At 29.9% G+C, this 144,179-nt stretch overlaps 1 protein-coding gene across 1 annotated transcript; it reads left to right on the top strand.

Moving 5' to 3' along the window:
* Nucleotides 1-34,560: 34,560 nt before the first annotated feature.
* Nucleotides 34,561-103,827, top strand: LOC135950874 (mucin-2). Its single transcript, XM_065500398.1, has 7 exons — nucleotides 34,561-34,660; nucleotides 98,110-98,425; nucleotides 98,487-98,724; nucleotides 98,789-98,951; nucleotides 100,796-102,416; nucleotides 102,534-103,145; nucleotides 103,239-103,827. The coding sequence occupies exons 1-7, from the start codon at nucleotides 34,574-34,576 to the stop codon at nucleotides 103,823-103,825; spliced, it is 3,624 nt and encodes a 1,207-aa protein (XP_065356470.1). The 5' UTR covers nucleotides 34,561-34,573; the 3' UTR covers nucleotides 103,826-103,827.
* Nucleotides 103,828-144,179: the final 40,352 nt, after the last annotated feature.

Genomic DNA, 144,179 nt, shown 5'->3' with positions numbered 1-144,179 from the left:
GCTATGATTTGCTATAATCCTACAGTGCAGTGTTCAGACTTTACATTTCATTGCAATAACTTCCATTTCAATATTATCAAGTGCTTCACTTGTACTGTTTTCTTTGCACTCCTTAATTTTTATCATAGTCATAAGTTTATTTGTTATATATATATATAATATAAAATTGTATTAAGAGCATTTATGCTCGCCTGGAAAATAAGTATCTATAAATTGCAAATTTTGCAGCTTTTCTTATGGGTAAATACATATAGATCATAAATATGAGAATAAATTTTATTTATATATTTATATACTTCACCATGAATGTTAAAGATAAATATAAGTTTGTCATTCCGTTTGTAATTTCTACATATTTCATTTGCGATCCCATAAATGATACATATATATTCGGAATGGCTATAGATAGCGGAGTCGATATAGCCATGTCTGTATGTTGAAATCACCTTTCCAAAGCCCCCAATTAACATACATACTTGATTTATACATCAATATATCCGCTATAGTACCGGTTCGGATTCTATTTAAATTTTGGAAAATCGGTCCATAAATGCTGCAGATATAGGCAAAAAACTACGATTACCTCTTTTCCAATATATTGATCTATATCTGGATTACTAAGTCATTAATATAGATAATATGGATATCTAATGATAGACATTTCAAAGACCTTTCCAAACATGTCTATAACGGTATAGTAATTCGGACCTACAATGGGTTAAAATGGGGAAAACTATTTTCATACCCTTCACCTTCGTGAGAGGGTATATATAAGTTTGTCATTCCGTTTGTAAATTCCACAATATAATTTTCCGACCCTATAAAGTATGTATATGTCCATGTCCGTCTGTCTGTCTGTTGAAATCAATTTTCTGAAAACCCCAGATATCTTCGGGATGCAAATCTTCAATAATTCTGTCAGACACGCTTTCGAGAAGTTTCTTATTTAAATCGGTCCACAAATGGCTGAGATATGAGGAAAAAACCAGGACTACCTCGATTTTTTACCTATTTTTGACCAATATCTGGATTACTATGTCATTAATATAGACAATATGGATATCTAATCTATATATATAAAAATGAAATGGTCCATGTATGTAATGACTTCACGTGAGAACGGCTGGAGCGATTTGGATGATTTTTTTTATTCGATTCGAAATTTTCCGGAGATGGTTTGTAAAGAAAAAGTATTCAAAAATTCCGGGTAAAACTCGGAAATTATTTTTTTTGTGAGTCCAGTCAACTGTAATAAAAAAGCTCCCTAAAGTATGCAGTACAAATTTAGATATTTTATTTGCAAATAAATAAGAACAGGCCTGAAGAAACCTGAAGAACTAACATTAGTAAATGCTACCGGGCGAAGCCGGGGCGATCAACTAGTGATATATATTTCAAAGACCTTCGGAACGACGTACAGTGGGGAGCTCAAATGAGTACATGTTTCTATTTTGTGCACTTCTTATGAAATAAAAATAAAACTAATAAAGCAAATCCAAAAATTGTTTCTGTCATTTATTTTATGTTTAATATGTAACAAAATGAATTACAATTCAAAACAAAAACATCCAGTTCTAAATAAAAAAACAGACAAAACTAAAATAACTCGCATGTACTCAATTTTGCACCACACAATAACTTTAGGGAAGAATTGCATTTTTAAAAAAAAATTCAAAATCCTTTATTACGTAAATAAAATTTTACACGTATTGGCATATTTTCTATAAATTTTTCATTAACTTTTTTTGGAATACTCTCTCTCTCGTGCTCAATCCGCTGTTAAAGCTCGTACAAATTGGTAGGAGTTAATCGGTATTGTTTCAACCGCCAATTCACGATTCACTAAAAATTCTCAATAGGATTGAACTCAAGACATTGAGCTGATAACTGCATTAATAAGAAATTTTTCTAGGAACACCATTCTTTACGATTTTTGACGTGTGCATTGGGTCACCATCCTATTGAAAAATTACTTCTTCTGCAGGATAAGCATTATAATCTACAAAGTCAAAAGATGAATGTGAAAAATACAAAGATGATTACGTATTCAGGTTGGTATATCGAACTGGACACTATTTCGGTAGAAATTTTGCTCACTAAACCATTTTTCAAAGTTTTTCATGAGTGCTTTAATTCGCCGTCCTGCTGTAAAATAACTTCTTCGACATGATTGGCGCTCTTATCTACAAAATCGGAATGGCAAGTCTATAAAGTCGGTATGATTAGTCTTCAATATACGCAGATAGTCTTCTTAACTCATTATTTCGCCGATTTTTTCAAAATTAGTGACACAGTAAGGAAACAGTATAACACGGTAATGATATGGAGTTGCTTTATATGGTGCCACCTTGGACCAATGCAAGGAATCAATGAAATAATGGGAAAAGAAAACCATCTGCGTATTTTGCAGACTCACCATACCGATTTTGTAGTCTCATCATCACGTTTTTGTATATAAAAGAGGAAATCCTGCAGGAGAAGTAATTTTTCAATAGGATGGTGACCCAATGCACACGTCAAAAATCGTAAAGAATGGTGTTCCTAGAAAAATTTCTTATTAATGCAGTTATCAGCTCAATGTCTTGAGTTCAATCCTATTGAGAATTTTTAGTGAATTGTGAATTGGCGGTTGAAACCATACCGATTAACTCCTACCAAATTTGTACGAGCTTTAACAGCGGATTGAGCACGAGAGAGAGAGTATTCCAAAAAAAGTTAATGAAAAATTTATAGAAAATATGCCAATACGTGTAAAATTTTATTTACGTAATAAAGGATTTTGAATTTTTTTTTAAAAATGCAATTCTTCCCTAAAGTTATTGTGTGGTGCAAAATTGAGTACATGCGAGTTATTTTAGTTTTGTCTGTTTTTTTATTTATAACTGAATGTTTTTTGTTTTGAATTGTAATTCATTTTGTTCCATATTAGACATAAAATAAATGACAGAAAAAATTTTTGGATTTGCTTTATTAGTTTTATTTTTATTCCATAAGAAGTGCACAAAATAGAAACATGTACTCATTAGAGCTCCCCACTGTATATAAGACCATAGTAAGTTGGACCTACAATGGGTCAAAATCGGAAAAAAATATTTTTTAACCCGAATTTTTGTTTCACAAAAAATTAAAAAAAAAATTTTAAAATTTAAATATAAAAAATTTTTAAAAAAAAGTTGGACCTACAATGGGTCAAAATCGGAAAAAAATATTTTTTAACCAGAAATTTTTTTTTCACAAAAAATATTTTTTTTAAATTTAAAAATAAAAAATTTAAAAAAAAAAATTTTAAATTTAAAAAAGGTTTAAAATATAAAAAAAAAATTAAAATAAAAATTCGAAATTTTTTTTTTTCCAAAAAATGAAAAAAAAACAATTTTGGAAAATAAAAATAAATTTTGTTTACCTAAAAATATTTTGAAGTATAATTTGGTGAAGGGTATATAAGATTCGGCACAGCCGAATATAGCTCTCTTACTTGTTTCTAAAACGATTTTTTCTCTTAGCAAAAAATATTTTCAATCTTTATCTTAAAGTGAAGGGTGTGTAAGATTCGGCTGAGCCGAATAAAACTCTGTTACTCGTTTTTTTTATTATAAAATAAATAAAATTTAAGTGTTTGGGAACAAACAGTTTAATATGACCTCGTAGAAGAATAAATACTAAGAGTGACTTGATGGGATGATATTTGAAATACTCCCTGGTGGAAATGGAACAGAGGGAATTGATGCGTTAAGTTGATTTTATGACAGTTTACTTAAACGGATACAATCTGTAATTAGTTAACCATCAAATTTAAATGAAAATTCGGGAATTTTGTAAGAGTGACTTGATGGAATGATATTTGAAATACTCCCTAGTGGAAATGGAGGAGAGGGAATTGCTGCGTTAAGTTGATTTTATGCCAGTTTACTTAAACGAATACAATATGTAATTAGTTAACCATCAAATTTAAAGGAAAATTCTGGAATTTTGTTGACATATTTTTCCTACTAACCTTTTTAATCTATAAATCATCAATTGATTATTGCATTAAAAATAAAGGAATTATGTTTTCATGAATTTTTTTTATTAAAATGGCCACTTAAATATGGCACAATATCCAATATAATATCCAATATTATTAATATAAAATATTAAATAATAATGAAAAGTTATTTGTTTAATTCAGTTTGTAATGCCGCTGCATAAAAGTAAATAAATATAAGCAGATTAATTTTACATTAACATTTTTCTTTTCATATTATTTTCCTCATATAAAAATATGCAAACATTTTTAATAATTTTCTGCAGCCTAATGACACATATTTAATGCTCTAGATTTTTTCTTTCTCATATTTAAAGCAATCAATTGTTTATTATAACTTTTTTTTTGTTCGGTATATTAAAATAGTAAAATGTTAGCATTAAAATATAAATAGTAACAGAGTTTGCCAACTACTTGCTTTTAGTCATAAATACAATTTAAATTGTCATCAGGCTTGTGTTTTTTATATTTTTTTTTTATTTCTCTTTCAGTTTAAGTTTATTTTTTTCATGACAACATGCGGTTTAACAGACTGCGTTTTATAGTTATAGAGTTAGACAGACATTCATTCACACAAATTGTCTTTCCAAAATGTAGGGCCTTTTTGGAGTTGAGCATGAGAATGGTAATTTGGCATAGAAAATTATAAACATTAAAATGAAATAAATGTACAAAATGAAAAATAGTAAAGAAAAATTGTGGAAACAAAAAACCAGAAACAGAACATGAAAACGTGACCACAGAAAAAAAAGCAGTCAAGGGAAATTATTTAGGTAACACGATTAAAATCGAGTGCCTTTTAAATGCAGTAGTATGTGACCTAATGTTGGGTTATTTGTCAAAGAACTTAAGTTATTTTAGAGGTTAGAGAAATATTTTAAAAGAATTTAAATATTATTTTTTAATGTTAAATTAACTGCAACTAATTAGTATGAATCATTCAAAATCATATCTTCTTATTAAAGTATCCCAAAACTATATAACTACTTAATATATTTTCTTTCTTTTCTTTTTTCAGAAATAAATTTCAAGTTTTTGTTACAGAAAAGGGTAAGTAAATTATAACAAAATTATTCTAAAATGGAAATTTCTGAAATACAAAAGAAAGATACTGAAATATGATTAAAATATTCTAAAATTTAATTAGAAAATTCTGAAATGCGGAATTCACAACAGATGGTGAATCTTTTGAATTCAGTTTTTGTTTTTGATAACTTATTTTGAAGTGTATATATCTGTCATTTATTCTCACTTAGTTATTGAACATTATAGTGTAAACAACAAGAATGTTTTTATGTCGACAATTTAATCAATTCTTGCTCAATTATAAGTGAAAAATGCGCGAGTAACCGATTATTACTGGTTACTTTAATCGAGTAACCGAGTAAAATAGTTGAGTAATCATTTAACAATTGATGATATTTTCAGAAATTTAATCAATTATTGCTCAATTATTAGTGAAAATAAAAAATACTCGAGTAACCGATTATTAGTGGTTACTTTAATCGAGTAACCGTGTGAAAAAGTTAAATAATCGGTTATTAAAAATTAATACTAGTAAATATTACTATAAAAAAAACTTTTAACAAAAATTATTAACAAAAAAAATGTGGTTACTTAAGTAACCGTTTATTTGTAAGTGAATAAGATGCAGTTTTTATTGAAAAAATGTATTTACAATTATTAAATAGATATAATTAACTTTATTGTTAATACAAATGCCTTAAATGGTTACTTTAATCACTGAGTAACCACTTTAGATACTCAAGTAACCGATTATTCGATGTTAACACAAATTGAAAATATCGTTTAATCCAAAATTATTATAATACAAAGTTTTTAATTAAAATTTATGATCAAAAAAAAAGTATGGTTACTTAAGTAACCGCTTGTTAAATAAAGAGTAAAATGCTAATTATTTATAGGAAAATGTATAAACTTATTTACTGAATATTTTGTTAGCATTATTTTTTATTGAAATTACTTAAGTGGTTACTTGATGAAACGAGTAACCGCTTTAAATACTCAAGTAACCGTTTACTTAAAATTGTTATTAATTTAAAAATATTTTAATAGTAGATACAATTACAATATAATTTTTTTTTAACAAAATGTATCATCAATATATAGTGGTTACTTGAGTAACCGGTTTAGATTTTAAAGTAACCGGTTACTTTAAATTAATGTAAAACTAATAAACATTTTATATAGTAAGTTTTAAATTGAAATTTATTTATTTACCATCACAGAGAACAGAAACCGAATGCAACTGATTCGTTTGATGCGAGCATTGGCCGAAAAACGACCAGAATATGGAGCCAGACATGAAACCGTAATATTCCATCTTGACAACGTTCGGCCATATTATGCAGTGCCTGATAAAAACTATATAGAATGAAGTGATTGGGAAGTTTTTCCTCACCCGCCTTATAGTCCAGACCTTGCCCCGTCCGACTACTATTTGTTTCGATCGATACACAATACTCTCTCTGGGATCTCACTTTGGAACAAACCTCAAACGACGAGCAGTTCTTTTGGCGCGGAATTCATATATTGCCAGAAAGATGGGAAGAGATCATAGATAACAATGGCCAATACTTTGAATTAATTTATATTGTACAAATGTTCCATTGGAGCGACTTTGGTCGATCGGTCCAAGCATGTAATTCCATTAAGTATTCCAAGAGTTGAATACTGGAATTTTGGTTGACAGTTCAGTGGAATTTCGATCCATTATTCATTGCAGAGATTTCAGTCGTTATTTCTGTGTTAAAGAACTTTCAACAGAGAGACTTTAGTAGATTGTTCATTATAGAGATCCAGGGTATTTGCCCGATTGCTTAATATATAAACTTTGGTGGATAATTCATTATAGCGACTCCTGTCCAATTTGGAGATAACTATCGATTGCTTAAAACATCTTCTTAAATTGATTGCTTACACTGCAAATTCGGCGAAAATTCGGTAAGGACTGTGTCTCTTATCTTATGTTTAATACCGTGCCTTTGATGGAAGGATCAATACACTGATCTTGCAGAACTGACACTCTTTGGACTGTCGAGTCTTTTCGAAATGGATATAGAATTATCGTGAGAATGGACCCATTTTTCAATTGATTGTTGAAGTCAGTTGTATGTTTACTTCGGTTGGTTGACGGTTCACAACAATGACTCCGGTCGACTATTCAATGGTGAGTCGTCAGTCAATTCTTATTTCATTACATACAGTGACTCTTGCGCCTGTTGTTAGAATCGATGAAATTTTCAATCTATCGACTTTGGTTGAGTTTTCAATGAAGGTTATTTGACCAACTGTTTAATAGGGTGACTTTAATCGACTGTTCAATACGTAGACTTCAATAGAGTATCTTTAGCCGACTGTTGCTTACAGAGAATACGATACGATTATTTAATATACCGACTTCGATTGACTGTTTAGTGGATTGGATCATGGATTGTCCAGCACAACTTTTGTTCAATTCAGATACTGTTTTTGATTGAAGATTGTTTAATATATCAATAGAGCGACTCTGCTCGACTGTTCAAAACCGGGACTATAGTTATTTAATTCGGTTGGCTGTTGAAAAGGAATCCCTTAGTCGAGTGTTTAGTAAAGTTCATTACTTCGGCTGGGAGTTCAAAGCAGCTCTTTCAGACGAGTGTTTAATTAAGCGACTTCGTCGACTGTTCGATATAGTAATTGCGGTTGAGTATTTAGTACAGAGACTTTGTGCAGGTTCACATACGTCAAGTTTACTTGAGCAAGTCTTGAGTTTATGGAATAGAGAGGAATAAAAAGAGGATAATTTTTCCAATCTCATCTCCTCTTTTATTTACACTCTTAAGACTTGCGCATGTAAACTTGACGTATGTGAACCAGCACAAAGCTCAACCGAAGTTTCTATATCGAACAGTATGAACCAGCACTTTGGTTGATTGTTTAATGCGGCAACTGTTAGAAATTTACGGTTTTGATTAGTTGTCTTTAAACTGTATTAAAACCTTTTATAACAATTGATAACAACTTTACTGTTACAAAAATCTAAAACACACCCTTTTCTTAAAAATGTTAACGTTTATAAATAATTGGCTCATTAATTGATTTGAAATAAAGCCTTAATTAACAGTAAAATGTTAATGACTTATTTTTTTTAAAAAAAAAAACGGTGTTACATTCTTTAAAAATAATCAAAATCATTAGAAATTTAGTTTACAAACAAATAAACCAATTAATTGTTGTAACAAAACAAATTCATACAAAACATGATTGATTTCTAAAAGAAACTCTTTGAACAATTTTTGACAACAAAAAACACAATAAGAATCTATTGTTTTAAGCACAAAATATTTAAACATCATTAAAATTTGTTAAAAACAAAAATTTAATGGTCAAGAAACCAAGAATTTTCAAGTGTCTAGCAAATTTGTACGCAAATAGCAACAAGAAATTAAGAATTTCTGGCAGTTAAAAAAAACAATTGCTCTTATTGTTAAAAGTTTTGCTAATAAAACATGATCATCATATGAACAAAAAAAAAAAAACTTCTAACTTTTACTTTAACAAAAAAATAAAAATAAAACTAAAAATACTTAATTTAGTGAAGAACATCATGACCCAGTTTACGCATGCGCAAACAATTTTGCTGTTTTGTTAAAAGCATATAATTTGCCAAAGCTGATTATAAATAATTTGTGGAGTTTAAATTTCACAATAAATAAATTTAATGGAGTTTGTTTTTTGCCTTACAGATTTTAGTTATGGCTCAAACCAATGTGGTTTAACAAAAAAAAAAACAATCAATAGAATAAATATAAAATTGCAAAGAAATTAAGAAAAAATAAATAAGAGAGCTGTACCGAATCTTATATACCCTTCACCACCCATTACTATAAAATAAAGATAAACAAGTAAGAGAGCTACATTCGGATGTGCCGAATCTACCCTTCACCAAATTATACTTAAAACTAGTTTTTTTGTTAAATATTTTTAGGTAAACAAAATTAAAATTTTTTTTTTTCGAAATTTTTTTTTTAAATTGTTTTAAAATTTGTTCTTTTCGAAATAGTTTTTTAATTATTTCTATAAAAGTTTTGTCCATTTTTTTTTTTAAATTTTTTACAAATTTTTTTATAAAATAGTTTTTTTTTTTAAATTTTTTCTTTTCGAAATTGTTTTTTAAATATTTTTAGGTAAACATAATTTAAAATTTTTTTATAAAATAGGATTTTAAAATTTTTTAAACATTTTTCTTTTCGAAATAGTTTTTTAATTATTTTTATAAAAGTTTTTTCCATTTTTTTTTAAGTTTAAAAATTTGTTTTTTCCAAAATTTTTTTATAAAATTTTAATTTTTTTTTTATAAAATAGTTCTTTTAAATTAAAATTTTTTCTTTTCGAAATTTTTTTTTAATTTTTTTTTTAATTAGATAAATTTTTTTTTTAATTTTTCAAAAATTGTAGTTCCGAATTACATTGTAGGTCCAACTTACTATAGCTTTCTATACATCGTTGCAATGGACTTTAAAATATCTATCACTAGTTGATCGCCCCGGCTTCGCCCGGTAGCATTTACTAATGTTAGTTCTTCAAGTTTCTCCAACCCACGCACACCAGCCTGTTCTTATTTATTTGCAAATAAAATATCTAAATTTGTACTGCATACTTTAGGGAGCTTTTTTATTACAGTTTACTGGACTCGCAAAAAAAAATAATTTCCGAGTTTACCCGGCATTTTTGAATTTTTTTCTTTACAAACCATCTCCTGAAAATTTCGAATCGAATAAAATATTTTATATTAATGACTTAGTAATCCAGATATAGATAAAAAATAGGCCAAAAATCGAGGTTTTCCCGGTTTTTTCCCTATATCTCAGTCATTTGTGGGCCATTAAAATAGCAACCGAGCCGGTAGAATTCTCCACATATTGATGTATGAATCATGTATGTAGGTTATTTAGGGGCTACGGAAAGTTGATTTAAACATACAGACGGACAGACGGACATGGCTATATCGACTTCGCTATCTATAACGATCCAGAATATATATACTTTGTGGGGTCGTAAGTGAAAAATGTAGAAATTACAAACGGAATGACAAACTTATATATACCCTTGCCACTCATGGTGAATTGTATAAAAAAATATTTTTCGTTTAAAAAGGAGTTAAAAAATATTTTACCCGATTTTAACCCATTGTAGTTCCGAATTACTATGGCGTCAATTATGCACCGATTTTCTCGATTTTAATTAGCAGTCGAACCTGGACTACAGCGGATATATTGATGTATGAATCATGTATGTAAGTTATTTAGGGGCTGCGAAAAAGTTTATTTCAACAGACGGACCTATATATAACGATCTAGAATATATGTATATGCTTTATGGGTTAGCAAAAATGTAGAAATTACAAATGGAATGTCGAACTTATATATTACTTTGCTAGTCATGGTAAAGGTTATAAAAAACTAAACCACAAAAATTACTAATAAAAGAAACTACTGAAATTCTTAAACCAATGAAGAACATATGAAATTGGTTTCTAGATTTTTGTTTTTTTTTTTTGGTGAAAACATCTTGTCTTAAAAACGCGACCATAAATGATGAATGATGACAAGTGCTTGATGGTATTTGAGGTATTAGATGTTTTGGTGTGTTTGTTTTTTTTTTTTTATATCTTAAGCTGCTGGCATACATGAATTAATGAGGAATTAAAACAGGAGAGAGAGATGGCTAGATAGAGGGGATTAACAAAATAATAATTTAATTAAAAGTGGTGGCCTGCAGAAAGAAAAAAAAACAAGAAAGTGAAATTTTTTGATTGGTTTTGGAAACAAGATTTATTTTTGCACAAAACTATAGGTTTAAAAAAGATTTCATTAATAGTTATTTGTTGTGATAAAGTGGGTCAAGCTAATTTAAAGATTAGGATTCTGCTAAATTTTTAGCAAAATCTAGTAAGACACACCTCGACTAGTCAATTACTTAGTTAGGAATTTGTGATGATGTTTGTAGCAACCAAAAAATTATTAAACTTAGAATCATTAAAAGTTTGATCAATTAATATAAAATGAGGAGTGTTTTTTTAATTTCACTATTAGTACAATAGCAAACAATTGAAAAAAGCAAATTAATCGCTCAATCAATTGTCACCCGAAATTGCAGTACTAAACACTCTATCTACTATAGTTTCCGTATTGAAAAAAGTTAAACCAAGTCTAATAATTGATACAATAATGATTATTTGACCAACTGTTTAATACGGTGACTTCGGTCGACTGTTCAACACGTATACATCAATAGAGTATCTTTAGCCGACTATTCCATACGTACACACCGCCTCAAAAGTGAGTAAACACCAGAGAATTTTTTTTGATCTTTTTAAGATCATGAAAATCATTATAGTCTTATTTAAATCTTTATTTTTCAGAGCCGAATCTATTATTCAGTCCAATTTCCAATAAACCGTAACATTTAAATTTGAATCGATGGATACATTTTAGAATTTTAATTATCTTACAAAAAATCAAATAATGTGTAGCGTGTACTCACTTTTAAGGCTCACTGTAGATCATGGATTGTCCAGTACAATTCTTGTTCAATTCAGAGACTGTTTTTATTTGTAGACTGTTTAAGAGTGGGACTTAAGTTATTCAATCAAGTGACTTCGGTTGACTGTTGAAAAAGAAACCCACAGTCGAGTGTTTAATAAAGCCAATCTGATCAGTTTGCGGTTCAATTCTTTGGCTGGTAGTTCAACAGAGACTATCGTTTAATTAAGCGACTTCGTCAACGGTTCGATACAGTAACTTCGGTTGAGTATTCAAATGAGCAAGTCTTGAGTTTATAGAAGACAGAGAAGGAAAAAGAAAATTTTTTCAATCTCCTCTCTTATCTCATCTACAAACTCAAGACTCGCGCAATTAAACTTGACGTATGTGAACCAGCACTTTGAGTCTTTAATGCGACAACTTCGCATGAAAAGTGGGCCGATCCAAATCGATGTATTTCAACAATCGACCAAAGTCTCACTATAATAATTAAAAATTGACTGTAGACCCGGTATTTAGTAGTCATTTAAAGTCGGTGATTGCGAACTACAGTCAGTAAGTAAAACTGTATTGAAGTTTTTTGTCAAAACCTATGAATTGAACAGTTGTTCTCCATTACTCCAAGTACTGTGTATGACAGTATATGATGTCGAAATTGATCATTGATCAAATGATGAAGTTGATGTATGGAACTGTAGGCCAAATTCGCTGTATTGAATAATCTACCAAATTTTAAGCAATGAATTGAACAGTCGACCAATTTATTTGATAAATATTGGTATTGAATAGTCGATAAATTCATTTTATTGAACAGTTGACCGGAGCTGCTGTATTCGATTGCCGATTGCCAACGAATACTGTATGAAACAGTCGATCAAATTCAATGTTTTTAAACAGTTGAAATATCTGATTGCTGTTTCGTACAAGCGACTAAACAGATGGTCCCCTATATAGAATTGTTGAGCGAAGTTAATAAAATAACTCAGTAAAGCAGCCGAAAGATGTATCATATTGAAATTTCGTACAATTGACCTAAGTCACGGTATTTACTGGGTGACTGCCTCAAAAATGCAAGATTGACAATAGACGCTTTTTGTTTTTAATAACTTAGATGTCTTTTTGAATATCTGTCATTTATTTTCACTTAAAAATGTTGCTTCGAAAATGTCGTATTTTGTACAAACAAAGCGTCATATGCGGGAAGTTTTGCTTTACTTCTTTAATTTTAAAACAATTGCCGCCGAAGCACACCGATTGTTCTTTAAAGCTTATGGTGAATGTTTTCCATCGGTTTCAAAGTGCAAGAGAAGGTTTGTTCGGCTCAGAAGTGGTGATTTTGACACGAAAGACAAAGATTGCCCAGGGCAGCCGAAAAAGTTTAAAGAGCAAGAATTGGAGACATTACTCCATGAAGATTGCTGTCAAACTCAACCAAAGCTTGCAAAATAATTGGGAGCTACTCAAAGAGCAATTTCAAAATGTTTACGAGCATCAGTATTCCTCCAAAAACAGAGAAATTGGGTACCATACGAATTGAAGCCGAGAGACCTTGAAATACGATTTTGGATCCCCGACATGAAGCTTGAACGCTATAAAAGAAAATCATTTTTGTACCAAATCATTACTTGCGATGAAAAATAAATCCATTACAACCTGAAGCGTAAGAGAGCGTATGTGAAGCCCAACCAGACGAATCAATACCAAAAGCCAAATATCCATGCCGCTAAGGTAGTTCTCTGTATTTGGTGGGAAAAAAAGGGTCCTATCTATTATGAACAGCTGAAATATTTCATCATGACAACGCTCGGCCACATGTTAAAATACCTGTTAAAAAATATTCAGAATGAAGTGATTGGGAAGTTTTTCCTCACCTTTACAGTCCAGGTCGTGCATCGTCCAACTACTGTTTGTTTTGAGAAATGCAGAACACTCTCTCTGGGATACGCTTCACTTTGGACCAGGGTATCCAATAGTGGCTTAATTTGCTCTTTTGGCGCGGAATTCATATGTTGCCAGAAAGATGGGAAAAGCTCATAACTAACAATGGCCAATACTTTGAATAAATTTTTATTGGACAAATGTTTCAAAATAAAGGCTAAAAATATTTAAAAAAATCCGGAATTTTTATGTCATACACCCAATAACATTCATTCCAATCTCCTGTTTTGAAACTTTGACCTTAATCTCTGAATTAAACTTGCGGTAATTTCACTTCATTGATGAGATGAACACAACCATTGTATTAAGGAGTCTACCTCCCTAACCGCTATTTTGAATAGTCGAACGTAGACTCTGTATGGAACAGTCGCCCGAAGTTACAGTGTTAAATAGCTGTTCCCTATTGTATAGACGATAGGTTTTCTTGGTCCAAACAGTCAGCCGAAGCTGCTATATCAACCTGGCTATTGATGTCAGTACATAAATGTAGGAACGCGAAAGAATACATGGGAAAGCGAGAGGAAGGTCGGCTAGGTTGACATGACAGATACAATAGTTTGGTTAATGGGTTTGGTTTAAGACGAATGCAGGCAGGATTGAACAGGAACACGAGTTTAAAATACGAACATTTTGAACAGTAATCATTCATTTGTGGAGATCAGTCACTGAGAGAGAGTTACACAGAGTGACAAGTGTAAATGTTCTTGATCGCATTAGAGTATTTGGAATTATTGTTTATTAATTTAAGTAACATGCAAATAAAATGTAAATAGAGTTTTTGAATGTATTTGATTTGCATGAAGTGTTTTATTTAGGGAGAGAGTTTTTACTATAAATAGTGCAACCAATATGAAATAATGAAGCAGGAAGAGAAGTAGAGTTCTACAATTGGAAGTTAAGTTAAGAGAAGGAAAGGGAGTTATATAACTCCCCTTGATATATATATCAAATGCATTTCTGCTAAGTCTGCTCTACGACTAAAACAGTCGAGCGGACTAAAGCATGATCGTATTGGTCATGGCACCATCCTACAAAAGATAGGCAGGCCAATAATAGGGCGGGAAACGGACTACATAATACCTACACCGAATTTTGACAGAACTTTTAAGACCAGAATACCGAAAAGGGATGATTGGGCCGCGAACTCTGTCCTAAGGAATGACGTGATCTCAATCTACACTGATGGTTCAAAGACAGAAAGAGGCACGGGCTCCGGAATCTTCTCAGATGAGCTGGACCTTTTGATGTCTATTCGATTACCCGATACCTGCACGGTTTTCCAGGCAGAGATTTATGCTATCGATACAGCCGCGAGAAGAATCCGGGAACTAAATCTCGAAAATTCGACTATACGTATCTACTTGGACAGCCTTGCATCAATCAAGGCTCTTAACTCCAACGCGATCAGGTCGAAATGTCTTCTCAATTGTATCAAATCACTGGCACAACTGACACAACATCACGTCGAGTTGATATGGGTTCCAGGACACGAGGGCATCCGGGGAAATGAAGTATCTGATGAGTGCGCAACCAACGGGTCGTCCCTGGACGTATCTCTAGCGCAAAGGGATATTCACACTCCCCTGGTGACAGTATCGAGATTGATAGTTGAATGGGCTTTGAGCGAGACGGTACTCAGGTGGTCAAATATCATCACTTGTAGAACATCCAGAATGATCTGGCCCAATCTGACAGAGGATAGAACTAGGACTCTTTTGTCTCTTAGCAGGAATTCGATCAGGCTTCTTACGGGTATAATTACTGGGCACTGTATGATTGGACATATGTCGGAACATATGGGTTACCCACGTTATAGCTACTGTAGAAGTTGTTTAGATGAATAGGGGGAGGAATCGGTACAGCACCTTCTATGTGAATGCCCAGCCTTACAAGAGCATAGACTACTATATCTTGGTAGAGCTCTTTTCCATGATCTGGACTGTCTCATAGATGTGTCACTAGTAAATATGATCAGATTTATTAGAAGTACCGGTTGGTTCCCACGGGGACCACAGAAATCACATAGTCAACGACATTAGAGAGGGAAACTATTCTCACTTTATGTACTAAGGGTATCACAATGGGCCACAAGGCCTCCGAGTGAACTCGCTAAATTGCGAGCAACCCACGTAACCTAACCTAACCTAAGAGAAGGAAATATAGAACAGTCGCATATCCTTGAAAGTTGAATAGGTAGGATAAAATTACTGCCTTTAATGCTTAAAATTATTATTTTAGAAACATTTGCGTAAACTGCCCTTTTAATATTTAATTTCTTCCTGAAATCAAAAGTTTTTCACGATAAGCATTGGAAATATACCCCAAAATATTGGTTGCTATTAAAGTTTTTTAGAATCAGGGGCTTTGTTTGCTATTGCAGTCATCTGTTGCATATGTTTTTTCTCTTTCTCTTAATTACTTTGAAAATGTTCAAATATGCTTCACTTTTCTCACACTAATCCCAACAAAATCATCATAAATTCTCTCCCAATAATCTCTCTAACTGACAGTGAAAAATCAATTTACTTTTACTTTTTTTTCTCAGCCAATTTTTAGAAAAAAGGCTACCTTCTTCATTTGGCTTGGCATTTTGTTAACTCTGTGTAATAAATATTCAATATCTAAATGATTTAAAGCTGTACACTTTAACCCAAGTATTCATTATTCTTGGGTTTTTTTTTGTTGAGCTTTTGAAAGTTTTGAAAAAAAATTGCTTGTATATCAATGCTAAACATACCTGTGAGTAGAAAATTACACATAAACTCTTATACATTTTTAACAATATTCTCACACACACACAGTGTTTGGTACATTCTTACACAGTTTGACACTGAAGGCAATCGATCACAACGAATCAATAAATTTGACATATAAAATGATGATTTTGCTTTATAACGCTAGCAGGAGAATTCTTGTAGATGAAGTGTAGAAAATGTTATAGTAGAGGAGGAGAGGAGAGTGGTATGGGGAAATTGACAACAACGTCAATGCGTTATATTGAAAAATGTGCAATGTTTAACACATAAATACATATAGTACACAGTAAGATATCCTCGTGATGTTAAAATGCATACAAATAGACAAGGGCAGACTGAAAAGTCACCAAGCACCAAAACTCAATATATCCTTTATAGACAGTAATTTTTACTAATGTCTGATCACTTTCTATATTTTGGGTTATTTGATTCCTATGTACTCTTTGTAGTGCAGAGAGAAGTCAATTGGTTACCTAAGTGTCTCTAAGTAATCTGGAGTGTAGTCACTTTAAACGTTCATTTTGTACTGCACTTAAGAAAGTTATTATTTTACCCACTAGAAGTAATATATTGAAGAGTTATCGGAGGAAGGTTTGTTTACAAGCAATAGGTTATTGGACTGTATATGAGAAGTTTTTTTAACATATTATTTGAGGCCAATTAGCACTTGTATATGTTAAAATAACTAGTTATGTAGCTGATCATATAACTAGTTAGGCAACTGACATTGTCTAACCGGTATGTGAATCCAATGCATTGGCTACTTTGGACCAGCTATAGGACAGTCTCATTGTAATCCAGAGCGGCTTAGGACATGTACGTTAGAGTGTCCCTTAGAATTACATTTTTTGAAATGTTGAAACGGTACCCGCTGAAAACTTTTGTAATGACCTAAAATACCACCAAAAAAAATTTTAAGTTGTTCTAAGAAGGGCAACCCGTGCCGACTTTGGATTTAGTTTTGAGATGCATTTACAAGTGAAAAAAATGCATTTTTTTCAGTTTTTTTTTAAAAAATGTTGCTATTAAGTAATTAATTTTGCAATTTAGTTTAAAAGAATAGAAATGTGTACATAATTGTCATTCTAATCTATATGTATGTAATGTCATCACGTGAGAACGGCTGGAGCGATTTGGCTGACTTTTATTTTATTCGATTCGAAATTTTCAGGAGATGGTTTGTAAAGAAAAAAAAATTAAAAATTCCGGGTAAAACACGGAAATTCTTTTTTTGTGAGTCCAGTCAACTGTAATAAAAAAGCTCCCTAAAGTATGCAGTACAAATTTAGATATTTTATTTGCAAATAATAACAGGCTGGTGTGAGTGGGTTGGAGAAACTTGAAGAACTAACATTAGTAAATGCTACCGGACGAAGCCTGGGCGATCAACTAGTGAGATATAAAACACAAAAATTGGTTAAAGTTATTAAAAAATCACCAGGCCATTAATGTTTCTCAGGCCACTAGAACAAGAAATGTAGGAACAAAATTAATATATTTTGAGAAATATTAAAACAAAAGTTTATTCTTAGTTAAAATATATCCATACTTACTTGTATATGAGTTTTTATCTTCATAGGATACAGTTAACCTATTCGCAGGTAAAACCAAAAAAAATTTTATCGGCAGTTTCAAAACTCTAATTTCAAATTTTTAAAAATTTTGTTTAACAAATTTCAGAATATTTTGATCATCACAAGGGGATTTATTGCCAACATAATAGGGAATAAAATTGTGAAAAAAGTATGTCAATACCTCCTATAGTTTTTCTGTACCTGCTATTTAAATTTGGCGATTTTCGAGAAAAACTAATTTTTTGTACATATTTTGGCGAATGAGCCGAATTTCCTTACTATTATGACTTTTAAGTAAACCCAATTCAGAGTATTATAGTCCGGGTCAATTTAAATATAGTCTGAATGTTTTATTAAAATCAGAGAACGCTAAGCCTTAAATCTTGAGGGTCAAATGTTTCAAATTTTTCAATATTTGAAATTTCTAATGTAAAGATAGCGAAATATGGTATATTTTTGATTAAACATAAGAAAAGTATAACATGAAGTCTAGTATTTGTAATAATAGAACAAAAATGGAAATTACCCCTTAAATGGCACTTGGGGTTAAAATGACCCCAAACTTTTAAAATCATAAAAAACCTTGTCAATTACAATAGTGGGGTTATTTTAACCACAAGTGCCATTAAGAGTTAATTTCCATTTTTGTTCTGTTATTACAAAAACTAGACTTCATGTTATAATTCTCTTAAGTTTCATCAAAATTGGCTCAAAAATAAATAACATTCCGCTATCTTTAAATTAGAAATTCCAAATATTGAATGATTTGACTTTTGACCTTCACGATTTAAGGTTTAACGTTTTCCAATTTTAATGAAACTTTCAGAGTCTATTTAGAATTATTTGGGCTATAATATTCTGAATAGGTTTTACTTAAAATTCATAACAGTAAGGAAATAGAGCACATTCGCCAAAAAATTACCATATAATTGGTTTTTCTCGAAAATTTCAAAATTTAAATCGCAGGTACGGAAAAACTATACGAGATATTTTCATATTTTTATTGCCTATTATGTTCTTAATAAACCCTAATAAGATGATAAAAAAAATTCTGAAATTTGTTAAGCAAAATTTTTAAAAATTTGAAAATGGAGTTTTGAAACTGCCGTTAAAAAATTTTAATTTTTTTGGTCATATCTGCGAATAGGTTAACGGTATCCTATGAAGACAAAAACTCGTATACAAGTAAATATGGACATATTTTAAGTAAAAATGAGCTTTTATTTTAATATTTATCAAAATATGTTAATGGCCTGGCGAATTTTTAATAACTTTAACATTTTTTGACCAAATTCGGTGTTTTATGTCTCATTAGAACGACTATTACGTACACATTTCGATTCTTTTAAATTAAATTGCAAAACTAATTTTTTAATGGCAAAATTGTTACAAAAACTGAAAAAAATGCATTTTTTCACCTTGTAGATGCATCTCAAAACTTAAGAGGGCTTAACCCCAACTGATTTATCTAAAAATTTTTCAGGATGATTTTGCTACTAATGTTCACCAAACTAGGGGGTGAGAATGGTCAAAATCCAACTTTCGTTTATTAAGGGCCACCCTAATGTCCCTGTGTTTCTGTATCTAAATCAGTGGTCGGCCCAAACAGAATATGCCACATTCGTCAAAGTGCTGTTTTATTGCCTAAACGAATTTTCAGCTTTTGATTTTCATGCACAATCTCCAATTTGTTTACCTTTTGAACATTTTAACAAGTTTCACTTGTGTTCTGCCCCTACTGGCTATCAGTGCCGACCACAACTCTAAATAAATAAAATTTTGTATTTCAATTAAATTTTGTAACATCAATGTGGTTATTTTTGAAATGATTTTTCAGTTTAGCCTCCTACAATTTGTGTGTGTATTGTTAGGTGTCTGTGTGTGTAACGCACATTTCTTATGATTAGTTTGTTTGCTAAGTGTTGCATTGAAGTGTAAGAGTATTAGGCTGGCCTGTATTTTGCACTTTTAGGATTTTCGATACTCCCAGTTTTTTAATTTTTCTCTTAAAACTAAATGCTGAAAATTTGAGCAAAGCCGCCAAACGTTTAGAGCTTGCACATTTCATTTGAAGTTTCATATTTTGAAAACTCATTGGGAGCTACTCAATCATCGAAAGGCATTGAAATTGGGTACCATACGAATTGAAGCTGAGACACCTTGAAAGTCGATTTTTTATGTTTGAAATACGATAACCCGAAGAGGCCAACCAGCCGAATCGACACTAAAGCCAAATATCCATGGCGCTTAGGTAATTATCTGTATTTGGAGGGACGAAAAGGGTTCTATCAATAATGAGCTGCTGAAATATGGCCAGAACATCATAGGGAACCGAACGCAACTGATTCGTTTAAAGCGAGCATTCGCGGCCAGACATGAAACCGTGATATTCCATTATGACATTGCTAGGCCACATGTTGCAATACCTGTTTAAAACTATTTAGTATGAAGTGGTTGGGAAGTTTTGAATCAAAACTTTTGACTCACCCTCCTTATAGTCCACACCTTGTCCCGTAAAACTAATATTTGTTTCGATCGATGCTGGACGTTCTCTTTGGGATACGCTTCACTTCAGAACAGAATATCCGAAATTGTGATTCCAGAAAAATGGGAAAATGTCATAGCTAACAAAGGCCAAATCCATTGAATCAGGGACAATCTTAAAAATAACAAATAATGGCCAACCTAATGTATATTTCTACGTAGCTGTTTTAATGTATACAACTTGTAATTTACACTGCATATTCTTCTTTTTCTATTTCCCCCCCCCCAACATTTTCCTCCTTTAGTTTATTTTACTTTTAGCATTGAAGTTGCATTTACTGTAACCGGCAGCAGCTCATTTGACATTAGACATGACACGACATCAATTTCATCAATTTTCCTGTTAAACACACCCGCAAAAAAAAAACTCAACTAATAGAAAACTACACATTTACTTCGCATAGAAACTTTGGCAAAAGATGGGTAAAAGAACGAATGTACATGGCTTTATTGTATGTTTGTAGTATTCACTCACTTACACTCCATGGAACTTTGAAAATTTCCTACTCGTTAGAGAAACTTACATTCTGATGTGTACAAAATCGTATGTTGTATGTATATGATTATATGGTGGAGACTTATATCGAAAACTGACAATGATATAGAGAGTTATTCGTTAGATAATTTTTATATTGAGCTCTAGGGGGGGAGGTAAGGAAAAACGAACTAAATGTCTTATTGAAAGTTTGTCTTTTGGTGCTTTCTTATCAACACAGCGATGTGAAAAATTAAATGTGGAATGAATAAAATGTTGATGGGAAAAAGAATAATGATTTCAGCATTAGAGTTAGATTAAGGCACGCTACTTAGTTGTAATGAAAATATAAGTAGAGTATCTGAAGAGCAAAATAACTTGATAAGTTCCATTGTAATGATCGGTTTATAACACTGAGTGTAATTTTTTGAGTCATGGAAATATAACCATATACGGACAATAAAATACTTTTATGGGGTAGGGTCAATTACAGAGTGCAATGGAAATATAACCATATACTGAGACCACTAAAAGACCCTTCTCTCCTAGTTTTGCCCAAAGTCATGCACTTTTTTTTATGGGCCACCAAAGATTTGGGGCCTCGGTGTAATTTTTGCAAAAAGTGATCATTTTCTCAGGCTTATATCTTGCGAACAGTTTGGAATTTTGATTTACTCTCTGAGGCAAAGTTGTAGCCCTTGTCACAAAGAACAAACATTGTGAACATATAAAATCAAAAAAACTTTATCTTCAAGATCAAAATCGCAAAAAACTTAAAAAAACGATTTTTTTTTCACTTTTTCCCATGTTCTGGTCCATAGGTAACAAACCGTTCAAAATTCAACGAAACAATTCACTACAAAAATGTACCTCCTAGGAATGATTCTTAACACCGTTTAGGTAGGTCAATATAAGTTAATAAGAAAAAACTAAATGAATTAAGTATTTTGGGCCATAAACTATTAAATTATTATAAACTGAAGCATACTTTCAGGCAGTTTTAAACAAATTTATTTAGATTTTTTTAAAGTTTTTTGCTATTTTGATCTTGAAGATGAAGTTTTTAGAAAATTCGCTTTTTTTACCTTTTTTCACCTGTTCAGGTCCATAGGTAACAAACCGTTCAAAATTCAAGGAAACAATCAATCAATTTTTGCACGCATTATATGAAAAAACGTACAAATTTGTCAAAGCGGGCAAGGTTTGTGGAACTTCTGAGGAGTAAATAAAGGCTTTTTATATAAGTATTTGATACTGTTGGAAACATTATGACCTGAGGATTGATATTTTAGTAAAATTAAATAATTTTATAAAATTTTGGGACTTCATTTACCTTAAAAACTAAAAAAACTTTCATGGGTGATTTTCCACGAATAAAAATATAAAATTTGATTTAATGTAAAATTTTAACGGTTAAAGATATCATAACAAAATAGGGAACTAATTTAGACCCAAATGTCCTTAAATTAATGACATTATAATTTTTGACATTTTTTATTTTCAAATACCGAAATTCCTAAAACGGGGAAAATGTGTTCCAAGAACTGAGTTTTTTTAGAAAAGTGCCTACAGTGACGCTATTTACCGTGTGATAGTAAAACAACTTTCTAAGTATTTAAACAACATATAGGGTTATACAAATACGGAATTTTTTCGAGGATCGGTGCTTTGCCTTTTTAGAATTTTTTAGTGAAACCTAAATATTTTTTTTAAAATTGTCCAAGTTTGGATAGATCTGGGGGATACTGTGTCCGCTTAAGTGATCCCAATTTTACTTTACATGCTTTTGCATTAAGTTTTCTTTCCGGAACATATAAAAATTGTATATAGTCCCAAAGAAAATTTGTTTCTACAAAAGAAAAAATATAGGGACTTTTTTAGGAAAAATCGTAAAAAATTAGGCCCATTTTACATGTTCCAACTTTGGATGCGTGTAACTTTTTACACGGACGAGATAACTGTAACCAAGTTTTTTTTAATTTATTTAGAATTTTATTGCCAATATAGCCGATATTTTGAAAAAAAAATTCGACCCTCCGTAGGGCCGCCATATCTAAAAAACAAAAAAAAAATCGAGCAAAATTAAAAAAAATAAATAAATAAACCTAAATATCTCTTCAACTGAGGGAGATAACCTACACATGTAAGCGTATTTTTTGTAGATCTTCTCAAGGACTATTTATATTTTTGGTGATTTTTTTTAAAAATTTTGAGACCTGAGGTGACCAACTTTGAAGGGGCACAAACTGGCCGTATTACCCCTAGGAAGCTGAACAAATGTAATTCAACTCAAAAACACCTCAGCTCTAACCATGTGAAATTTTGTAATAATATCTTTAATAGTTCCCGAGATACCGAATTATTTCAAAAAAAAAAAGTTTCTAAACCACTGTGCAATGTGTCAAAATGGGGAAATTTTTTTTTAACCCGAATTTTTATCTCGAAAATTTTTTTTTTGTCATATTTATTTTTACAAAAAAAAATTTTTTTTAAAAAATTAAAAAAATTTAACAAAAATTTCAAAAAAAAATTTGTTTTAAAAAATAAAAAACAATTTGGAAAAAAATGTTTCAAAATTTTTTCAAAAATAAAAATTAATTTTACTTAAATAAAAATATAGCTCTCTTACAGTTTTTTTTTGGTCTTTTATCACGTAGTTGTGTATATGATTATATTTCCATTGCACTGTGTAGTTGACCATTTTTTTTAAAAAAAAAAATTTGGAAAAAACTTTTTTTAAAAAAAATTAAAATACAATTTGGAAAAAAAAATGTCACAATTTTTTTTTTAAAAAATAAAAATTTAATTTTACTTAAATAAAAATATTGCTCTCTTACTTGATTTTGTTTGGTCTTTTATCACGTAGTTGTGTCCATAAATGGTTATATTTCCATTGCACTGTGTAGTTGACCTTATTTTTTTAAAAAATTGAAAAAAAAAATACAAAAAAAAAATTTGTAAAAAACATTTTTTAAAAAAACAATTGGAAAAAAAATTTCAAAATTTTTTCAAAAAATAAAAATTTAATTTTACTTAATAAAAATATTTAAAAATATAGCTCTCTTACTTGTTTTTTTTTTGGTCTTTTATCACGTAGTTGTGTCCGTAAATGGTTATATTTCCATTGCACCGTGTAGTTGACCTTTTTTTTAAAAAAATTAAAAAATTAAAAAAAAAATTAGAAACAATTTGGAAAAAAAATTTAAAAATTTTTGCAAAAAAAAAAATAATTTTACTTAAATAAAAATATTTAAAAACATAGCACTCTTACTTGTTTTTTTTGGTCTTTTATCACATAGTGGTGTCCATATATGGCTATAATTCCATTGCACTGTGTAGTTGACCTTTTTTTAAAAAATTAAAAAAAAAAATTAAAAAAATTTGGAAAAAACTTTTTTTTAAAAAAATTTTCAAAACTTTTTCAAAAAAAAAAAAAATTATTTTACATAAATAAAAATATTTAAAAATATAGCTAGCTCTCTTACTTGTTTTTTTTTGGTCTTTTATCACGTAGTTGTGTCCGTATATGGTTATATTTCCATTGCACTGTTGATGGTGGGTATACAAGATTCGGCACAGCCGAATATATTAAAGTCTTACTTATATTTCTTTATATGATAACCTGTGTTATCTTTCAAAGTTTCTCACTGAATGAGTTTAAAAATTTTCAAAAATTTCGCTAAAAAAAATCTCTACAATTTGAAGAAGTCCCTGAAACATTCTCCTAATTGAATCAATAATAACCAGGAATTTATCGATAGGGGTCATACAACTTTATTATTGATCATCATTTAAGGTTAAACATAAAAATTTTCTCACAAACTTTCAATGAAGAGGTAAAAGTGGCAGCTACAGTGACAACAACATAACTAAACCATGGAAAAATTTACGTTAATAATGACAAAAAAAAGCATAAGATAAAGAAAGGTGCAAAAAATTCGTATAAAGTTGTATTAGAGAGATGATATGCCATATAACAAATAACAGCTCAATACTTCTTATATAATAATGAATTTTTTTTCTTTAAAAACTTGCTTTTTTTGTGTGGCTGCACGAGAAGCGTTGTATAGCTGTGGGAAGAAAATTAATGGACTTATCAAAATTTTAAATTTTTGCAATTTGTCAGACTTTAAAGTTTTGATAATTTTCTTCACCAACAAGTTTTACATTTTACTTTGGCTGTTTTGCTACTCCTCCTTGGAGGCAGTCAGTCAGTTATTCATTTAGTTTTCCTGGTTTGGCAACTAATATAAAAAGTTGTACAACAAATTTTTGTTTAAAGCTTTTTCTAAGTGAAGTGTAGGAAAGGAAGAAAAACACAAACTGTAAGAAAAACATAAAATTCAATTAATTTTTTATGAGTTTTCAAATTGTTTGATGTCGACATCAATGATAGAGATGTTGCTGATGTTGTGTAATGTAATATAATGTAACTGATGTGAGAGTATGTGATTGTAATGTGTAATGTTATATTGCTGTTGTTCTTTAGTGTGGGTTTTTCTAATAAGATTTCAATTTCCGCTTTTTGTTTTTCAATGTGTGTGTGTGTGTGTGCAAACATTTTGCTGAAAATGAGAACCACTCATTTCACACTTTCAATTGCACTTCCTGTTCTAAGTGGTCTTTATGTATAAAACATGATGGTAAAGAGTGTTTTTTTAAGCCCAATTATGATCACTATATTCTGGCAAATCATCATGAATAGTTGGACGTTTGAAGAACGCTATCAAATTATCCAAATCTACTTTCCAAATCAGTCATCGATTCGTGCAACTTATAGACGACAGTTTTATAGCAAAATTCTCAGCGATGAGGTTGATTTTTGGTTTGTTAATAAACAAAACTGCAGAATATGGAGGAAGACTCCTTAGCACTTAGATTAATTCACCGACGCTAATAGCATCATTGGTCATTATTTCTTCAAAACTTAAGACGGATCTTGCGTTACGATCAATTGAGATCCTTAATGCACAATGATTGATGATTTTTTGTGTGAAAATATTGATGATATTGATCGGTGCGAGATGTGGTTTCAAGTGAATGGCACTACGTACCTTACGGTGCCCGCAACCATCGGTTTATTGAAATCCAGATTTGGTGATCATTTTATTACGAGAAATGGACCTGTCAATTGGCCCTAAAGTCTTGCGGTTTGATTCTAGATAATTTTCCTTGAGGCCACATGAAGTCACTGGTTTATGCTGATAAACCAGCAACAATTGATGCCATAGAGGCCAACCATTGTTCATATTATTCGCGACATACGGCCAGTAATGCTGGACGCTATCAAATTATACAAATTTACTTTCAAAATCTGTCATTGATTCGTGCAACTTATAGACGATAGTTTGATCGCAAAATGCTCAGCGATGAGGTTGATTTTTAGTTTGTTAATAAACAAAATTGCAGAATATGGATTAAGACTCCTTAGCACTTAGATAAATTCACCGTTTGGTACAGATTACACGCTAATAGCATCATTGGTCATTATTTCTTAAAAAATTAAGACGGATCATGCGTTAAGATCAATTGAGATCCTTAACGCACAATGATTGATGATTTTTTGTGTGAAAATATAGATGAAATTGATTGGGGCGAGATGTGGTTTCAAGAGAATGGCCCTACGTACCTTACGGTGACCGCAACCATCGATTTATTGAAATCCAATTTTGGTGATCATTTTATTACGAGAAATGGACATGTCAATTGGTCCTGCGGTTTGATTCTAGATAATTTTTTTGGGCCCACGTGATGTCACTGGTTTATGCTGATATACCAGGAAAAATTGAAGCCATAGGGCCAACATTATTTGTATTATTCGTTGCATAAGGGCAGAAATGCAGGAAAAAGTGGCCCAAAATTGGACGTTCAGAATGCTATTTATTCGTCAAAAACAACAGCGGTGGCCATATGCCCAAAAGCATTATCAAATATTAAAGCCATATATTGATCATTCCAATAACATTTTTATTTTATTGAAATTTCAAGTTCTATCAGTCTTAAAAAACACCCTTTATGTATGTTTTAGTGTGAATATAATTGAGTTTATATGTATTTAAATAATTGAATATATGTTGATGATGATGTACTCTAACTTCCTCTATTTTTATTATTTTTTTTTGAAAATTCTTGTTTACAGACTCTCTTTTCTCGGTTAGAAAATGTCGACAAATATTTCCCACATACTGCATAAGTATTTATGCAAAGTAGAGCGCATTCAAATGCAAATGTAAATATAAAAATTATTTAAATATTTCTGGATGGTTTGCTTTTTATTAAAAACGGAAGAAAAAAACTATGCAATTAAGCCAAGTTAGAGTAAACTCTTTTAGTTTCTAGCAAATGCCCTACAGTCATGTGTCTTATTAGAGCCGATTCTAGCACAATATGAAGATCTAAAGGAGAATGAGGGAGAGAGACATTACAAAGTTTATAAATTCTTTAAATAAGTTTTTAAACGAATAATATTGTGGTATCAATTGAATGCTTTCTCTACTGCAATTTGAGCTTCAATCGTTAGTCTCCTAATACTCCAATTTAATAATCGCTGAAGTTTCTATGCTGAAATTTGAGGATAGAGCACATAAATTTCTATACTCTAATTTCTATATCTTTAATTGAGGTTTAGTAATAGTAATAGGTTTTTCTATACTTCAATTTTGTATACTCTATAGTCTTTCTATACTGTAAATTGCCTTCAATCTTAGGTATTTCAATAGCCCAATTCGAGGCTTTATCAAAGATTTATTGAAGTATGAAAAGCTACTCTTAGGTTATTTTTAAGTCTTTCTACACTGCTATTTGTGCTTGTATCGTAAGTCCTTCTATTCCAATTTGAGCTTCAATAGTTGGTCCTTCTTCTTATATACTCAAATTTTAACTTCAATCTTAGTCCATTCTAAACATAAGTCTTTATATTCTCTATCTAATCTAATTTAAGCCTCAATCTTAAGTCTTGCAATACTCTAGTTTAAAAATCAGTAATAGGTCTTTCAATAATCCAATTTGAGCTTCAATCGTTGCTTGTTCTATTTTTAAATTTGAGTTTCAATTGTAGGTCGTTCTATATTCCAATTTAAGCTTCAATCATGGGTCGTTCTATACTTTAATTTGAGCTTCAATGGTAGGTCGTTCTATATTCCAATTTTAGCTTCAATTGTAGGTCGTTCTATACTTTAATTTGAGCTTCAATGGTAGGTCGTTCTATACTCCAATTTGAGCTTCAATCGTAGCTTGTTCTATTCTTAAATTTGAGTTTCAATTGTAGGTCATTCTATAGTTTAATTTGAGCTTCGATCGTATGACGTTCTATATTCCAATTTGAGCTTCAATCGTAGGTCATCCTATACTCCATTATGAGTTTCAATTTTAGGTCGTTCTATACTCCAATTTGAGCTTCAATCGTAAGTCGTTCTATACTTATATTTTAGCTTCAATTGTAGGTCGTCCTATACTCCAATTTAAGCTTCAATTGTTGGTTGTTCTATACTCCAATTTCAGCTATATTTGTAGGTCGTCCAATACTTTAATTTGAGCTACAATGGTACGTCGTTCTATACTCCCATTTTAGCTTCAATCGTAGGTTGATCTATACTTTAATTTGAGCTTAAATTGTAGGTCGTTTTATACTCGAATTTGAGATTCATTCGTAGGTCGTTATATACACCAATTTGAGCTTCAAGCTAAGGTCGATCTATACTCCAATTTGAGCTTAAATTTTATCCTTTTTGAGTTATAATCTTGCTCTTTCTATACACCAATTTAAGCTTCCATTGGAGGACTATCTGTACTCCAATATGAGCTGCTATCGTAAGAATTTTTAAACACGAATTTGAGATTCAATCGTAGTTCTGTCTATACCTCAATTTAATATTTAACTGAGTGTTAGTCGTAGGATTTTGCAAACTTCAGTTTGTATACTCCAATTTTCTATTCAATCTTTTTCTATACTATAGAATTCAGTCATCATGCAAAATCGTCTTTTAAGGTTTCTCGGCTTCAATTCGTATGGTACCAATTTCCCTGATTTAGGATGAATCCAGCTGCTTGCAAAGGTTTTAAAATTAACAAAAGAAATTTTAAAACCTTTGCCTCATCACTTGCACACTGAAACCGATGATAGACATTCTCCACAAGCTTCGGAGAGCCTCAGCGGCAAATTTTTTTCAAATTTTGTACCAACAAATATGAAGCTTTGTTGGTAAGAAATTCAACATTTTCGACGCAAAACAAACAATCTTCCTTACACTGTAATGACATATAAGTTATTGAAAACAACAGCCTCTTTCAAAAAATAATCCATGTATTGTAAGTATTCCTGGGGGATACTTGTTTGGAGGCTAGGTGAAATCTTGTACCAATATTATCAATAGAGAGTATTTGTGGAAATTTTCAGCCAACTAGCTCCTTTAGTTTGGGCCATATCGTGATTTTAACAGACAGATAGACTGATAGATAGGCACAGGGACAGATGGACGGTCACAGCTACATCGTCTTATAATCTTATGAGGACCCAGAATATATAAACGTTTTGGTTCTACAACCAATATTGCGATATGTTTAGTTTCTAGTTGAGATTTTAGTTCAGGCTCTAGTTCAGGTTCTAGTACAGGTTCTAGGTCAGTTTCTAGTTCAGGTTCTAAGTTCAGCTGCTAATTGAGGTTCTAGTTCAGGTTCTAGTTGAAGTTCTATTTGAGGTTCGAGTTGAAGTTCTAGTTCAGGTTGTAATTCAGGTTCTAGTTCAGATTCTAGTTCAGGTTCTATTTGAGGTTCTAGTTAAAGTTCTAGTTCAGGTTGCAGCTCAAGTTCTAGTTGAAGTTCTAGTTCAAGTTCCAGTTCCAGTTGAGGTTCTAGTTCAGGTTGCAGCTCAAGTTCTAGTTGAAGTTCTAGTTGAGGTTCTAGTTGAGGCTCTAGTTCAGGTTCTAGTTCAGGTTCTAGTTCATATCTACTCAGGTTCTATTTGAGGTTCTAGTCTAGCTGAGGTTCTAGTTGTGGTTCTGGTTCAGGTTCTAGTTCAAGTTCTAGTTGAGGTTCGAGTTGAGGTTGTAGTTCACGTTCTACTTCAGGTTCTGGTTCAGATTCTAGTTCAGGTTCTATTTGAGGTTCTAGTTGAGGTTCTAGTTGAGTTTCTAGTTGAGTTTCTAGTTCAGGTTCTAATTCAGATTCTAGTTCAGGTTCTATTTGAGATTCTAGTTGCAGTTCTAGTTGAGGTTCTAGTCCAGGTTCTAGTTGAGGTTGTAGTTCAGGTTCTAGTTCAGGTTCTGGTTCAGATTCTAGTTCAGGTTCTATTTGAGGTTCTAGTTCAGGTACTACTTTAGGTTCTAGTTGAGGCTCTAGTTCAGGTTCTAGTTGAGGTTATAGTTGAAGTTCTAGTTGAGGTTCTAGTTGCGGTTCTAGTTCAGGATCTCGTTCTGGTTCTAGTTCAGGAGCAGACAGACAGCAAATTATTTCTGATATTGAGTTTACCGTAGTGTATTTAACAGTCGTTTCCTATGACTGTAGCAAGCACTGTGTCATGATTTTAGGTTGGTTGTAAGTCATAACAAAAATACCATAAAATATCTGACTTCGTTTACACATTTAATTGTAACAAACAAAAAAAAACCATAGTCTGAACAAACCAAATGTCCGACTGTTGTCACATGACTCTGACTAAGTAAATATGAATGTAAATATTTATTTTTATTTATGTAGACAATATGTAAGTGTATGTTTATATATATAAAACACACACTTATAATTTAACATAAACCAAGGTATGCAAATCAGGTCATCACCATCTTTTGGTATGTTTTCTGTTGTCTTGTTTTAAAGCAGTTGAAAGTAATGTAAAGAAGAACAGAAAAACAGCTTCAGCATGTTGTATCTGTAAATGAAACAAAACAACACAACACACAGATACTATTTATAAATGATGAGGAAACAAACCGCCTCCAACTTTAACTGACCATGTTATAATGACAGTGAAATTCTTTTCTTTTTTTGGTTGTTGTTTCTGGCTGTTCATTTCTTATTTACTTTTTTTTATAATATTTATTAAATATTTGTTTGTGTTTATTTGTTGTTTTCGTTTTCAGTGTTAATGTTCTTTATGATTTTTGTGTTGTTTTCATTTTTATGGCATATTTAAAACAAAAAATATTTTTTTAAATATTTGTTGCCAGAAAACCAGAAAAACTTTTACTTTTGACCATTAAGCATCCACATTGAAGTGAATGATTTTAAACATTTTTTCTTCATGTTTCTTGTTTTAATTTTGCTCCACTGTATAACACTTGTGGTACACAGCAAAGCGTAAAGTGTGATGTTTTTCGGTTTAAAGTTTTCGTTGTTTTTTTTTCAGTTGATTTTAATTACTTTTCAGAATTTAAATGAGAACGAAAGTTGTAATAAAATAATGCTATGAAAATGATATTGTGGGGGAGATAAGGTACAAGAGAATTAAATTAAATTAAGTAAAATATGTTATGACAAAAAGAAAAAGTACAAGATTTTAACTTCATGATGTCATTGAACTTTATTACCAAACCAAAAATTAAAACTTAAAGTTTCTTCTATATTTTTACAAAAAAAGTCTTCAATCACTACCCTTTTTTAGAGTCTCAGCAGTTCTTGCTTTATGAATTTTCTTATATCACTTCCTCAACAAATACTTCAATCCTAAATCTTTATATTTTCTTAGAACAATTTAAATTTCTTATATTTTCTTACCTACAATATCTATTCACTTGCATACACTTTCATTTTATTTATCTATCATTTATATCATCTTCCACATTGTCACCTCACCTGAAAATCAAATCATTATATTTTTATTTTACTTTTATCTTCCTGCTTCTAATCTTGTTTGTTTTCTCAAAAAAAAACTAAAGTCTCTACAGAAAATACCAGTTATTTTATTTTTATTTAATTTTAATTTCCATTTCTTAAGATTCTCTCTCTTTAATTTACCATTTAAACATTTAACCAGAAAGATACTTAAACACAAAATGCAAAAAAGATATATAAAATTTTCTTTTAGATTTGATTTCCAAATGAAAAACTAGTTTGTCCAGTGATTTCAGACAAAAAAAAACTAGCTTCATAACCAAACACATCATACAGTAACTATTTAAACATAGATTTTTTACTGTCTAGTGTTATTAGTAGAAGAGTTAAATGTTGAAGATGTTCGGCAAAGCAATGACCAGTTTTTCTTATTTTTATTTGGTTTTATTTAAAAAGTGAGAATTTTCCTAAAGGCTGGCAAAAAGTAAATATTTAAATGCTTCCAAATGCATAAAAGAAGATGGACTGCAATGAATTAAGGATACCCTACAATGGACTTAAGAATTATGATTCAGATTTTAGTTCTAGTTCAGTTCTAGTTCAGTTCTAGTTCAGTTCTAGTTCAGTTCTAGTTCAGTTCTAGTTCAGTTCTAGTTCAGTTCTAGTTCAGTTCTAGTTCAGTTCTAGTTCAGTTCTAGTTCAGTTCTAGTTCAGTTCTAGTTCAGTTCTAGTTCAGTTCTAGTTCAGTTCTAGTTCAGTTCTAGTTCAGTTCTAGTTCAGTTCTAGTTCAGTTCTAGTTCAGTTCTAGTTCAGTTCTAGTTCAGTTCTAGTTCAGTTCTAGTTCAGTTCTAGTTCAGTTCTAGTTCAGTTCTAGTTCAGTTCTAGTTCAGTTCTAGTTCAGTTCTAGTTCAGTTCTAGTTCAGTTCTAGTTCAGTTCTAGTTCAGTTCTAGTTCAGTTCTAGTTCAGTTCTAGTTCAGTTCTAGTTCAGTTCTAGTTCAGTTCTAGTTCAGTTCTAGTTCAGTTCTAGTTCAGTTCTAGTTCAGTTCTAGTTCAGTTCTAGTTCAGTTCTAGTTCAGTTCTAGTTCAGTTCTAGTTCAGTTCTAGTTCAGTTCTAGTTCAGTTCTAGTTCAGTTCTAGTTCAGTTCTAGTTCAGTTCTAGTTCAGTTCTAGTTCAGTTCTAGTTCAGTTCTAGTTCAGTTCTAGTTCAGTTCTAGTTCAGTTCTAGTTCAGTTCTAGTTCAGTTCTAGTTCAGTTCTAGTTCAGTTCTAGTTCAGTTCTAGTTCAGTTCTAGTTCAGTTCTAGTTCAGTTCTAGTTCAGTTCTAGTTCAGTTCTAGTTCAGTTCTAGTTCAGTTCTAGTTCAGTTCTAGTTCAGTTCTAGTTCAGTTCTAGTTCAGTTCTAGTTCAGTTCTAGTTCAGTTCTAGTTCAGTTCTAGTTCAGTTCTAGTTCAGTTCTAGTTCAGGTTCTAGTTCAGGTTCTAGTTCAGGTTCTAGTTCAGGTTCTAGTTCAGGTTCTAGTTCAGGTTCTAGTTCAGGTTCTAGTTCAGGTTCTAGTTCAGGTTCTAGTTCAGGTTCTAGTTCAGGTTCTAGTTCAGGTTCTAGTTCAGGTTCTAGTTCAGGTTCTAGTTCAGGTTCTAGTTCAGGTTCTAGTTCAGGTTCTAGTTCAGGTTCTAGTTCAGGTTCTAGTTCAGGTTCTAGTTCAGGTTCTAGTTCAGGTTCTAGTTCAGGTTCTAGTTCAGGTTCTAGTTCAGGTTCTAGTTCAGGTTCTAGTTCAGGTTCTAGTTCAGGTTCTAGTTCAGGTTCTAGTTCAGGTTCTAGTTCAGGTTCTAGTTCAGGTTCTAGTTCAGGTTCTAGTTCAGGTTCTAGTTCAGGTTCTAGTTCAGGTTCTAGTTCAGGTTCTAGTTCAGGTTCTAGTTCAGGTTCTAGTTCAGGTTCTAGTTCATTTCTTGTTAAGATTTCTATAGAATTGCGTTAATATTTAGTTGTCAAATTAAAATTTTCTATTTTACTTTAATTATCTAAATATTTATTTAATTTATTGTTCTTTTTTCTCTTTTTTAGGTTTTTCAATAAATTACGATGTCAGTGTATGTGGCAATTTATTAAATAGTGATCAATGTTGATAAAAGTTTTGAACAGATAGAAAAAAAACGTACATGAAGCAAAACATCTAAAACAAAAACTCATCGTTCTTCATCATTTCCACACGAAACACATACAAGCACACTTTTCATATTGTGGCGCTACAAAATAACAGACAACTAAAAAACAGGAAAAAAAAGCTGAAATATAAAACCGGAGGAAACAGCAGTAACGACGACGACGACACAGAGTGCAACACAGTAGCGGCAGCAGCAGCTTCATTAGTTAATTGAACATTGTTTTTGGTTTTTTGTTGTGGTAACATTACTAATACTTTTACAAACAAAAACACATTGCCGCCACATTCTCCAACACACAGCCAGGCACCCAATAAACATGCAACAAAAGTTGCCAACATCATATTAAAGTGTGAAAAAAAAGAAAAAATCGGTTTTTTTTTTTTTGGTTGGTTTATAATAAAAATAGACTGAAAGGAACATAAAAACAGAGAACATATTTTAAATATGGGAATAACTGTGGAAAATTGATCGCTTTTTTCAGTGTGGATGGCAGTAAAGACAGCAGCAGCAGCAAAAAAACTACACTACTTGTCAGTGTAAATGTTACTCTTCATTATTATTTTTGTTTAAAATCAGAAAGATTTTTTTTTAAGCAACATATTTCCAGCTAAACGAGAAATAAACGTCACACAAAAAGCAACTTTGAGTTTTATAATAAAGTGACATTTTCCCCAAAAACCTCCCTCCTTCTATTACAAAACGGAAAAAGGCGTTAAAAACTTTTAAACAAACAACAGTTTTTTTTTATATTTGAAACAAAAGCTAAAACACAATTAACTAAATCAAAATGGATACAGTTTATGGTACAAAAAAATATTTTCAAAGTTTATCAGGTGCCAGTGATATTTATCGAAGTCCAGCTTGTCGAGCCGTGGTAAGTTTATGAACTTTATTTAAAAAAAAACACAAAACTATTTTAAAAATACAGTTTTTATTTCTCAAATTAATGGTTTTTATATGAGCAAAACTTTCAGCCTTTCAGCAATATTGTGACACATAATACGTTTAACTTTTGCCTTTTTTTTAAGCGAGAAAAAATTTATTTTTTCTGTATAAATTTATTTTAATTTCATTAAAAATATCCACAGCTCTAGACACATGAACGTATTATGAAATTTATGGTTTTAATAGTTTATTATTCAAATTAAATTAAGTGGATGGAAAAAATAATAACTTTTGTATAATAAAATATTGACAAAAAAAAGTGTTAAAAATAAAAATTATATTAAAATATTAGTTATGCATTTGTAAGGAATAAATATATAATGAAAATTGTATGAATAACTACAGCAGTAAAACAAATTAATGGAACGAGCAAATCTATTGTTTAAAATTATTAATAAGAGATTAACTGATCTTCTGTATTTTAATCTAGTGTTAGTTCTGGATCTATTCCAGTGCTGTTCTAGTTCTGTTCTGTTCTAGTTCTGTTCTAGTTCTGTTCTAGTTCTGTTCTAGTTCTGTTCTAGTTCTGTTCTAGTTCTGTTCTAGTTCTGTTCTAGTTCTGTTCTAGTTCTGTTCTAGTTCTGTTCTAGTTCTGTTCTAGTTCTGTTCTAGTTCTGTTCTAGTTCTGTTCTAGTTCTGTTCTAGTTCTGTTCTAGTTCTGTTCTAGTTCTGTTCTAGTTCTGTTCTAGTTCTGTTCTAGTTCTGTTCTAGTTCTGTTCTAGTTCTGTTCCAGTTCTGTTCTAGTTCTGTTCTAGTTCTAGTTCTGTTCTAGTTCTAGTTCTGTTCTAGTTCTGTTCTAGTTCTAGTTCTAGTTCTGTTCTAGTTCTGTTCTAGTTCTGTTCTAGTTCTGTTCTAGTTCTGTTCTAGTTCTGTTCTAGTTCTGTTCTAGTTCTGTTCTAGTTCTGTTCTAGTTCTGTTCTAGTTCTGTTCTAGTTCTGTTCTAGTTCTGTTCTAGTTCTGTTCTAGTTCTGTTCTAGTTCTGTTCTAGTTCTGTTCTAGTTCTGTTCTAGTTCTGTTCTAGTTCTGTTCTAGTTCTGTTCTAGTTCTGTTCTAGTTCTGTTCTAGTTCTGTTCTAGTTCTGTTCTAGTTCTGTTCTAGTTCTGTTCTAGTTCTGTTCTAGTTCTGTTCTAGTTCTGTTCTAGTTCTGTTCTAGTTCTGTTCTAGTTCTGTTCTAGTTCTGTTCTGTTCTAGTTCTGTTCTAGTTCTGTTCTAGTTCTGTTCTAGTTCTGTTCTAGTTCTGTTCTAGTTCTGTTCTAGTTCTGTTCTAGTTCTGTTCTAGTTCTGTTCTAGTTCTGTTCTAGTTCTGTTCTAGTTCTGTTCTAGTTCTGTTCTAGTTCTGTTCTAGTTCTGTTCTAGTTCTGTTCTAGTTCTGTTCTAGTTCTGTTCTAGTTCTGTTCTAGTTCTGTTCTAGTTCTGTTCTAGTTCTGTTCTAGTTCTGTTCTAGTTCTGTTCTAGTTCTGTTCTAGTTCTGTTCTAGTTCTGTTCTAGTTCTGTTCTAGTTCTGTTCTAGTTCTGTTCTAGTTCTGTTCTAGTTCTGTTCTAGTTCTGTTCTAGTTCTGTTCTAGTTCTGTTCTAGTTCTGTTCTAGTTCTGTTCTAGTTCTGTTCTAGTTCTGTTCTAGTTCTGTTCTAGTTCTGTTCTAGTTCTGTTCTAGTTCTGTTCTAGTTCTGTTCTGTTCTAGTTCTGTTCTAGTTCTGTTCTAGTTCTGTTCTAGTTCTGTTCTAGTTCTGTTCTAGTTCTGTTCTAGTTCTGTTCTAGTTCTGTTCTAGTTCTGTTCTAGTTCTGTTCTAGTTCTGTTCTAGTTCTGTTCTAGTTCTGTTCTAGTTCTGTTCTAGTTCTGTTCTAGTTCTGTTCTAGTTCTGTTCTAGTTCTGTTCTAGTTCTGTTCTAGTTCTGTTCTAGTTCTGTTCTAGTTCTGTTCTAGTTCTGTTCTAGTTCTGTTCTAGTTCTGTTCTAGTTCTGTTCTAGTTCTGTTCTAGTTCTGTTCTAGTTCTGTTCTAGTTCTGTTCTAGTTCTGTTCTAGTTCTGTTCTAGTTCTGTTCTAGTTCTGTTCTAGTTCTGTTCTAGTTCTGTTCTAGTTCTGTTCTAGTTCTGTTCTAGTTCTGTTCTAGTTCTGTTCTAGTTCTGTTCTAGTTCTGTTCTAGTTCTGTTCTAGTTCTGTTCTAGTTCTGTTCTAGTTCTGTTTACTGCACCTTCTTATTAGTTTTCAAATAAACACCCCTTTTAGTTAAGAAATATTGAAGGAAACAGCTGTTATCACTTTTGAAGTGAAATTTTAACCCTTTTTATTAGTAGTTGGATTGAGAAGCCATGCAAATAATTATTTCTAATCATAAGGAATATTGTAGCTGCTTTATAAATTATGTGCCTTGTAGTCGTTCGTTCCTTCCTTCTTTATATGGCTAAAATAAAAAAATTAAATCAATTATCGGGATTTTTTCTGTCTTCTATTACATCCACTTACTTGTAAGGCAAACGACTATAGCAATTTGTACAAGTAGACTTTGATCTTTTAAAGTAAATCAAAAATGTATCAATAATCATTTATTACACGATACACACGTACCATACTTATAATCAACAGCAGCGGCATCATAGAGCTCATCTTCAGCCAACCAAGAGTTTCTTAACACTAGTTGTAGGATTCGACAGCAAGAAGAAAAAAAAATAATGAAACTTGTAATGAAATGAATAAGAAATACTCGTAATAACAACTTTTGTTGGGTGTCTATCCAGGCAAACGTAGCTCCAGCTGTCCCTCTAGTCATCTTTTGAGGGGGACTTGGTTCTACACAGCATCTCTATACCTTTTCTGGGAAGACACATTATTTTTTATTTATTTAATACCAGAGTGTTAATAAAAGCAAGCAATCATAGAGATTATGTAGACTAAACTTATGAACAGATGTTCTAGAGGATGATGATGATAATTTTTTCCTTCGTAGTGTTTTTTTTTCTTCCTACAAGTATTTGCTATTCATTTATATTTATACTAGGAACTGTAGTGTAATGGTAGGGAATGGTTGGATGGCTGGCATTATTGGTGTACTTAAGGCTTATCGTCTACTTTATTTTTTTTTGTTCTTGTCTATATAATGCATAAAGACTTTTATAACAAAACGCACTTTTTTCAATGAAAACGACACAAAAAATGTGAAAAAAAGTCACACAGTTTAAGAAACATAAAGTCAAGCCAAACAAAATCTTTAAGATTCATTGAGAGTTGACTTTTTGTACGGGCAAAATAATAATCATGAAAATGGCCATGAGTATGAACTAGAGAAGATGAGGTTGTTGTTTTTTTCTTCTAGGTGTTGTTGATGATGCTGGCGATAAGTATAAGTATTTCCTTTTTTTTTCCTGGAGTCCTTAATAAGAGGGGAGACTGAATTGGCTGTGTTTTGTTGATGCTTATTTGCTAAACAACTGCGTGTGTTTCACGCAGGTTAGCGGAACATGTTTGTAGTCGTAGTAGCTTTTCTATCTGATTTTTTGCTTATAGTCAATAGGTTTATTATTTGTAAATAAAATAGCAGGTTTTTTTTCTTCGGTTTTGTTTTTCTCTGCTATTAGTATTCAGGTATTGTAATGTAATTTAAAAATTATTATGTTAAAGCAATTACCTTACACTATATTGTTAGTGTTTTGAATTAGAAAATAATGTTTCTTAGAGGGTTTAGCAAATGCAGGTGTTAAATATAAAAAGTCTGGAAATAGACAGAGCAAGGACTCTGAAGATTAGTTTTGTATGAAAGGAGCCACGAGTCCAAAGGAAAATTTTACATAGAAAGATCCACGTCTGTGAAGGAAAAGTTTGTATAGAAAAAGCCACGAATCCAATGAAAACTTTTGTATATAAAGAGCCACGATTACAAAGGAAAATTTTTGGTAGAAAGAGTTAAGGAACATTTTGTATAGAAGGAGCAACGAGTTCAAAGGAACATTTTGTATAGAAACAGCCACTAGTCCAAGAAAAAATTTTATGTAGAAATAACCGTGAGTTTAAAGGAAAATTTTGTATAGAAAGAGCCAAGAGTTCAAAGGAAAATTTTGTATAAAAAGAGTCTCGAAAATTTTGTATAGAAAGAGCCACGAGTACAAAGGATAATTTTATATGGAAAGAGCGAAGAGTCCAAAGGAAAGTTTTATATAGAAGTAGCCAGGAGTCCAAAGGAAAATTTTGTATAAAAAGAGCCACGACTCCAAAGGAAAATTTTGTATAGAAAGAGCCAAGTTCAAAGGAAAATTTTGTATAGAAAGAGATACAAGTCCAAGGAAAGATTTTGTATGGAAAAGCCACGAGTTCAAAGTAAAATTTTTTAAAGAAAGAGCCACGAGTCTAATGGAAAATTTTGTATAGAAAGAGCCAAGAGTTCAGAGGAAAATTTTGTATAAAAAGAGGCACGACTCCAAAGGAAAATTTTGTGTAGAAAGAGCTACGAGTGCAAAGGAAAATTTTATATGGATAGAGCGAAGAGTCCAAAGGAAAATTTTGTATAGAAACAGCCACGACACCAAGGAAAATTTTGCATAAAAAGAGCCTCGACTCTAAAGGAAAATTTTGTATAGAAAGAGCCAAGAGTTCAAAGGAAAATTTTGTATAAAAATAGCCTTGACTCCAAAAGAAAATTTTGTATAGAAAGAGCCAAGAGTTCAAAGGAAAATTTTGTATAAAAAGAGCATCTACTCCAAAAGAAAATTTTGTATAGAAAGAGCCTCGAGTCCAAAGGAAAATTTTGTATAGAAAGAGCCAAGAGTCCAAAGGAAAATTTTGTATAAAAAGAGCATCGACTTCAAAAGAAAATTTTGTATAGAAAGAGCCAAGAGTTCAAAGGAAAATTTTGTATAAAAAGAGCCTAGACTCCAAAAGAAAATTTTGTATAGAAAGAGCCTCGAGTCCAAAGGAAAATTTTGTATAGAAAGAGCCACGAGTGCAAAGGAAAATTTTATATGGAAAGAGCGAAGAGTCCAAAGGAAAGTTTTATATAGAAGTAGCCAGGAGTCCAAAGGAAAATTTTGTATAAAAAGAGCCACGACTCCAAAGGAAAATTTTGTATAGAAAGAGCCAAGAGTTCAAAGGAAAATTTTGTATAAAAAGAGCGTCGACTCCAAAAGAAAATTTTGTATAGAAAGAGCCAAGAGTTCAAAGGAAAATTTTGTATAAAAAGAGCCTCGACTCCAAAAGAAAATTTTGTATAGAAAGAGCCTCGAGTCCAAAGGAAAATTTTGTATAGAAAAAGCCACGAATGCAAAAGAAAATTTTATATGGAAAGAGCGAAGAGACCAAAGGAAAGTTTTATATAGAAGTAGCCAGGAGTCCAAAGGAAAATTTTGTATTAAAAGAGCCACGACTCCAAAGGAAAATTTTGTATAGAAAGAGCCAAGAGTTCAAAGGAAAATTTTGTATAGAAAGAGCCACGAGTCCAAGGGAAGATTTTGTATGGAAAAGCCACGAGTTCAAAGTAAAATTTTGTAAAGAAAGAGCCATGAGTCTAATGGAAAATTTTGTATAGAAAGAGCCATGAGTCCAAAGGAAAATTTTGTATAGAAAGAGCCACGAGTGCAAAAGAAAATTTTGTATCTAAAAGTCCAATGTCGAAAGGAAATTTTGTATAGAAAGATCTACGAATGCAAAGGCAAATTTTTGTACAGAAAGATCCAAGATTCCAAAGAAAAATTTTGTGTCGAAAGAGCCAAGAGTCCGATGGAACATTTTGTATAGAAAGAGCCATGAGTGCAAAGGACATTTTTTTACAGAAAGAGCCACGAGTACAAAGGAATATTTGACAATTGATAATTTGGTATAATTTGGAAAATTCTGATAGAAAGAGCTATGAGTCCCAAGGACAATTTTGTGTAAAAAGAGCCAAGAGTCCAATGGAAAATTTTGTATAGAGAAGAATTTTTATTTTTAACATCTCCTTTTAAAACCCCTTATATCCAAGCAACTTGTTCACTTCCATTGATTACTGATGGTTTGACAAGTTTTGCTATTTGTTTAAAGTTTTACAATAATTTTACTCCAGGAAATATTAGCTAACGATTATGAAATTTCTTATGTTTTACAAACGAGTTCATTAGTTTTACATAAAAAACAGCTTGGGTGGCTGTAAGGTAATTGAAGAGTAGATGCTATTGGCTAATAGGATTTGGAAAATCATGTTTTAACAGTAAAATATCCTACGAATAATATTGTATGGAGTTTTATGACGTAAACCACAAGCATTATTGTTAGAGTTATGATTTTGAAATAGATTATTCCTTTTACAACTGATTGCTTAAAAGAATTCAAAAAAAATATTTAATAAAAATTTTTAAGTTTTGTTTCCTGGTAATTTTTCTTCACATCTAACAGATTTTGGACATTATTTTATTATTATAAAAAAAAATGTGAAGTTTTAGCTTTACAAATATGTGAGCCATTTGAAAATATTCCGTCATTAGCAAAAGTTATGCTTTAAAATGTTTAACAACCCCTTAATTAATAACACTCATACGCCACCTTATTTTTTTTTTAATTTTTGATTTTACGACTTAAATTTCAATATTTTTTTTGGGAATTTTTTGCTGTATTGTGTTTTAGAATTAGCTTTAAATTTGTATAAAAAAAAGATATTAAAATTGTTGTAAAAAGGATCTAAAATAGGAATTTATTTTTTTTATTATTGGGCAGACCTTAACTATGATAAATTTTATTAAATCAGACTTAGTTGGCCTCATTTATTTAGCTATTGGTACATAGAAAATTTAGTTGTCTGACAAAATTATTAAGTTTTATAAAAATATAGCTGCTCTAATAAGAATTATAATGAAAATAGCTTAGCTTTAAGTGAATTAATAATACTCATACGTCACCATGTATGGTTATTAAATATTTATTTGTATTATTATGTTGTTATTAAATTTAAATATATTTTACAATTCCTGACTATCTATGTCTAATTCTTTTGACTAAAAATCTTGATAACATATAAATTGAAAAGCTTTTGCTGGGTTGACTAGTTTTTCAGCAATATATTTAGGTCTCTGAACACTATTTTTAAATTTCCCAGAATTATCAAAATTGATTTTTAGTTTCCTATTACTAAAGTTTATTTACAAAGAATTGCCTGGAAATTATTAAACAATTTCCTGCACTTAAATCAACCGATTTACATTGTTATGTAAACTTTGTTTTTTTTTTAAAAAACTTGCTTTATTTCCTGGTCTTTTCTTAAGCATATTTTAAATAAAGTTTATTATTTTTTTATTTTGTAAAATCTTTTAACATTCCACTTCAATAGTTCTTTGTTTGTCACACCACCTTTCTTTTCCTCTGGCCCTTAAAACAACACTGACCAAATATAAAGAGAATTTACAGATAAAAGTAAATTTAGACAATCTTTTGTGTGTTTTTATACTGTGTTTATATTAAATTTCCATCACTTTCCGTTGAAGGCTTTTGTGTCATTGGTTAGTTTAGGATTTAGTGGCTGAAACTGAGTGTGAGTATATGAACAAAAAAGGTAAACTATGTAAATCATTTATTACATTTCTTGCTTCTTTTTTGGTTGAATATTAAAACATATTCTCGTTTTTTCATTTCAATAGAATACGAATACAAAAGGTAAAGAGGCAAAGATGTATTTGATAAGAATGAAAAGTTATTAACACTTAAACGATATAATATTTCAAAAGGGATGCAAAATTAAAGAACAGCATTCTATTCAAAAGTTTCTTAAGAAATTTATATAAAACGTACTCATTAATTCCATATGGAAATGGCCACGCCCTGTTTTTGGGCGTGGCAGCACTAACAAATTCTTTTGTGTTTTATTTACAATAACTCTCTCCTGGACTTCCATTGCTATCATTCATTCTAACCTTGCTGTAGATATTATTGAACAATTTATACTCCTAAAAACCTTTGCCTACTTTAGGGAACTTTTAAATATGTCTTACTATTGCCTATTAACCATTCATTTGTATCATTTCTTTTATCATTTGTATCTTCTTACACTTTAAAGGTTAATTTCAGTTAAAAGTAACCTTTTTTCTACCATCTTTTATAGTATTATTTCTCTCAATATGTCCTACAATAAAAGCTCTTCTTTTCTTAAGAAGGATAAGCTGCATAACGTCAAAATATATATTCAAATCTACACAAAGAAAGAGACTGCTATATTACTTTAGAGTAAAGCGAGACTTTCTAAGTCTTTTCATTCATATCAAGGTTTTTTTTTTTTTTGCTCGTATTTTGTCAGTGAGTTCACATTACATGTCTATCTTTTCAATGAAATTCAAAATATAATAATAAAAAGACTGGGATCTTTTTTTATTTTTTTTTTTTCATAAAAAAATCTTTTATATAAAATAAGAAATAGAAAAAGGCATATTTATTTTTAACGCTGTAAGTAATTTTTTCTTTATTGCATAAGAATATTTAGAAAAAAAAGTTCACAAAACTAAAGAAATAAAGAAATTCTCTAGACAGTATACATAAATTTTTGAGGTTTTTCCAAAGTTTTCTAACAAATTGCAGAAATATGCATGCAAATTTTTGTATTGCGTTTTTTTTTTATATAAAAGAGACAAATTTTTTCTTTTACACTTTTAGATGCCAAAGAAACTATGTTTGTATTTAGAATATGTGTAAGTTTTGTTGGGGTTATAAAATTATCCTTAAATTTGTTACATTTTGAATTTAGATTTTCTGCTAAGAATGGAGTCAATAGCTTTTTGCTTTTATTTACATTAAGAAAGATAGCTTCAAGGAAATTGAATGAACTGGCAATACCCTGAAAATCATATTGGACAGACAAAGGTATAATTAGTCACACGACTTTGATATTAATATAAAATAATGCATATTTTCATTAACTAGATTTGTCTTTTTCAATAAATTTATTTTGAATTTTATTTATTTTAAAGAATTTTTAATGGTTTTAACTGAAACAATTAATATAATTTCCTATGAAAGTATTTTTTAAAAAAAAATTTTTTTTATAAAATATTTAAAAGCCTGATTCCTAAGCTTTACAAACTATTTATTTGTTTTAATATCACGCAAACACAACAAAAGTTATAAGTAAAAATGTTGAACAACCTTTTAATTAATATTACTCATACGCCATATAGTGCTGTCAATCGCAAAATTGAAAATTTAAAAACAGGTTGCAAGTTATTGGTCGTATTTAAAAATAATATTCAACAACATTGTAGAGAAGGTATTAAGCTTTAAGAAAATCGTAATTTTAATTGCACTTTTTGAAAACCGGCTGAGCTATGTCAAATTTGACCAACAAAAGTTAATTTTTTTATTTTTTTTTAAATTTTTAAAATTTTCTTAATTGAATTGTGTTTCTTAATACTATTTACTGCAATAATTTACACAATTAGATTTAATTTTATGTCTAAGCTATTTTTTTAAAGTTTTGATAAAATAAAAAAAAAATTGGTGAATTTTTGTGATATTTTTAGTTATTGTAGTAAAAATTTTATAATCATTTTTAATTTGTCTTATAGTATAATTCTTAAGCTTTAAACATCGGTTATTTATTTCAAAATATTGTAATCCAGTAAAAAGTTATTAGCAAAAATGTTAATTAACCTTAATTAATAATACTCATACGCCACATACTGCTTATAAATGCTAAAAATGCTTTTACATATATATCTTTAAAACTATTTCACCAATTGAAAAGTAATGTATATACAAATTGTAGAGAAGAATTTAAGCTTTCAGAAAATTGTATTTGTAAGTGGACCGGTATAACAGGTGTGAAGCTATAGAATTTCTAGTTTGAACACAAAAAAACTAAAAAAATTTTTTTTTTTTCTAAATTTGTTTTCTGAAATTCAATTTGCAAATGATTTTTGTTGTTGTTAAGCTAAATTTCTGAAAGTTTTGTTAAAATTAAAATCAAATTTTTAAATTTTAAGCTAAATTTCTTAAAGTTTTAATAAAATTGAAAAAAAATTTTAAATTTTTGTTAAATTTGTACTAATTCTATTATGTATTTCATAAATATTTTTGAATTGTCTTATAGCCAATTTCCTCTGCTTTCAGAATCAGTTACTTTTATTAAAAAAGCTATAGCCCATCAACATTTTTTAACTAAAACGTTAAGCAATCTCTTGATTAATAATACTCATACGCCACCTAGAGTTACAAATTGCTAAAAATTATATTATATATATGGGGGATTTCATGTCAAGTGAACCAACTTTTGAAATCGATGTCTTCCGATCGGGATGAAATTTGCACCAAGGTTAGCTCTATTGGATAGTAACTCAGACACATCGGTCGAGAACTCTCTGAGTTATAGGGGGTAAAATTTTGACAATTTGGTCAAACAGGGGTTTTTTCTAATCCATGTAACTTATTACCTATTGTTCTTAGCAAAATGTGTTCCAAATAGTATAGATAGCTCTTTCTTCGATCTTTCGAAAAAAAATATTTAAAAAAAAAAATAAAAAATTTTTAATATTTTTTTTCCGAAATCAAAAACTTTTTTGACTTTTTTTTAAAATACGCTATTTTTTTTTATTTTTTTTTTTTCTTAAAATAAAGTTTAGATATTTTCCTTGAACACCTACTTGGTCGCTTAGTGGGATGCGAGTGGGATATCTATCAAAATAAATATTTTGTAACTCAAAACATAAAATTTTTGACTTTTTTTGCAAAATCAAAAACTTTGTTGACTTTTTTTTTTCAAAATGGACCCTTTTTTAATCTTTTTTTTTAGGTCAAACAAAAGCTTAGATATTATCCTTGAAGACCCTTTTGGTCGCTTAGTGGGATGCGAGTGGGATATCTATCAAAATAAATATTTTTTAACTCAAGACTTACAATTTTTGACTTTTTTTTTTGCAAATACGATTTTTTTTCCAAATGGGCCCTTTTTTAATTTTTTTTTTTTGCTCAAAAGAAAGCCTAGGTCCATTCCTTTAAGATATTTTTAGTCCCTTAGTGGGATGCGAGTGGGATATCTATCAAAATAAATATTTTGTAACGCAAGACATACAATTTTTTAATTTTTTTTTGCAAAATCGAAATTTTTTTCCAATATGGGACTTTTTTTTAAAAATTTTTTTTGCTCAAAAGAAAGCTTAGGTCTTTTCCTTTAAGACCTATTTTGTCACTTAGGAAGATGTGAGTAGGATATCTATTAAAATAAAAATGTTGTAACTCAAGACATTCAATTATTGACTTTTTTTTTGCAAATTCGAATTTTTTTTCAAATTGGGCCCTTTTTTAAAAATTGTTTTTTAGTCAAAAGAAAGCTTAGGTCCATTCCTTTAAGATATTTTAGGTCCCTTAGTGGGATACGAGTGGGATATCTATCAAAATAAATATTTTGTAACTCAAGATATACAATTTTTGATTTTTTGGCAAAATCAAAAACTTTTTTGACTTTTTTTTAAAATGGGCCCTTTTTGTAATTTTTTTTTTTGCTATAAAGAAAGCTTAGGCCTATTCCTTTAAGATGGTTCTGATCGCTTAGTGGGATGCGAGTGGGATATATATCAAAATAAATGTTTTGTAACTCAAGACATACAATTTTTGTGTTAAAACATTTATTTTGATAGATATCCCACTCGCATCCCACTAAGGGACTAAAAATATCTTAAAGGAATGGACCTAGGCTTTCTTTTGAGCAAAAAAAAAAAATTAAAAAAGGGCCCATATTGGAAAAAAATTTCGATTTTGCAAAAAAAAATTAAAAAATTGTATGTCTTGCGTTACAAAATATTTATTTTGATAGATATCCTACTCGCATCCCACTAAGGGACTAAAAATATCTTAAAGGAATGGACCTAAGCTTTCTTTTGACTACAAAAAAAATTTTAAAAAAAGGGCCCATTTGGAAAAAAAATCGTATTTGCAAAAAAAAAAGTCAAAAATTTTAAATCTTGAGTTAAAAAATATTTATTTTGATAGATATCCCACTCGCATCCCACTAAGCGACCAAAAGGGTCTTCAAGGATAATATCTAAGCTTTTGTTTGACCTAAAAAAAAAGATTAAAAAAGGGTCCATTTTGAAAAAAAAAAGTCAACAAAGTTTTTGATTTTGCAAAAAAAGTCAAAAATTTTATGTTTTGAGTTACAAAATATTTATTTTGATAGATATCCCACTCGCATCCCACTAAGCGACCAAGTAGGTGTTCAAGGAAAATATCTAAACTTTATTTTAAGAAAAAAAAAAAATAAAAAAAAATAGCGTATTTTAAAAAAAAGTCAAAAAAGTTTTTGATTTCGGAAAAAAAATATTAAAAATTTTTTATTTTTTTTTTTAAATATTTTTTTTCGAAAGATCGAAGAAATAGCTATCTATACTATTTGGAACACATTTTGCTAAGAACAATAGGTAATAAGTTACATGGATAAGAAAAAACCCCTGTTTGACCAAATTGTCAAAATTTTACCCCCTATAACTCAGAGAGTTCTCGACCGATGTTGTTGAAAAATTGTGTCTGAGTTACTATCCAATAGAGCTAACCTTGGTGCAAATTTCATCCCGATCGGAAGACATCGATTTCAAAAGTTGGTTCACTTGACATGAAATCCCCCATATCTTTTAAACTGTTAGTCCAATTTGAAAATAATATGAAGATAAATTATAGAGAAGAACCTAAGGTTTAAGAAAATAATAGCTGTGGACAGATAAATTACAGGCTGGGCTAGAGAGTGTCAAGTATGACCACTAAACATTTTTAATTTTTGTTTTTTTTATAATTTGTTTGAAGTTTAATGTTTCCTAGAAGATTTGAAATAATTAGTTTAAATTTTAGGCTATTTATTTAATATTTTCAATATTTGCTTGTCAAGTTTCATCAAAAATTTTATTTTTCTAAAATAAATTTCATAATTATTTTGGTTTCTTCCTTTAGTTTCATAGCTAAGCTTTCAAAAACATTAATTTATTTTATAATAGCTTTATTCTGGCAAAAGTTATAAGCAAAAATGTTAAACAACCTCTTAATTAATAATACTCATACGTCATGTAGTTCTGAAAATCTATAAAATTGATTTTACATATCTAACTTTTAAGCTATTGCTCCAAATTAAAAATAATGTTCTACAAAATTATAGAGAAGAACCTGGGCTTTCCTTAAATCATATTTGTAGGACAACTAATTCCATTCGAGGAGAGCTACGGAGTGACATAAAAAATAATAAAATATTGACTAAATTTTAAATTAAAGTTTAAGCAAGTTTATTATTTCTGGATTAAAAGCACATCTTTCTGTATAGCTCAGTTTTAAACCATCGTTGCTTACCCTTTTTAATCTGCATGCTTCACCACCTTTTTACATTATAAAATCTTTTGCAATTTGCTACATTTTTTCCTCTTTCTAATACTAGAAAAAAAACCTTTTGGCTGCTTTTTTTTAGCCATTATTTTTAGTTTTTGCTGTTTATTTTTTTAGGTTTGGGACCCAAAAGTTGTTTAATATTTAAACTATAGGTGTTGCATTCAGTCATTCTTGCTTGAATAACATTTCAGACACATTTACTGCTCTACGTTTTTCTAAACTAGCTTTTTATTTTTTAGCAATGCTGGGGAGATTCAGAGAAAAAAATAAAAGGCTAAAGCTGAATGTTTTTTATTGGCACGTAGTTACTTTAGTTGAAATTTGTGTGTAGCACAGACACTTTGTTGCTTTCTCTGCTTATCTAATCATTATAATGATACAAACAAAAAAAAGTTGTACAGGATAATGCCACTGATGATGAGTGGTATGATTGTGTTAATGAGTTCTTCAGTATTTCAGTTTTTTTGTTGTTTGTAAGTGTTGGAGTAAAAGTACTTATTAACAAACTGCAGAAAAAAAATGAAGTAGTACTTTTGAGTGCAATAAGTTTTTTTTTTATTTTTTATTATTGCTGGCAACAAACAACAAGTCGTACAACACTTACAGCTAATAACAAGACCCTTAAGACATGAACAGCTAGCTGCAACAACAACAAGCTATAATAATCTAAATATTATAAGCAAAAAAAATAAAAAAATTCTACATATAAAATTCCTTTAGCTAGTGAGAAAAACCGGAAGAAGTGAAAATTTCTTAAAATAGAAAAAAAAAGTAGAAATTTTTGAAGTTAAAAGCATAAATTTCCTCTTAATACTTTTTCTTCACATAACATGTTAAAACATTGCAGTGCAATATAATAATGAACTGAAACTGAAAATTTCCCTTGAACATGTTCAGTGCATGTTGGTATTATTTTATTTAGATTTTTTTTTTGTTGTGCTTCCACACAAAATATTCAAACAACAATGCACGCAAATTTTCAATGGCTCGTTAGTATGTTTTTTTTTACTTTATTATTGTTGTAGATTTTTTTCCCTACACATCTCTAGTATATAACAATTTTTTTTGCAGTTATTGTTGTTGTTTTTTTAGCTTGCCTCCACAAGTCATTTAGTGTATGCAACATGTTATTTATAGAAAAAAAGTGGTTGTGGTTAATAAAATAAGACCAACTAAAAAAAATTAAATTTTTATAAAAATAAAAAAAAATTATTAAATTGTTAATGAAATTTTAAGTAATTTTGGTACAAATTTTTTAACCGTTCTTTTATTTATCTTATAGCCCATTTTCTTAGCTTTAAAAAACATGTAGTTGTTTGCAAATGGCCCAACCCTAGCAAAAGTTATAAGTAAAAATCTGAAACAACATTTTAATTAATAATACTCATACGCCACCTATTGCTGGCAAATGATAATAATGGTTTTACATATATATCTTTTAAACTATTGGTCGAATTGAAAAGTAATATATGTCAGAATTGTATAGAAGGACTGAAGCTTTCCGAAAATTATACTTATAAAGATACTGTTTGAATACAGGCAGAGCTATAGAGGGAAAAACTTTGCCAACAATTTAAATAATTTTTTAATATTTTTATAAATTTTGTTTATTGTGCTTGGTAAAGGCAGATCAATTTTAAATAATGTTTTACTTAAATTCTTACAAGTTTTTTATTGTTTATTATATAAAAAATCATATTAAATTTAAAAAAATTTAAAAAAAATAAAAAATTTTGACAGAAATTTCTGAATTCGTTCTCAATTTACACTAAAACCATTTTATTATCCATAATGTATTCACTAAAGAAATTTTTTTTTTTTTAATATTTTTTTTCACCAAAGATTTTGCTATTTAAAAAATGTTTTATTTAACATATTTAAATACAAAAGGCTTTAAACTAAAACAGTTTTGGAAAAAGCAAAAAAAAATATTTGAAAATATCTATAGATCTTTTAATAAATTGAAGTTTAAGATACCAGTGTATGGTGGCGTATGAGTGTTATTAATTAAGAGGTTGCTAAACTTTTTTCTTAATAACTTTCGAAAGGAGGGGAGTATTCGCAAATTTTAAAATTATTATTAAAGATAACAAAATACTGAAAATGAAATAACAACAAACATTTTATAAAGCATTGAAAATTCACATTTTTTTTAATTGAAAGCTAATTTTGTGACAAACATTTTTTTCCAAAAATTTTTTTTATTTAAAATTAAATTAAAAAAATCTATATTAAAATTGATAATTTTAAAGGAAATTAAGGAAAACTATTTATAATGTCGTAAGTGTTATTAATAACGATGTTGCTCAACATTTTTGTTCCAAACTTATAAAAAATAGAAAAAAATTTTAAATTTAAATATATTTTTTAAATACCACAGAATTATACAGAACAATACGCACCAATTTTTTAGGTATCATTAAAAATCCATATTTTTTTTAAGTTAAAAATTATTTTTTCATAAATTTTGTTTGTAAATTTTAACAAAAAAATGTCTCTTAGTAATTTTTCAGTTGGTCCCATTAATATTTCCTTTTCAAGCTTTTTTTCTTTGAATTCTTAATTTTTTTCCTAGAAATTCCACCAAGAAATCAATTTTAAATACAAAAATAAAAAGCACAGAAAAATCACTTCATACAGTCATATAATTTTTTTCCAACAACATCCGTCTGTCCTCTGCTTAAAAGTATAGAAGAATAAAGAATAACAAAAAAACAGGTCCTCAAAAGGTTTAAACAAGTACAAGAAAACAAGAACGTTTTGGTGCTGCTACTGAAAAGTGAATTTGCTAACAGTTGCTTAAGTACTTTGCAAACAATAACATGCAACCAACAACAATCAACAGCCAGCTATAGCAACAACACCAGCAGCAATAATAGCTTTAGTAAATATTCACCAAATAAACCACAACAATAACGAGTAGACTAACAGTAATTTACATACATGATAGCAAAAGGATGATGATGATGCCACACAACAAAACACAACTGGCAAAATGCAGAATGTACAGGCTATATAGAGACATAAAGCAATAGATGAAGAAAGAAAGAAACAAACTAAAAAAAATAAAGAAATAAAACCATTCATTCAAATTGCATCTTTAGAGAGTTGAAGTTAGTTTTTATATGTTTCTTTTCTAGAAATTATTAAGGATTTCCTATGATACTGTGATTTTAAAAATCATGTTTTTTTTCTTAGCTTAAGCTGACTTTGGAGACTTTTGTTGTGACACAAAGTTTAATGAAATGTGGGAAGTAGTGAAGAAAACATATAAAAAAGAACTGGAGGATTAAAATGTTAAAAGTTGGAAAATTTAAATTAAAGTAGTAGTTGTGTAGGAAGATAAGAAACTTAAACTTTAGAAAAATTTAACAAATATTTGAAATAAGTTATTTGCATAAATAGTTAATTAAGAAAAGTAGTATAGGGTGACGTATGATTATTATTAATTAAGAGGCTGATCAACAGTTTTGGTCACAACTTGTAAACATGTGAGTTGTTTTCATATCTTTCAATAATTCATAAAAGTAACAGAATTTTACAAAAGAAAACATAACAATATTTGAGACAACATCAGAAGTTGTTAATAAATTTTAAAAGGAAGGTAATATTCTCCAATTTCTGGGTCTGGTAATAGTCTAGTTCTAGTCTAATTCTAGTTCTAGTCTAGTTCTAGTCTAGTTCTAGTCTAGTTCTAGTCTAGTTCTAGTCTAGTTCTAGTCTAGTTCTAGTCTAGTTCTAGTCTAGTTCTAGTCTAGTTCTAGTCTAGTTCTAGTCTAGTTCTAGTCTAGTTCTAGTCTAGTTCTAGTCTAGTTCTAGTCTAGTCTAGTTCTAGTCTAGTTCTAGTCTAGTTCTAGTCTAGTTCTAGTCTAGTTCTAGTCTAGTTCTAGTCTAGTTCTAGTCTAGTTCTAGTCTAGTTCTAGTCTAGTTCTAGTCTAGTTCTAGTCTAGTTCTAGTCTAGTTCTAGTCTAGTTCTAGTCTAGTTCTAGTCTAGTTCTAGTCTAGTTCTAGTCTAGTTCTAGTCTAGTTCTAGTCTAGTTCTAGTCTAGTTCTAGTCTAGTTCTAGTCTAGTTCTAGTCTAGTTCTAGTCTAGTTCTAGTCTAGTTCTAGTCTAGTTCTAGTCTAGTTCTAGTCTAGTTCTAGTCTAGTTCTATTCTAGTTCTAGTCTAGTTCTAGTTCTAGTCTAGTTCTAGTCTAGTTCTAGTCTAGTTCTAGTCTAGTTCTAGTCTAGTTCTAGTCTAGTTCTAGTCTAGTTCTAGTCTAGTTCTAGTCTAGTTCTAGTCTAGTTCTAATCTAGTTCTAGTCTAGTTCTAGTCTAGTTCTAGTCTAGTTCTAGTTCTAGTCTAGTTCTAGTCTAGTTCTAGTCTAGTTCTAGTCTAGTTCTAGTCTAGTTCTAGTCTAGTTCTAGTCTAGTTCTAGTCTAGTTCTAGTCTAGTTCTAGTCTAGTTCTAGTTCTAGTCTAGTTCTAGTCTAGTTCTAGTCTAGTTCTAGTCTAGTTCTAGTCTAGTTCTAGTCTAGTTCTAGTCTAGTTCTAGTCTAGTTCTAGTCTAGTTCTAGTCTAGTTCTAGTCTAGTTCTAGTCTAGTTCTAGTCTAGTCTAGTCTAGTTCTAGTCTAGTTCTAGTCTAGTCTAGTTCTAGTCTAGTTCTAGTCTAGTTCTAGTCTAGTTCTAGTCTAGTTCTAGTCTGGTTCTAGTCTAGTTCTAGTCTAGTTCTAGTCTAGTTCTAGTCTAGTTCTAGTCTAGTTCTAGTCTAGTTCTATTCTAGTTCTAGTCTAGTTCTATTCTAGTTCTAGTCTAGTTCTAGTCTAGTTTTAGTCTAGTTTTAGTCTAGTTCTAGTTCTAGTCTAGTTCTAGTTCTAGTTCTAGTTCTAGTCTAGTTCTAGTCTAGTTCTATTCTAGTCTAGTTCTAGTCTAGTTCTAGTCTAGTTCTAGTCTAGTTCTAGTCTAGTTCTAGTCTAGTTCTAGTCTAGTTCTAGTCTAGTTCTAGTCTAGTTCTAGTCTAGTTCTAGTCTAGTTCTAGTCTAGTTCTAGTCTAGTTCTAGTCTAGTTCTAGTCTAGTTCTAGTCTAGTTCTAGTCTAGTTCTAGTCTAGTTCTAGTCTAGTTCTAGTCTAGTTCTAGTCTAGTTCTAGTCTAGTTCTAGTTCTAGTCTAGTTCTAGTCTAGTTCTAGTCTAGTTCTAGTCTAGTTCTAGTCTAGTTCTAGTCTAGTTCTAGTCTAGTTCTAGTCTAGTTCTAGTCTAGTTCTAGTCTAGTTCTAGTCTAGTTCTAGTCTAGTTCTAGTCTAGTTCTAGTCTAGTTCTAGTCTAGTTCTAGTCTAGTTCTAGTCTAGTTCTAGTCTAGTTCTAGTCTAGTTCTAGTCTAGTTCTAGTCTAGTTCTAGTCTAGTTCTAGTCTAGTTCTAGTCTAGTTCTAGTCTAGTTTTAGTCTAGTTCTAGTCTAGTACTAGTCTAGTTCTAGTCTAGTTCTAGTCTAGTTCTAGTCTAGTTCTAGTCTAGTTTTAGTCTAGTTTTAGTCTAGTTTTAGTCTAGTTCTAGTTTAGTTCTAGTCTAGTTCTAGTCTAGTTCTAGTCTAGTTCTAGTCTAGTTCTAGTCTAGTTCTAGTCTAGTTCTAGTCTAGTTCTAGTCTAGTTCTAGTCTAGTACTAGTCTAGTTCTAGTCTAGTTCTAGTCTAGTTCTAGTCTAGTTCTAGTCTAGTTCTAGTCTAGTTCTAGTCTAGTTTTAGTCTAGTTTTAGTCTAGTTTTAGTCTAGTTCTAGTTTAGTTCTAGTCTAGTTCTAGTCTAGTTCTAGTCTAGTTCTAGTCTAGTTCTAGTCTAGTTCTAGTCTAGTTCTAGTCTAGTTCTAGTCTAGTTCTAGTCTATTTCTAGTCTATTTCTAGTCTAGTTCTAGTGTAGTTCTAGTCTAGTTCTAGTCTAGTTCTAGTCTAGTTCTAGTCTAGTTCTAGTCTAGTTCTAGTCTAGTTCTAGTCTAGTTCTAGTCTAGTACTAGTCTAGTTCTAGTCTAGTTCTAGTCTAGTTCTAGTCTAGTTCTAGTCTAGTTCTAGTCTAGTTTTAGTCTAGTTTTAGTCTAGTTTTAGTCTAGTTCTAGTTTAGTTCTAGTCTAGTTCTAGTCTAGTTCTAGTCTAGTTCTAGTCTAGTTCTAGTCTAGTTCTAGTCTAGTTCTAGTCTAGTTCTAGTCTAGTTCTAGTCTATTTCTAGTCTATTTCTAGTCTAGTTCTAGTGTAGTTCTAGTGTAGTTCTAGTGTAGTTCTAGTCTAGTTCTAGTCTAGTTCTAGTCTAGTTCTAGTGTAGTTCTAGTGTAGTTCTAGTGTAGTTCTAGTGTAGTTCTAGTCTATTTCTAGTCTATTTCTAGTCTAGTTCTAGTGTAGTTCTAGTGTAGTTCTAGTGTAGTTCTAGTCTAGTTCTAGTGTAGTTCTAGTGTAGTTCTAGTCTAGTTCTAGTCTAGTTCTAGTCTAGTTCTAGTCTAGTTCTAGTCTAGTTCTAGTCTAGTTCTAGTCTAGTTCTAGTCTAGTTCTAGTCTAGTTCTAGTCTAGTTCTAGTCTAGTTCTAGTCTAGTTCTAGTCTAGTTCTAGTCTAGTTCTAGTCTAGTTCTAGTCTAGTTCTAGTCTAGTTCTAGTCTAGTTCTAGTCTAGTTCTAGTCTAGTTCTAGTCTAGTTCTAGTCTAGTTCTAGTCTAGTTCTAGTCTAGTTCTAGTCTAGTTCTAGTCTAGTTCTAGTCTAGTTCTAGTCTAGTTCTAGTCTAGTTCTAGTCTAGTTCTAGTCTAGTTCTAGTCTAGTTCTAGTCTAGTTCTAGTCTAGTTCTAGTCTAGTTCTAGTCTAGTTCTAGTCTAGTTCTAGTCTAGTTCTAGTCTAGTTCTAGTCTAGTTCTAGTCTAGTTCTAGTCTAGTTCTAGTCTAGTTCTAGTCTAGTTCTAGTCTAGTTCTAGTCTAGTTCTAGTCTAGTTCTAGTCTAGTTCTAGTCTAGTTCTAGTCTAGTTCTAGTCTAGTTCTAGTCTAGTTCTAGTCTAGTTCTAGTCTAGTTCTAGTCTAGTTCTAGTCTAGTTCTAGTCTAGTTCTAGTCTAGTTCTAGTCTAGTTCTAGTCTAGTTCTAGTTCTAGTCTAGTTCTAGTTCTAGTTCTAGTTCTAGTTCTAGTCTAGTTCTAGTCTAGTTCTAGTCTAGTTCTAGTCTAGTTCTAGTCTAGTTCTAGTCTAGTTCTAGTCTAGTTCTAGTCTAGTTCTAGTCTAGTTCTAGTCTAGTTCTAGTCTAGTTCTAGTCTAGTTCTAGTCTAGTTCTAGTCTAGTTCTAGTCTAGTTCTAGTCTAGTTCTAGTCTAGTTCTAGTCTAGTTCTAGTCTAGTTCTAGTCTAGTTCTAGTCTAGTTCTAGTCTAGTTCTAGTCTAGTTCTAGTCTAGTTCTAGTCTAGTTCTAGTCTAGTTCTAGTCTAGTTCTAGTCTAGTTCTAGTCTAGTTCTAGTCTAGTTCTAGTCTAGTTCTAGTCTAGTTCTAGTCTAGTTCTAGTCTAGTTCTAGTCTAGTTCTAGTCTAGTTCTAGTCTAGTTCTAGTCTAGTTCTAGTCTAGTTCTAGTCTAGTTCTAGTCTAGTTCTAGTCTAGTTCTAGTCTAGTTCTAGTCTAGTTCTAGTCTAGTTCTAGTCTAGTTCTAGTCTAGTTCTAGTCTAGTTCTAGTCTAGTTCTAGTCTAGTTCTAGTCTAGTTCTAGTCTAGTTCTAGTCTAGTTCTAGTCTAGTTCTAGTCTAGTTCTAGTCTAGTTCTAGTCTAGTTCTAGTCTAGTTCTAGTCTAGTTCTAGTCTAGTTCTAGTCTAGTTCTAGTCTAGTTCTAGTCTAGTTCTAGTCTAGTTCTAGTCTAGTTCTAGTCTAGTTCTAGTCTAGTTCTAGTCTAGTTCTAGTCTAGTTCTAGTCTAGTTCTAGTCTAGTTCTAGTCTAGTTCTAGTCTAGTTCTAGTCTAGTTCTAGTCTAGTTCTAGTCTAGTTCTAGTCTAGTTCTAGTCTAGTTCTAGTCTAGTTCTAGTCTAGTTCTAGTCTAGTTCTAGTCTAGTTCTAGTCTAGTTCTAGTCTAGTTCTAGTCTAGTTCTAGTCTAGTTCTAGTCTAGTTCTAGTCTAGTTCTAGTCTAGTTCTAGTCTAGTTCTAGTCTAGTTCTAGTCTAGTTCTAGTCTAGTTCTAGTCTAGTTCTAGTCTAGTTCTAGTCTAGTTCTAGTCTAGTTCTAGTCTAGTTCTAGTCTAGTTCTAGTCTAGTTCTAGTCTAGTTCTAGTCTAGTTCTAGTCTAGTTCTAGTCTAGTTCTAGTCTAGTTCTAGTCTAGTTCTAGTCTAGTTCTAGTCTAGTTCTAGTCTAGTTCTAGTCTAGTTCTAGTCTAGTTCTAGTCTAGTTCTAGTCTAGTTCTAGTCTAGTTCTAGTCTAGTTCTAGTCTAGTTCTAGTCTAGTTCTAGTCTAGTTCTAGTCTAGTTCTAGTCTAGTTCTAGTCTAGTTCTAGTCTAGTTCTAGTCTAGTTCTAGTCTAGTTCTAGTCTAGTTCTAGTCTAGTTCTAGTCTAGTTCTAGTCTAGTTCTAGTCTAGTTCTAGTCTAGTTCTAGTCTAGTTCTAGTCTAGTTCTAGTCTAGTTCTAGTCTAGTTCTAGTCTAGTTCTAGTCTAGTTCTAGTCTAGTTCTAGTCTAGTTCTAGTCTAGTTCTAGTCTAGTTCTAGTCTAGTTCTAGTCTAGTTCTAGTCTAGTTCTCGTCTATTCTCTAGTGTAGTCTCTAGTGTAGTCTCTAGTGTAGTCTATAGTGTAGTCTCTAGTGTAGTCTCTAGTGTAGTCTCTAGTGTAGTCTCTAGTGTAGTCTCTAGTGTAGTCTCTAGTGAAGTCTCTAGTGTAGTCTCTAGTGTAGTCTCTAGTCTAGTCTCTAGTGTATTCTCTAGTGTAGTCTCTAGTGAAGTCTCTAGTGTAGTCTCTAGTGTAGTCTCTAGTCTAGTCTCTAGTGTATTCTCTAGTGTAGTCTCTAGTATAGTCTCTAGTGTAGTCTCTAGTCTAATTCTAGTCTCTAGTGTAGTCTCTATAGTAGTCTCTAGTGCATTATCTAGTGTAGTCTCTAGTCAAGTCTCTATTCTATTCTCTAGTCTAGAGAAATTCTTTTTGTATTCAAAATTCAAGAAGTTGAAAGTTTGACAATTTTTATTTCGCCGCAATTGTTGCTAAACTATATTGTTCCCTGAAGCAGTTCTAGCTACATTTCTTGTTTACGTAAGTTAAATTCTTATTACTGTTTAGATGTTTCTGCAGTAATTTAAATTTTTATTCCCAGTTACTTCAATTTAACTTTATTTTCTTGCTGACAAAAAAAAAACCCGCTCAACTCTCATCTTAAAGTCACCACACATTTATCACATGCTTTACATAATAAAATATTATTTATTTTCTTTCCTATGCTGCCACTTTTTCCCTTCATATGTGTATGTTTGTTTATTTATGCTGGTATTTGAGTGTTCTGTACTGCGGAAATGCCAGATTATGTTTGCTTTTTATGGCAAAAAAAAAAAATAATAAAAAAAACGAACGACAAATAACAAAATGGAAAAAGAAATCAGACTTTGTATCTAGTACAAAACTGGAGTATAATTGCAAGGATGTGGGGTTTAGCAATGCATTCCGTTTTGTTGACTACAAAATGACATAAAGATAGGAAAAAAAAAATTCAGAAAAATAAACATGCAGCTTTTTGAATCTTCAACTCAAGATAAGACCAAAATAGAAAGAATTTTTTTTTAGATTTTTTTTTTTTGCTGAAAATTACAAACAAGCAACGAAATCAACAAATGATAAATATTTTTTGAACAATTTTAATGTTGCTTTTGAAGTAAAAGCAAAAAAATTAGACCTTCAGTCTTTCTTGTTGCAGCATTTGCATGTAAACATTTTCATATGCATTAAGCCATTATAATATTGGTTTGTTTGTCGGAATCTTTAGCAATTTTTACTTTTTTGTACTTACTCAAATATTTATATGTTTGTTGTCAAACTGGAGAGTGTTTGGGGAGGTGATATGCCAAAAAAAAAGTACTGCAACACGAGAAAATTCAATCAAACTTGACACCTAGCATGACCCCAAATGTCACTCTAAAAATATTAAACTGAAAACGTGCTGGATAAACTATTTAAACGTGTTTTTGCGAAAAGCCAAAAAGAATCACACACAAAAACTAGAAAATAATGTAGAATACAGCGCACGAAATAAAGACCCTAAAGCAGTATGGAAAAGAATTAATTACAAAAAAAAATAATACAAAATTAAGGCGAATTATAACTTGGATTTCTAACTTTCGTATAAATTAGGCTGCAAAGTCATGATTTAGGATTGGCAGTAAATTTCATAAATTGTAAGGCATACTTTCAGGCTTAAACATTTTCATGTTATGTTTTCTTTCATTTACATCCCTGTCTCTAGTGTTTTTTTGTTGTTATTGTCTCCCCAAAAATACATTACCACTCTAAAGTGAGCCAAACCAAAACTATGTACCAGCAAGAGGTCAGGTTCAATGCAATCACATTATCACGTGATAATGTGTGGTTGCAAAATGAGTTTTACATTTTGGCTGGTTATTCTAGAAAATAAAAAAAAATAACATTAAACCCCACAGGGACAGTCTTCAAATGTACTCGAAAATTTACTGAATTATTAAGTGAAAATGTGCCTAGAAAATATATGTTATAAAGTAAATCAGGCAGCAACAGCTCAAAGGTGTTGAATAACTGCAGTAAACTCGCATTAGATAGGAAGACAGATACATTGCTACAGTTAGAAGTTTTGAAGTAAATAAATTGTATGACTTTTGTTTAGCAACATTGAGGTTGCAGCAACATTGTTGCTTAGCAGAGAGTAATATAAGGCAATAACTTATTATTAATGAATATCTTCAGGAAAATTAGATTAAAGCTAAGAGAGATTCTCAGCAATTATTTTGTTAGGTAGTTTATGTTTAACTATTTTTTTTTTCAATTCAGTAACATTTTGGTTTACCAATAATGTTGCTGAGCAAGTACAATTTTGTTTGATTATTATAAAATCGTTGTTAATATGATGTATCGTTTCTGAAATTTTTTCATTTGGTAGTCTTTAGTTAAAAAAAAATATTTTAGAATGTATAAAAAATCATTATAAGCATGAGGTCATGCTTCTGCAACATTTTTGTAGCAACATTGTTGCTAAGGAAAAATATACATACTGTGTCAAAAATCAACATTTTCTGGTTCAAATTTAGAATCGAAAGGTCAATGAGTGTTTCCCTGAAAGAATGTTAAGAATATTTTCTAGAATATTTGGAAAAATATAAAAATTTCCCTTCTGCAGTCAAGGGAAAATTTATTTAATTTTTTTATATTTTTAGTACCTTTATAGGAAATTAAATAATTTAAAACAATTTATCTAAATTTTCCTTAAATTAAAAAATTCACTTGAGGAATTTGTTTAAATTGTTAGTTCTTACTTTTAATACTGAATAAATACAACTAAAACAAATCTGAACGGAATTTTGAAATTTTCCATTTTTTTTAAAATGTCCCTACTGACCAATTGTATATTTCCGGAGGTTTCGTAGGAAATTTCTGTCAAAATTGAATTTTGATAGTATTTACACGATTTTGTTAAAATTTTAGAAAATTTCCCTATTTTTCAAAAATTCCCTTTAAGGGAAATTTCAGTTATAAAGGATATCTCATAATTGTGAACAGATTTGGAATAAAATAAATACGAATAATATGATTTTGAAATAATTTTGAAAATTTCCCTGTTTTTTTTTTAAATTTCCCTTCAATGGAAATTTTATTTAAAAGTAATTTTCTTAAATTTTTTACCAATACATCATTTTTACTTGAATTATGAAAATTTATAAAAAAAATTTAGGAATTTTCCTAATTTTGAAAAATTTCCCTTTAAGGGAAATTTTAGTTTTTCTTAGAAATTTTTAAAATTTCCAAAGTTTTAACACACCTTTAAGGAATACATAATTTTTACTTGAATTATGAGAATTTATGAAAAGTTTTAGGAATTTTCCTAATTTTGAAAAATTTTCCTTTAAGGGAAATTTTAGTTTTTCTTAGAAATTTTTAAAATTTCCATAGTTTTAACACAATTGTGAGAAAAGGATGTAGTAACCACATCAAATTTGATAATATTTACACGATTTTGTGAAAACCTTAGAAATTTACCCTATTTTTCAAAAATTCCCTTTAAGGGAAATTTTAGTTTTAAAGGATATCTCATAATTGTTAACAGATTTTGTATATAATAAATGCCCTTAATGTGATTTTGAAACAATTTTTGAAATTTCCCTGTTTTTTAAAATTTCCCTTCAATGGATATTTTATTTAAAAATTATTCCCCTTATTTTTCATCACGTCTACATAATTTTAAATTGAATTATGCAAATTTATAAAACAATTTAGAAATTTCCCTAATTTTTAAAAATGTCCCTTATAGGGAAATTTTTAATTTATGAGTTTTATCAAAATTGTTAACAGTATTTTAATAAATAAATGAGTTTAAAAATAATTTGATAAACATTTTTAAATTTGCTCTACTTATAAAAATATCCCTTCAAGGGAAATTAAAGTTTTAAAATTTTTTAAAGAAATTTTAGAATTTTTGACACATGATCAATACAAATAAGCTAATTTCGATAAAATTTTAAAATTTTCTTATAAGAGAAATTTTAGTTTAATTATTTTTTTTAAATTTTAGGATTTAAAACAATTAGGCAAATTATCAAAAAAAAAAAGACAATTAAAACAATTCTGCATAGAATTTAAAAATTCACATTTTTTTTGAAAAAAATTCTTCAGCTTTTACTATTTCTAATATGATTTTTATATTTGTAAACGATTTCTCAAATTGTTATTTAGTTAACACTAAACTAACTTCACATTTAGATAATTTTGATACAACTTTTTAAATTTTCCTTTTTGTTAAAAATTTCTCTTAAGAAAATTCCGAAAAAATTTTAAGAATTTAATTTTCTCATAAAAAGATCAATAGAATAAACCATATTTAAACAAAAATTTAGAAATTTCCTTTACTTAAAATAATTTCCCGTATTTTTCAAAAATCCCCATTAAGGGAAAGTTTAGTTTTAAACGATATAATTTTTGAAAGTTTTAGAATAAAGTAAATATGTTATGATGATTTTTTTCTTAATTTTTTTTATCACTCTGAACTGAGTTAAGAAAATTTTTACAAAATTTTAGAAATTTTTCTAAATTTTAAAAATTTCCCTTTAAGGGATATTTTAGTTTTAAGAGATTTATGAAAACGGTTATTAGTTCTACAATAAACTAAATAAGATTAAGAAAATTCTGACAAAATTTTAAGAATTTCCCTTACTTATAAAAATTTCCCTTGAAAGGATATTTTTTTTGTATAACTTTTTTGTTTTAACAAATACTGTAAATTTTTCCCATTTTTAAAAATGTAGCTTTAAGTGAAATTTTAGTTATAAGAGATTTCGGAGCATTTTTAATAGTTTTGATAAAAAAATTTAAATTTCCATTAAAATAAAATTCTTTAATTTTTTACTTTATTTACATCAATCATAATAAGATTAAGACAATTTTTGGAAATTTCCTTTATTTTTAAAAATTTCCCTTTAAGGAAAATTTTAGTTTTCAAAATTTTTTTTGTATTTTTTGCACAAGATTAAAACAAATAATAAATCAGGCAATATTTTTAAATTATTTCTTTTCTTTAAAAATTTCCCTTGTGAGGAATTTTTATTTTTAAGGAATTTCTTAATTTTTATTATTATTTGAATGAGTTCAATACAGTTAATATAATTCTAGCAAAAGTTAAGAAAATTCCCTTGATTTCAAAAATTTACCTTTAGAGGAAATTTTAGTTTTAAGGATAATTTACACATTTTTAACAGTTTTATAATAAAATTAATATGCTTCAGAAAATTCTTTTTATATTTATTAAATATCCCATGCTTTATTCGTTAACTTATTTGAAATTTCCCTGGCTTAAATTAAATTTTAAATTTTGTTATTTTCGTTGAAAATTTTCATTTGCTTAAATTCTTTTTATTAGTTTTTTGTTTTTTTGTTTATTCAATCCCTTTAATGTATTCATTTAAAATTTCCTTGCTCTTTAATTTTAATGTCTCTATTTATATTTTCCCTTTATTTTGTGAAACATACATATTTTTAAAAGCTAATTTTTTAACAAACAATTTAAGCTCAACAGTCAACCATTTATTACGTTCCTTTTTTTTGTTGGCTTGACATTCATTTCAAATACAACATTTGTTTAGAGGGTAGAACCTGAAACAGAGACAAGAATTTAAATACACACCAACCAAATTCCCATCAAAAGCACAACAAGAAAAGCAAAGCAAAACAACAATAACAACAAGCAACTGAAAAAAAAACAAATCCCTTTTTCCGTTTTACGCAATTGACATGTTAGGATTTCCGTTGCAATATGCAACAGCAAAAATAACAACAAAAGGCAACCAACCAAACAGTCACACACAAAGAACAAACTTCAAATTACAATCCTATGAGAATGTATATATAGCTTGTGCCACACTTATACATGCAACAGCAACATCTGTGCTTGTACATATGGATATTTTCCCCAAAATAAAAAAATATAACATTTGTTCAAGTATATCAGTAAGTGGGAGGAAGGTAGTGAGTGGTGACAGTAGCAATATAGCAAAAAGGAGATTGTAGCACAGCTACAAAATAAAGGAATCCAGAGAAACCATTACAAAAGAGATACCAAACCCCACAATAAAACTACAACAACAACAATAAACAAACAAACAAATAGGGAACTCGTAAACAAGCACATGTAATGATAAAATTATGCATGCATTTGTTGTTCCTCTATTTTTTAACGAGAAAATCAACAAAAACAACAACAAAAAAACATAAACACAGAGAGAGCAACACAAACATACCAAAAATAAACGACATTTCAGTTGTTTCCCGTTACTCCTCCTCCTTTTAACCTCCTTAAATTATGCTACAAAAATAGAGTATTGCAAAAGCGTGGGTGTGTTTGTTATTATGAATATGTATGAATGTATGTATGTACGTTGCTGTGTATTTTAAGCAGTTTTTCTTGTTTCGTTGTTTTTTCTTTGCATATTCCCTTAGTAAACTTGAACTTTTTCATTAACGTTAAATATTTTTCTTTACACAATTTTTCTTTTTTTTTCTTGTAGCTTGCTGTTTTTCTAGAGAAACATTTTGCCAAATAAGAAAAACTAAATAATTGTACTTGTAGTAAAACTATTACATATAAAAGTTCTTTTTTTTTGTATACAAACATATGTATAAAGACATACAAGTGCTTATAAACAAAATAATATTATAAACTTATATAAACACATGAATTTTAAGCTCATTTGCTTATGAAAACAATTTTGATAGTTGTTTTTTCCATATAAATATACTCAACGTTTTATGAAAAGGTTAACAAATTGTGAGAAATATGTAAGAAAATTGGTTTATTTGTTTAAAAATTTAACTAATTCAAAAAATTCCTAATTTTTATTCAAAAATCACCTGTCTGGGAAGGTTGATATTTGTCTGGGGAAGTGTCAAAATTTAATAGAAATATTCATTACCATCATTTAGTTTAAAAAATATTGTCTGGGGAAGTTGAGTTCAATTTTAAAATTTTATTAATTTTTTAATTGCCAAATTTAATTTAAAAAAAACTTCTCTGGGAAAGTTAATTTTTGTTGGGGGTAATGTCAAGGAGTTAAAAATCTAAATCTCCATTTAACAAAAATGTTTATATTTTATGAATGTATGAAACAATTTATTAAATTCCCAAATTTAATTAAAAAATCACCTGTCTGGGGAAGTTAGTTTTAGCACGGGGAAGTGTTTTAAAACTTCCAAACCTTAAAAAAATCTATATATTTTATTAATTTAAATCAAATGTCTCTTCTCATCAAATTCCCAAATTGTATGCAAAAATTACTTGTCTGGGGAAGTGGAAATTTTGTTTGGGGAAATGTTTTAAAGCTTCTAAATTTAATAGAAATCAGAGTATTTTATAATTTGAAGTAACCAAGCAAATTCCCAAATGTAAATAAAAAATCACCAGACTGGGGAAGTTGATTTTTGCCTGGGGAACCCTTTAAAAAGTTCTCAATTTAATATAAATCTTTTTATTTAATAAATTTAACTCAACTTAAAAGATTCCCAAATTTTAAGCAAAAATCACCTGGCTGGGGAAATTAATTTTTGTTTGGGGAAATGTTTTAAAACTTTTAAATTCAATAAAAATTTGTTTTCTTTACAAATTTTACAAACTTATCAAATTCCCAAACCTCATTTAAAAAATCACCTGTCTCGGGAAGTTTATTTTTGCCAGAGAAGTGTTTAAAAACTTTAAAATTCAAACCAATTTGCTTATTTTACATATTTAACTCAACTTATTCAATTCCCAAAATTAATTAAAAAATCTCCTGTCTGGGGAAAATGATTTAAAACCGGGGACAAGTTTAAATAATTCAAAATTAAATATAAATCATTATATTTAATAAATTTCATATACAATAAATTTATATTTAATTAATATAACTCAACTCATTAAATTCCCAAATTTTAAGCAAAAATCACCTGACCGGGGAAATTTATTTTTGTTAGAGAAAGTATTATAAGTCTTCTAAATTGAACAAAAATCTGTTTATTTTACAAAATTTTACTAACTTATCAAATTCCCAAACTTAATAAAAAAAATCACCTGTCTCGGGAAGTTTATTTTTGCCTGGGAAGTCTCTAAAAAGTTTAAAATTTAAACAAATTTGCTTATTTTACATATTTTACGCAACTCATTCAATTCCCAAAATTAATTAAAAAATCTCCTGTCTGGGGAAAATGATTTAAAACCTTGGACAAGTTTAAATAATTCAAAATTAAATACTAATCATTATATTTAATAAATTCCATATACAATAAATTTATATTTAATTAATATAACTCAACTCATTAGATTCCCAAATTTTAAGCAAAAATCACCTGACCGGGGAAATTTATTTTTGTCAGAGAAAGTATTTTAAGTCTTCTAAATTGAATAAAAATCTGTTTATTTTACAAAATTTTACTAATTTATCAAATTCCCAAACTTAATAAAAAAATCACCTGTCTCGGGAAATTTATTTTTGCCAGGAAAGTATCTAAAAGGATTAAATTTAAAATAAATGTGCTTAATTTACATATTTTACTTATCACATTTAATTCCCAAAATTTTATAAAAAATCTCCTGTCTGGGAAAGTTGATTTCAAACCGGGGAAATATTTGAATAATTCTAAATTAAATATATATCATTATATTTGATAAATTCAACATAAGCTTTTTAATTCCCAAATTTAATTAAAAAATCGTTTAACTGGGGAAGTTTATTTTTGCCCGGGAAGTGTCTAAAAAGTTTAAAATTTAAACAAATTTAGCTTACTTTAAATAATTAAGTTTATTTGCCCATTTTTAATGTCCTTTTACTTTACAATTGCGTACAAATTCAGTACCTATTCTGATTCCATATTCTGCATCATTTTCTTAGAATTAATGTATTTTTTCCCCAAAGCACTCCTTTTGTTATCCTTATTTAATTATATTTCTTTATAACTCCCTTTAATAAAACATTATGGCAACAATATTCATTGCTCAATGTCAAAGTTATAAACTTTACACTCTCCAGCAAAACTTTGTAGAAAAAAAATTATGTAGTTGAACTTCAGTTCAACTGTCTAAGTTTTGAAGTTAAAGAAGAATAAAAAAAAACTGCAACTCATTGGAAATATTTAAAAAAAAGAAGCGAAATAAAATTATAAAATTGCAATAAAATAAAAATGTTATACAAACACTGCAACAAAACCGAAAAGAAACAAAGTGTTATTAAAAAGTTTTTGTTGCAGTTAAAAAAAAACTGAAAACAAAACACTTGTCTAAAATGTAGATATCTAATGATGGTGGAGATATAAAATAATAATTATGAAGCGTATACAATGAAATGGAACAAAATATGGTGTTGAAAATTGTAGCAAAAGTTTAAAAAAGTACCTTTTTGGTAGATCAATTGTTACAAAAATAGTGCCATTGTCCCGTTTTTCCCATCTCTGTTGATTGTGTATCCTTTTCCCTTTAGAAAATACTGACAGAAATTCGACTTATGTTTGTAATCTAGATATTTTTTCCTCTAACTTATAATGTTCTTGTATTGTATTTTGTTTATTTCTGAAGTAGTCTTAAACTTAAGTTTGCTTTGCTAGCTTTTTCTCAAAATACTATAGTTCTTCTTAAAATACATGATTGTTTTTTGTTTTGCAAAAATATTCTTAAAAGGAAGCAACTATACATGTAAACTTGATATACTACCACTTCTAATGTAAAAAACACTTACACTTACTCATCAAGGAGATATGTATATGAAAGCATTGAGCATTTTCCTTACTTGTTAATAGAAAAACCTACAACTGTATTTTTGCACTGCTTAAAAAAAAGTACTTTATAGTTTTACATTTCTCTTTAAATGTACTGTTTTCAAAAGGTACTTGTCTTTGTTTAAAGTAATTTAGATTTGTTTTTGTCAGTTAAACTTATGTATTTTATGACAAACAGATTGTTTTTATACCCTTCACCATGAGTAAGTTTCTATATAAGTTTGTCATTAGGTTTGTAATTTCCATATTTTTCATTTGAAATACCATAAAGTATATATATTTTGGATGGTTTTATTAGATGGTTTTAGTGTATGTTGAAATCGACTTTCCGAAGCCCCCAAATATCTTTCATATGTGGTTGATACATCAATATATCCGGCATAATCCGACTTAGGCCGCTTTTTATTATCGCGAAAATCGGTCAACAAATGGCTGAGATATAAGCACAAAAACGAATACCTCGATTTTTCACCACTATTTTTTTTTTATGCAAAAATGTTTCCTTATTTTTTTTCCAAAATTTTTTTTTCACTAAAAATGGTTTTTGACCAAATATTCGTTTGGTCACGATTTAAAGGTTATCGTTTTCCGATTTTAGTAAAACTTTCAGAACATATTTAAAATTACAAGGACTATAATATTGTGAATAGGTTTTACTTAAAATTTATAACAGTATGGAAATTGGACTAATTCGCCTAAATATGGACAAAAAATTAGTTTTTCTTGAAAAACGCAAAATTTAAATCGCAGGTACGGAAAAACTGTAAGAGATATTGACATAATTTTTTCATATTTTTATTCCCTATTTTGATCTCAATAAACCCCAATGTGATGATCGAAAAAATCTGAAATTTGTTTAACAAAATTTTTAAAAATTTGAAAATGGAGTTTTGAAACAGCCGTTAAAAAAAATATTTTTTTTGGCCTTACCTGCGAATAGGTTAACGGTATCCTACGAAGACAAATATCTCGAAATATCTTAATTTTTTTCCTAAATTTTTTGTTCAATTGGCCTGAAACACGTTAATGGTCTGGCGAATTTGTAATAACTTTGAAATTTTTTAATCAAATTTTGTCATTTATATCTCATTACAACGATAATTACGTACATATTTCGATTCTTTTCGATTCAATTGCAAATGAATTTATTTAGTAGCAAAATTTTTTCAAAAACTGAAAAATTTGCATTTTTCTCTAATTTTGGCGATAATACAGTTTTTGGGTCATTTTGAACCAAAGGAGATACAGGGTTAATTTCCAAAATTTTTTTTTTAATGTAATATTCATTAATATAAATAAATCTACACATTTCTAGAAAACAATGCAGAAAGTTAACGAGTTTCACCTATTTATTCCATATTAACAGTAAAATTTTGCATATATCTGAACTTTGACCTCGATGCGCGTCCAGAAATCGTTGCCCGATTTGGCTCAAATTTTCAGCACTTAACATTTAGGCCTAGTGTCACAATATTCCACCCGGCACTCTTTGAAATCTAAAAAAAAAAATCGGCTGTCACTCTAGTATACATATATAAGTTTGTCATTCCGTGTGTAACATTGAGAAATATTCATCTGAGACCCAACAAAATATATATATTATTGATACTTATGAAATTCTATGTCGATTGAGCCATGTCCGTCTGTCTATCCGTCTGTCTGTCTGTGTAAAACACGCTCACGTCCAAAATAGGCAAACAAAATTGGTAGACTTGCAAAACAAATGTTTATTGTTCTCCTAGGCAGTTTGGTATTGAAAATCAGCAAAATCGGTTCAGTGGAACCAGAATTATGAACCAAAATATGAGACAACCTAAAAAAAAACTTGATAATTTTAACATAGTTTTCGTTATTTGTGCAAATATATAGCAGATAATACCATAAAATTGTACACACTTTATTTTTATGTTAAAGGGACTAACTCTGGTGAAAATTATAAGAATCGCTCCATGATTTCCCTTAGCCCCCATACAAATTTCTTCCAGAAATATGGTTATATGGTCTGTAAATGCCTACAAAATTGCAGTATCCACACAAAATTCAGAAAAAATAAGTTTCATGCTTAAAAAAATTACAACCCCAAATTTTTTGTGGATCGGCCCATATCTGACAGTAGCCCCCATATAAAGTTCATGTCCGAAAATCACTTAAATAAGCATAAATGTTTTATAGATATCGCTATTAAGTTGAAATTCGACATAAATAATCCCCATATATACCAAAATCGCTGCACCTAATTCTATGAAGATCGGCCGATAATTGGTTATAGCTCCCATCTAAGGAGCACTTCCGAAAAACACATTAACCTACATAAATATCTAAAACATATCAATATCAAAACAAAATTTCACGCAGATCCGTAATTTATATTTAGAAATCATATTACAGGATTTTATGAATATCGGTCAATATTTGACCATAGCTCCCATATAAGGTCCACTTCAAAAATCAGTTAAGTACTAATAAAACTCTTATAAATACTTTTATCATGTTAAATTCGACAAAAATTTTAAGCAGATTGACCGATAATTGATCATAGCTCCCCTATAAGGCCCATTTCCGAAAAAGATATTAACCTTAAAAAAATATTAAAAACATATCGCTATCAAAATTAAATTACTCACAGATCAGTAATTTGTATCCAGTAATCATACTTCTGGATTTTGTGAATATCGGTCCATATTTAACCATAGCTCCCATATAAGGTCCACTCCCGAAAATCACTAAAATTCTCATAAATTTCTTACAAATATAGTTATCAGGTTGAAATTCGAAACCAATTTATTCAGTATATACAAAAATCGATGTACCAAATTTTATGATGATAGGCCCATAATTGGCCATAACCTCCATATAAGAACAACTTCAGGAAAACACATTAACCTGCACAAATATCCAAAAAAATCTGTACTGAACCAAAATTTTACACCGATCAGTAATTTGTATCCAAGAATCGTGCTACAAGATTTTTTAAATATTGGTCCATAACTCGGCATAGCTCCCATATAAGGTCCACTTTTGTTAATAGCGTTGTTTATATGAAATTCTACAAAAATAGCCCTCAAATACTTAGGACCATAATAGGTCATAGCATCCATATATTAAACCAAAATAGTACACAGATCAATAATTTGTATTAAAAAATCATAATACTGAGGTCCATAATTGGCCACAACTCTCATATAAATGCACAAAAATCACGTTAAAATATTTTATGACAATCGAATCATAATAGGTCATAGCTCCCACATAAGTTCCACAACAAAATATTTTGAAATTTGTCTAAATATATTTGTATGGACTTTTTTATACTCTGTTTCTTCACTTGAGGTTAAAAGGGAAAAATGTTGATCCAAACGTATTAACTAATTATTATGTACATAAATGGTTAAATTTCATACGTTCTAATAGGAATTTCAGTTATAAATTGCTGAATTAAATACATTTTTTTGTACATTTGAAATAAAATATCTTCTGCGTAAACTAGTCTTTCTAACAATTGTTATATTATTTCAGTTGTTATACCATCATATTTAGGTGGAGGGTATTTAAAATTCGGCACAGCCGAATATAGTACTCATACTTGTTTTTTTACATTTTTTTTTCATAAAAAATTTCACAAATTTTTTTTTTTTTAATTTTTTTTTTTATATTTATCTAAAAGTATACCTTAGTGAAGGGTATATAAGATGCGGTACAGCCCTATATTGCACTCTCATTTGATATTGTTTCTATTTTTTTTTTTGTAAATTAAGAGGCTTTCAAAGGAAAACATCTTTTCAATGGTTGCTTTATGTAACATTTATTGAATTCCTTAAACTTTTTTAAGTATATGATGGCAAAAGCTGCTATATTTATTTTGCAGAAATCCCTGCAAGTGGAAGTGTATGACAGTAACTTAAATATGGGTTTATTTATAAATTTTTAGTTGAATTTTTTGAAAAAACTAAACTTTTTCCAAAAATAATTTTCAAATCCCCCAATTTTTTGTCAAAAAATCTCTATATTGCAAATCATTGTATTAATTATTTAAGTTTATTTAGATATTTATATGTAAAATAGAAAAAAAACAAAAGTTTCCTTAAATTATTTTTAAATTCTCAAATTTATTTTCCAATATCTTCTAGACGGGGAAGTATATTATTTAATATTTTCTTTTATTTAGATAATTATATGTAAAATTTATCATAATAAGTTTGTTCCTGAATCAATTTTTAAATTCCCAATTTCATTTTCAAAAATTCCCTACATGGGGAATACTCTTTCCCATATTTCACAATTATTATTACAGAAATTTAAACAATTTATATGAGATTTTTTATATCTTTTATTATTTAATTTAAATATCCAAATTTTTTTCAAAAATTCCCCATATCTATTTTGACAATTTTTAAATTCCCAAATTTATTTTCAGAAAACGTCTACATGCGGAAGTGTTGTAAGTAGTAATTAAGCTTATGTAAATATGTTTATATACAATTTAATACAAACAAAATGTTCCTAAAACTATTTTAAAATAACCAAATTAATATTCAAGTTTATTTATATATTTCTACGTATAATTTAACAAAAATAGAAATCTTTTTATTTTATTGAGCATGTTTTGAGTTTATAGAAGAGGTAATAGATTTTAAAGATTTTCCTCTTTTTCTTCCCCCCTCTCTTCTATAAACTCAAGACTTGCTCAATTAAACTTGACGTGTGTGAACCAGCACTAACGCAACTCATATAATTCCCAAATTCAATAAATTACACTCCTGTTTAAGGAAAGTGATTTAAGTTTGTGGAATTAGCTGAAATTTTATAAAAATACAAAAAAATTCCCAAATTTATTAAAAAGCTTACCTGTTCGGGGAAGTTGATTTTTGCCTGGAGAAGTAGCTAAAAAGTTCTAGATATAATAGAAGGTTATATGTTTTGAAAATTTCACTCAATCAATTTCACCTGTCTGGGGAAGTTAATTTTTGCCGGGGATGTGTATTAAAAGTTTTAAATGTATAAGAAATTTCTATGTTTTAAACAATTTTCACAAGTTTTTTTAATTCCCAAATTTAATTAAAAAATCACCTGTCTGGGGAAGTTTTTAATGCCGGGAGAAGTTGCTAGAATGTTGTAAAAATAATAGAAAATCCTATATTTTAAAAATTTCACTAAAATTTTTTAATTCCCAAAATTAAAAAAAAATCAATTTTCTGGGGAAATCGATTTTTGCCCGGGGATGTGTATAAAAAGTTTTAAATATATAAGAAATTTCTATCTTTTAAAAAATTGTCAAAAGTTTTTTCATTCCCAAATTTTATTAAAAAAATCACCTGTCTGGGGAAATTGATTTTTGATTGCGGAAGTGATTAAAGAGTTCTAAATATAATACGAAGTTCTGTATATCAAAAATTTGACTCATCTTTTTTAGTTCCCATATTTTCTTAAAAAATTACCTGTCTGGGGAAATTGATTTTTGCCTGGGGAAGAGTATAAAAAATTTTAAATGTATAAGAAAGTTCTATTTTTTAAAGATTTGACTAAATTTTCTTAATTCCCAAATTTAGTTACAAAATCACATGGCTGGGGAAGTAAAAAAAGTAAAAAGAAGTAAAAGTTCTATATATAATAGAATGTTCTATATTTTATTTCCCAAATTTTTAAAAAATCACCTGTCTGGGAAGGTCGTTTTTGGCTGGGAAAAGTAGAAGAAGTGGCCTGAAGTGGTTGATTCGACTTTTTTATTTCTCAAATTTAGTTAAAAAATCACCTATCTGGGGAAGTTTATTTTTGCGAGAGGAAGTGTATAAAAAGTTTTAAATGTATAAGTTCTATATTTTAAAAATTTCACTGAACTTTTTTAATTCCCAAATTTTATTAAAAAATCACCTATCTGGGGAAGTTAATTTTTGGCGTGGGAGTGGCCAAAAAGTTATAAGTATAATAGAAAGTTCTCTATTTTAAAAGTTTCACTCAACTTTTTTAATTCCCAAATTTTATTAAAAAATCACCTATCTGGGGAAGTTGATTTTTGCCAGGAGTAGCGGATAGAAAGTTTTAAATATAATATAAAGTTCTATGTTTGCAAAATTTGACTCAAACTTTTTAATTCCCAAATTTAATTAAAAAATCTCCTGCATGGGGAAGTTGATTTTAGCCTGGGAAGATTATAAAATGTTTTAAATGTATAAGAATATTATATATTTTCAATAATTTACTAAACCATGAAATTCTTAAATTTAATTAAAAAATCTCCTGTCTGGGGAAGTTGTTTTTTGTCTGGGAAAATTGTTAAAAAGTTATAGATATAATATAAATTTCTATATTTTAAACATTTCACTAAACTTTTTTAATTCCCAAATTAAATTAAAAAATCACATGTGTGGGGAAATTGGTTTTTGCCCGGGGAAGTGTAAGAAAAGTTTTAAATATAATAGAAACTTCTATACTTTACAAATTTTTCCAAATTTTTTTAATTCCCAAATTTTATTAGAAAATCACCTGTCTGGGGAAGTGGATTTTTGTCGGAAAAGTGGCCAAAAAGTACTTAATATAATAGAAAGTTCTGTATTTTAAATATTTGACTCAACTTTTTTAATGCCTAAATTTTATAAAAAAATCACCTAACTGGGGAAGTTGATTTTTGCCGAGGAATATTAAAAAAGTTTTAAATGTATAAGAAAGTTCTATATTTGCAAAATTTAACTCAACTTTTTTAATTCCCAAATTTAATTAAAAAATCACCTGTGTGGGGAAATTGATTTTTGTCTGGGGAAGTGTTAAAAAAGTTGTAAATTTAATAAAAAAAAATCTGCAAATTTTTTATGGTTTAAAACAAATCAAAATTTTTTACTTTAAAAATATTTAAATTCGTAAAAAATTTTCAAAATCATTTTTTTTTTCTTTCAAACATTTTCATCTTTCCATTAAAATATTTATACCGACTTCCTTTTAAAATTCTAATTCAATACTCTGATGGCATAAATAAAATCTTAACTTAAATATACAAATTTCCTTTTATTTAAATCTCCTCCTATTTCCTAGTCAACCAATCATTATTTTCTTTGACGTTGTTATTTTTTTTTTGTTTCTTACGTCTTTCTTACTTACTGCTGGAAATAGTACGAGCAGCAGAAAATCAAAATTGATGTTATAAATACAATTTCCACAAACAATTTATAAAAATCAACAACTAACTACTTGCTACATGCAACATGCTTAAACTGTTAAAAGGAATACTAAGTTGGCAAAACACTAAAGAAAATAAAAGACAAGAATAAATATTATAATATTGAATAATGATCAAAAACGAACAAGTAACAAGTAACTAGTAACTATAAAATAAAAATCAAATTCGTAAGAAGACATTAAAATAATAATAATAAAAAAATCAAACAAGAAATAGCAAAAGCAAATGCTACATCTACTTGCATTTACATAAAGTATAAAATAATATCAGAGATTGTCATACAAGAAACTTAAATGCAACAACCTCATCCTGTGCAAGTAACTAACAGCAGACATACACTCTGCAATAATGTAGTATTTACTGCATTATCCAGTAAACTGGAATGTTTAAAAAGACCAGTCAAATGGCTGGCTGGCTGGCTGGGGAGGCAGGCTGTTGGAAAGGCTGACTGCCAGCAATGTTTGTTGGCAGCAGACTCTTTAAGGGTCTCGGAAACTTTGTTACTTTTTTACAGTTCGAAGATTGAATTATAATAAAATAAAACTAGTAAGAGACATAGAGAGAGAGAGAGAGTTAAAACACTAAACTAAAGCAGACAGCAAATCACAGTAGACTTTAACAGACAGTAGCACCACTTAAGCTTAAGAAATAATAAAAATGAATGAAGGAAAATGCAAAGAAGCGCAGCACTGTAGGCTGGTTTAATAGAAAATTAAAAGAAATTTAAACTATTATAAGGATTGTTTGAAAAATTTGGAATAATAATGGAAAATCTGTTAAGTTTGCAGCATATTGCTAGAATTCAAAGACAGTTTAAACACAAAGAGAACCACAGGGTGTCAAAAAATTGATAAAATTCCCATAACGAAACTTAATTTTTTCGAAATATGTAATATTTTTAAAGACTATCTATCTGTTTCACTATTATTATTTAAAATGTTCTGTATACAACCAGTATTTCGGAAGTTGCTTATATTTTTAATCTGTCCACTTTTTGCTCAGTGCCCACTGCTTACTGCTACTAAAATGAAGAGGGAATTGCACAAGAAAAGAATTAAAATATATGAAGACAACAACAGGAAAAAAAAATAGAAAAATGATTTTAAAAATAACGTGCAGTTAGAATGTTAAGTTAAGTAACTGCACTGTTTCTAAAGAAAATTATTTTAAATTTGGAAAAACTCAAATCCAAGAAGACAAAAAATATCTTACTAAACAATTAAATACAGACACAATAGATTGATAAAAATAACTTCAAAGTATAGCTTGAAGAAGTCATATCTAGACTTTTCTAAATTAAAATGTATTTTTTGAAACGTCTTTCATCAAAACTTCATCAGCACTTTTCGAGTGTTTCTTGAAATCTTAAACTTATTTTTATAACCACCATCAAACACGGTATTTGTTGCAGACTTATTATATTCTGGGTTCTCATAAGATTCTGAGACGATTTAGCCATGTCCATCCGTCTGTCTGTCCGTTGAAAATACGATAGAGCCCAAACGAAAGGAAATTTTCCACAAATACTCTCTGTTGATAAGGTTTGTTTGGTATTGAAAATCGGTCCATGATTTCACATAGCCCCCATAGAAATGTCCTCCGGAATACTGCTTGATTATGCGGCAATCGTGATAAAACTTTGAACAAATTAGTTCTAAATACTCTAAAATATACTGAAAAGTTTGGCGAAAATCGGGCAACATTTGTCCCTAGTTCCCACACAAGGTCCCCCTCTTACTTGTTTAACATGTTAAGTTTTTTCCTTCAGGTGATGATATTCACAGGATATATGACTCTCAAAATTGAACAAAATCTACTATAAATCGCTTCCTGACTCTTTCATCAGTACCTAAACATTTTACGAATTCTTTTTGGAAACATTGTACATTTAAATGTTTTGTATTTTTCTTCATTATTATTGCTATTACATCCACGACTTAAATGTAGTTTTAAGTGTTAAAGCCTTGTTGTTTACATGCAGATTTACGTTGTTACTATTTTATTTTTTTTTTCTCAGTTGCCAGCATTTATTCTTGTTGCAAGCAACAGCCAACAAGAAGACAACATGTATTAAAAACAGAAAACTTTACAATATTGTAATTTATAAGTTTATAGTAGTTGTCTTTATAGTTTGTTTATTTATTTACAAGAAGACAATAAGTTTGTAAAAATTTACGCATTGATGGCTGGTAAAGAAAATGGCTTTTTGATTTTTATGTTCCCGAAGGATCATAAAAGGGAGACAATTGGCAGGGGAAGTCACAATAGTGTTATACATTCCAAATTTTGTATAGAAATCATATTTGAGATAAAAGTTTTGAGAAACTTTGGGGATGACATGCAATTTTCTATAGAAAATGTTATACAAATATGTTTTATTGAGAAAACTGTTATATAGAAAAAACTGTTATACACAAATTATTCTATAGAAAAGACGGTTATATTTAATTTTTTCTATAGAAAAATCTGTTATACTCAATTTTTTCTGTGGAAAAAACTGTTATAAACAATATAAAACTCTTGTACACAAATTTTTCTGTAGATAAAACTGTTATACAGATTTTCGTATGGAAATATAGTTACATACAATATTTTGTTTCTTATAAACAAGATATTATGTTAAAAAAAATACTGTTATACAAAATTATTGATGGAAAATACTGTTATTCTTGAGATAGTACAACTGTTATACAAAAGTTTTTATTTTTAGAGAAAACTGTTATACGCAATTTATGCTGTGGAAAAATCTGTTATACAAAAATGTTACACACAAATTTATTTGTAGAAAACTGTTATACAAAAATGTTTCTAAAGAAAAAACTGTTATACTCAATTTTTTTCTGTAGATTGTTATAAACATTTTAAAAATCCTTATACATAAATTTGTCTATAGATAAAACTGTTATACACAAATTTTTGTATTACAAAACTGTTATACACAATTTATTTTTCGATGAAAACTGTTATACTCAATTTCTGTTATACAAAAATGTTACACAAATTTATTTGTAGAAAACTGTTATACAAAATTTTTTCTAAAGAAAAAATTGTTATACTCAATTTTTTTCTGTAGATAAAACTGTTATAAACATTTTAAAAACCCTTATACATAAATTTGTCTATAGATAAAACTGTTATACACAAATTTTTTTTATTAAAAAACTGTTATACACAATTTATTTTTAGAAGAAAACTGTTATACTCAATTTTTTCTATTGAAAAAACTATTATACAAAAAGTTTTCTATAGAAAAAACAGTTTCACACAAATTTGTCAATGTAAAAAACTTTTATACACAAAGTTTTCTATAGAAAAAACTGTTATACACAAATTTTTATATGGAAAATCTGTAACACAAACTAATCTTTTGTTATACATATGATTTTATATTAAAACAAGTAAGAAAGTATGGTCGGTCAAGCCCGACCATATAATACCCTACACTAACTAAAAGAGCAAAAACATTTTTCTTTTAAAATTTCAATAATTTATATTTTTAAGTGATTTTCGGATGTGGGCCTTATATGGGGGCTATGTATGGACCGATCACCATGAAATTAGGTCGTATGATTTATGTCTATATGAAAGTTTACTATGTTGAATTTTGTGAGTATACCAGCATTTTTAAGCGATTTATGCACGTTAAAGTGATTTTCGGAAGCGGGTCTATATGGGAGCTATGACTAATAATGGACGGATCGTAACAAAATTTGGTGATATGAATTTTGTATATATAAAACTTAGTTGGAGCGCAATTTGTGGAGATACATTTATAAATTAAACATTTATGACCGATAAAGTCCAATTTTGGAAGGACATTTGTATGGGGGCTAGATGAAATAATGGACCGATTTCAGCCAGTTTCAATAGGTTTGGTCCTTGGGCCGAAAAAGTAATATGTACAAAATTTGATCGAAATATCTTCAAAATTGCGACCTGTACTCTACGCACAAGGTTTTCATGGACAGCCAGCCAACCAGACGGACGGACGGACATGGTTTAATCGACTCAGAAAGTGATTCTAAGTCGATCGGTATACTTTAAGGTGGGTGTTAGACTACTATGGTGGTGTAGGGTATAAAAACGTTTTATAAAAAGTGTTATAACTTATTTTTCTTTTAGAAATAACTGTTATAGACAAAACTTTGCATGGAAAAGCTATTATATGGAAAAGTGTTATACACACAATTACCCATGGGAAATACTATTATTCTCCAAAAAAAAATTTCCCCAGAATGCAGAAATATTTCTAAAAGGTTTCCTTCTCCATTCCAGATTTTTGTTGCCATTCCTGTTAAATGCATTCAAATAAATATTTTAATATAATTTTATTTTTATGTGTTTTTTTCCAGACATTTGCTTTTCCTATTAAAAATAGTTTAAAGTTCACTAAGAGATAAACATTTATTACAAAATAATAGTGGAAAATATAATAAATTTAATAGCAAGCATATAAGAATTTAAAGACAAAATTGAGTAATAAAATTTTAAATCAATAAGAATTAAATTTATTAACACCTGAGGTTAAGTACAGAGTTGTTGAGGGTGAATTTGGGTTAACAGGGCAATTTGTGTGTGTGGGGCCATAAATAAACACAATAAAAGCGACAGACGTTTAAATTGAAATATATTTAGCTGGAGAAATTTTATGATATTTATTGCTAAAAGGTAATAAATTAAATTTTACTTTACAAATTTCGCTTTGTCGCTTTTATAGTTCATATTTATTTTGAGCTCCATTTGTTTTAAATATTTTTATGCATGAGTATATTCATGTGATTTTTGTGTTATATTCAGTGCTTTTTTTTAATAAACTGAGAGCATAAAAATTTCTGACACGCAACATCCATATGACAATATAACTGTCAAAATGACACTTGTAGATAAAAATAACAAATATCGTTTATGTATAAATAAAAGATGCCAACACTATTGAAGGCGAAACAGTAATACTTACACAAAAAAAATAAAAATATGAATGAAATGAAATTATTGAAACGTGAAATGATACAACACGCAAAAGCAATATAGATTTTTTATGACAAAGATTCCAACATAAAAAAATACAAGGAAGTTTTAAGAGAAGGGGGATTTAAAAATATGTTAAATAAAATATTAAGAAAAAAGAAATGCAAATAAAAAGTTAAGAATTGTAATAAGAAAATACAAAGAAATAATTTTCCAATTTTTTCTATAGAAAATCTTGTGTATAACAGTTTTTTCTAGGAAAAATCTTATGTATAACAGTAGCAAAATTTAGTTGACAGCTGTATTTTTTATGAAAAAACAAGTAAGAAAATATGGTCGGTCAAGCACGACCATATAATACCCTACACTAAGTAAATGTGCAAAACACATTTTCTTTTAAAATATCAATAATTTATATTCGTGACTTATTTTCGGAAGTGGCCTTATATGGGAGCTATGGTCAATTATGGGCCGATCACCATGAAATTAGGTTGTGTGATTTATGTCTACATGGAAGTTATTTATCTTGAATTTCCTGTGTATACCAACATTTTTAAGAGATTTATGCACGTTACAGTGATTTTCGGATGCGGGTCTATATGGGAGCTATGACTAATTATGGACCGATCATAACAAAATTTGGTGACATGATTTTCGTATATATAAAACATATTTGCATCGAAATTTGTGTAGATACATAGATAAATTAAACATTTATGACCGATAAAGTCCAATTCGGGAGGACATTTGTATGGGGGCTAGGTGAAATAATGGACCGATTTCAGCCAAATTCAATGAGCTTTGTCCGTAGGCTGAAAAAATAATATATACCAAATTTTGTCGAAATATCTTCAAAATTGCGACCTGTACTTTGCGCACAAGGTTTACATGGACAGACGGACATCATTTAATCGACTCAGAAAGTGATTCTAAGTTGATCGGTATACTTTGAGGTGGGTGTTAGACAAATATTTTTGGGCGTTACAAACATCTGCACAAACGCATTATACCCTCTCCACTATGGTGGTGTAGTTTATAATTAGTCTCCAGCATCTTTTTATACCCTCCACCACAATAAGTGGTGAATGAGGGTATATATAAATTTGTCATTCCGTGTGTAGCATTGAGAAATATTCATCTGAGACCCAACAAAGTATATATATTATTGATCCTTATGAAATTCTAAGTCGATTGAGCCATGTCCGTCTGTCTGTCCGTCTGTGTAAAACACGGTCACGTCCAAAATACGCAAACAAACTTAGTAGAGTTGCAAGAAAAATGTTTATTATTGTCCTAACCAGTTTGGTATTGAAAATCAGCGAAATCGATACAGTGGAACCAAAGTTATGAATTAAAATGTGGGACAACCTCAAAAAAAAATTGATAATTTTCACATATTTTTAGACATTTTTTGTAAATATATTGCAAAATTCAGCAAAAATAATTGGTGGTAAAAAAAATTATATTACAAAATGTTTCGTGGATCGGCCCATATTTGACCATAGCCCCCATATAAAGTACACTTCCGAAAATCTCTTAAATAAGCATAAATGTCTTATCAAGTTGAAATTCGACATAAATAATCCCCATATATACCAAAATCGCTGTACCTAATTCTACGAAGATCGGCCGATAATTGGTTATAGCTCCCATATAAGGACCACTTCCGAAAAACGCATTAACCTACATAAATATCTAAAAAATATCAATATCAAAACAAAATTTCACACACATCCGTAGTTTATATTTAGAAATCATATTACTGGATTTTGTGAATATCGGTCCATATTTGACAATAGCTCCCATATAAGGTCCACTTCCAAAAATCAGTTAAGTACTTATAAATCTCTTATAAATACATTTATCATGCTAAAATTCTACAAAAATTATACTCATATATATAGATATCACTGTACAAAATTTTATGCAGATTGGCCGATAACTGGTCATAGCTCCCCTATAAGGCCAATTTCTGAAAAAAGATATTAACCTTAAAAAATATTAAAAACATATCGATATCAAAATGAAATTACAAACAGATCAGTAATTTGTATCCAGTAATCATACTTCTGGATTTCGTGAATATCGGTCCATATTTAACCATAGCTCCCATATAAGGACCTCGCCAGAAAATCACTAAAATCCTCTTTATTTTCTTACAAATATAGTTATCAGGTTGAAATTCAAAAAAAATTTATTCAATATATAAAAAAAATCGATGTATCAAATTTTATGATGATAGCCCATAATTGGTCATAACCTCCATATAAGAACCACTTCAGGAAAACACATTAACCTGCATAAATATCCATAAAAATCTATACTGAACCAAAATTTCACACCGATCAGTAATTTGTATCCAAGAATCGTACTACAAGATTTTTTAAATATTGGTCCATAATTCGAAATTCTACAAAATATAGCCCTCAAATACTTAGGACCATAATAGGTCATAGCTTCCATATATTGAACCAAAATAGTACACAGATCAGTAATTTGTATTAAAAAATCATAATACTGAATTTTGTGAATATTGGTCCATAATTGGCCACAGCTCTCATATAAATACACAAAAATCACGTTAAAATATTTTATGACAATCGAACCATAATAGGTCATAGCTCCCATATAATTTCCACAACCAGATATTTTGAAATTTGTCGAAATATATTTGTATACCCTTTTTTATACTCTGTTTCTTCACTTGAGGTTAAAAGGGAAAAATGTTGGTCCAAACGTATTAACTAATTATTAAGTATATAAATTGTTAAATTTCATACGTTCTAATAGGAATTTCGGTTATAAATTGCTGAAATAGATACAATTTTTTGTACAATCGAAATAAAATATCTTCTGCGTAAACTAGTCTTACTAACAATTGTTATATTATTTCAGTTGTTATACCATCATATTTAGGTGGAGGGTATTTAAAATTCGGCACGGCCGAATATAGTAGTCTTACTTGTTTATTAAACTAACTTCTAATTTTGTCACAGGTTCCAAAAACCCTTCCCATTATTCCACTAGTTAATGATTTATATCTTGTTTAACCTATATTCCCAAAAAAAATCTCCCCCTCTTTTTATCAGAAAATATGTTAATTTATGTTTTAGTTAGAGCAGCACAAAGTTCATTACATACTTTAACATATTACATTATTAATTATGCATAATGAAACAGAAGAAACAACCTAAAATTAATAGTTAAAAATCTTAGATGAAAATCTTTCAAAAGAAGAGGCATCTAGCAGCAAAAACAAAATGCGCATGCGTGCAGTTTAGAAACAAGTTTCGGTGCGAGAAACAGAGAAAGAGAGAGGAAAAACTAACACAATAAATAAACAAACACCTGTTATTAAATATCAAGCATTTACAGCTGCTCTCTTTAAAGAAATGTAAACAAGAAATGTTTAGACAGTAAAGTAAGAAGAGAGTTAAGAGTACAATTGCCTTAAGAGTAGTATCAGCTGTTGTGTTTGTGCTTGATCAGTTAGGTGGGTTTCTGGTTTTATGTTTTGTACTGCTATGAGTATTTTAGCTGATTCTTTAATTTTCAGCTTGTTGGCATGTCATTCACCTTTATGTTTGTTGCTGCTATTGTTTTTTTGTTAGTTTTTAACATAAGCTATTATTAGTACTAGTAGTAACACTAAATAATAATGCGTTTTGACTAATCACGGTTTCTAAAAAAAACTCCCAAAACAAAGTGTTTAACTGAGAATGAATGAATCTGAATAATGTTTTTTTGTTTGGTTTAAATGTTATCTTTTTCTCTAAATTGTAGACTTTTGTTAATATAGTTTTTGTTATTGTTATATTTAGAGTGTTTATTATTTTTTTCAAAAGGTATTTCACATTATGTTAAATTAAGTTTTGTTGGCGAACAAATAGTAAAATAAAATAACTAAAAATAAACAGTTATAATGAAAATTATAACTTTGTTTAAACTGCGGAAGAAAGAAAAAGAACAGACTTTTAAATAGATAAATACTTGTTAAAAGTTTTATTTAGTAAAATAAAAATTTAAAAAAAGTATTTAAAACTGAATTGCTTTATAAGAAAGATTATGTATACCAATAAATAAGAAAATTGTTTGCTAGTTTTACTTTGAGAAAATTGATATTACTACCTAGTAAATATTTTGCATCTTACCAAATATTTTTCAATCAAACCAAATCAAATAAATATTTCCTTCCAAGCATTTAATTTTACTCTTTATTTATATATTATAAACACACATAAATATTTCTAATCCACATCCCTTTTATTATAACTATTTTTCCAAAAACCTCTCACAAATATTTTTTTAATTAAAATTTAAATTCACCCGATAATTGTTTAGTGCTGCAGTAGCAAAATTCTTTGCTTTACATTTCATTTGCAACACTTTCGTTTCTCCATAAAAACAAACTTACTCATCCTGCAGTAATTGCACAGCTAGAAAATCAAAATGTTTAAACGTTTATAAAATATTTCCTTTACTTAAACTTCAATCTCATACTCATACTAAGTTTGGCTACGTTTAGTTTCTATTTTATTTTTGGAATCCATATCACATACCAGTAACTCATCATACAGACACACAGTCAGTTGGAAAACTTCTCCCGGCAGAGTAATTAAGAGTGAAAAAAAACTAACCGACATCTAGATGTAAGCATATATATATAGAAAATAAACAAGACATGGGGCAAAAACTGGAAACAAGAAAAATAATAACCATTAGTTTGCAAACGAACGTATCAACCAATTTTACACTTTGTTATAATTTATATGTTCTTGATGTTGATTTTGAGCTTTTTATAAATGGAAATTATTAGCGGTATGTTGAATGTTTTATTGGGACTGTAACATAGTAGGTTCTAGTTCTAGTTCAGTTCTAGTTCAGCTTCTAGTTCAGCTTCTAGTTCAGCTTCTAGTTCAGCTTCTAGTTCAGCTTCTAGTTCAGCTTCTAGTTCAGCTTCTAGTTCAGCTTCTAATTCAGCTTCTAGTTCAGCTTCTAGTTCAGCTTCTAGTTCAGCTTCTAGTTCAGCTTCTAGTTCAGCTTCTAGTTCAGCTTCTAGTTCAGCTTCTAGTTCAGCTTCTAGTTCAGCTTCTAGTTCAGCTTCTAGTTCAGCTTCTAGTTCAGCTTCTAGTTCAGCTTCTAGTTCAGCTTCTAGTTCAGCTTCTAGTTCAGCTTCTAGTTCAGCTTCTAGCTCAGCTTCTAGTACAGCTTCTAGTTCAGCTTCTAGTTCAGCTCCTAGTTCAGCTTCTAGTTCATCTTCTAGTTCAGTTCTAGTTCAGTTCTAGTTCAGTTCTAGTTCAGCTTCTAGTTCAGCTTCTAGTTCAGCTTCTAGTTCAGCTTTTAGTTCAGCTTCTAGTTCATCTTCTAGTTCAGCTTCTAGTTCAGCTTCTAGTTCAGCTTCTAGTTCAGCTTCTAGTTCAGCTTCTAGTTCAGCTTCTAGTTCAGCTTCTAGTTCAGCTTCTAGTTCAGCTTCTAGTTTGGCTTCCAGTTCAGCGTCCAGTTCAGCTTCTAGCACAGATTTTTGTTAAGGTTCTAGTTCAGGTTCTAGTTCAGGTTCTAGTTCAGTTCCAGTTCAGTTGTGCTTCAGTTGTAGTGCAATCATCTTAAATTATAGTTCCTTTAAAAATCGACCAAGTCTCTTGTTGCTTATTCTCCTTCCTGCATAAGCATCTACTTACTTAGTTGGAAACTATACACATTACCACTTCACATCTCTCTCGATGATTCGGATTGTATAGATACTAATATAAGAAGATGAATAACACCAACATTACTTAATTGTATTGTGCTACAGAAAACAGCAACACACTAGTAATCGCATCTTAACAAAAAACTAGAGTACAATAAAAACAACAGGGAAAAAAACTCTTATAAAGTACTATGACGAGTGTTGGAAGTACGAATGAGAAGTAGTCGGTATTCTATTCATTCACGTTGTATTCATACAAATATAATATTCAAGACATAATGATGCACTTTACACAACAGCAAACGTACGTTTAGACGATGGATGGATGACTAGATGGATGGATGTATGTAATGGTTGGTCTTTTTTTGTTTCTTAATTTTTTCCCCATTTTTATTTTTTTTTTTGCATGTTCCTTGTATACATCATCATGATTTTATTTTCAGTATGCAATTTACAAACAACATACCACAGATTAATGTTGCTAAAATTTAGATGAACGAGAGTTGTGTGAGTTTTATGGGGAGCAGGGAATAAAATGTGTGCAGTGCTGGGGTAATGTTTGATATAGTTTGTAAGAAAATTAAACCTTAAATGGTATAAAAGGATAAAATACAGTCTTAGCTAAATAAAGGGGAGAATAGATAATACAAATTTGAGAAATTAATTAATTAAATATTCTTACAAAACATATCAGCTGACTTAAGGCCTGATGCAAAAAATTTCATTGAAAAAATCGCTTTATAAAAATGTATTGAATGACTTCCATAAATAATGCCTTTTGTAAGTATCTCCTTTTTTCAAAATTTTCTTTTTAAAATCTTTCTCAAATTGCTATCTGCCTTTGGCAGTTCCTTTCTGGGTTTAATTTTCTTTTTGGCATTAGTTGTTTAAGATGTTTGAGTTCTGCCTAACTTTGATTATAACCCCTACAGTCGTTTAGATTAGATTTAATGTTTGCCATTCTGTGTTCTTGTGGTGTTGCTGCTTTTCTTCTAATGGAACTTTGGCTTTAAGTTTTCTGTTGTGTTGAATTAAGTTTGTTTTGCACGCGTGTGTTTGCCACAAAAACATACTCAGTTATTCACTTATACACAGATGTAAACCATACAAGTATTTTTGTATGTAGCATATACACATTAGGGTGGCACTTATTTTACAATTTTCCATTGTCCGAAGGTTTAAAATTGTTCTTAAAAATATATTGCTGAAAATTTCAAAATTTCAAAAAACTGAATGAGGACTAAATGTGGACAGTTTAATAGTTGTACCTATTATTTGTTAGCGTAGCGACTTAAGGCTCAAATTTTCAGCATTTGTTTTTCAGATGAAAGAGAAAAATTACAAGCCTTGAGATCATCGAAAATCCTAAAAGTGAAAATAAGGACCGCCCTAATATACATACATGTATGTTTTTACATAATACTTATTGTAACTCTCGATCTTATTACTTTATAGTGCACTGTGAAGCAGATGAGGGTAAAGAAATTTAATTCATAGTTATCACTTTAATTAAAAAGAAGGTACAATATCAACAAATCCAGAACTAGAACCTGAACTAGTTCCTGAACGGGACCCTAAACTAGAACCTGAAGAGGAATCTTAACTAGAACCTAAACTAGATGCTAAAATAGAACCTGAACTAGAACCAGTACTATACCATAAGCTAACTCCTGAACGGATTCCTGAACTAGAACCTAAACTAGTTCTTGAAGGGGATCCTCAACAAGAGCATGTACTAGAATCTTAACTAGAATCTGAATTGGAACCTGAACTAGAACCTGAACTTGAAACTGAACTAATTCCTGAACGAGATCCTGAACTAGAACCTAAACTAGTTCCTGAACGGGATCCTGAACTGGAACCTAAACTATTTCATGAACGGGAACCTGAACTAGATATTGAACTAGAACCTGAACTAGATCTTGAAATAGAACATGAACTAGAACTTGAAGTGGAATCTGAACTTGAACGTAAACTAGCACCTGAACTAGTTCTTGAACCGGATCCTGATATATAACTTGAATTAGAACCATAACTAGAGCTTGAATAGTTCCTGAACTAGTTCCTGAATGGGATCCTAAACTAGAACCTAAACTCGTTCCTGAATGGGAACCCGAACTAGTGCCTGAACTAGAACTTGAACTAGAACTTCAAATAGAACATGAAATAGAACTTGAAATAGAACTTGAAACAGAACTAGAACCTGAACTTGAACGTAAACTAGAACCTTAACTAGAACCTGACCTAGAACATAAATTAGAACCTGAACTAGAACCTGAACTACAACCTGAACTAGAACCAGAATTAGAACCTGAACTGGAACCTGAATTAGAACCTGAACCAGAACCTGAACTAGATCGTGAACTAGAACCTGAACTAGAACCTTAACTAGCCTAAACTAGAACCTAAACTAGAAGCTGAACTAGAAGCTGAACTAGAGCCTAAACTAGAACCTAAACTAGAAGCTAAACGGGATCTTGAACTAGAACTTAAGCTAGTTCTTGAACGGTATCCTGAACTGGATCCTGAACTGCAACATGAATTTGAACCTTAACAAGAAAAACTGGAAACTGAACTACAACATGAACTAAAACCTGAAATATACCCTGAACTAGTTCTTGAACCGGATCCTGAAATAGAACCTGAACTAGTTCTTGAACCGGATCCTGAAAAAGAACTTGAACCTGAACTAGAACCTGAAATAGAACCCGAGCTAGTTCCTCAACTGGATCCTAAACTAAAACGTAAACTGGTTCTTGAACCGGATCCTGAACTAGAATCTGAACTAGAACCTGCATTAGAACCTAAACTAGAACCTGAACTAGAGCCTGAATTAGAACCTGAGCTATAACCTGGACTAGAAACTAAAGTGGAACATAAACTATAAGCTAAACGGGATCTTGAACTAGAACTTAACCTAGTTCTTGAACGGGATACTGAACTAGATCCTGAATTGTAACATGAACTAGAACCTGAACTAGAGCCTGAATTAGATCCTGAACTAGAACCATTACCAGAACCGGAACTTGAAACGGAACTAGAACTTGAAATAGAACCTGAACTAGAGCCTAAAGTAGAACTAGAATCTGAACTAGAACCTATTCTAGAACCTGACTAGAACCTTAACTAGAACCTGAATTAGAGCCTGAACTAGAACTACATTCTGAACAGGAACCCGAACTAGAATATGAATTAGAACCGGAACTACAACCTGAACTAGTTCCTGAACTAGTTCCTGAACAGGAAATTGAACTAGAACCTAAACTAGTTCTTGAACCGGATCCTGAAATATGGTTCAGGAACAGGATCCTGAACTAGAACCTGAACTAGAACCTGAACTAGAACCTGAACTAGAACCTGAACCAGAAACTGAACTAGAACTGAAAATTAACTAGAGCTATTGCTATTAATTTATCCCCAACTGTTCTCTTCTTTTTCCTATTCTTTTGTATGACACTCCACTTATGTTACAAATAAAATTCGCACTTGTTGTAACTATTCTTTTTCCTCAACCACAAAAAAAGCAACTTTTTTGCTTTATCATCGTCATCATCATCATCGGAAACATCGTCATGATCATCATCATACACACTTTTGTCTAAAAGATGCAAAAAAGCTTTATATCATTTACTTCTGGCTGGCTGTGTTGTAGTTGTTATTAGTTCAATGAACCTGTCATACAATTTAAACAAAATACATACATATTTTTCCTTCAGTACAGAAATATACTTGTGCAAATACGAGTATTTAAAACTATATATTTTAGCATGCTGAGTAGTTAGAGCTGGAATGGTACTTGCTGTTAAAGCCAGAGCTGTTAAAGCTTTGGTAAATGTTTGTTTGTATCTAGCTGTAGTTGGTAGGGTAGTGTTTGCTATTATTGTTATTTTTACAGTCTATAGAATACGCATCCATCTAAACAACTGTCTCAATAACTCGTCAGTTAGACAGAAGTATATATATTTTTTCATTTTATTGCTGTTTGAAGAACAAGCTAAAATGTGTCCATTTTGTGCGTTTTCTGTTTAGTTTTTTGTTTTATTACATAAATATGTATTTTGTTTAAGTTTGAGTATGTCTGTCGATTTAATTGTCTTTCTGTTTGTTTTATATGTATGTCTCTATAGTTTTGTTTAAGGTAAAGATGAAAAAATAGAATATGTATCTTTTTTTGTTGAAAGCATCAAAGGACAGGGAGGTATGATTGCTACATACTGTTTGTTACACATGGAAGTCATAATCTAGCGCGTTATGCTGTAATTGATATGAGATCCATATATGATCCACTGGAAAATCATGTGGATTATCAAGTCCAAAAAGCCTATTGATTCTTCTGCCTCAAATTTTTCCCTTTGAATCTTGATATATAGAAATCAATTCATTTAATCATCATTTGCAAAAATTCTCTGTTGGTCCTTCCGACCTTTCACATTACAAACTTGTTTGCTTTGTTGGAGTCTGCCGTTTATAGCGTACTTACTTATTTTCTATTTATATTGCTCTCAGGTTGATGGTTTGTTACAGTAACTGACTGTTTGTCAGACTCTTTGTCTATCTGTTCAGTTTATTTGTATAATATTCCTAAGTTCCTTTTAATCATTATCACCATCATCGTTATCATCATCATTATTATTATTGTCGTCTTCTTCGTCATTGTTATAGTTGTCTTATTTATGCTAGTAATAGAAAAAATGTAACAAATAAAACAGACTGAATGCTCATTCAGAGTTCTGTGGTTTCAGAGCATCAAGTGTAAGCTTGAGCACCTACTTCATCCAACCATCCATCCAACCAACCTACGAGCCAGCCAACCATCTATTCATACACAACCAACCAACAGCAACCAACCATCCATCCATCTGTTCTATTCTTTTGTTTTTAACATCTAGTTAAATTTAATAATATTTTTTTTCGTAGCTTGTTTTTCTTTCAATTCATCACAACAGCACACTCTTGTAATAAATACAATCTAGATTTTCATTATACGATTTACGCAATTGCGTTCTTGTCTATTCTGTTCTATGAGTATCTCTAAGCATAACTATCTGTGTGAGTTTCTATTTGGCTATGGAAGATTTTATTTTGGTTAAGGGAATAGAAATGTTATCCAGCAAAGTCTTTTATTTAAAAAGGCCAAAAACAAAGTTGCCAAATGCTTGCAGCCCTCAGTGATACCTGGATAAGTGTGACAGTTTATAAGAATTTAAAGGGAATAAAATGGATATTTTAAGGAACTTTAGGCACTAGAACTGATACTATAATTGACATTAGAACTAGAACTGAACTAGAACTGAACTAGAACTGAACTAGAACTGAACTGGAACTGAACTAGAACTGAACTAGAACTGAACTAGAACTGAACTAGAACTAGAACTGAACTAGAACTAGAACTAGAACTGAACTAGAACTGAACTAGAACTGAACTAGAACTGAACTAGAACTGAACTAGAACTGAACTAGAACTGAACTAGAACTGAACTAGAACTGAACTAGAACTGAACTAGAACTGAACTAGAACTGAACTAGAACTGAACTAGAACTGAACTAGAACTGAACTAGAACTGAACTAGAACTGAACTAGAACTGAACTAGAACTGAACTAGAACTGAACTAGAACTGAACTAGAACTGAACTAGAACTGAACTAGAACTGAACTAGAACTGAACTAGAACTGAACTAGAACTGAACTAGAACTGAACTAGAACTGAACTAGAACTGAACTAGAACTGAACTAGAACTGAACTAGAACTGAACTAGAACTGAACTAGAACTGAACTAGAACTGAACTAGAACTGAACTAGAACTGAACTAGAACTGAACTAGAACTGAACTAGAACTGAACTAGAACTGAACTAGAACTGAACTAGAACTGAACTAGAACTGAACTAGAACTGAACTAGAACTGAACTAGAACTGAACTAGAACTGAACTAGAACTGAACTAGAACTGAACTAGAACTGAACTAGAACTGAACTAGAACTGAACTAGAACTGAACTAGAACTGAACTAGAACTGAACTAGAACTGAACTAGAACTGAACTAGAACTGAACTAGAACTGAACTAGAACTGAACTAGAACTGAACTAGAACTGAACTAGAACTGAACTAGAACTGAACTAGAACTGAACTAGAACTGAACTAGAACTGAACTAGAACTGAACTAGAACTGAACTAGAACTGAACTAGAACTGAACTAGAACTGAACTAGAACTGAACTAGAACTGAACTAGAACTGAACTAGAACTGAACTAGAACTGAACTAGAACTGAACTAGAACTGAACTAGAACTGAACTAGAACTGAACTAGAACTGAACTAGAACTGAACTAGAACTGAACTAGAACTGAACTAGAACTGAACTAGAACTGAACTAGAACTGAACTAGAACTGAACTAGAACTGAACTAGAACTGAACTAGAACTGAACTAGAACTGAACTAGAACTGAACTAGAACTGAACTAGAACTGAACTAGAACTGAACTAGAACTGAACTAGAACTGAACTAGAACTGAACTAGAACTGAACTAGAACTGAACTAGAACTGAACTAGAACTGAACTAGAACTGAACTAGAACTGAACTAGAACTAGAAGTGAACTAGAACTAGAACTGACCTAGAACTGAACTAGAACTGTAGTTTTACATAAACTGCGAAAATCCCTAATATATTGAATTTCTTTTTATTTAACAACTCTGTTTGGATATATTGCTTGCAGTTGCTTTTACCTAACTGAATCCCATGTTAATTTGAATTCTAACAATAGTATAGATTTACATTATTCTAAAAATTCTTAGAAATTTTTGTAAAATTTTTAACATTCTTAAGGAAATATTTTTAATTTTCCACACCCATATGTTCAGGATATTTTGCTTCTTAATTAATAGGTAACTGAAATATACAATGCTCTTTTAGTCTCCTTGAGATTCAAGTAGCAAGTTGGTAGTAATAAGAAAAAGTCTATTAAGAGTATAGTTCAATTTGGCGCCATTTAGAATCTCTTAGTGTATTAAGAATAAGCAGACGTATAATTTAAAATGTATCAATTTCAACAATTTAAGTTTCAAATCATAATTCTAATAAAAGAAGTATTTTGTATATCTTTGTATCTATTTGATTTTGCTTGTCATTTCTCTGTCTGCCTGACTCTTTACAAATCATTATAATTAATTTTTGGAAAATATTCTGCCCAAATGCAAAACACATATTTCATTAGTATCTATTTAACTAAGCAAAAATTATAGCAACTTTATTAATACATAGGCCATGATATTGACAGATATGAAACAAACAAACAAATAGCTTGTTATCAAAACCTCAACAGACTAGATACTTGTACTTAAAAACACTTTCAAACGAACGTATAATATTCATATATATGTAGCAGGGGTCTGCCGGCAATCTGCAAATATATTTCCTAGACAAATATTAATAATGATTCATACAACCAAAAAAAAATAAAAACTAAACTGTCTAGTCAGTTAAAAACCGAAACCAAAAACTAACACTAACAAAGGTGTGTCTTGTCTCGCTTGGCTGTTAGTCAAGGAAAGGAAAGTACTTTTAGTCGTATGTACTTGTTTCTTTTCGGTACACATATACATTTTTGAACATTCTTTGGTACATTTGTATACTTAGACACTAACTAGAGTGTTATTAAAAACAAGGAGCAGTGTTGTTTCTATTTTGTTGGAAAAATTCCACAAAACAAACAATACTAAGTCAACAAATAAAACATAGACTAGACTATAGAGGTTAGTCCAAAGGAAAGCTGGAAGTATGGAAGGTTGTATGAAGTAGATTTGCTTGAATTTAACAAGAATTTCATAGTTAAAAAAGCCAAAATAATGAAAACATACAAGAAACATATATGGACAAACATTTGGTTTAAAAATTTCAGACACTGTGCAAACATTGACAGTGGAAAGAGTTTTCTAAGAAAATTTATAAAATATTTTGATTCTAATTTGTGGTAGCCAGGAACTGATTAAAAGTACTTTATAGTAAAACTAACTTGAGTATTTAAATAAATAATAAAATAAATATTTTAGTAGTTAGTAATTTTATTGGTTAATTTTACCAAATTATGGTAACAAATAAAATATACTTACAAATTGTAAAAATTAAATTGCAAAATTAAGTTGCAAGAAAATAACCAATTTAAGAACTACTTCAGTACAATTTTTAATAACAGTTAAATGTAACTTAAAGTAGAAATATTTCCATTTAGAACTTTTTTATAAAAAAGTACTTTCTCAAACCACAAACAATAAATTCTTAATCAAATAAAGAAGTTATTTTGAAAAATATATTTTGGTACACATCTAAAACATTTTAGATATGTATTGAAATTTAGTACCTTTCTTGGTACTTTTTAGCAAATTGTGAATCGTAAAATAATATTTTATTTGAAACAAGTATGAGATCTATATTCGGCTTTGCCGAATCTTATATACCCTACACCAAATTATTCTTCACAATACAAATTTTGAATATTTTTATGTAAACAACATTTTTTTTCCAAAGTTGTTTTTTTCATTTTTTGGAATTTTTTTTTTAAATTGAAAAAAAAAATTTAGTTTTTTACTTTTTTTTGGTGAAAAAAAAAATTCTGGTTAAAAAATATTTTTTTCGATTTTGACCCATTGTAGGTCCAACTTACTATGGTCTTATATACGTTGCAAAGGTCTTTGAAATATCTATCATTAGACATCCGTATTGTCTATATTAATGTATACTTCTCAAAAGCATGTCTGATAGAATTAATGAAGATTTGGATCACGAAGATATCCGGGGTCTTCAGAAAATTAATTTCAACAGACAGACAGACGGACATGGCTTTATCGACTTCGCTATCTATAAGGATCCAGGATATATATGGGGCATTTTATGTCAAGTGAACCAACTTTTGAAATCGATGTTTTCCGATATGAAATTTGCACCAAGGTTAGTTCTATTGGATAGTAACTCAGACACAATTTTTCAACAAGATCGGTCGAGAACTCTCTGAGTTATAGGGGGTCAAATTTTGACATTTTGGTCAAACAGGGGTTTTTTCTTATCCATGTAACTTATTACTAGGGTTTTTAATTTCCCGACCTTTTTTGAGTCCCGGGAATCGGGAAATTTTTTTCTACATTCCCGGGTACCCGGCTATTCCCGAAATATATAATGATACTGTAAATTAGGAATATTATAGCCAAATTACATATAAAAACTTAGTGTTATAATTATTAAATATCAGAGCTTCGAATTAATTAATAAAATTTGAGCTTAATTCACTAAAATCTTAATCTGTAATTAAAAAATGTCAGCCTTTCATTCCATAAATCCCATTCTAATATTTAATTTTTTAGATTCATTTCAAAGCCTTTGTTTAAACTGAATTAATTTTAAAGTTAATTAATAACAGAATTTATTCATACTTTGAATGATTAAATATTTGTTAAATCAAATCATTTACAAAATTAATTGAAAAAATTGTCTTAAACCTTTTTGTACTAAACCATTTCCAATTGTATTTCAGAAGTTTCTAATTGTATTTCAGAAATTTCCAATTGAATTTCAGAAATTTCCATTTATATTTCAGAATTTTCTAATTATATTTCAGAATATTCCAATTATATTTCAGAACTTTCTAATTGTATTTCAGAATTTTCTAATTGTATTTCAGAATTTTCCAATTGTATTTCAGAAATTTCCATTTGTATTTCAGAATTTTTAATTTATACTTAAAAAGTTTCTAATTGTATTTCAGAATTTTCCAATTGTATTTCAGAATTTTCTATTTGTATTTAGAAATATCCATTGGTATTGCTGTTAGAATTTTCTGAAATACAAATGGATATTTCTGAAATACAATTGGAAAATTCTGAAATACAATTAGAAACTTTTTAAGTATAAATTAAAAATTCGGAAATTCAAATGGAAATTTCTGAAATACAATTGGAAAATTCTGAAATACAATTGGAAATTTCTGAAATACAATTAGAAATTTCTGAATTATAAATGGAAAATTCTGAAATATAATTGGAATATTCTGAAATTCAATTAGAAAATTCTGAAATATAATTGGAATATTCTGAAATATAAATGGAAAATTCTGAAATATAATTAGAAATTTCTGAAATACAATTGGAAATGGTGTAGATTTTAATTGAAGAAAAATTTAATAATTTAATAAATTTTTGATGCTATTTTGTTATGGATTTAAAGAAGAAAAGATATTAGAATGATTCAATAAGAAATAAATTATATAAATAATGAATTATCTTTATTAATTTTCATACGAAGAACCCCAAAAAAAAAAATAATAAGCGGTCTATTATTTCCAAGATATAAGCAAAAAACTGTAAAAAACTTTTCACTGTTTTTTGGTGAAAAAAAAGAGTTCTAACTTGTTTTCTATGTATTTTCGTCAGTTTTTAATTCCCGGGATTCCCGACTAAAAATCTCGGGAATCGGGTAGTGAAAAATTGGCAAAATTCCCGGGAAATTTGTACCGGGAATTCCCGGGATAAAAACCCTACTTATTACCTATTGTTCTTAGCAAAATGTGTCCCAAATAGTTTAGATAGCTCTATCTTCAATCTTTCGAAGAAAAATATTTAAAAAAAAAAATAAAAAAATTTTAATATTTTTTTTCCGAAATCAAAAAATTTTTTTGACTTTTTTTTAAAATTGACCGTTTTTTTTTTCTTAAAATAAAGCTTAGATATTTTCCTTGAACACCTATTTGGTCGTTTAGTGGGATGCGAGTGGGATATCTATCAAAATAAATATTTTGTAACTCAAAACATACAATTTTTGACTTTTTTTGCAAAATCAAAAACTTTGTCGACTTTTTTTTTCAAAATGAACCCTTTTTTAATTTTTTTTTTAGGTCAAACAAAAGCTTAGATATTATCCTTGAAGACCCTTTTGGTCGCTTAGTGGGATGCGAGTGGGATATCTATCAAAATAAATATTTTTTAACTCAAGACTTACAATTTTTGACTTTTTTTTTTGCAAATACGAATGTTTTTTTCAAAATGGGCCGTTTTTTTAAAAAATTTTTTTAGTCAAGATCTATTCCTTTAAGATATTTTTAGTCCCTTAGTGGGATGCGAGTGGGATATCTATCCAAATAAATATTTTATAACTCAAGAAATACAATTTTTGACTTTTTTTTTTGCAAAATCGATTTTTTCTCCAATATGGGCCCTTTTTTTAAAATTTTTTTTTTTGCTCAAAAGAAAGCTTAGTTCTTTACCTTTAAGACCTATTTGGTCGCATAGTGGGATACGAGTGGGATACGAGTACTTTTTGATTAAAAATACTTCTTTTTGATTAAAGGTACCTTGATATTTTTGGATTAAAAGTACTTTGATATTTTTGGATTAAAAGTACCTTGGTACTTTTTGTTTAAAGGTTCTTTAATATTTTTAAAAGTACTTTGGTACTTTTTAATTAAAGGTACCTGGTACTTTTGGATTAAATGTACCTTGGTAATTTTTGATTAAAAGTACCTTGGTACTTTTTAATTAAAAATACTTTGGTACTTTTTTATTAAAAGTACTTTGGTACTTTCTAATCTAAAGTGCTTTGGTACTTTTATATAAAAAGTACTTTGGTACTTTTATATTAAAAGTACTTTGGTACTTTTATATTAAAAGTACTTTGGTACTTTTTGATTAAAAGTACTTTGGTACTTTCTAATCTAAAGTGCTTTGGTACTTTTATATTAAAAGTACTTTGGTACTTTTTGATTAAAAGTACTTTGGTGCTTTTTGATTAAAAATACCTTGGTATTTTTTTATTAAAAGTACTTTGGTACTTTTTAATCTAAAGTGCTTTGGTACTTTTTCATTAAAAGTATTTTGGTGCTTTTTGATTAAAACTACTTTGGTAGTTTTTGATGAAAATGGTGCATTTTGATTAAAAGTTTTTTTGGTACATTTTGATTAAAATTACTTTTGTTCTTTTTTACTTTTTGATTAAAAGTATGTACTTTGGTACTTTTTGATTAAAAGATTTTTTGTACTTTTGGATAAAAATTATATATTTTTTATAATAAGTGCTTTAGCAATTACTTTATTTTGAAACTTTTTAAAGAAAGTTTTTTGACAATAAATAAATTGGTACTTTTTAATAACATTTCAGATATTGTATTCAAATTTAGCGCTTTTTTGTACATTTTGGCAAATTCTAAAACCTAAGAAAATACTCTTTAAATTTATTGGGTGTATGACTTTAAACTGCGGTATTTTTTAAATGTTTTAGCTTTTATTTTGAAACATTTGTACAATATAGACTTATTCAAAGTATTGGCCATTGATAGCAAGACGTTTTCCCATCTTTCTGGCAACATATGGATTCGGAGCCAAAAGATCTGCTCACCTATTGAGGCCAAAAACGAATCAAGCCAATATCGGATACTCTATTTAGAGAGAGCGTTCTGTACAGATCGTAACAAATATTTATTTAACCAAGTTTTCTTTTTTCATCAGAAATGTTTTTCAAATTTTTTTTTTAACAAAAAAAATAACTTTTTATCCAATTTAATTTTTTACCAAAACTTTTTTTTTCACAATTTTTTAAACAAAAAATTTTTTTTTAACAAAAAAAAGCTAATACCAAAGAAAATATTTATATTTTTTGGTATATTTGGATAATAATATTTTATTGCCTTTGTAAAATAGTGTTTTTTCTAAAAGTACTTTTATTCAAAAGGTACCAACTTTTGAATAAAAGTACTTTTTGAAAAAAAAATATTTCGAAATATTTCAAATTGTTTATGAGGCCTGTTTTATATTAATTTATTTATTAGTTTTAGAACCCAAGAAAATATTCTCTAAAACTATTAAAAAATTCCACAATTTATTAAATGGAACTAAATTAAACAAATTATATTTTGCTTTTAAACAACATTCTCTCTATTAGATGGGAAGTAGCCCAACAAACAAACATAAATTTTTAAAAATTAATTATAAATCTACGATTTTGTTGAAAATAATAATCTTTATAATAAATTCAAAGTAAATTAAAATATACTTTTATTTAAGCAATCATATCCCTTCATAGAACTTTTTTTAATATTTTATTTATACTTCCCGCTTTCAATGTCATTATTATTTTATTAATATTAATAGTTATATTAAATTACATTAAAACACAGAGGAAGTAAACATTTTTTCTCAATTACTTAGAGAAAATATAATTAGAAGACGTACAATGTTAGAAATAGAATGAAACGAAAGGTTTGAAATAGAAGTAAATACAAAAGAGTTTTGAAGAAAAAAAAACACACAGCAAATAGTTTAGTACAAAAGTTATATATTTTATGGCAGACAATTATAAAAAATTGTATTGTATATTTTAATGATTGAGCAGAATATAATAGGAAATTTGGGTGAAAACTGGTTGGGTTAGAAAAGGTTGTTTAAATAAATTTAACCCATTCAGGGGGTAATACAAAAGGTAAGCAAAGAAGCTTAAAAATGGGTAATTTTGGTAAATATTTTTTGAATTGGTTGATTTTGATGAAATGGAGTTTTTTTTAAAAATAATTTACTTGGATTTCTTTCCTTAATGGTTTAAATTATATTTTTACACTACCGCAAAGTTTAGGTTTTCTAGGCTTTAACAGAAATTATGCTTAATCGCTCAATTTAAGGTGGTCACAATGATTTAACAAGCAAACATGACTAAACAAAAAAACTTAATAGGCTTTTTTGTTTGATGTAACTATCTTTTAAATCTCACACAACACATAAAATACAAACAATAATTTATAATAATTTGAAAACATTTCTAACAAATTATGATTAATTACAATTTTCTTTACAAATCATCTTCTTGTTTTATTTACAGTCCAATGATTACACCTATCAAAACACTTTGGGCAGACGCTCGACCTTGGGTGCCTACTATCACATGAACAATCAGCCCTCCTACAGCAATGATCACAGTATAAACAATCAATATGGTTACAATACCTGGGGCATATGGCGAGATGGTCGCAATTTGGCGCCCTCTACCTTCTCGGCCAAGCCACATGCCCACTATCAAAAGACCCGTTCATTCTCTATTATTCTAACCACGGCTGCTTTTATAGTATTACTGGCGGTTATATCCATAGCGGGTTTGGCTTTCTATTTTAGTTCCATTAAAGGCAATATGGAAGATCGTAAGTGTTATTTTAAATATTTAAAACAAAAAAAATTATAAACTTTTTTCTTTTTTTTTAGCTGTTTTGGGTTTTGAGGGTTCTTTTCGCATTGCCAAAGGCGATCTATTCTCCACGGGCTTAAAATATAATCATACCACCTCCTACAAGCAAAAAATAGAGTTCTATAAACGTTTTGTGGAAAGAGCTTTAACGGATCAGGGTTTACAGCCATTGCGCTCTGATGTCTGGGGCTTTGGTGAGGGTCCTTTGATTAAGGTTAATTTTAGAACATTTTTTGATGTGCGAAAATTGCCACAGTAAGTTTGTTTTGTAATTTATTTTATACTTTATTTAATTTTATTCTTTTTTTTCTTTTCATAGAAACATCCACAATGTCGAGGAGTTTATAAAGGAAGCAATTTTCCTGGAAACCACCGCTGTCAAGTCTTTATATAGATCTTTGCGCATAGATGCCGATTCAGTGGAAATTAAACGTATTTTGGATGAACAAGTTGTTAAATCAGCCTCTCTGTTTAAAGATGCAGTAAGTATCTAGAAAAGTACTAAATTAAGTACTTTGTTGGTACTTTTAGTTTAATTTTAAACAAAGTACTATTTTTCGTACTTTCTCATATAAAGTACTTATCAAAGAAAAAGTACTCTTTTTCAATAGGACTTCTCGAAAAATTACTAAATACCAAAATAGTTAAATCTTATAGAAACTACTAATTTAGATATTTTTTCATAGAAAAAGTACTTTTTCAACAAGACTTCTCGAAAAATTTCTAAATATGTTTTACGTACCAAAATTATTTAATTTTAAAGAAAGTACTATTTGTAGTTCTTTTTCATATAAAATACTTTTCAAAGAAAAAGTACTTTTTTCAATTTTTTTCAAAAAAGTACTATTTTTGGTACTTTTCAAAGAAAAAGTACTTTCTTCAATCAGACTTATCGAAAAACTTATAAAAATTTTTTATGTACCAATATAGTTTCATTTTAAAGAAAGTACTTTTTTTGGAACTTTTTTATATAAAGTACTTATTGGTAAAAAGTTCTTTTTTCAATCAGACTTCTTGAAAAACTTCTAAATATGTTTTATGTAACAAACGAGTTTAATTTTAAAGAAAGTACTATTTTTGGAACTTTTTCATATAAAGTACTTTTCAAAGAAAAATTACATTTTTCAATCAAACTCCTGCTTTTCAAAAAAAGTACTTTTATTAATCAGACTGCTCGAAAAACGTCTAAGTATGTTTTAAATATGTACCAAATAGTCTAATATTAATGAAAGTACTATTTGTGGTACTTTTCAATGAACTTTTATCAATCAAACTTCTAAACTAAAATAGTTTAATTTTAAAGAAAGTACTATTTTTGGTACTTTTTCATATAAAGACTTTTCAAAGAATAAGTACTTTTTTCAATCAGACTTCTCGAAAAACTTCTAAATATGTTTTAAGTACCAAAATAGTTTAATTTTAAAGAAAGTACTAATTTTCATGTAAAGTACTTTTCAAACAAAATGTACTTTTTTCTATCAAACCACTCGCAAAACTTATAAATTTGTTATATGTACCAAAATGGTTTAATTTGAAAAAAGTACTATTTTGGTACTTTTTCATATAAAGTACTTCTGGATACTTTTCAAAGAAAAAAGTACTTTTTTCAATCAGACTTCTCGAAAAACTTCTAAATATGTTTTATGAATCAAAATAGTTTAATTTTAAAGAAAGTACTACTTTTTTGGTACTTTTTCATATAAAGTACTATTCAAAGAAAAAGTACTTTTTTACAATCAGACTTGTCGAAAAATTACTAAATATGTTTTAAATACAAAAATAGTTTAATTTGAAAGAAAGTACTATTTTTGGTACTTTTTCATATAAACAAATTTTCAATGAAAAAGAACTTTCAAATTCTAAATATGTTTAATGTATCAAAATAATTTAATTTTAAAGAAAGTACAATTTTTGGTACTTTATCGTATAAAGTACCTTTAAAAAAAAAGTATTTTTTTTATAAAACTTCCAGAAAAACTTTCAATATAGTTTAATTTTAAAGAAAGTACTATTTTTGGTACTTTTTCATGTAAAGTACTTTTCAAAGAAAAAGTACGTTTGTTTTCAATCAGAATTCTCGAAAAACTACTAAATATGTTTTAAATACCAAAATAGTTTAATTTGAAAGAAAGTACTATTTTGGTACGTTTTCATATAAAGTACTTCTGGATACTTTTCAAAGAAAAAAGTACTTTTTAAACCGACTCCTCGAAACAATATTTATTTAAAAAAAATTTTGAGTGAACAACAATGTTTTGTGTTAAAAAAAAATTTTTGTACTTTTTCCAAGAAAACATTTCAATAATAAATTTTGTCTCCCTTCCAGCATACGGTGCCCACCAGTCAAACTCAACTGGAGAAGCGCTTAATGAAAAAGACCGGCAATCCTCCAGCGCTTATCAACAAACCTTCCTCATCCAGCCCCAGCAAAGGACGAGCTCCCTCCAAGACCCACTCAGCCGATGATGAGCCAGATGTAGATGTGGAAAATGCTCCAGTTATACAGGGATCCTTTGAAGGATCATTTGAAATAACCAAAACAGATGCGGATATAGCATTGAAAAAGACCACACCAACTAGAGGTCATACCATGGGTACCTTGGCACCTAAGTCGGTGACACCATATGCTCTCAGAGTTAAGCCCAAGAAACCGGGTATTGAGAAATTAACTACGGTGGTGCCGCAACAACAAACTGTAACCAGTACTAGGGCCACCACAACAACACCCACCACAACTACTACAACAACAACAACCACCACAACGACCACACCAAAACCCACCACGACCACCAGAAGAACTACTACAACGACCACGACAACTCCTAGGCCAACTACCACCAGCACCACAACAACCACTACAACGCCTGCAACCACCACCTCAACAAGTACTTCCACAACAACAACTACCACCACACCAAGGCCAACCACCAGCACCACTTTAGCCACTACTACTACTGTCAGCCCTCCTTCCCTACCAACTTTAGTCCACCTGAATCATCAAAACTATCCAGTTTATACATCGTCCTCTTCCCCCTCGCATTCTTTGCCTAAACTAGATCAAAGTCTTTTCACTTCAGTGCCTGTATTAGACACCCAACCCTGGCGTCCCATACATCGGGAGGTACCAGAATTTTTAGCCGGTCCACCACCCTCCTTCCCCACCAAAACTCTGCCCACCTTGCAAATGCCCACCATGTCCACCTCATTGCCTTTAATGCCGCCAGTCGGGCCAGTCCTCAAAGAGGAGCCCCCACGTCGACGCATTGATGAAATAGAACTACCCTTTTTGCCCGAGGAACCTAGACCTCCTATGCCTATTTTGGATACGTTTAACAGCGGCAAACCAGTAATGGATAATTATAAACCTAATTTCTATGGTCCCGGCTTTAGGAAACCCGATGCCTCCATGGAAATGCAAAATTCACAAGAACTAATGTTCTATCACAGTTTTGGCAATCCGGTGTTTATGCCCGGCTCAGAGGGCATTGAGCGTTTGGGAGCAGGAGCCTCTGTGCAACCACATCCTTTGCCAGTGCCTCTAATCGATGATGTGGTGATACCTCCCTTTAAGCCCTTGAATGCTGGTTTAGCGAACAAGGAACATGTACAATTTAATATGGCTGCCAACAGTGAGAAATTTGAGCATTTGGGTGATGGTGTCATAGCCAAGAAACAGGAAAATAGCACAGTGGTAACAGAGACTCCAATAAACATTTTGGAAAGTAGCAACAAGGAAGAATTGTTAGATTTAAATAAAGAAACGAATAATGAATCAACCACTACTTTAAGACCCAAAGATGATTTAATAGATTCATCTTCGGCTACTTCAGAACTGGCTGATAAAATTGGAGAATTCTTTATGGATCTTTGGGATTTACCCAAAGATGAGGTGGCTAAAAACAAACAACAGCCTTTAGAATCTAGAATAGAAGCAGAGGAGGAGGCCAGTGATTTGAATGATGAACAGGAGGAGGAGGTCAAGGGAACTACCTTAAGATTTGTGGCAGATGAGTCCACAGAATCAACAACTGCAGAGGTTATATCAAGCACAGAAGCATCGACAGATTCAAGTTCAAGCTCCTCTACCTCAGCCACCACCAGCAAACCCAACTTTTTAAATCTTAAAGAGTTAATCTTGCAAAGAAACCAATTGAACAATCAAAATCTCAAGAAATCTAGCAGTGAGATGTATCGCAATACTTCCAGGGCAACCAGTACATCTACTTCTACTACGACAACAACCACCACTCCTAGGAGTACTGTCAAAATTACTTACAAACCATCTACAACTACCACTAAACGCTATAGAATTAAACCCTCCCAGAGTAAACCTCCCACAATGATGGATGACTCCAATCTCTTTCCTTCACACTCCAAATGGGGCTTTGTAAATAATTCGGCCGGATCTCAAGTTGGTCATACCGGTAATATGCGCAAAGTTTTCAATACCACTTTACAGGCCTGGGTCTCAGAGGATGTGGAAAAAACGGAGAATTTCACTTTAAATGATTTAAAGACAAAAATCAATAATGCCACCAATATACAAGATATTTCGCTAATCTTTGATACTTTGGCCTCCAAACTGGGCATAACACCCAGTGCAGGCACTAAAGTGCCACCATTTTCATACAATAAATTGAAACAGTCACAGAATAATGAATTTAGAGCAAAACCCAGCACCACAAGTACCACAAGAGCTACCACCACACCACGGACAACTACCCTGGCTAGCACTACAACCACCAAAATGGATTCAACAACTACCACAGCACCCTCTACCACTCCTACACCTTATGGAGATTTGGTTTTCGAGAGAAGAGAACCTTTTATTAAGCCCATGTCTAGTTTTATTGATGACTCCTCGGCTGAGGGTGTGGGAGCCGCCATTCCCGTAGTGGGAGAGGCCGAGGTGGAGGTTATAGATCCCACCAAATATGAAGAAATGCTTAGATCTTCACAATTTGCAGACTCCACCACCACAGAAACTACCCCCAAATTGGTAACTCTTTTGCCCGTGAGATCTAATTCTGGCATTAGGACTTACAAGCCATTTACCGAATCTGCCAGAAGCAATTCAGATACTGTTAGTACTACTTCATCGGTTTCTTCTTCCACTTCATCCTCATCCCCAGCCTCTGAAGTTGCACCTTCACCAGCTGTATCTGTTTCCGTGAAATCTTCATCATCCTCCTCCACATCGACAGCAGCGAGAAAAAAGTCGGGTGTGGTGGTGGGTAAAACGAATTCTACTTCCTCTAGAGCGGGCATCACACGAAGAAAGAATGCCAATCAAAGTAGAAGATTTCCTCCACCGGAGGCGGTTATAAGGGGAGGTCTGAAAGTAACGGTTAAGTAAAGAAAGGACAGGAAGGAAAGAAGTAAGGAAAAGCGGCTTGAAACAAAAAGTGATTTATTAATAGAAAAATTATTTGGAATTTTTTGGATCCCTAAAATAATTTGCTAACCCCCATTAACACGAAGTCTGGTTATACCTTAACTAATAGTTATATTGTCGGTTAAAATAATTTTTGTATGAAAACTGTCAGTATAACTATTAGTTAACACATAACCAGACTTCGTGTTACTGGGGGTAAAAGTTATAAATTTTCGATTTCAATATAAATTTTTATGACAGCAAGTTAAGCAGACATTTGTTTTGATATCTATTTTAAGAATTTAAGTATTTTTCTTTTAGTACAAACAAAATTTTTAAATTAGCAGCCGTCATTGTGACTATAATTGTTACTTTTTCTTTTTGGATTTTGATTTTTAAGATGCATTGTAGTAGATATACATAAATCTCTTTAATAATCTGATGGCTTATAGTCTTCTTTATTACCACTCCAAGTTTTGTCTTAATTGCTTTATTAGTTTAGAAATTATTAAAATTTTTGTTTATTTAAACACCAGTGCGTATGATTGATATTAATTGTGGGACAAATTTTTAAAATTTAAAATTTTTTTGAAAAATTAAGGAAATTTAAAATTGTTTTATATTATTTCTATTGAAAATAGCATAGAGAATATAAAGCATCAATTGTTTTATTGCTTTTTTTATTTTCTTTAAAATTTCCAATAGATTCTTGTGAAATTATTTTAGTAATTTAATTAATTTTACATTTAAATAGGAAATGTAAAATTCTTTATTTCTTTATTTCTTATATGACTTAAATTAAATTATTACAACTGGACTCCTTATAATTAACGTTGTATTTCCATAATAAGTTTATGATGACAAAGAATATCTGAATCATGGAGAAATCGTTTACAGCTTTATGTTAAAGATTAATTGTTAGTTATAAGGTCTCAAGATGGAGAAAATTGCCGTCAATTAAAAACGGGATTTAAGCTAAAATAATTATACTGCCGGAAAGGCAATAGTTTTCTCTATATAACTTCGTGATTAGATTTTTCTATAATTCATTGCTATATGCGGTCAGTTTAAAGTAAAAAAAATATTTAAAAAAAAAATTTGATTTTTTTTACAAAATTTTGTTATCGATCTAAAAGCAGCTTAGGTGTCCATCACATTTATTTTTAAATCAATTTAAGAAAATTCGAAAGAAATTCTTTTAATTTTTTGGAAAAGATTTTTGGAAAAAAAAGTATTTTTTTTAATTTTTTTATATTTTTTTGCATAAATATGTTTGGACGAGTGTCATGTTTTAATATATTTTTAAAATAGACAAAATTCTCTTTCCAGCAATACCCAACACTTCAAAAAATATCTTGTGCAAAACCAGAAAAGCTAACGGAACACACATTGAGGTCAAAGGTTGATTTTTAAGATGGACAGACTGACGGACATTATAAGATTATGGAAAATAAAGCTAGGGTCCCAACGACAACATATTTGTGGTTGGAAATTTTCTCTTTTATATGAGGAAAAGATTTTTATTAGGCTTCTTCCAATACATCCGAAGTTATTAATAAAATTCTACTAAGGGGTAAGACAAATTTTTTAGGAAATTTGAAAAAAAAAAAATTATTATCGATTTTTTTAGTTTCTCCATTAAAGCATTTAAATTTATATGAAATCTGTTTACTTTCCCGAAAACTAGAGGAAATAGTTAAAATGTACTATAATTTTTTTCAACTTTAAGAAACTCTGTGATGGTTCACCTATGTCGGTCGGTATGTCCGTCTGCGTAGTTTTTTTTCAACTCAATGAGCGTCCTCTTGGTGCTTTCCAAATTGGCCAATTCATTTCTGTAATAAAGTTTAAGAACTAGTGGTACAATATTCCAATCTGCACTGCTCAAGATTCCAAAAACTATTTTTTTCAAACAGTAGACTGGCACTCTTATATGTACCCTTGCCTCCAATAGAGAAAATGGTATTAAAGATTAGACAAATTGTTTATGAAATTTGAAAAAAAAAATATTATAGATTTTTTAGTTTCTCCATTAAAGCATTTAAATTTATTTGAAATCTGTTTACTTTCCCGAAAACTAGAGGAACTAGTTAAAATGTAGTATAATTTTTTTAAACTTTAAGAAACTCTGTGATGGTTCAGCTATGTCGGTCGTTATGTCCGTCTGCATAGTTTTTTTTCAACTCAATGAGCGTCCTCTTAATGCTTTCCAAATTGGCAAAAACATTTCTGTACTAAAGATTAAGACGGCATAATATTCCAACCTGCAGTGCTCAAGATTCCAAAAGCTATTTTTTTTCAAACAATGACTGACACTCTAAAACATACAATTGCCTCCCATAGAGAAGCTGGTATTAAAGATTCAAATAAAAAAGTATGAAACCCAGACAACTTCTGTTATTTCCTTTCCCTTAACAATATCCTTAATGTTGTAGTAAAACGATCAATTCTAGCGAGAGTTGCTTTCAAAATTCTCTTATTCATTGGCCCAAAATCAGAGTATTTTTTAAGGTCTACTTTCTTTACTTTTTTTTCATTATATTTATAATAACTTTATTTCTTCTAAAATTATTTTTTTTGAAAACCTTTTTTCTTAGTCTAATACATTTGAAATTACTCCTCAATAATCACAAACTTGTTCTGGCGTTGTCTTAAATCTCTAAAAATAAATATGACAATACCAGAATGACCTTGTTAATGTGAGGAATAAAGTACTTTGTAAGAAGAGATATAGTAGAAGAGACAACAGTAAAGTCTATTTAAGAAAAATATAGAAAATATTTCAACACGAATTTGAAATTTATAAGTAGCTTAAATATAGCTGTTTATATTTTAAATTTTTCTAGAATTCATAATTTGTAAGTTACTTTCTATGCAGACTTTACTGTTTGTTTTCTTAAATCATTCTATAATAACCTAAATTATGTTTACATTTTAATAATTATCATTAAAATAACAAACATTTCTTCCTTACTTTATATTCTAAAACTTAATTAGAAATTTAATTTAAGTAGTTACTAAAATTTCAAACATACATATATACTTTGCATACATATTTCTTTTGTTAGTTTAAGTATTATTTTATAAACACATCTAATAAATATATATACACTTATATACTTACCATAATAATAATATATTTACTTTTATATACATACATATACATATTTATATAATATCAAACCTATTTACCTAGAGTAAATATTTATAAACGATTTTACATTTACACATAAATTTAATATAATAAATTTAAAATTTTAATTAATAAATATTACTCGTACTATTAATAGAAATATAAATATAAAAAATATGAAATTGTTATTAAAGTATTCTTTACAAAATTTGCTAGATATTAAAATAAAACTTTTACTATGATGTACATTTTTTTCTGTAAAAATAAACTGAAAATAAAATTGTATTAAAATAAAACTGAATTTTAGTTTATTAAAGAAAAATTATTTTTGGTAGTAAGTAGGTATGTAGTTTTTTAAACCTAAAAAAAGCTAAAACAAATGTTTACAAATTTTTTAGTATGAAAAAGTGCAATATTTTTGAAGGACCGAGATTTAAAGTGGTATATTTTTGGATCTAATTGAGATATTGACTTGAAATTTTTTTTGTAAGACCAAAAATTAACTTATCTAAACAAAACTCGGAATAAATATGGATACAATTGTTCCTAATATTTGGAATCCTATTAAAATTTTGATATAAAGTTTAGTTGTAGAAACTCAATGAATATGTAATATGTAAATAAAATAAAAATCAACTGTCTTTCGTTGGTAATTCCATCATTAGAGAACGGCTGGACCGATTTAGACAATGTTTTTTTAAAATGTTGGCCATAGCCCTACTTAGGTTTTTAAGGACTGAAAAATTGACCACGCCCAATATTTCTGACCAAAAATCGATTTTTTATATAAAAACTCAAAATATCTAAATTCGCTAATAACTTGGCCAATAAGCGTTTAATTAAGAAAAACAGCTCGATCTGTGATCACTCATATTTCTGACCAAAAATCGATTTTTTTATATAAAAACCCAAAATATATAAATTCGCTAATAACTAGGCCAATAAGCGTTTAATCAAGAAAAGCAGCTCGATCTGTGATCACTCATATTTCTGACCAAAAATCGATTTCTTATATAAAAACTCAAAATATCTAAATTCGCTAATAACTTGGCCAATAAGCGTTTAATCAAGAAAAGGAGCTCGCTCTGTGATCACTCATATTTCTGACCAAAAATCGATTTTTTATATAAAAATTCAAAATATCTAAATTGGCTAATAACTCGGCCAATAAGCGTTTAATCAAGAAAAGGGGCTCGATCAGTGATCACTCATATTTCTGACCAAAAATCGGTTTGTGGTCACTCATATTTCTGACCAAAAATCGATTTTTTTATATAAAACCTCAAAATATCTAAATTCGCTAATAACTTGGCCAATAAGCATTTAATCAAGAAAAGTGGCTCGATATGTGATCACTCATATTTATATGAATAAAAATTATCATTCAATAATACGTTTTGTTTTCTTTTTAACTATTTGTACCCTTTTCAAACCGCTTCTCACAAATTCACAAATCGAATACAAGCATTTTTTTAACTTGGACAGGACAACGTCTGTCGGGTCAGCTATATAAAATCGTTATTTATTAACGAAACTCAATGAAATTTTTAACGATTTTTATATTTGTCATTCTAAATAGCAGTAAGAAAACACTTGTCAAAAGGTCAAAGGCAATCCCACAATTCCTAAAAATTGGAGCGAAAATCTCAAAAATGGTATTTTTTACAATTTGGCCCATAGGGTCCACATTTCCTTCGGGGCTGGGAAAATGTCTTTGGCTATAAATAGGGAATGCATCAAGATTTTCAAAGCTGCGTTTTGTTTTCTGAACCCAGCTTTGGGATTTTAGAACATGTGGCCCAAAATATAATTTTTGATAAAAAATGGGTCAAATTCCGAAGCACGTAGGGGCGACATATTTGACAAATTTTACATGTTTTGTATACTAAAATGTTTTTCGTAAAGATACCTTACAGAAAAACATAAAATTGTTATATGTTCTTAAAGAAAGTTTTTTTTTAATAAAAAAAGAGTTAAGTCACCTTTTCGCCCAAAAACAGCAAAAATCGACTATTTTTTTAATATTTAAATTGAAAATAGTTTATTTTTGGATCCATAATAGATATTGATCTGTATATTATTACTGATTTAGTTGTCTAACTAACAAAAAAATTCGAGTCCATTCGGTTCAAAATTACGCCTTATGTTATTAAAAGAGTGGGCCAAGGTATGACCAAATTTTAAAATTTAAATTAAATGCCTATACTCGAAGACCTAGCTGAGCGTTTTTCAAAAATATTAAAATTTTTGAAATCGGAGGGGAAACAAAAAAATAGCACGTGTTTAAAAATTTTACATGTCGAAGGTACCCTACTTTCCGCCCCCATATCGGCGCCCCTGGAGCATTTGTATGGCCCATTAAACTCGAATGCTCCTTGGCTACGCCCACGTAAAATTGTATCCCGATCAGACCAGGCGTTTAGAAATGCCAGAATTATTTCTGACCCACTGTGCATCGATTGGTTGTTTCCTCGAAAATTTGGCTGGGTTCGGTCGAGCGCTTCGAGCAATTTCTTATGTGCCATTGTGCATTCATCCCAAATGATAAAGTTGGTGATTTTGTTTGGTTCAAATTCAATGGGAACTTGAGTGAGCAATAACGTCCAATAACGTCGATGTAATACCGGTGATTACAATCCAATTCAGCATTCGAGTCGAAGCCAATATTAAATTGATGAGGAATGTTTTGCCTGACGTTGCAAAATTTTTTCGTAAGTTTTTTTTTGACCACATCGTTCACATCGAAGTTCTATTCTCGCACCTGGTCTCTGTCCTGCAAACTGTTTATGTCTCGTATTGAAGCCTTGTGAAATTTCATTAAGATATCTACAATAGCTCACTGTGCGATGTATATAGGGAAAAATATTTTTTAACCTGAAGTTTTTTTGATATAAATTTTTATCTTACCAAAAATAGTTTCCACTAAAAATTTTATTTTTTTTTTCACTAAATTATTTTTCTTCACCAAAACTATTTTTACCCCTAAACATGTTTTCAGTATAAAGTACAGCAAGGTGAAGGATAGATAAGATTCGGCACAAACAAAATTTATTCCGCCATAATTTTTGAAAAGCGTAGGCCTGGCCTCCTTATCAAAATACACCTTATAAATACATTATTTTGTGGAAAATTTTGGTCATTTTCTGATCAAAAATCTGTAACTTTTGAATGGATTGAATGGAGTATTTTTGTAATATTTTTTCTCTGTTGAATAGGCGGGACTTTAAGCTTTAATTTGCATTCTCAAACATAAAAAGTGAATCAGTATAAAAAAAGTTATGAAAGCTTAAAAATACATTTTTTATTTTTTTTTTAATTTTTTTATAAAATTGAGATGTTAAAACAAGTAAAAGAGGTGTTTTTATGTATTTTCTCATTAGATTTATAGGTCTCGCTGAATACATTAGAAATTGTGTCAAAAAAATTTAAGAAACACCCTCAAATTTAGAAGTTATTCTAAAAAACAGTTTTCAGTGATGTTCGTCAACTCAGTCAGTTTTTGCTTATTTTGTATAACGAAAATTTAGTTTTTAACAAAACATGGTTTTAATTTTTCAAATCGGATGAAAATTGTAAAAGTTATTTATTTTTTATTATTTTTCATTAACACCTCTCTTAGTATTTTCTCCCCCAGCGCATATGAATAAAAAACTATAAAATAAATATTTTTACATATTAATTTTCAAGTTAAATTTTTTCGAAAAAGTTTAATTACTCTTGCAAATATAAACCGATTTCTGCAAGTGATGTTTCATTTATTTCTACATAAAATTATCTTTAAGACACTGTGCGAAAAGAAATAGGTTTTCACAGAAAAAATTCAAATTACTATTGTTGAATTTGAAAAATTACGAAAAAAAATAAAACAATATGCAAAACTTTTTTTAAAAAAAAACACATATAATTTCTTGGAATGTTTATGCATATATTTTATGAAAGCTTAATTCCTTGTCTCTCCATAATTGTTTAAATTATATTCTTGTTTAATAAGAAATGCAGAACTGCCAAGATAACAAAGCTTATTAAATTTACAATTTTTTGTTTTAATTTCTGGGTTGCTCAACATTTTTGCATGCCATTTGTCTATAGGCACGAAAAGGCAGCCATTTTTGATATATCTTTTAGATAATAAGTTAAGCTTTAATTCTAAGTTAAAAATAGATCGGCGGCAAACGGAGCCAACAGCTAAAATCCTAGTCAAAGTTGCGTAGGTAAGACAAAAAGCATTATATATTTCAAATAAATAAATTTCTAATCTGGTAACAACATATACAAAACTCATAACCAAAATAGAATCTGTACAAGATTCCCTTTCCAACAAGGTATAACAATCCTAAAAACAATAATTATAAATATTAAAAATACGATCTTGAATATTGTATAATTTTAACTCCCCAAATCTTTAAAGTCGAAAGTAGTGTGTTCTGTCGCCATTTTCGAATACTTCTGTTGATATAATAACTATTATTTCTGCAAATAATTATTGCCTGATATCTTAGCTTTACGATAGAACTTGTTTTATGGATAATTTTAAACATTTGCAAAAAATAATTATGATATGCATTCCCCTTATATTATCCACTGTGTGACGGTAGTTTCTACAAATATACATTTATCAGTCGTTAGTTACTTATGATGTAGAAATATTTTATATTTTTACACGTTATCCTTTATTTAATTTTGTTCTTAAACAGCTACAAATAAAATAATTACCAAAATGTGCTCTAATTAAAGATATTCATACTGTCCAAAATTTTTCCCCGTACCAGGCTGTTTTCTAATAAAAAAACTTACGAATTTTTGCAGTAACATTATCTAAAACAAAATAAAACAAACTTTTCATTTCCTTTTAACATACGACTTACTAACTGACACTATCTCCGAAACAAACCAAAAAAAAACTGCTACTAAAACAACTACTGCTACAATTATTACTAGCAGCAGTTCAAAGATAACCACTGCTGTTTTACTGAGAATCTATGTATGTGAGTATTTGCAAACAAAAAAAAAAAATAAAGAGAGAAAGCTAAGGAGTTGATAATGTTGTTCAGGAGTCATTTGTACATGCCATTGGTAACACCTGACACTCTTGATAGTGCTAACTAGCTGTCAATGATCAAATGATGGCAAAAAGTGCATTCAAGTTTACACCAATTTCGTAACACCACTACATTGCCACTTAACTGTCATGCTCTAATGTCCTAATAGCAGTGTGATGGTTTGGTTGCAAGTAATGCACTACCAGCTTAGACACATACATATATATTTACAAACACCCAAGCATACAGATAATGTCAGTTACACTGTGCAGAAGCAGCAGGAAAAGAAAAAACATCAGAAAAGAACCATTGCAAGTGGAAATCAGTACATATCTATATTACAGAAAAACAAAGGAATCAAAAAAAAGTTAACAAAAAGAACAGAAATTGAAAGTCCTGGGTAACAGATGGTCTTAACACCAAAAACTGCCATGAAATGTTAGTGTCTGAAGTATTTATACGGTGTTTGTGCTGCAAAATGTTATTGCTATCGATAGTGAGTGTTTGCAGTGAATGATGTGGCAAAGTAATAAAATAAAATTTCTTAACCCCAGATCATTGTGGTCGTAGGGAGCCTGGCAACAACACTTAATGATTTAATAAAGATTTTATTTAAATTTAATAAAGTAATTGAAAGATTTCTTAAATATTTTATAAACTTTTAAATTAGAGAACAAATTTAGTTGTAAATTTTAATTAATTCAAGAAATAGCAATTGGATATCACTCATACGTCTAAGCAAATAAATATTACTCATACGTCATTGATTCTAAATAAACTCATACAATTACTTTAGAATTAAACAAAAAAAGAGTGCAATATGCGACTGTGCCGAATCTATATACCCTTCTCTAAATTATAGTTTAAGAAACCTATTCAAAACAAAAAAAAAAATTTGAGAAAAAAAAAATTCGTGGAAACAATTTTTGTCAAAAAAAATGTTGGCAAAAAATTTTTTTTTTTAAATTTGTTAACAAATATTTTGGTAGAAAAATAAATTTTAATGAAAAAAAAAATTTTCTCGAAAATAAAATTTTTGTGAAAAAACCATTTGTTTTGAAAAACAATCTTCCCGTATGAAATATCCTTCTAAGACGATCTAGCTATTTCCGTCCTTCTGTCTGTCTGTTGAAATCACGGTAGGGTCAAAAAGAAAGGAGCTAGATGGTTTAAATTTAAATAAATACTCTCCGTTAATAAGGTTTGTTTGGTATTGAAAAAGGACAATATCGTTCCATGATTTCACCAAGCCCCCATACAAATGTCCCCTCAGCTGTCATAAATATGTTGATTATGCGCAATCCTGATAAAAATTCTAAGTACTCCGAAGTAATAGTGTAAAATAGTGCAAAAATCGGGCAACATTTGTCCCTAGTCCGCATACAAGGTCTCCCTCTGAAAATGACTTCAACATTCGTAATTGTCTTATAATAATTAATATAGTAATGAATTTAGATACTATTTTTTGTGAAGATCGGTCCACAATTGACCCTTCCCCCCATATAACTTCTATATCAGAAAAATATTTGATTGTCGCAGATTGATGGTAGTTGTTGTCATGATGGAATAGTACAGTTTCATGTCTGGCCGCGTATACTGTTGTGTTTGGTATATCGAGCCCTTAGCGCCAAATTATTTTGAAATTTATACATAGAATTAAAAATATTATGATGCGATATAATATAATTTCGTTCAAGCTATTAATCTATTTTTCAAAAATATTTATAACTTTTGACAATTAAAAATTCGTGGAATACTTTATTGACAAAAAATGTTTTTTATTGAATTTTTGCATAGATACAAATTTTTCGAATTGATATTAAATTTTTATTTACGAATAGTTTTTAATGAAATTTCACAGTTATGTAGAGTTTTCTATTTAAAATGGAAAAATAAAAACGAATTTTAGAATTTATTATCAGCAATCCCGCAATTCCCAAAAAAAGTGTTGAACAATTCCAAAAATGTGATTTTTAATTTTTTTGGCTATAATATCCATATCAGGGTCGGGGTTATCGGAACCCTTTACAAAATAAGTAGAAACATATCGGGCCACCTAAAATCGGTTTCTATATTTTGATATCGAAAATGCGATTTGAGAATTTTTGCCCTAAAGTTTAATTTTACATAAAAAATAAGTGTTTTTTGAATGGAGCTGGTCCCCTCGGTAACAACAATTATTAAATTTTTTTTCATTTAAAATATTATATCAAAACCACCTAGCTTTCAGACAGTATAAATTTCTTTTACATCCTCTTAGAAATTTTTTGCGATAACTTAAAAAGAAAAAAGTCCTTTTTTGCCAAAAAAAATTAGCGAAAAATCGCAATTTTAAAATTTTTTTAATTCAAATGCATATAACTTTGGACTTAGTCATTATTTTTCTATTTGACACATACGTGTGTTGTTAGTCCAATAAAGGAAAACTTGAGAAAATCGGGCAATATTTGGATACGCTGCTATTAAAAAAACTGGAGTAGGGTGGGTAAAAATGTTGAAAATATAATTTTCAAATGCGAATATCTCATAAGCTTAAGAGATAATTGATAGCTACGACGATGTTTTTTGTAGTGCTCAATGAGCAGATTCTACATGTATAATGTTTTTGAAATTGGAACTCAAACCAAGAAATAATATCGTTTTAAAAATGTAACTACTTTGAGGGCCCTTGGTTGCGCCCCTGATGCACTTATGAGGTCCACGTTCAAAACTTATACTCGACAACACTTCTTCTTTGCGCATGTTACAGATTTATTTCCCTCTTTTTTTCTATACCACTGTGTGCCGCTTACGATAAAATTCGTTTACTGTAAAATGGAAACATTAACTTACGATAAAATCTTACCCCCTATAATTTTGAAGTTATTAACAATTTTGATATTCTGAGAACGCTAAAACATCAGTCGGTCCATAGAATTTTAATTTTAGCAATAACATTTTTTTTTGGAAAATGTCGCTTACGATAATTTGACGCTAAGGGCTCGATATGTTGATTATGCGGCAATCCTGATGCACAAACTAGTTCCAAGTACTTCGAAACTATATTGTAAAGTATGGCAAACATTTGTTTCTAGTCCCCGGACAATGTCCCACTCAGAAAATTACTTCAACATTCATATTGTATTATAATAATTAGTATCGTGATGAAATTGGACATGAACCTAAACCTTTCTACCTACTTTCGTGATGATCGGTCCCCAATAGACCCTACCCCTATAGGGTGGGAACTATTGGAGATACTGTTAAGAAGCTGAGGTATTTCTGAGTTGATTTGCCCCACAAAGTTCACCTCGGGTCTCAATTGTTTTTAAAAAATCGCCAAAAATCCATTTATGATGCAAATGAGCTGAAATTTACGTTTAGATAACGTATATGTTATCTCTATTAGTTGAAGAGATATTTAGGTTTATTGATTTTTTTTTTTTAATTTTTATCATCTTATAATTTTTTAGATATGGCCAAAATACATATTTGGAATATCAGCTATATTGGCAATAAAATTCTAAACAGTTATCTTGTCCCTATAAAAAGTTAAACGCATCCAAATTTGGAATATACAAATTTGGAATATACAAAAAAATCCATTTATTTTTCCTTTTGTAGACAAATTTTTTTTCGGGACTATATACAATTTTTATATGTTACGGAAAGACAACTTAATGCAAAAGCGTATAAAGTAAAATTTAGCTCACTTTAGCGGACGCAATGCCCCCCAGAACTATCCAAACTTGGCCAATTTTAAAAAAGTTTGAGTAAAAAATTTCTAAAAAGGCGAAGAACCGATCCTCGAGAAAACTCTACACTTGTGTAATCCTATATGGTTTTTAAATACTTACAAAGTGTTTTTACAATCACACGGTAAATAACATCACAGTGGGCACTTTTCTAAAAGAACTCAGTTTTTGGAACACATTTCCACAGTTTAGGAGTTTCGATATTTAAAAACAAAAAATGACAAAAATTTTAATGCCATTGATTTAAGGACATCTTAGTCTATATTAGTGCAAAATTTTTTTTCTTCATGGAAAATCACAATATTGTATCTTTTTAATTTTTAAGATAAATGAGATACCCAAAATCTATATAATTATTTAGTTTTACTAAAATATCAATTTTCAAGCCCAGGGGTTTTCACCGATATCAATTACTTATATAAAAATCATTTATTTACATTTCAGAAGTTCCACAAACATGGACCCTCTTCATATAATTAAGACCCGAGGTGACCTAATTCGAGGGGTTACGCACTGGCCCCCATTAGCGCTTGGAAGCTGAACAAATGCAAATCAACTCGAAAAAACCTCGTCTCCAACCATGTGAAATTTCGTAACATTATCTATAGTAGTTCCCGAAATATCGAATTATTTCCAAAAAAAAAACTTTTATAAACCACTGTGCGGTGTGCTTAGCTGCACTTTTGACAAAATAAAAAAAAGAAAACTTTCCAAACATACGCCATCTATTGAAAATCCCCCATTTTAAAGTATTTACTTATTTTAATACTGGTTGATAATGAAGTTTTACATTTTGCTGAGCTATCTAGTGGGTTTGACTGAAAAAAGAGATTTTCAGTCAGATTTTCAGACACAAAAAAACAATAGAGCATGCCGGTTCAGTTCCCACACAAGGATATTTTGTTTTCTGGGTAAGTCTTAGAGAACAGTAGGAAAACCACAAAGTATATCAATAGCTATCTTATTTTTAAAACGCCACAATACAAAATTCAGTCACTATCGCTGAATTCTTTATTGGCAGAAAATAATTTGAAGTAGAAGAAGGAGCAGAATAGATGATACCAGTGGAAGTGGAAGGTACTTCAGCAAACACATCAGAATACATGATTCCGTCATCAGCAATTAGATAATTGGATAAACATCCATAGCCTTTCATCAAAATTGCGTAATTTTATCAGAGTTGTGCAAACGAGAGCGAGAGCGTAAAAATGCACAGACGGCACATTTTTCGAGCCATTAAAGCGTTTACATGATGATATTTACAATAGATCTTGAACACTGAAGATTGTTGATGTCGCCTTTGACAGGGTAGAAAATGAGTTGCAATCTGCCAATTATCTAAATTACATTTGCAATATATTCTTTCAATTATTACATAGTAAAAATTGGCTTCAAGTCAGAATACATTTAATTTTAATTAATAAATAAATAAAATGTTCGAAATAATTACTAAATTAGTAAACTATTTCAATTTAAAATTTGGCCTACTCCAGAAAAAACCAAATAAATATCACTCATACGTCTACACAAATAAATATCACTTATACGTACCCATCCACTTACTTTTATATTTCCCCATAACTCATTCATTACATTTGCTAATTTTTTATGACACATGCAAAGTAAACCGCATGCCACAAAAGTACGCAAAACAACAAAACTTTGTTTTTCTTATGTAATTTATTCAAAATCAATAAAATTCTATTATACTTAGTTTACTTAAACATTTCAAACAAAAAACACCAAAAAAAAAAAACCATGACTTACATCTAATGTAGTAATGTGTTGTTATTGTTGTTTTGCTTCCAACTTACACGTCTATTTCTCGTAAGTTAAAAGTTTTTATGCTTTTGTATTTTCTTTTTGCCAACATTTTAAATACGCTGCATAATTAATGTGTCTACAGCAGTTATATTTACAATTTTGTGGTTTCTTTTGACACTTACATGCATCTACACACATACCTACACATTTTTACTTACACTTAAAAATAGTCACCAAAAAAGCTGCTTATTTGTATTTGTATTTGTTAAAAGTTTTTTGGGAGAGAGAAAACTAAATAGTTTTTCTATTAATACTTAGAAGTTAAAGGGGTAAATGAAAAAGGGCTTAATAGCATTTAAATAAAGAGTGTTGGAAAATATACGCAACATTTTAAATAAATAGAAAACACAGTTTTTATACTGAAGTCAACTTTCCTTGGCCCTCAAATAACTTACATGAAGGATTCATACATCAAAATATCCGATATTTAAAATCGAGAATATCGGCACACAAATGACTGAGATTTAAGTAAAAAAACAGGAAAACCTCGATTATTTTACTTATTTTTGATCTATATCTGGATTACTAAGCCATTAATGTAGACAATATTGATATCTAATGATAGCTATTTCAAAGACCTTTGCTACGACGTATATAAGACCATAGCATGTTGGACCAAAAAAATCATAAAATTGTTTTCACTAATAAATTTCAAAAAAAAAAATGTTTCTAAAAAAATTAAAATTTTTTTTTTTTAAATTTAAAAAATTGTTTTCATTTAAAATATTTATGCCCTAATTTTTTATGACGTAACGAAACGTTTTTTTTCAAAAAATTTGTCATTTCTGAATTTTCATATTTTTCAAAACGTATTTTTCGTTTCTGTATATAAAATTTAATGTTATAAAACAGAACCCTAGGTCTCCACGTAGCAATATTTATTGCTAAACACAAACAATAACGTCTACAGAACAACATCACAGCGATTGCTGATTGCTTTAGGTGGAGAAAACGTTCGTCACAAATACAAAATGTTCAACGCGAGAAGTTCTATGAAAAACTGATGTGTATTTTGCTTATAATTTGTGTTGAATCATTTTTTCACTAAGTTCTGTGTTTTTTTTAATTTTGGTACTTAAATAAATTAAATGCGTATGAATTAATTGCACTAAATCATAGAAAGAAGAAATTTTACATTAATGACAAATTGAACTGACAGCTTATTGCTTAGCAATAATTGCTCAGGCAATCAGTAAAGCAATCATTGCAGCAATAAATATTGCTACGTGGAGACATAGGGGAACAAAACGTTCCCAAGCGCTTGAAATATACATAGAGACGAGACACTCCAATTTGTCAAACACAAAAATACAAGAAATCATATGTTTGATACAACAACAAAATACATCGGCTAGCAAGTATTTTGTTGTTGCAAGACTTAGGTTTTTGACAATTACGTCTTGTCTCTATGTTACCTATGGCTTGAAACATCAAAATCAAACGTTGAGAATTTTGTTTCGTTTCAATACATTTTTCATTGCCTTTTCCAATTTTCAAAGAAAAAACTATTTTTTGAGAATGTATTATTGCTTTTCATGTATAACAAATAAATGTGTTTTCCATATAATTGTAAAAAACTATCAAAATTTTTTCAATAAATTTTATTTGTTGGAAAATAAATAAAAATAAATTGATTTACATATTTGGCAGAAAGTTGACATAAAAACATTGTTTTCAAACTTTTTACCACATCAAAAAATTGACTTGAAACGCAAATATCGTTTCGTTTTATAAACTACCAAATTATTATTTTTGCGTTCCAAACGGAAACGCAAACGAAAATTCGTTTGAAGATACAAAATGAGGCCATTAAAATTTTATTTTAAAGTATAATTTGGTGAAATGTTATAAGATTCGGCACAGCGAATATAACTCTTTTAGTTGTTTTAAAATAAATGCAACTGAATTATATCTTGCAATTAGAGTTTTGCTTTCCCCGCACTTTTTCATTTCTCGGGAAATCGGGATTAATTTTGAAATTCTTAGTGATCCCGGGAATTCGCGTCAAAAACAAATTATTAAATTTTAGGAATGTAGACTTCGTTAAAAATCTAAAAAATGTCTTTGGTTTTAAAATGTAGTTATATACAAATAAAAAAATCCAATAAAAATTTAATATAAAGAGATAAACTGACTCGATTTCAAATTTTTGATTATATACAAACCTGTCACCATTAGTCATTTGTATTGGAATGTCTTCAATTTCAATTAGATTTTATTCTACCTTTGTTATATTCCAATTTATTCTGTTAATTCGCAAAAACTAAACATTTATTTTTTTTTTAATTTTGAATTGGCAATGCACAGTGGGGCAGAATCAAAAATTTTTTTTAGAAATAAATTTGGCATTTCTAAACAGATGGTCCAATCGTGATAAAATTTGACTTAGACATAGACAAGGATTATTCGAGTTTAAGTTATTAAAATGCATCCTATAAATGCTCCATGGGTGGCGTTATGGGTACTCAAAGTAGGGCACCTTGGACATGTAAAATTGTTAAACAGGTGCCTGTTTTTTGTTTTCATATTTTTGGAAAGCGCTCGGCTAGGTCTTGAAAGAACATATATCCGTGTGTTACTTATCTCTTACAATTTTCAAGTTACATGCATTTAAAAATTTAAATTTTAAAATTTTCCTCTACCTTGCTCCGCTTTTTTAAAAATATATGGCGTACTTTTGGACCGAATGAACTAGTTTTTGTTAGTTAGACAACTAAATTACCAATTATATACTAAAGATTTCAGATCAATATCTGTTATGGATCCAGAATAAAACGATTTTCAATTTAAAAATTCAAAAAATAGTAGATTTTTGCTTTTTTGGGGAAAATGAGACTTAACTCTTTTTTTATTAAAAAAAAACTTTCTATGAGAACATATAACAATTTTATAATCTTCTGTTAGGTATCTTTACGGAGATCAATCCGGTATAAAAAGTATGTCCTACTTTTTGAATATGTCGCCCCTACGAAATTTGACCCATTTTTTTTATCAAAATTTAAAATTTGGGCCACATGTTCTAAAATCTTAAAGCTGGGATTAGAAAACGATAAGCAGCCTTGGAAACCTTTATCTGTTCCCTATTTATTCCCAAAGCTCTATCCCAGCTCCGAAGGAAATGTGAACCCTATAAGAAAAATTTTAAAAAATACCATTTTTGGGATTTTTGCTCCAATTTTTTAATTTAGAAATTGTGGGATTAGCTTTAATATTTTGACAACTTTTTTTTTTGCACTTTGTTACTTACCCCCATTAACACTGGTCTGGTTAAGCCTTAACTAATAGTTATACTGTCGGTTAAAATTATTTTTGTATGAAAACTGTCAGTATAACTATTAGTTAAAACATAACCAGACTTCGTGTTACTATGGGTTAGAATGACAAATTTAAGAAACGTAAATTTTATTGAGTTTTGTTACTAAATAAAGATTTTATTTATGTGTGAGCTGCGGTAAACGCTGTTATGCCATAGCTCACACAAAGTTTGAAGACTCCCACTATAATAGCACTCCAGATATGCAATAATATTTTGTTATTTCGTATGGGAGGTGCCACGCCCATTGTACCTATATAAGTCAATTGTGAATCTAATCCATCCAGGGACCCACTCAAACACACATAACAAATTTCATCGAAATCGGCCCAGCCGTTAAGGAGGAGTTCAGTTACTAAAGCTACGTTTCCGCATACACCGCACTCTAAAAAATGCATGTAAAATTACTACTATAAAGTAAGTAAGTTTTCATGTAAAATTACAGAAAATGCGTAAATTTAGGCACAATATGCTTATCAAAAGTAATTGCAGATTTATGTCTGCAAAAATACATACAAAATATAGTATTTTGAATGTTGGTAAACATGTTTATATTATAATAAACATTTTAAATTTATAATTACGTATATTTTGTGTAAAGAATATGTTTTAGATAGAAAATGAGTAATCTTACTTACTTTAATAAGTAATATTGAAATTGTCAAAATTTTATTTCTAAAATAATAAAAAGCTGTAAAACATTTCTTGTCAAAAAATTAATAAAAAATTAAGAAAATAACAATTTCAATGGTGCGAAAATTAATAAAATAAAATGTGAGTCATATAACAATATATCCAAATAGTTAATTCCCATATATGAGTCTAACAATTCCTTAAGGACTCGTTTGGGTGGTAATTCAATTGTTTAATATTTACAGCTTACATACTTAATTGGTATATGGGGATCAAAAGTAGTCCATGATTGGGAGGCCGAGATCCATGTTTGTCTGTTCTTCAATATTATTTAAAAACAAATGATGTTTTGGTTTTAATTGCTAACTACGAATGGCCAAAAGATAAGATTCGACGTGGAATAAAATATCATCGGACTTTTTATAAATTGTAAAAAACAACTAAAAGTAAGCTATTAATTAGTATTCCAATTCCATTAATGCGAAATATATTGCTGGAAATATACTTTCTTCTTTTACAGCTTCTCTACTAACTTCAGTGTGAAATATAAAAATCCCTTAATCAGAGCAAAGGGAGACCCAGAAGTTCTGGTTGAATGCAGAAATTGTACAAATTAGTTTAAGTTCAAGGAAAATTGTTTAATATCAATAAAATATCCTTTAAAATTCTTGAAATAGGAATCATATGGTTTGTTTAATATATAGGTAAATAGAACATTTTGAATGTATAGATACACATTTTGCGTGTAGTTTTAAGCAGTTTAACTGTAAATTTACATAATCCAAATGTTTCTTTAAACACATAATATGTAAAATCACAAAAATTGGTATGTTGCTAAACATTTTTTTAAAATATAAACAATTGTATCTTTACACACTTTGTGTTTAAATAATTGAATTACTGTTCAACATGTATTTTTACCCTAATTATAGTAGGAGAAAAGTTACCTACTATAAATGGAGTAAATTTACAAGAAAATTTATTAGAGTGCGTAATCGGCACAGAAAACGAAATTCCATACATTTGCACCAAAAAAAAGTTCGTTTCAGTACATTTTTTCGGTGCAAATGTATGGAATTTCGTTTTCGGTGCCGATTACGGTGTATGCGGAAACGTAGCTTAACACACGTACATAAGAATTATATATGTATATAAAGATTACATATTTATTGAGTTTCTAAAACTAAAATTTGTATCAAAATTTTAAAAAGATTGCAAATATTAGCAACAATTTGATCCACAATTATTTCAAACTATTTTTGTTTGTTTAGATAAGTTAATTTTTGGTTTCACAAAAAATATTTCAAGTCAATATTAGAGTATCCAAAACCGAAACCGAAAACCAGTCAACCGGTTTTTCCAACTTCATAAACTCCACCTTTCGGTTTTTTGACAAGCCGGTTTTTGTAAGACGGTTAACCGGTTTTAATGAAATATATTTTCTAAAGCTCATTCAACATATTTATGAACAACTTTGATATCATTTTGAAAAATATTGATCTATTTTATGCAAAATTGAAGAATTTTACAATATTTCGTAAAAGATATAAACTAATTGCATAAAGATAGAGCCCTAAGAACTCAAAAATGCTAAATTTCCGAAATAGACCTTTTCATATTAAATAAAAATTTAATATAAACCGGTTAACCGGCTTTTTTGAAGACAAAAACCGAAACCGTTTAACCGGTTTTGTTAAAAGACAATAATCGAAACCGTTTTTTTTCCATAAACACACCTTTTCGGTTAAACCGGAAACTGGTTTTTTGGACACTCTAGTCAATAGCTCAATTAGATTCAAAAATATGCCACTTTAAAGCTCCGTCCTTCAAAAATATTGCACTTTTTCATACCAAAAAAATTTGTAGTATTCTGTTGCACAGAAGATTTTCTATTGAAAATACAGATGATTTTTATGGAAAATATTCTTATACAGAAGATTTGCTATAGAAATTACTCTTACACAGAAGATTTTCTATAGACAATTCTGTTCTAAGAATATACTCTTATACTGAAGATTTTCGATAGAAAATTTTTTTATACAGAAGATTTTCTATAGAAAATACTTTTATACAGAAGATCTTCATTAAAAAATAAAGATTTTCTATAAAAAATACTCTTATACTGACAATTTTCTATAAAAAATACTCTTATACAGAAGAGTTTCTATAGAAAATACTCTTATACAAAAGATTTTCTATTGGAAATACTATTATACAGAATATTCTCTTATACAGTTGATTTTCTGTAGAAAATACTCTTATACAAAGGATTTTCTTTAGAAAATACTATTATACTCAGGATTTTCTATAGAAAAAACTCTTATACAAAAGATTTTCCATAGATAATACTCTTATATAGAAGATTTTCTATAGAAAATACTCTTATACTGAAGATTTTTTATGGAAAATACTCTTATACTGAAGATTTTCTTTTAAAAATACTCTTATACAGAAGATTTTCAATAGAAAATACAGAATATTTTTTATGGAAAATAGTCTTATACAAACGATTTTCAATGGAAAATACTCATATACAGAAGATTTTCTATGGAAAATACTCTTATACATAAGATTTTCTATAAAAACTACACTTATACTGAAGATTTTCTTTTAAAAATACACTCATACTCTTATACAAAAGATTTTCTATAGAAAATACTCTTATACAAAAGATTTTCTATAGAAAATACTCTTATACAAAAGATTTTCTATAGAAAATACTCTTATACAAAAGATTTTCTATAGAAAATACTCTTATACAAAAGATTTTCTATAGAAAATACTCTTATACAAAAGATTTTCTATAGAAAATACTCTTATACAAAAGATTTTCTATAGAAAATACTCTTATACAAAAGATTTTCTATAGAAAATACTCTTATACAAAAGATTTTCTATAGAAAATACTCTTATACAAAAGATTTTCTATAGAAAATACTCTTATACAAAAGATTTTCTATAGAAAATACTCTTATACAAAAGATTTTCTATAGAAATTACTCTTATACAAAAGATTTTCTATAGAAAATACTCTTATACAAAAGATTTTCTATAGAAAATACTCTTATACAAAAGATTTTCTATAGAAAATACTCTTATACAAACGATTTTCTATAGAAAATACGCTTATACAAACGATTTTCTATAGAAAATACTCTTATACAGAGATTTTCTATGGAAAATACTCTTATACTGATGATTTTCTATGGAAAATACTTTTATACTGAAGATTTTCTTTTAAAAATACTCTTGTACAGAAGATTTTCTATTGAAAATACTGTTATACAGAAGATTTTCTATGGAAAATACTTTTATACTGAAGATTTTCTTTTAAAAATACTCTTATACAGGAGATTTTCTTTTAAAAATACTTTTATACAGAAGATTTCCTATTGAAAATACTGTTATACAGAAGATTTTTTTACGGAAAATACTCTTATAGAGATGATTTTCTATTGAAAATATTGTTATACTAGAAGATTTTCTATAGAAAACACTCTTATTCACAAGATTTTCTATGGAAAATACGCTTATACAGAAGATTTTATATGGAAAATAATCTTATACAGAATATTTTCTATTTAAAATACTCTTATACAAAAGATTTTTTGTAGAAAATTCTGTTCTACAGAAGATTTTCTATAGAAAGTATTGCACCGATTAAAGCATATATGCTTTTATTATGTTTGGTTATTGCGTACTGAAAAACTTAGTCGGTCAAAGGATACGGGTAATAATGTAGCTATCAACTAGTCTTTTCAGCAGAAACAATTGCAGACATACAGTTGTGGTTTATTGTTTCCACATAGGTAGTAAATACCATTATCACCTGCCATCCATCTTAGAAATGTAGTCCTATTCCTAATTGTATCTTAATGCTCTAATCAGACATTAATTGTTGTTATAATGCAAGAATAATGTTATCTGGTCCTTGAATTAATTTAAAAAATAAGCCAATTTTGTAGAAATACTTAGGTTTAAGCCTTTATTCCCATAACTAACAAACTAAATCCCTGCCTGGTGCAACAATAGCTGCAACACTGCTTCCACAGATGCCAAAAAAGCACCCAAATTATATTCAATAGTGATGATGTTGTCTCGCCATTTTGTTGTTTGTTCCCCATAAGACTCTGACTTATGGTTTTTTGTATTAGTTAGTAAAGCAAAAACTTTTAACTCATTGTTGTCTTAGCGCTTAATCCTAGATAGTTTTGTATGGCAAACAACAAAAATTATAACTTTTTTCCCGGCAGCTACTACTTATATCCGTTGTGTTAAAATGAACAGTACCTAGTAAAATATGTTTACACCTAATTAAAGTGTTGGATATAAACATATGTGGAAATACAAGCAAACTATGTATCTACACTAGAGTGACAATCAGTTGTATGGAAAAAAATTTTTGTTAAAATTTTGAAGAGTGCCGGGTGGAATATTGTGACACTAGGCCTAAATGTTAAGTGCTAAAAACTTGAGCCAAATCGGGCAACGATTTCTGGACGCGCATCGAGGTCAAAGTTCAGATATATGCAAAATTTTACTGCTAATATGGAATAAATAGGTGAAACTCGTTAACTTTCTGCATTGTTTTCTAGAAATGTGTAGATTTATTTATATTAATGAATATTACATTAAAAAAAAATTTTTGGAAATTAACCCTGTATCTCCTTTGGTTCAAAATTACCCAAAAACTGTATTATCGCAAAAATTAGAGAAAAATGCAAATTTTTCAGATTTTGAAAAAATTTTGCTACTAAATAAATACTTTTGCAATTGAATGCAAAATAATCGAAATATGTACGTAATTATCGTTGTAATGAGATATAAATGACAAAATTTGATTAAAAAATTTTAAAGTTATTACAAATTCGCCAGACCATTAACGTGTTTCAGGCCACTTGAACAAAAAATTTAGGAAAAAAATTAAGATATTTCGAGAAAAATTAAAATAAAAGCTCATTTTTACTTAAAATGTGTCCATATTTACTTGTATATGAGTTTTTGTCTTCGTAGGATACCGTTAACCTATTCGAAGGTATGACCAAAAAAAATAATTTTGTTTAACGGCTGTTTCAAAACTCCATTTTCAAATTTTTAAAAATTTTGTTAAACAAATTTCAGATTTTTTCGATCATCACATTGGGGTTTATTGAGATCAAAATAGGGAATAAAAATATGAAAAAATTATGTCAATACCTCTTACAGTTTTTCCGTACCTGCGATTTAAATTTTGCGTTTTTCAAGAAAAACTAATTTTTTGTCCATATTTAGGCGAATGAGTCCAATTTCCCTAATGTTATAAATTTTAAGTAAAACCTATTCACAATATTATAGTCCTTGTAATTTTAAATATGCTCTGAAAGTTTTACTAAAATCGGAAAACGATAACCTTTGAATCGTGAAGGTCAAAGGTCAAATTTTTCAATATTTGGAATTTCTAATGAAAATATACTGAAATGTTATATACTTTTGGGCCGATTTTCTTGAAACTTAAGGAAAATATAACATAAAGTCCAGAATTTAAAATAACAGCACAAAAATGGAAATTAACCCTTAGCAGCACTTGGGGTCCAAATTACCCTCAACTTTTATAATCACGAAAAACACAACCATTTTGACCCCAAGTCCTCTTAAAGGTTAAAATCCATTTTTGCACTGTTGTTGTAAATGCTAGACACCAATATATATTTTCCTCAAGTTTCACGAAAATCGGCCCAAAAATATATAACATTTCAGTATATTTTCATTAGAAATTCCAAATATTGAAAAATTTGACCTTTGACCTTCACGATTCAAAGGTTATCGTTTTCCGATTTTAGTAAAACTTTCAGAACATATTTAAAATTACAAGGACTATAATATTGTGAATAGGTTTTACTTAAAAATGATAACATTAAGGAAATTGGACTCATTCGCCTAAATATGGACAAAAAATTAGTTTTTCTTGAAAAACGCAAAATTTAAATCGCAGGTACGGAAAAACTGTAAGAGGTATTGACATAATTTTTTCATATTTTTATTCCCTATTTTGATCTCAATAAACCCCAATGTGATGATCGAAAAAATCTGAAATTTGTTTAACAAAATTTTTAAAAATTTGAAAATGGAGTTTTGAAACAGCCGTTAAAAAAAATTATTTTTTTTGGCCATACCTTCGAATAGGTTAACGGTATCCTACGAAGACAAAAACTCATATACAAGTAAATATGGACATATTTTAAGTAAAAATGAGCTTTTATTTTAATTTTTCTCGAAATATCTTAATTTTTTTCCTAAATTTTTTGTTCAAGTGGCCTGAAACACGTTAATGGGCTGGCGAATTTGTAATAACTTTAAAATTTTTTAATCAAATTTTGTCATTTATATCTCATTACAATGATAATTACGTACATATTTCGATTCTTTTGCATTCAATTGCAAAAGTATTTATTTAGTAGCAAAATTATTTCAAAAACTGAAAAATTTGCATTTTTCTCTAATTTTGGCGATAATACAGTTTTTGGGTCATTTTGAACCAAAGGAGATACAGGGTTAATTTCCAAAAAAAAATTTTTAATGTTTTATTCATTAATATAAATAAATCTACACATTTCTAGAAAACAATGCAGAAAGTTAACGAGTTTCACCTATTTATTCCATATTAACAGTAAAATTTTGCATATATCTGAACTTTGACCTCGATGCGCGTCCAGAAATCGTTGCCCGATTTGGCTCAAATTTTCAGCACTTAACATTTAGGCCTAGTGTCACAATATTCCACCCGGCACTCTTTCAAATCTAAAAAAAAAAAATCGGCTGTCACTCTAATCTACACACACAAACGCCCCTCTTATGTAAATCTCTTACTAATAAGAAGCTGATCCTTAAAATTAAATACACGTTTATGTGTCGTTTGCCAGCTTAAACATGTAGACAAGACAATGCAAATCATTTGTTGTAGTTGCAAATATGCCATGTTAACTACATGTTAGCATAGATTATGCTGATGCTGCTTTTGCAAGTTCTCTGCTGTCTGCAAGTTTTTACTGCAACAGCTGGCTGGCTCTTCAGCTGTATGCCAGTTTCAATATCATATTTCCGTGGCAGAGTTTTTGGTTGACTTTTTCTCTTGCTTTTTTCCTTTTTTTTGGTGTGCACTTTTTGTCAAGTTTCTTTGTCTGTTTGTATATGCAGAAAGAAGTTTATGTCTCTAAATTATGCTTAATTTACACTTGAATATTCTTAGCAATTGTTTTCAGTCTGCTTCAATGTCTGGCGTTTATGTGTATTTTAGTATATGAGTGTGTTATTGTGTGTGTTTTATATTAGCATACTAATTAGCTAGATTTTGCATAATACTGAACTGAACATCATAAGTGAACACAATGTCAGTTATTTGATAATTGCAAGTAGCTGCTATATTGTTTAAGTTCATAGCACAACTACACATGAACTACTTTGTGAAGGTTTAGTTACTTAGATTGAAATAGGAATAAGTGTAGAAGGAAATTGATTTTATTATTAGAGATAATGTGCAATTGAAGAGTCTTGTTGGTTTTGGGTATGTTAAAGTTAATAATGACAAAGAACTTATTGAGTTTTTTTGGTTTATAAATTGATTGTGGATTTAAGAGAATTTTTTTCTTTAATTCAAAACAAATTCTTAAACATTTTGTTATATTTCTAAATTGAATTTGAATGTGCAGTCGAGCGGAGAACCAACATACTGGCCTACTGACCTAAGCAAAATACCCGGTGTCATTGATTTTGCAGTTACAAAAAATTATCCAATTAAACTAATGCAGGTTAAATCTTCATTAGAATTATCCTCGGATCACTCACCCACTTTCGTTACTCTATTGAACCCCCTAGAAATTGTATCCCCAACTGGTCACTCTGCAATATCAAGCACGAAAATAAATTGGTTGAAATATAAAAAATATATTAGCACACACAGTACAGAGAATATATCGCTAAGAACACTAGAAGATATCGATACCTCACTCAAAAACCTTTCTGTTGAACACGCCACTCAAATAACCCAACAAATAAGATACACTAGACTCTATTCTGCAGACATTGAACAGTTATTAGCTGAAAAAAGAAGAGTTCGTCGAGAGTGGCATCTCTACAGATCCCCTCAACTTAAAACGGAGGTTAGAAAATGTCGCAAACGCCTCAGTATGCTTCTTCACAAACGCAAAACTGACTCAATTAATATCTGGAGAATTTAAATGTCACCCAGTACTCAAATTACTTTCTATGGTGAGCTACAAAAAAATTAAAAAGACCTGTTATGAGCAGACCTCCTCTACGTAATTCTAGTGGAAGCTGGGCGAGAAACGATACTGAAAAAGGAAACCTGTTTGTTAGTCATCTAAAGAATGTATTTTCCCCAAACGAGTCAAAGGACATAATAGAGTTACCACCTACTTTACCCCATATTACTGCAGCTGAACCATTTCGTTTTGAGATTTCAGAGATTGACAAGGATATTGTTGATTTAAACTCCAAAAAATCACCTGGTATTGATAAAATCAGTAACAAGATGCTCCTCGAACTACCCCAACTTGCATTAAGAATAATCCTATTTATTTTTAATGCTATATTACGCCTTGAATATTATCCACAAGAATGGAAGGTTTCTTTAGTTACAATGATACCTAAGCCGGGAAAAGATCACAGTAAAGTAGAATCATTAGTCTATTGTCAAATAGACCCATTAGTCTATTGTCAAATATATCAAAGCTATTCGAAAAACTGTTAATGCACAAGTTAAAGCCGATAGTGAATCGTTTTGATTGTATTCCAACTCATCAATTCGGATTTCGAGAAAAACATAACACCATAGAACAAACTCACAGGTTGGTAGAAATCATATCCAAGATATTTGAAGAAAAAAATATTATTCTGCACTCTTCATCGAAGTTTGCAAGCCTTCGACAAAGTATGGCATGAAGGATTATCGATAAAAATAAAACAATATTTACCAGTGAACACACACAAGCTTCTAGAAAGTTATTTAAGTCATCGAAAGTTCGTTCTTAAAGAGGGAGATTTCATAAGTTCACCACAGCCTATTGAAGCAGGCGTATCCCACGGAAGTATACTGGGTCCCTTCCTATATTTGCTATATACTTGTGATATGCCTACAAATAGTCGAACCCACATATCTAATTTTGCTGATGACACAGCTATACTAGCCATTCATGAAAACCCCCAAGAAGCATCTGTACTGTTACAAGACCATATACTCGACATAGAAAGGTGGTTAAAGCAATGGAGAATAAAAGTAAACGAGCAAAAATGTATACATCTTACATTCACATTGCGTAGAGAATCGTGCCCTCCAATCCTAATAAATAATCATATAATCTGCATCTAGACCGACGTCTTACCTGGAAAAAGCATATATTTAGATACAAAATTGACTCAAATGAAGTTAAAATTACTACAAATTTACTGGCTAATTGGTAAAAACTCGAGATTGAGTTTAGATTGCAAACTTTTGCTGTACAGTTTAATAATAAAACCCATATGGTGCTATGGAATTCAATTATGGGGCACGGCCTCAGCTTCTAATATTGAAAAACTTCAAAGATTCCAAAATAAAATATTACGAATGATAACATCAGCGCCTTGGTATGTGAGAAATATTAACATTCATAAGGACTTAGGTGTCTCCCTGGTGAAAAATTAAATAAAAAAACAAGCAGAGTCATATTTGAAAATGTTAGAAGTTCACCCAAACCCATTTGCACGAACATTAATGAGAAGTGATGGCTACATCCGACTAAGAAGAAGGATTCCAAGAGACCTGCGCTGATGATAGGATCTATAAATTAAACATAATTTTTCGTCCAATTAAATAAATTAATATTTAGATTTAAGATTTGAACAAATTATTGCTAGTTCACATTATTTTGTGAAGATACAATAAATAAAATATGAAATAAAAAAAAAAAAATTGTTATATAAATAAATTTCTTTGTCTAATAACACATGACAACAAAATCGAACAAATTTTAGAGGTTTATTAACCACTACACAATTTTGGTGTATTGTGGTACCAGTAGTACAAATATTGTAGAAAATTTTATGGAGAGGTTTTTTAAAAAAATATTTTAAGTAAAATTTATATTTTTTTTATGATTTTCCACATAATGAATGATAACTCAAAAACAGTTAGTCCGATATTATTCAAATAAACTTATAAGAGTTAAGATTTACATAGCTTTTAATCCGTTCATATATTGCATTTCAATCGTCTCAGTAGTTTCGGAGTTATAATAACAAGTTAAAGCAAAAAATATATTTTTTACGTGAAAATATTATTTTTTTGTTTGAAAAAAAAATCATGAAAAATCGAAAACGGCAGAAATTGTTCAGATTTATTGTCTCATCGTAGAGAAACATATAGCAGAAATAAAATGAGATATCGATCAAAAAAATCAATGAATTGTTTTCGAATTTATTCACAACTAAGCGAATTCGCACATTTTCACAAAATTAGTTTTTTATTTGATATACATAAAATTGAATAATTAATAATCTTCTTTCGAATGATTGAATTTTGAAAACATTTTTCCCATGCTATGTACAAATTTTCTGGTATATATTATATTTCAATCGGCTCAGTAGTTTTGGAGTTATAATAACAAATTGAAGCAAAAAATATAGTTTTTACGTGAAAATAGCAATTTTTATACCCTTCAGCTTCGTGAGAAGGGTATATATAAGTTTGTCATTCCGTTTGTAATTTCTACATTTTTCATTTCCGACCCTATAAAGTATATATATTCTGGATCCTTATAGATAGCGGAGTCGATTAAGCCATGTCCGTCTGTCTGTCTGTCTGTCTGTCTGTCTGTCTGTCTGTCTGTCTGTCCGTCTGTCTGTCTGTTGAAATCAATTTTCTGAAGGCCCCAGATATCTTCGGGTTCCAAATCTTCAACAATTCTGTCAGACATACTTTCGAGAATTTTGCTATTTAAAATCAGCAAAATCCGTCCATAAATAACGGAGATATGAGCAAAAATCCGAGACAACCTCTGAAAATTTCATCAAAAAACACAATGTATTGCATGCTTTGACAAAAAAACAACAAAACGTATGATGCGATGTGCAAGCTTTGTGTATTTTGTTTTTTTTTGTGTTTTGTTTCTTTTGGCGTTGTTGTTGTTTTTTATACAACTAAAGTTTAGTTTGGTTGTGTGTTGGTTTTTTTGACAAAAAAACAACAAATCGTATGTTTGAATGTGCATGCTTTGCGTATTTTGTTTCTTTTGTCGTTGTTGTTGTTTTTTATACAACTAAACGTATGTTTGGATGTGTGTTGGTTTCATTGCCTTGCGTATTTTGTTTTTGTTTTTTCTTTTGATGTTTTGTTTTGTTTGGCGTTGTTGTTGTTTTTTGTGTTCTTGATAAATTTAGGATGCTGTACGCTGAAAGTGGGCAATGTACATACATACCTATATACTAATTATAAAAAATAATAATGCATCCACAACAAAGGTGAAGGGTATATAAGATTCGGCATAGCCGAATATAGCACTCTTACTTGTTTTTTTTAAAAAAATCATGAAAAATCGAAAACGACAGAAATTGTTAAGATTTATTGCTCTATCGCAAAGCCACATGTAATAGGAACAAATTCAGGTATCGACCATAAAAATCAAAGGATTAGTTTTTAATTTAATCACAATTAAGTGAATTCGCTCATTTTCACAAAATTTTAGTTTTTTTTTTTAACATAAAATTGAGTAGTTAATAATCTTCTTTCGAATGATTTAATTCTGAAAATATTTTTCCCATGCTATGTATAAATTTTCACGTGTATGTAGCGTTTCAATCGGCTCAGTAGTTTCGGAGTTATAAGAACAAATTGAAGCAAAAAATATATATATTTTAAGAGAAAATAGCAATTTTTTGTTTTAAAAAATTCATGAAAAATCGAATGCGTAAGAAATTGTTCAGTTTTGCTACGCTATCGCAAAGCTACGTTTAATAGCAACAAATTGAGTTATCGACCATAAAAATCGCTGCATTATTTTCGAATTTATTCACAATTAAGCGAATTCGCTCATTTTCATAAAATTGTATAGCTTAATTTGAGTGTAAATTTTACATGTATTTTGGTTTTGTTATTTGAATCACATCGGCTTAGGCCTTTCTGAGTTATCATTATTTATGTGGAGAATCGTCTAACAAAATTTAAAATTTTACTTCAACAAATTTTTAAAAAGAAATCTATCCATAGAATTGAAAAATTGTACCATTTTTGTGGTTAGTCAAGCCTTTTATTGCTATTGACCTGTGTAATCTACTTTAACACATGGATCAGATAATGTGGAAAAAGGGAAGAACAACTAGTTACGAATAGAGATGGGAGACTATTTCATGTATATGATCGGGGTAATCATAATATGTTTAAGTTACCATTATGTCTTGGGCTGTAGCTGCTATAATTCGCATTGTATCTCTATCAGAAATAGTACATCCATCCAATAATACAGACAATTTTTAGTAATAATCTCTTCGGTACCCACTCTTTTTATTTCTGATCCTGCTTCTGAATCTATGTCTGTATCTTCTTGTAAAAATTAAAAAAAAAAAAAATTTCGAATTTTTTTTTTAATTTTTTTCCAATTTTTTTATTTTTTTTAAATTTATTAGTGAAAACAAATTTATGAAAAAAAAAAATTTTTTGGTGAACAAAAATTCGGGTTAAAAAATATTTTCCCCGATTTTGACCCATTGTAGGTCCAAGTTATTATGGTCTTATATACGTCGTTGCAAAGGTCTTTGAAATATCTACCATTAGGTATCCATATTGTCTATATTAATGACTTAGTAATCCAGATATAGGTCGAAAATCGAGGTTGTCCCGGTTTTTTCCTTATATCTCAGCCATTTGTAGGTCGATTTTCTTGATTTTAAATATCAAACGAGCTGGAAAAATTGCCGATATATTGATGCATCAATCATGTTTCTGTGTCATTTGTCTTACAAATATAGTCACTTAAGATATGTCATCTTAAGCTTATCTTATGATTCTAGAATCTAGATCATTCACTTAACAAAGAATCCCATTACCAAAGCATCCAAATTGTTCAAAAGCACCTAAACTAAAATACACTTATCACTTTAGTAAGACTCCCTGCAATTTAATTATCTTCAATTCTATCTTCCTACATTTTGCAACCTATTGCTGCAAGAAAGAAAAAACAAACCTATGAAAGAATGTCTTTGACTGGCACCGTAACAGCAGAAAGTAATAAAATACTGACAGGAAATACCCAGCACCAAAGTCACAGCATAGAAAAAGTATGACAACAATAACAGCTACAAGAATTTCAAGAAAGTGGCTAAACCAAAAAACAAATATAAAGAAACAGGAACTACTAGCTGACAACTTGAAAATACTCATGAGACAGGTGTCACTAGGGGTCGCAACAACTAATTAACTTCCTAGACACCTGGCAAAAAATATCAAAGCAGCTAAGAAATATGTACAATAGTAACAAAAACAAAATATAGCAGCAGCCTTCTAGGATTTACAATGAAAAGAGCAGCTGATGTATGAAAAATAAACTATGTAAACAAATTTAAATTGAGAAATCTTGGTAACATATTTCGATTAATATTAATTAAATTAATTTATAACAACTTTACAGGCTACAAAATAAATACAATGCTAGTATTTATGTGCACATTGTGACCTAAATTAATATTATATTTTAATCTCTGTTATACTAGATTCATACTTAATATACATTATATCTTTATATAGCAGCCAACTATCAGGCTGTTTAACTCTTACAGTTTACTGACCTAGTTTCAAGTTTTCAACATTATTATGTATTTGAGCAATATAAATATATTAAAAATAACTCTTATTTATATAGTCGTAGTTTTCCCCCATTTTGAGACTTCAGATTTAGCGGATTTATTTTTCAACAAATATCCTTAGCTCATTAAATATTCTATGATTTATTACTTAAACGACTCAGAAAAAAAAGAAAAGATATAATAATATTCTGACAAAATTGTTATAAGTATGTTAAACAAAATGCATTGTTAAATGGAAACAGAAAAATTGTTCCAGGAAAATAAATATTTAAATTGTATCTAGCAAGTTTCTTTGGGGATCAGTGCTGCTTGCTCAAAATAAATGACATAGTGCATATTGGTTTGAATGCGGTAATAGGAAAAAGTTATTTTCCTGGTTTAAGACAAGATTTTGTAAGAAATATTTTAAATTAGTTCAGTTCTAGTTCAGTTCTAGTTCAGTTCTAGCTCAGTTCTAGCTCAGTTCTAGTTCAGTTCTAGTTCAGTTCTAGTTCAGTTCTAGTTCAGTTCTAGTTCAGTTCTAGTTCAGTTCTAGATCAGTTCTAGTTCAGTTCTAGTTCAGTTCTAGTTCAGTTCTAGTTCATTTCTAGTTCAGTTCTAGTTCAGTTCTAGATCAGTTCTAGTTCAGTTCTAGTTCAGTTCTAGTTCAGTTCTAGTTCAGTTCTAGTTCAGTTCTAGTTCAGTTCTAGTTCAGTTCTAGTTCAGTTCTAGTTCAGTTCTAGTTCAGTTCTAGTTCAGTTCTAGTTCAGTTCTAGTTCAGTTCTAGTTCAGTTCTAGTTCAGTTCTAGTTCAGTTCTAGTTCAGTTCTAGTTCAGTTCTAGTTCAGTTCTAGTTCTAGTTTAGTTCTAGTTTAGTTCTAGTTCAGTTCTAGTTCAGTTCTAGTTCTAGTTCAGTTCTAGTTCAGTTCTAGCTCAGTTCTAGTTCAGTTCTAGTTCAGTTCTAGTTCAGTTCTAGTTCAGGTTCTAGTTCAGTTCTAGTTCAGTTCTAGTTCAGTTCTAGTTCAGTTCTAGTTCAGTTCTAGTTCTAGTTCAGTTCTAGTTCAGTTCTAGTTCAGTTCTAGTTCAGTTCTAGTTCAGTTCTAGTTCAGTTCTAGTTCAGTTCTAGTTCAGTTCTAGTTCAGTTCTAGTTCACTTCTAGTTCAGTTCTAGTTCAGTTCTAGTTCAGTTCTAGTTCAGTTCTAGTTCAGTTCTAGTTCAGTTCTAGTTCAGTTCTAGTTCAGTTCTAGTTCAGTTCTAGTTCAGTTCTAGTTCAGTTCTAGTTCAGTTCTAGTTCAGTTCTAGTTCAGTTCTAGTTCAGTTCTAGTTCAGTTCTAGTTCAGTTCTAGTTCAGTTCTAGTTCAGTTCTAGTTCAGTTCTAGTTCAGTTCTAGTTCAGTTCTAGTTCAGTTCTAGTTCAGTTCTAGTTCAGTTCTAGTTCAGTTCTAGTTCAGTTCTAGTTCAGTTCTAGTTCAGTTCTAGTTCAGTTCTAGTTCAGTTCTAGTTCAGTTCTAGTTCAGTTCTAGTTCAGTTCTAGTTCAGTTCTAGTTCAGTTCTAGTTCAGTTCTAGTTCAGTTCTAGTTCAGTTCTAGTTCAGTTCTAGTTCAGTTCTAGTTCAGTTCTAGTTCAGTTCTAGTTCAGTTCTAGTTCAGTTCTAGTTCAGTTCTAGTTCAGTTCTAGTTCAGTTCTAGTTCAGTTCTAGTTCAGTTCTAGTTCAGTTCTAGTTCAGTTCTAGTTCAGTTCTAGTTCAGTTCTAGTTCAGTTCTAGTTCAGTTCTAGTTCAGTTCTAGTTCAGTTCTAGTTCAGTTCTAGTTCAGTTCTAGTTCAGTTCTAGTTCAGTTCTAGTTCAGTTCTAGTTCAGTTCTAGTTCAGTTCTAGTTCAGTTCTAGTTCAGTTCTAGTTCAGTTCTAGTTCAGTTCTAGTTCAGTTCTAGTTCAGTTCTAGTTCAGTTCTAGTTCAGTTCTAGTTCAGTTCTAGTTCAGTTCTAGTTCAGTTCTAGTTCAGTTCTAGTTCAGTTCTAGTTCAGTTCTAGTTCAGTTCTAGTTCAGTTCTAGTTCAGTTCTAGTTCAGTTCTAGTTCAGTTCTAGTTCAGTTCTAGTTCAGTTCTAGTTCAGTTCTAGTTCAGTTCTAGTTCAGTTCTAGTTCAGTTCTAGTTCAGTTCTAGTTCAGTTCTAGTTCAGTTCTAGTTCAGTTCTAGTTCAGTTCTAGTTCAGTTCTAGTTCAGTTCTAGTTCAGTTCTAGTTCAGTTCTAGTTCAGTTCTAGTTCAGTTCTAGTTCAGTTCTAGTTCAGTTCTAGTTCAGTTCTAGTTCAGTTCTAGTTCAGTTCTAGTTCAGTTCTAGTTCAGTTCTAGTTCAGTTCTAGTTCAGTTCTAGTTCAGTTCTAGTTCAGTTCTAGTTCAGTTCTAGTTCAGTTCTAGTTCAGTTCTAGTTCAGTTCTAGTTCAGTTCTAGTTCAGTTCTAGTTCAGTTCTAGTTCAGTTCTAGTTCAGTTCTAGTTCAGTTCTAGTTCAGTTCTAGTTCAGTTCTAGTTCAGTTCTAGTTCAGTTCTAGTTCAGTTCTAGTTCAGTTCTAGTTCAGTTCTAGTTCAGTTCTAGTTCAGTTCTAGTTCAGTTCTAGTTCAGTTCTAGTTCAGTTCTAGTTCAGTTCTAGTTCAGTTCTAGTTCAGTTCTAGTTCAGTTCTAGTTCAGTTCTAGTTCAGTTCTAGTTCAGTTCTAGTTCAGTTCTAGTTCAGTTCTAGTTCAGTTCTAGTTCAGTTCTAGTTCAGTTCTAGTTCAGTTCTAGTTCAGTTCTAGTTCAGTTCTAGTTCAGTTCTAGTTCAGTTCTAGTTCAGTTCTAGTTCAGTTCTAGTTCAGTTCTAGTTCAGTTCTAGTTCAGTTCTAGTTCAGTTCTAGTTCAGTTCCAGTTCAGTTCTAGCTCAGTTCTAGTTCAGTTCTAGTTCAGTTCTAGTTCAGTTCTAGTTCAGTTCTAGTTCAGTTCTAGTTCAGTTCTAGTTCAGTTCTAGTTCAGTTCTAGTTCAGTTCTAGTTCAGTTCTAGTTCAGTTCTAGTTCAGTTCTAGTTCAGTTCTAGTTCAGTTCTAGTTCAGTTCTAGTTCAGTTCTAGTTCAGTTCTAGTTCAGTTCTAGTTCAGTTCTAGTTCAGTTCTAGTTCAGTTCTAGTTCAGTTCTAGTTCAGTTCTAGTTCAGTTCTAGTTCAGTTCTAGTTCAGTTCTAGTTCAGTTCTAGTTCAGTTCTAGTTCAGTTCTAGTTCAGTTCTAGTTCAGTTCTAGTTCAGTTCTAGTTCAGTTCTAGTTCAGTTCTAGTTCAGTTCTAGTTCAGTTCTAGTTCAGTTCTAGTTCAGTTCTAGTTCAGTTCTAGTTCAGTTCTAGTTCAGTTCTAGTTCAGTTCTAGTTCAGTTCTAGTTCAGTTCTAGTTCAGTTCTAGTTCAGTTCTAGTTCAGTTCAGTTCTAGTTCAGTTCTAGTTCAGTTCTAGTTCAGTTCTAGTTCAGTTCTAGTTCAGTTCTAGTTCAGTTCTAGTTCAGTTCTAGTTCAGTTCTGGTTCAGTTCTAGTTCAGTTCTAGTTCAGTTCTAGTTCAGTTCTAGTTCAGTTCTAGTTCAGTTCTAGTTCAGTTCTAGTTCAGTTCTAGTTCAGTTCTAGTTCAGTTCTAGTTCAGTTCTAGTTCAGTTCTAGTTCAGTTCTAGTTCAGTTCTAGTTCAGTTCTAGTTCAGTTCTAGTTCAGTTCTAGTTCAGTTCTAGTTCAGTTCTAGTTCAGTTCTAGTTCAGTTCTAGTTCAGTTCTAGTTCAGTTCTAGTTCAGTTCTAGTTCAGTTCTAGTTCAGTTCTAGTTCAGTTCTAGTTCAGTTCTAGTTCAGTTCTAGTTCAGTTCTAGTTCAGTTCTAGTTCAGTTCTAGTTCAGTTCTAGTTCAGTTCTAGTTCAGTTCTAGTTCAGTTCTAGTTCAGTTCTAGTTCAGTTCTAGTTCAGTTCTAGTTCAGTTCTAGTTCAGTTCTAGTTCAGTTCTAGTTCAGTTCTAGTTCAGTTCTAGTTCAGTTCTAGTTCAGTTCTAGTTCAGTTCTAGTTCAGTTCTAGTTCAGTTCTAGTTCAGTTCTAGTTCAGTTCTAGTTCAGTTCTAGTTCAGTTCTAGTTCAGTTCTAGTTCAGTTCTAGTTCAGTTCTAGTTCAGTTCTAGTTCAGTTCTAGTTCAGTTCTAGTTCAGTTCTAGTTCAGTTCTAGTTCAGTTCTAGTTCAGTTCTAGTTCAGTTCTAGTTCAGTTCTAGTTCAGTTCTAGTTCAGTTCTAGTTCAGTTCTAGTTCAGTTCTAGTTCAGTTCTAGTTCAGTTCTAGTTCAGTTCTAGTTCAGTTCTAGTTCAGGTTCTGGTTCAGGTTTTATTATTGCTTATTCTTGAAACTTAAAGGATAGTGTAATTTTCTCCAACTCAATATATTTATTTTCCTCTGCAGTAATACAGGGAGTCGACTGTTTTACTTGAACATCATGGAGCTTTATAAACAATTACATGACATTTGCTACGCATAAAAGATAGTTTACATAGTATTTCAATATATATGCAGTAACATACGTATGAACTCTCAAACATATAAATGAATTTACATACAAATATATCTTTATATATGTGTTGGTCTACTTGTGGTTTTGCACTTTGGTTATTTGGAATTGTTGCAAAAATGTTAAGAGAGAGACTCCTTAGACTTGCCTCACATTTTCGTTGTAGTTGTCAGTTGTCGTTGTGTGCGAAATACAATAATTTGTAAGGAAGATACCACAGAATGTTAGTAGTGGAATATAGTTGTGCAGTAGTAGTTGAATGCAACACTACAGACACAGTCGGATGACTTATGTAATTCATATGGGGGTCTAAATGTGTAATTGTGGCTTTAAAACGGTTAAACAATTCACACATTCCCACAGTGAATTGCACAACTGATGAATAAATTCTTGTTTGTTTTGGGTAGAATTTAATCTGAACAGGAAGTAAATTATAATTGGTTTGAGCAAAGTGTTAAATATTTCATTTCGAAATTAAAGTTTAGTTCAATTTTATTTAAATGAAGTTGAGGAATAAAAATAACGCCTCATTGGTTTTTCAATGAATTTTTTTATAAAAGGATTTAATTTTCCTTTTTCTCTTTATTTTAAGCTATTAATTTCTTTTAATTTTTTACAATTTTATATTTCATTAAACTTTATTTCGTTTTACTTGAAATTATGACTGTCATCTATTAAAATGAAAAACGAAAAAAAAAAAAACTTAAATATTAAGAAGGATACGCTTGTCCTTTTCTTTTAAGACTGTAAAAACTACTTAAAGAGTTTTTGTAAAAAACAGCTTCGTTCTTTTGACAATTTTGCCTTGACTGGCAAACAAGAAGAAAGAGAAAATCATAATTAAAACTAAATACTTTAAGTCATGTTTTTCCATTTTTTGACAAGGGTTAACTTTTAATAAATTAAAGCAAAAATAAAGTTATAAAATATGAAAAATAACAAAGAATTGGTGATAAATAAGTGGAAGAATATTTAACAGAAGTGAACAAGAACCTGAAGTAGAAACTAGACTAAAACTAGACTTGAACTAGACTAGAACTAGACTAGAACTAGACTAGAACTAGAACTAGACTAGAACTAGACTAGAACTAGAACTAGACTAGAACTAGACTAGAACTAGACTAGAACTAGACTAGAACTAGACTAGAACTAGACTAGAACTAGACTAGAACTAGACTAGAACTAGACTAGAACTAGAGTAGAACTAGACTAGAACTAGACTAGAACTAGACTAGACTAGAACTAGACTAGAACTAGACTAGAACTAGACTAGAACTAGACTAGAACTAGACTAGAACTAGACTAGAACTACACTAGAAGTACACTAGAACTACACTAAAACTAGACTAGAACTAGACTAGAACTAGACTAGAACTAGACTAGAACTAGACTAGAACTAGACTAGAACTAGACTAGAACTAGACTAGAACTAGACTAGAACTAGACTAGAACTAGAACTAGACTAGAACTAGACTAGAACTAGACTAGAACTAGAACTAGACTAGAACTAGACTAGAACTAGACTAGAACTAGACTAGAACTAGACTAGAACTAGACTAGAACTAGACTAGAACTAGACTAGAACTAGAGTAGAACTAGACTAGAACTAGACTAGAACTAGACTAGACTAGACTAGAACTAGACTAGAACTAGACTAGAACTAGACTAGAACTAGACTAGAACTAGACTAGAACTAGACTAGAACTAGACTAGAACTACACTAGAAGTACACTAGAACTACACTAGAACTAGACTAGAACTAGACTAGAACTAGACTAGAACTAGACTAGAACTAGACTAGAACTAGACTAGAACTAGACTAGAACTAGACTAGAACTAGACTAGAACTAGACTAGAACTAGACTAGAACTAGACTAGAACTAGACTAGAACTAGACTAGAACTAGACTAGAACTAGACTAGAACTAGACTAGAACTAGACTAGAACTAGACTAGAACTAGACTAGAACTAGACTAGAACTAGACTAGAACTAGACTAGAACTAGACTAGAACTAGACTAGAACTAGACTAGAACTAGACTAGAACTAGAACTAGACTAGAACTAGACTAGAACTAGACTAGAACTAGACTAGATCTAGACTAGAACTAGACTAGAACTAGACTAGAACTAGACTAGAACTTGACTAGAACTAGACTAGAACTAGACTAGAACTAGACTAGAACTAGACTAGAACTAGTCTAGAACTAGACTAGAACTAGACTAGAACTAGACTAGAACTAGACTAGAACTAGACTAGAACTAGACTAGAACTAGACTAGAACTAGACTAGAACTAGACTAGAACTAGACTAGAACTAGACTAGAACTAGACTAGAACTAGACTAGAACTAGACTAGAACTAGACTAGAACTAGACTAGAACTAGACTAGACTAGAACTAGACTAGAACTAGACTAGAACTAGAACTAGACTAGAACTAGAACTAGACTAGAACTAGACTAGAACTAGACTAGAACTAGACTAGAACTAGACTAGAACTAGACTAGAACTAGAACTAGACTAGAACTAGACTAGAACTAGACTAGAACTAGACTAGAACTAGACTAGAACTAGACTAGAACTAGACTAGAACTAGACTAGAACTAGACTAGAACTAGACTAGAACTAGACTAGAACTAGACTAGAACTAGACTAGAACTAGACTAGAACTAGACTAGAACTAGACTAGAACTAGACTAGAACTAGACTAGAACTAGACTAGAACTAGACTAGAACTAGACTAGAACTAGACTAGAACTAGACTAGAACTAGACTAGAACTAGACTAGAACTAGACTAGAACTAGACTAGAACTAGACTAGAACTAGACTAGAACTAGACTAGAACTAGACTAGAACTAGACTAGAACTAGACTAGAACTAGACTAGAACTTGACTAGAACTAGACTAGAACTAGACTAGAACTAGACTAGAACTAGACTAGAACTAGACTAGAACTAGACTAGAACTAGACTAGAACTAGACTAGAACTAGACTAGAACTAGACTAGAACTAGACTAGAACTAGACTAGAACTAGACTAGAACTAGACTAGAACTAGACTAGAACTAGACTAGAACTAGACTAGAACTAGACTAGAACTAGACTAGAACTAGACTAGAACTAGACTAGAACTAGACTAGAACTAGACTAGAACTAGACTAGAACTAGACTAGAACTAGACTAGAACTAGACTAGAACTAGACTAGAACTAGACTAGAACTAGACTAGAACTAGACTAGAACTAGACTAGAACTAGACTAGAACTAGACTAGAACTAGACTAGAACTAGACTAGAACTAGACTAGAACTAGACTAGAACTAGACTAGAACTAGACTAGAACTAGACTAGAACTAGACTAGAACTAGACTAGAACTAGACTAGAACTAGACTAGAACTAGACTAGAACTAGACTAGAACTAGACTAGAACTAGACTAGAACTAGACTAGAACTAGACTAGAACTAGACTAGAACTAGACTAGAACTAGACTAGAACTAGACTAGAACTAGACTAGAACTAGACTAGAACTAGACTAGAACTAGACTAGAACTAGACTAGAACTAGACTAGAACTAGACTAGAACTAGACTAGAACTAGACTAGAACTAGACTAGAACTAGACTAGAACTAGACTAGAACTAGACTAGAACTAGACTAGAACTAGACTAGAACTAGACTAGAACTAGACTAGAACTAGACTAGAACTAGACTAGAACTAGACTAGAACTAGACTAGAACTAGACTAGAACTACACTAGAACTAGACTAGAACTAGACTAGAACTACACTAGAACTACACTAGAACTACACTAGAACTACACCAGAACTACACTAGAACTACACTAGAACTACACTAGAACTACACTTTCAGAATTTCAGAATTTTTAATTTATACTTAAAAAGTTGCTAATTGTATTTAAGATTTTTCCAATTGTATTTCAGAAATTTCTATTTGTATTTCTGAAAATTCTAATAGCAATACAAAAGAAAATTTCTGAAATACAAATAGAAATTTCTGAAATACAATTGGAAAGTTCTGAAATACAATTACGATTACAATTGGAAATTTCTGAAATACAATTAGAAATTCTGAAATATAATTGGAATATTCTGAAATATAATTGGAAAATTCTGAAGTATAAATGGAAAATTCTGAAATATAATTGGAATTTTCTGAAATTCAATTGGAATTTTCTGAAATTCAATTGAAATTTTCTGAAATATAATTAGAAATTTCTGAAATACAATTGGAAATGGTGTAGAACTACACTAGAACTACACTAGAACTACACTAGAACTACACTAGAACTACACTAGAACTA

This window comes from Calliphora vicina, chromosome 2 (genome assembly GCF_958450345.1).
Source record: "Calliphora vicina chromosome 2, idCalVici1.1, whole genome shotgun sequence".
In the NCBI taxonomy this organism is placed as follows: domain Eukaryota; kingdom Metazoa; phylum Arthropoda; class Insecta; order Diptera; family Calliphoridae; genus Calliphora; species Calliphora vicina.
Note: the sequence above shows the minus strand (reverse complement) of the source record. Positions and strands in the feature narration are given on the sequence as shown.

What these genes read in the sequence shown, in the direction of transcription:
- LOC135950874 (XM_065500398.1), top strand. Translation starts at nt 34,574, where the DNA reads ATGGATACAGTTTATGGTACAAAAAAATATTTTCAAAGTTTATCAGGT. An exon ending in GTCCAGCTTGTCGAGCCGTG is followed by an intron (nt 34,661 to 98,109) that starts GTAAGTTTATGA and finishes TTTTATTTACAG; the next exon opens with TCCAATGATTACACCTATCA. An exon ending in CCTCTCTGTTTAAAGATGCA is followed by an intron (nt 98,952 to 100,795) that starts GTAAGTATCTAG and finishes TCTCCCTTCCAG; the next exon opens with CATACGGTGCCCACCAGTCA.